The sequence below is a fragment of the Dendropsophus ebraccatus genome, chromosome 4 (genome assembly GCF_027789765.1).
Source record: "Dendropsophus ebraccatus isolate aDenEbr1 chromosome 4, aDenEbr1.pat, whole genome shotgun sequence".
NCBI classification, from domain to species: Eukaryota; Metazoa; Chordata; class Amphibia; order Anura; family Hylidae; genus Dendropsophus; species Dendropsophus ebraccatus.
In genome coordinates, this window is record NC_091457.1 from 97,374,660 (window position 1) to 97,506,748 (window position 132,089).

The following is a 132,089-nucleotide window of genomic DNA, read 5'->3' on the forward strand; positions in this document are numbered from 1 at the left end:
TTTTATATATACTGTACATTGTCATTGTCCGCTCAGCGCTCGGGGATGATGGGAATACAGATGATTCTGAATTAATTAACCTACTTACTCAAGAACTCATTTGACTCATCCCGCACCATCCCCCAACCCTGGCTATTAAAGTGATCTGTCCACTCGTAACTTCATGCTTTGCTTCACTAATCCAGACTGAGGCCACCTTCACACACAGTAAAACTGGCCATTTTTGTAGCACTAAATCTACAATTTTAGCTTATGTTTGCAGACAGTATTTTGGTCAGTATTTATAGCCAAAATCAGAAGTGGAACTAACAGAGAAAAATTATAATAGAAAGATTTGCACAGTTTTGGTGTTTTCAACCCACTCTTAGTTTAGGATAAAAAAAATACTAAACAAAATACTATGTGTGAACATACCTTTACAGTTCAAAAATTGGTTACAAGTTAGCAGTACTTCTTATATTAATCTGTTTTATTGTTGGCAATGGAAGATCAGACGTAATTGCACACACTGAGATAATATAGGCTGTTTATCCAAAACATGGCTGAAATGTTTCTAAAAACTGGCCAAGAAACTGCACAAAGAACGGAAAATGTTTTTTGTGTTTTCTTTAAAAATCTGTATAGGGCTATGTTCACGCACAGTTTTTTTTTCTGCAGTTTTTACTGCTGATTTTACAGCATGTGAACATAGCCTAAAATTGCTAAAGATCACCCAAAATGCACTGCACCCTGGCAGCAGCTAAACAGCAGAACTGACTGCAGCTATGGAGTGACCGGGTGTATAAAGGGCCTTTTACACAGGCTGATTATCAGCCAGGAATTTTGCTAGAAAAGCTCCTTCGAACGATAATCAGACCATGTAAAACTGACAGCGATCAGCTGAAGAATGGTAAAATGCCCGTTCCTTGGCTGATCACATCTTTTGAACTGGCTTTAAAATGCCTATGGCTATTGGCCGTACACCTTCCTGTGTAAACATTCATATATCTGTGCTGTCATTTTCCAGATCACACATGTAGGGCATCCGGCTCTCAGGGGAACCGAGAACAGGAGAGGAGAGTCTGAGAGTGGGATGCTGGATCACACAGCAGTGCACTAGGTACGTATGCCCTGCATGTGTGATCTGGAAACTGACATCACGGATATATGAATATATGTGCTGTCAATTTCCATGGTCCTATGTATGATACATGGATCATCAGTACAGCCCAACTTGGTGCTCGTTTGCGTCCTTGCCAGGCCTCATAAAACCATAAGACAAGAAGTCACTAGGTTCCACTTTACAGCACCTCCATTGTCTCCTCATTTGTAGTTTAGATTAATAATTTGCTATAAGCAAGACATAGTGCTAGTGTATAGAGAATGTTAATGTTTTCGGCAAACTATGCTGTTACATAGTAGTGGCTTGTGGCCAAACTATTTTGCCAACTCAAAATGGACGCAATGTGATCGCACCTGTTTATCGGGCATTACAGCCACAGGACAGACAACTAGCCAGTGCCATTTCACAGAATCAGAAATTTCTATGAGAAGACCATAACATCTGTACTGATAGGATTGTTTTTCATGGCAATGGTCTCCAGACTGCTGGCAGTTGATGTTGCACACCAGCAGAGATCATCCTTTGTGACTCTTTATTACTTATATTAAGGGAGTACTCCGGTAAAAAAATAATCTTTGGAATCGATTGGTTTCAGAAAGTTATATAGATTTGCAATTTACTTCTATTTAAAAATCCAGTACTTATCAAGAGAATAAACCACAGCACTCTTGAATAAGTCAAGTGAAAGAATTTTTTTATTGCAAAGTGAATAATTCCTTTGTTCTAACCAGAGTAAATGTAAGGTGACAGTATGAGACCATGAATCCTATTGTTGGTAATGTTATGGTCCACCCAGACTTTTCTCGAGCCACAGGGTCTTTGTGGGAATCATCAGGGTCAGCCAGGTCTGGTGGAATGGACAATATAGTACAGTTCTGGCTCTATACAAGCTGGTGTTGCCTCAGGTTTATCCTGCAGGGTCACATGACACCTTTGTGTTCTCTTTTTTGGCTACCCCAGGGTGTTGTTCTGTGTTTCAGAGGAAGTCACATTTGATGCAAGTTGTTATAACCTGATTATGTAAGCCGGCCTAATGATTGTAGGTGCGTCAACTGGAGACAGGGCTCAGGGACAACCTGTGCATGGCAGAAATTCTCCAAGTCAGGGCAAAGTGCAGCTGAGACTCAGATCTTATCTCAGGTTACAGGAAAAAGACACACCCAGTGCGATCTGTTCATTGTTCCTTGTGACCAGTAGGTGAGGCCCTGGTGCCTACTATAATAATAATAATAATAATAATAATAATATTTTTTATTTATATAGCGCCAACAGATTCCGCAGCACTTTACAATTCTGGGGGTACATACATAGACAGAAATCAGACATTACAGAGAGATACATATAGTTATCATACAAGAGGAGTGAGGTCCCTGCTCGCATGCATGAGCTTACACACTATCGGGAGGGGGTTTGAGACAGTATGGCAGAGGGTAGTAGTAGTCTACTTCTCTTGTCTTTTATCCAGTGGTTTACTGCCCTAATCAGTAGCGGATTATATTTGGTCAGTTTCAGTTGATAGCCTAGGGCCCAGAGCTACTGTGAGACCCATGGCTACCCAAAAGGACTTAGAATTTCAGTGGTGTATTATCTTTTGGCTACAGTTCTGCCATAATTTGTAAAAATTTGCTTCTTTTTTACCACAATTTTGAGCAACATGACATTATCTATCCCGTTTTATGAACACCAAGCTAGTGCTACAGTAGTTACAGTGGGGAGGGGGGGGCCCAGGCTTGGTGAACAGCTCAGGGCCTATGGTAAAGTTATCCGCCCCTGGCCCTAGTCCTTCTATCCAGTGGTCTGTTGCCCCATTCTCTGCTGGTCTCTGCCATCCAGTGGTCTAGTTTCCAGTCTATTGAGTCCAGTAGGATGCACAGGCACCTGTTTCTGTTTCCCTTTCACATAGCTTTTCTGTGACCTGGCCTCAGATGAAGTGGCAGTCATCTGACAACTGCTTTCCATTATCTAATGCAAAGCTCTACTATTCGGCCTCCACCATTAAAGAAGCAGTTCCTAAAAAATTATTATTGCCCCCCCCCCCCCGCTAGGCACTTGTGCGTATACTCACCGCAGCCGATAGGTGTCCCGTGCGGCTTTGTTCCGGTCTCGCGGCGCCATTCAAATCTGGCACGAGCTCACTTCAGCTTCTGCTGTGACTCCTCTTCTGTGTCCTGTGAATGAACGCTGGAAGTCACGTGCTTCCATAGAGAATGCATTGAAACGCGTGTGTTCCGGCGTACAATCACAGGACACAGAAGAGGAGTTACAGCAGAGGCTGACATGAGCGTGCGCTGGATTTGAACAGCGCCGTGGGACCAGAATAAAGCCGCACCGCAGGACACAGATCAGCAAATGGGTGACACAGGCCCCAGACCTTGTTACCTGGGTTGAGCGGAATGCTGAGGGTTCCCTGCTGACACCCGCGCTGCGAGATGGAGCTCATAGGCTTACTGCAACTTTGCCCCACCCGGATCAGTTCCTAGCTCTTTGGCTCTATGGTGGATACTGTCCTGCACTGTGACTTCTCCTTGTCCACAGTGTGGGTTGAGGTGATCTGTTAGCTAGTCCTCTCCTAAGAGATTTAACACTGCATAGTGCTTTGTGTGGGTACTTGTAAGAAGATTAGTAACAGTGTGCTGTCTTGCCTCCTACCCATGCAGGGCACTGGCTAAGACTGAACTTTGGGGACCTGGCAGAGGGCCAGGGCCCAGACAAGGCTGCTGTGGAGAGCTATCTAGCTTGCGTCCTTTCTCCACACCATCCCGAAAGGAAAGCTCTTTCTCCTCCCCCACCCATGGGACTAACTTCCTCTACAGCGTGTAGGGTGCGCTGCAATTGGGTGAAAAGAGTGCAATACAAGAACAGAGAGGAGAGGTGATAGGAAAGAAGAAAGCAGAAATCCTACTGGTTTACAGAATCTGGTACACATAAACACAATAACCATTTGCGATCCTTCAGCTAAGCAGCTTCCATACACTAATACATAATACAGCGACATCTAGTGGTCAACTTTCAATACTACTTTTACCATAATAAGACAATAAAAAGTACAGACTTTTGCGAAGGCTGTATGCAACAGTAACACCCCTAGTGGGACACCCCAGTAATTCCTGCAAATTCATAGTGATTCACCCCTGGTCTGTGAGTATGGGGACCACTGACATAGAGGGAGACCAGCCAACCAACCCACCATCCACAAGAACCACAAGCTAAGGGGACAGCCCAGCAGAGGACTGGTAAGTTTGACCCATGGATGCAAGCAGCTGTGCTTACCAGAGTGGGGGCACACAGTGAGGTGGCATGGGCTCCTGGGCAGCCGTCTATCCTGCCCAATGGGAAAAAAAACGTCTTTGGTGTTGGACGTCCAACATTTCCAATATTGTAACATATTGTACATAAAGTACAGTGGATGGCCATTGCAATAATGGTTGAAATAAAGGTTGGTTGATTTGAATGCTGGAAGAATTACTCTTTGTCGACTGAACTGCTGGATTGGGTCTGGCTTATATCTTGGAATTCTGTGGCTACAGAAGGCAGTGCAGTCCTTAACCTCTTCCTGCGTTTACTGGTATCTTGTTATGTTACAGAACATGTTCTCACATGTTTGGGTCCTGAGTGATGGCTCCCTCTGCACACCACATAGCTACATCCCTGGATGAGGTGGTTAGTAGTCCTCTTAGCATCTTATATCTAATATTGGTCTCATGTGTCTGTATATGTATGTACACCTCCACAGCACTGGAGTCACAGCCGGCGCCTGCACTGAACATATGTTCTATAAATCTGCGGATCCTCCAGCTGTGACCCCAGACAGGCAGAGGATGGCCTCCTGTGGAGAGTGACAGTCATCTCTGCATTTCTCACAGAGGGTGGCAATAATCTGTGCTGGCAGGTGGAACAGCAGTGTCTCTCCGGATATTATGGATCCCTGGTGGCTGCCACAGATGGGAGCTTTATACCAGACCAAATCTTATCATTTAGACTGAACCTCTAATAAGAACAACAGTCTGTGCTAGTAATACGGCTGCAGAAGTGATCGGTGGTTATCAGGAAGGAACTGCGGTACCAGACATGACACAAAAGAGCAAACAATGAAGCTTTCTAGAAAGTTCTACAGCTTTCTAATATACTTTTTGATTCAATTCATCACTATTTTCTATACCTCTGCTTGCTTTCACTAAATAGGAAAACGGCTTAAAATATTTTTTTAGAAAGAGATACAAGTGCTGGCAAAATAAAAACTACATCCCCCCTATTTCCTGCAGTCTCCTGGCTTTTCCCTGTAAAGTCATGACTATGCAGGAACGGCACTAATCTCTGGCTGAGGCAGGTCATTGATTGGCTGTGTGGGCAGTTATTGCATGGTCGTCACAACACAGGAAGAAGCAAAGAGCACCAGGCACTGCAGGGACTGCAGAGGATAGGGACAGGTGAGTATGCTTTTTTTTTTTTTGCAACATAAAGCCTTTTCTAAAATATTTTAGTCCCTGTAGAACCCTTTTAATCTTATTAGCATCTCTTCTATCATCAGTATTTAACCATTTTCTAGGGACTATTGACTGACGTTACATGTAGCTGTTTCTGATTATTAATTCATTAGTAATTTGTGACAACCAATATGGCCACCATTAAAACAAACAAACAAAAAAATCATCCAGCTTTCCTACAGTCCTGAATGGGAAATGTGCCTTATTTTGTAGCAATACATTGCTTTGAGCACAGTAGACAAATGAACCCCTCTGGAGCCTGGTAAAGCTGGGGAGCTGGGTAGGAGCTCTAATTGTGACATCTCCTGCTCTGTAGCTGCAGTAAAACCCTTTTGGGGTGCTGACTTATTTTGGTGTTTCCTCATATTTCACTCTGTGACCTTTTCTGCAACTTCTCTATTTCTAAAGTAATCTTCTGTCACTACACAGTTCCTTTAAAAGACAGATCTGCATCTGATGATCCAGGTCACTAATTTGTCTGCTTCTCCTTTAATCGCGACCGCTCTTTCACCGCAGACAGGATGCAGTTGATTTTTCCATCTGTTTATTATATAGGAGCATATTCCATGAGCCTCTTCATCATCTGCAGACAATATAAATTCTCCAGTATGGCAATGTCATCGCCCCCCACCATTCACTGTGGCAATTAGATTAAATGTGAAATGTCACAAGGTTTTATGTCAATGGATCAAATATTTTCAAATACTGACAAATGAGGAGAGTTAACCCCTTGATTGCAGCAATAGCTTATGAGGTGTCCACCTTTGCCCCATCTTTATCACCGCACATCAGTGAATGGGTTAATGGGTAGACATCTCTGTCACAGTATTTGTCACCATAAAAACTGAATTCCATTTAAAATGTAAATGTCACCAGGCATGTGTTGTGCGCTGACCCAGCATAGAATTGATTGGCAACAATAAAATACATAAAAGAATTGAGGGACATAAAGGGGACAAGATGGGGGGGGGGGGGGGGGTAATGACCCCCACCTCCCAGGCACGGCCAACACAATGTTCATTAAAACCATTTTATATGCTTAATTCTTGTCACGTTAGTTGTGAACACTGATAAATTGTGCTGGCTGCATCCTGTGGACACTAACATAGTCAGGATAATGCAGTGTGCTATCCTGTGATTATATTCTGCTGTTTTCTGGAGATATTAAGTGAGAACATAGTAGCCAGAGCAGCAATCATCACCTGACTAGAAGAAGTGACAGGGGGTGGAACAGCTGTGCGGGTATACAGTTACAAGAAAACTGGGAGAACCATTTGTAACATCCATACAGACAAACATTCTTACCTGAGAAGTCAATAATAAAGAGGTTCACTTACTTTTTCCCTGCACTGTGGATGTTAGCTCAGTGGGGCCAATTTACTACAGTATAGAGATATAGGGGGACATTTATGAAAAGGTGTAAATGCCTTTTTTAGGTGCAGATGGGGCAAAACAGCGTAAAAATATTCGCAAATGGTATTTTTGCTAATATTTTCTTCGCATATGCCCCATCAGAGCCACCTTCGCCAGTGGGACAGAGAGGGGGCGTTAGGGGGGGGGGGGGGGGGTGCGGCAGCACGCAGAGGGGGCGCGGCCTCTGCGTGCGCGGCATTTATCATTTTTCCACTGGAAAAATTATATTAAAACCTACGCCAGCTCTAAGGTTTCAAAATTTTTACACCAACGGTCTCCGTGCGATCGGGATTTATGTAGATGCAATGCGCCTCTACATAAATCCCCTGAGCTCCTGAGGTGTGGGGACATTTGTAAGCCCGGCGTGAAAAACGGACTTCATAAATGTCCCCCATAGTGTGTATATACACTGCAATATAATATATATATATATATATATATATATATATAAATAAACTATATCTATATATACAGCCCACAAGGGAAAAAGTGGATATATCAGGAGAAGGAGGCAGGTTTGCTCAATGAATATATTTGGAAAAATACATTCTTTGCCCATTTGGGGCCTCGAATCAGCACTTGTTTGCAGTGTCTTTAGAAAACATGATTAATCGTATGGCCGGGCCGCAGAATGATCACTGCTATCTCCTGTTTACACTCAATCATCCGACAAGCAGGTGTTTTCCGGCTGATTGTTTACACTTTTATAAGTCACACAGGCTGATTATCGGCAGAAAGAGCGTTATCTAGCAATGCTCTTTGCCGATACTCGGCCTGTGTAAAAGTTCCTTTAATTGAGATGGTAATATCCCTTTAGGCAGGGTTCACACTACGTATATTTTAGTCAGTATTGTGGTCCTCATATTGCAACCAAAACCAGGAGTGGATTAAAAACACAGAAAGGATCTGTTCACACAATGGTGAAATTGAGTGGATGGCCGCCATATAACAGTAAATAACTGCCATTATTTCAATATAACAGCCGTTGTTTTAAGATAACAGCAAATATTTGCCATTATATGACGGCCATCCACTCAATTTTACCATTATGTGAACAGATCCTTTCTGTGCTTTCAATCCACTCCTGGTTTTGCTTGCTATGAGGACCAAATACTGCCTGAAATATACTGTGTGTGAACCCAGTTAGAGTAAGCTCACACGTAATGGATCCAAGGCAGATCCCTTCACTGTCACTTTCAATACGATTACATACTTGCATCAGAATTGTCATCCCGCTGCGAATATGCAAAAGGCAGCCCCCTTAACCCCCGCAGCCCCATGCATATGTTACCGGGTCCGCACTCTGGCCGGGCAGCGCACTGATTGGCTGAGCAGGATGTCCAGAGGCCAGGAGCCCCCAAAGCAAGGCGGAGTGCGGACCCGGTAACATATGCATTGGGCCGCCAGGGTTTAGGGGGGCTGCTTTTTACATACTCGCAGCGGGATGACAATTCTGCTACTAGTATGTAATTGTATTGAAAGTAACAATGAACTCACAGCGTCAAAATCCGCTGCGGATCCATTACATATGAACCCACCCTTAAAGGAGAACCAAAACGTAAAAGTCCAGTCCTGGAGGGGTGGAATAAAAACATATTAAAGATCTTATACTCAACCCCCACCTTCCCCAGCCACAGCGCCAACACCAGTGTCCTGTCTGCTTCCGATCTTCCCTTTTTCTCCAGTTTCCATGTCGTCACAACCTGATACCCACAGACAGAAACTACCCACTTGACCAGTGAGTGACTACAGTGGTGTCCTGCCTCAGTCACTGATTGGCTGAGTGGGAACTTATTAACGGAGTCATTACGTCACCGCACTGGGAGATCCAGCATGAGTGGTGTCACTTCGGCTGCAGGGGCACAGGGATGTGTAATGGGGCATTCACATGTTCCATGATTACGGCCCATGCACGGAAGATGTGCTATGGATCGGGAGCTCCAAAACAGTTTATATGTTTCTGCTACTGTACTGAAACAGCAGGACTTCTTTATTATGTTCCCACCCTGAACCCCCCCCCCCCCCAACGTGGATATTTACGTTACAGATGGAGTTCTCCCTTAAGATGAATCATTGTACAATAATATTCTGCAAATTCCTAATAGACTGTGGGAGGAATAAACTAGGACTGGAGTTTGATACCCAGGTCTTAAATGTAAAAATGCTTTACTAAGATGTGTTCATAAGGCACACACCCCTTAATACATTTGGTGCATCTCTTGCTGTCTCACCGCCCATGAGTGGCAAGCACAGCAAACGTGGCTACATGGGTGTCAATGGACCGATCATTTTCATCACAGCAGCCCATACACATATTATAGGCAGATCCTGTAAAATCAGTAGGTCATGGGAATATTGTTATCCCTGAGCCTCTCCTGGCCACTAAAGGGATGCTGTCATCGGGGATCTATAACTTTTACTTTAGGGTCTTTCTATTAGAATTGATCCCTGGAGCTCGCTGACCTCAAGTCCGATTAATCTATAGTCACACATCTATTATACACTAAGCGCCTGTACACAGTATAGACATGTTACTGTGAAATGTGCAGGATAAAAACATAATAATGTACTATTATTACTTCTGTGCCCCCCTCTAACAGGAGGGAAGTGTCACTGTGGAGCAGCTGTGGACATTGAGCCACAGGCCTCTGGGCGTATGCTGCATAGATTGGGGGGGGGGGGGGCATGTATTGCAGCACAGTGTCGGGGGGATGCCTTTGTGTATGCATCACAGTGACCTCAGTTTATCTCACGCATGAATCCCCTAATGTGAGACTCACAGGGCGTAGGCCCCAGATCCTAAGCATTGTGCATCAGACCAGAAAAATGTGCTGGATGTACGTGTGCGGTGTCCTGATCTTACTAAGGGTGCTGGGAGGGGGGCAGCAGAGAATGTTAGAATCAGGAATTTTTTCTCATAAAATCAAGAAATCCTCAACAATCATCTGACCTGACATCTCCTTTCTGTCAAATTCAATTTAGCAATGATATTCTCATGTATCATCGGCCAGACATTTCCATAGAGTCTCTTGTGTTGATAAGATAGTAACCAGTCCATCATCATCATGATAAATGTTCTTTTGCTGGAGGAGCTGCCTGTCTGCAATTAACCCTTTCAGTACCATATGTCCCTGCAATGGTCCTGATTTATACTTGACATCTTGACTCTGTCAGGTAGTCATTATTGGATGTTGGGTGCTATGCTGTTTATGTGTTCAAGTTGTCACATGGTGATCAACACTATGATGACAAATCTATAATGCACAGAAGTGGATTCAAATGGGATGGAAAATATAAGGGGAGGACTTGTACTTCTCATTTCTGTTGGATCCTCTTCTAGTTTTGGAACAAACACTACAGTGGCAGCTTTCCAGCCTAAAGGCCCTATTACGCCAAGCAATTATTGGCCGGATTTGACAGATTATCAGCTGTTACTGGCAATAATTGCTTGGTGTAATAGCTCCTGTTAAAAGACAATGATCAGCTGACTTGCGTGATGTCGACAGATCAACATGTGAAAAAAAAAAATAGAATAATAGAATGACAGTGAGAGTGTATTTTAAGCGGTGGCGGCAGACCGCCCATATGCTCTCTATGGGCTCCCCGTGCCCCCCCCCCCCACACTCTAATCCATTTGCTGACAACACGTGTAATAGCGCCAGCAGCGAGTGGTGAATGAGGAGCAAGTAAGTGCTGACCTGACAGGTCAACGCTTGCTTGCTCCTAAACATTGGTCCATGTAATCGGTCTTTTAGGCTGGAAAAAAACAGGAGTGGGTCCGAAACACTTTTTCTCTGTGCTACGTGTGAACTCTGCCTCACTGTAATGATAAAGCTCTTCATATTTTCCACAAACTGCGCAGTAAAACCACATTCTTTTTGTAGAAAAAGGATTTCCTATAGATTATAGGTTATTTTGGGAAATAGAAAACACACTTCCATCTGGACCCCTGTAGATAATAAAGCGTCACAGGCCACTACTATAATGCCAACTACATCTAAACGAATGAATGTTCTAGAAGTTTCCTGTGAGTTCAGTAAATGATCCCCCTTCCCATTATTGAAAATCAATCAAAAAGCAATGATGTTCTTAGGACATGGGACATCCATTTATTTCATTGCCTTTCAGGTGGAGGCTACATCATTACTGCAGTTTGTACCAGGGTCCCTTATCCGCACCATGTCGCTCTGTTAGAAGTCCCCTCTCAGACTGGCAGAGGGGTCCTTTGCACTTTTAGAGTCACTTTTATGAAATGTAAACTATAAGAATTTCAGTGGAAGAATTGACATGTCTATAGTTTTAGATGCATAGAGAATGCTGTGTATTGCTGCTTCAACAATATGTCTGCCACCACAGGGGGTTGTCACCCAGCTTTCTAAACTGCAGAACTCATGAAATACCAGGATAAAGTACAGCTGCACACCTTGGCTGATTTGTCTTGCAGGAGCCTTAGAAAGCTGGGTGAACATCTCTATCCTGTGTGATGGTTCCTATGTCAGAGGATTGTATGTGATCTATGGGTATAAGGGGGTAATATCACCCCCCCCCCTCCCCTTGTGCTTGTCCGCTCAGAGCTGCCAGCATTATCCCCAGTGTGGTTACTATAAATCACGTGTTTCCTTGTGACACAGGAAGACGCTGAATCATGAAACATTTTCTTGCCTTATAAGGTGATTCCTCATCTGCTGCCTTATTGTAAGTGACGTGAAACACAAGAGGTTAAGAGCAGCCAAGAAACATGAAAGAACCTGCAGGAGCCACGTCCAGGATGTGACATCGAGGACTGAAGCTGCTGCTACCTAATATGGAGAAAATAATCCTCAGCATGAATGACGGAGACCATCAAGAGGACAGGAGGCTGAGGGCAACAAAATGTGCAGGAAGACAGAAGCCATGACAACTCCAGGTCCACAGCCTTCTCCTTCTCCATCATGGCTTCTGGCAGCTGGGGCTTTCAAGGCCTCTGGGCAATAAGCCTGCTCCTTGGGCCAGTGATTACCGCCAGTGGTGGCAGAAGATGTGGGGATACCCAGGCATTAGGAAGAGTAATATTAGAATAATTCTGCACAAAACAGTGCCCACATAATAGCACCATTTATTTCCCACATGAGACCACCATATAGTGCCCCCATAATAACACTATGCCGTGCACACATAATACCGCCATATAGTGTTCCCATAATAACATCATATAGTCCGCACATGACAACACTTAATACTGCCATACAATGCCAACATAATATTATCAGAGTTCCCAGTTAATAGTGCCATGCAGTGCCAATGTGCCCAAATACCAGTAGTGGATTATAATAGGGGCGTTTCGGGCAGTAGCCCGGGGCCCTGAGCTCCTGGGGGGCCCATGACCACCCAAAAAGACTTATACTTTCAGTGGTGTACTGTCTCCTGGCTACACTTCCGCCATGATTTGCAATCAATCTATGTTTTTTTATGGCAATTTCGCACAAATCAGGACATCATGACATTATCTGTCCTGTACTATGAACGCCAGGCTAGTGATGCCATAGTTACAGTGGGGTGGGGGGGCCCAGGCTTGGTGAACAGCCCGGGGCCTATGGTAATGTTAATCCGCCCCTGCCAAATACTACTATAGAATGCTCATATAATAGTACCATAGTGTCCACATAATACTGTCATAGAGTGTCCAAATAATACTGACATTGTATCCACATAATAGTGTCATAGTGTCCACACAATAGTGAAATAGAGTGTCCACATAATACTGCCATAGAGCGTCCCCATAACAGTTCCATAATGTGTCCAAATAATAGTACCATAAAGTGTCCAGTGATTTGAGTTGAATAGAAATATCAGCTAACCGAAGAAGACTTGAATTAGCTGGGACAAGGAGGGTGTTTGCATACTTGAGTACGTGCAGAAGTAGGTAGGTTCCAGTACATGCATGAGTTAGTACTTGTTCTCAAACTACTATCACACTATGCCCATGTAATGGTGCCATACAGTTCCCATAAACCACTACTATATAGTACCTACATTTTGCTGTACTGACTTATTACATACGGTGCCCATGAAGTTATGCCATTATACCCCCCCCCAGGGATCAGAGCTCGCAGATCCAAGACAGTAACAATCATTGTGATCTTTACTACAAGCCACAGCTACACTGCTGACATCTAGTGGTGAGATGTGATACTACAATGTTGGACTTACACTTCTTAACATTGAAATTACAACACCAAGAAGGAAGAGTTGTGGAACTAAGCAAATCACAGGATTAATAGACATGTTAGGGATATATAAATGATGAAAAGATGGAAACAAAATATTCATGTCCCGTTGAAGCACTGCCCACATGGTTTCCAGAACAATCTCTGGTTATCATTACATCTGAGACAAAAGCAGGATACATTGATGAACTTGGTATGGCCAATGTTCCCTAGAAGCCATTTTCCATTGTGACTTCACTAGGCCGCATGTCTCTTATGCTACTGTGATCCACAGCCTGTGTGGTCTAAACATGCTACCACGACCTGCAGTGTCTCCGGACTTTTCTCCCATCAACTACATGTGGGATGTCATTGGTCGGAAATGGAAACTGCCAACATGATGATTTGCATTTCTAAGTGCATTCAGCAAGGCAGAACATTCATCAGACAACTAATAATAACCTCATTGATAGCATGCCAAGGTGTGGAAAGGTCCCCATACACTGAAGACTTTGATCGGCCGAACCTACCGGCAGCCGAATTCAGATGTCAATATAAGGTATATGGGGCTGATAAGTACTAAAAGGCTTGAGTTTTTAAACAGAAGAAAATATATATGTCAATAGAGATAAGGAAGAGACAGCACTCGAAGATGAAGTAAAGGTGTGAGTTTTATTCACCCATCACGTGTGGGTGAATAAAACTCACACCTTTTCTTCATCTTGGAGTGCCGTCTCTTCCTTATCTCTATTGACGTACTGATGGTACCAAGGGTCGGTTACCTGGAGTCGTGCACCCACGAGCTGGAAGCTCATTGACTGCACAGTGCCGTTCTATCCTTTCATTTTACATATATATATATATATATATATATATATATATATACACACATACAAAGAAGGGGTCTGTGAAGCCTCATTTGCGAGTCTCAAAACACGGGAATAGCCAGATATCCCTCCAAGGAAGGAAGGAAGGAAGGAAGACTGTTGTCAAGGGGTGCCTCCCAGTGGGGAGAACACCAAACCACCCTGATACGTAGTCCCTAAGGTCTTCACTCTGTTGTGAGCATTGGGACCCAAATAGGGAAACACCAGGGTGGCCCCTACAAGTTAAAGTCTAACTCTGTTGCGAGTATAACAACAGAAGACAAGGGTTACCAAGGCAGGCATCCATCCACAGCCTTCAGTTTCGGGGTATTTGCTCCTTGTCAGTGTGGAGCAGGATTCTGGCTACCAGGGGCAATGATAAATAGACCAAAAAAACACACCAATCACTGAGCTCAGGGAGATCAGTGAATGAGTACTCCATTGGATTTTTTCACTGATCTCCCTGAGCTCAGTGATTATTGTGTTTTGTTAGTATATATATGATTCTGTGTGGGAAAGTTTATTCGACTACAATAATACCTCTGTACAGCATCAACATATTGATTTAAAGGGGTTTTCCACCCAAGAGCTAAAAAATTAAATGCTCCCAAACCTAACTGGTCTTACCAAGTCCCCCCGAGTATTTTTAGTGGTCTCACGTCTTTATAGCTGCCGCTGTTCCTAATCTACAAGTTTTCTAAAAGCTGGTCTATATCCAAGATGGCGACGGCTGGGAAACTACATTTCCCAGCATGCATTGCACCTCAGAGCCAACTGCCAAGTATGTGCCCATCGCTGACTCAATCTGCTTCTGCTTTACACTGTAAACAAAACATCTATCCCCTGTCCGCCTGTCTATTTATTTGGATTAGAAAGAGAGAGAGAAACAACTGTGTTTCCTTTTCCCTACACTGCTCAGGAGGCTATCACTGTTCTGTTGTTTCCCCGCTCTGGGCCAGGTAATCACTGTGTGATGTCAGGGTGGGGTTACAGATGTAGGTGTTAGAGCTTGCCTGGCAACAGAAGAGGCAGAGATCATGTGACTTTGGTCTTAGAAAGGAGGGGGAGGACAGAAGAGTGTAGACAGAGTGTACAAAGAAGTAAGGATTTTCTGCAGCTTCAGGGTCAGGATGTGTTACAGACAAACGGACCAATTCATGTAATAGAAACCTATTACACACAAGTTTAGATTACAGGTGGGAATTGAACGGAGTTAAATCTTTCTTAAGCGGAGTACCCCTTTAAAGTCAGACATTACAGAGTAGCAAATGATTAACCCCTTAGTGACCGCCTTGCTGCCTTTTCACGGCGGCCACTAATGGGCTTTAATCCGATGCGTACGCCTTTTAATGGCGGGCGCATCGGAATAAATTACCGCCCGGCGGCGGCTGCAGGACGGGTGATCAGCGGTCAGTGTGACCGCTGACACCCTCCTGTAACTGCCCGGAGCGGAGGATTCTCCGCTCCGGCCAGTTTAACCCGTTAAATGCCGCTGTCAAACCATGACAGCGGAATTTAACGGGTCCCGGTGGATCCCGGACGGCACCGCAGGTCCACTTACATGATCGCGATGTCCCGCGGCGCCGTCTGGGGTCCCGATGTCTCCATGGTGATTCCGGGGTCCTAATGAAGGTCCCCAGGATCACCATGGAGATGCCTGATGCTGACAGGGGTGGCCGCGGCTATTGCCTGTCAGCATGAGGCATGATACAATACATTGCAGTACATCAGATACTGCAATGTATTGTATCAATGATCAAAGTATTTTACACTAGTGTACAGTAATGTACACTAGTGTAAAAGTAAAAAAAAAGTGTGCACCAAACACAACACAGCCCCCCCCAGCCCCCCCAATAATAAAGATGCATTACATTCCCCAAACACTATAAAACATTACATAAAAGTGATCAAAAACACAAATCATATACATATTTGGTATTGTTACGTCCCTAACGACCCAATCTATAAAACTATATCAATAATTATATCGCACGACACACACTGTAAAAAAAAAAATAAAAAAAACAGTACTAGAATAGCTGTATTTTATCAATCCACTTTAGAAAATACGTCATAAAAGAGATCAAAAAGTCATATACATATAAAACTTGGTATCAATAGAAACTACAGATCTTCCCGCAAAAAATAAGCCCAAAACCAGCTCTGTCGCGCAAAAGATGAGAACGCTATGGATCTTGCAATGCAGGGACAGTTTTTGTGGGTTTTTCCTAGGATCATAGTTTCTATTGCGCCAAAGCGGTAATAGTTAAAAAAAACTATACAAATGTGGTATCGCCGTAACCGTAGCGACCCAGAGAATACATGTATTATGTTATTAGTGACCGCCGATACGGATTTTTACGGCGATCACTAATGAGCTCTATTCTGCTGCCATCAGCTCTTTGCGGCGCCGGTAATGCCCGCAGCCCCCTCCTCTCAGCTACCGGAGGTAGCTGAGGGGTTGGGGCAGAGTGTGGGGTCAGTCCCGGCAAGTCCCCTCACCGGTGATCGCCGTTATTATCAGTATAAAGGCGGCTACCGGTAACGGGCATTGCCAGCGCAGCTGAACGCTTTCATCTCTTCTCACCGTGAATCCACAGTGAGAGGAGATGAAAACATGTCCCCCCCATCCCCAGAATTAACCCTAGTGACCTGGCCACTGACCCTCCCCTCCCTGGGCGGCCATCTGATCCAAGATGGCCGCCGTCATCACTGTGAACAGACTCTGTTCACAGTGATGGATTCCTAAAAATGATCCAAGCTTCATTCTCTCCACCACCGGAGGTGGCGGAGAGCATGGGGCAATGATCGGTGACCACCCGGTGTGGTCCTAGTACAAGTGATCAGCAGTATATACTATATACCACTGATCGCTTGTTCCAAATGGTGCCGGCACTTTTTTACGCCTGTCACCAAAGTCAAGTGCCCTGGATTACCCGTAACCACCCCGGATTACCTGTAACCACCCCAGATTACCCATCACCACCCCAGATTACCCATCACCACCCCAGATTACCCATCACCACCCCAGATTACCCGTAACCACCCCAGATTGCCCGTAACCACCCCAGATTGCCTGTAACCACCCTAGATTGCCTGTAACCTCCCCAGATTGTCCGTATCCACCCCAGATTGCCCGTATCCACCCCAGACAGCCCATAACCATCCCAGATAGCCCATAACCATCCCAGACAGCCCATAACCACCCCAGATTGCCTGTCACCACCCCAGAATGCCCGTAATCTCCCCAGATTGCCCGTAATCTCCCCAGATTGCCTGTACCCCCCCATAGCCCATTACCATTCCAGACAGCCCGTAACCACCCCAGATTGCCACAGACTGCCTGTAACTACCCCAAATTGCCTGTAACCACCACAGATTGCTTGCAACCACCCCAGATTGCTCGCAACCACCCCAGATTGCCCGTCACCACCCCAGATTTTCCGTCACCACCCCAGATCGCCCGTTGCAACCCCAGATAGTCAGTGAACACCACCAGATTGCCCGTCACCACCCCAGATAGTCAGTGAACACCATCAGATTGCCCATCACCACCCCAGATAGCCAGTAACCACCCCTAGATAGCCAGTAAACACCCCAAGATTGCCCATAACCACCCCATACAGCCAGTAACCACCCCAGATTGCCCGTGACCACCCCAGATTGCCTGTGACCACCCCAGATTGACCGTAACCACCCCAGATTGACCGTAACCACCCCAGATTGGCACAGACTGCTCGTAACCACCCCAGATTGCCCATAACCCCACCAGATTGCCTGCTGCCACCTCAGATAGCCAGTAAACACCCCGAGATTGTCTATTACCACCCCAGATAACCAGTAAACACCCACATATTGCCTGTAACTAAAATGACACTCCTTCCCTTCTGAGCCCTGCTGTGTGCCCATACAGTGGTTTATGCCCACATATGGGGTACCGTTCTACTCAGGAGTACCTGCGTTACATATATTGGGGTGAGTTTTCTCCCCTGTTTCTCGTGAAATTGAGAAATTTCAAACTAAACAAACATGTTATTGGAAAAATTCTATTTTTTCATTTTTACTGTCTTCTTTTGAATACCTTCCTCTAATACCTGTGGGGTCAAAATGGTCACTAAACCCCAAGATGAATTCTTTGAGAGGTGCACTTTCCAAAATGGGGTGACTTTTGGGGGGGTTCTATTCTGCTGACACTACAGGGGCTCTGCAAACGCACCTGGCGCTCAGAAACTTCTTCAGCAAAATCTGAACTGGAAAAGCTAATTGGCGCTCCTTCCCTTCTGAGCCCCGCTGTGTGCCCACACAGTGGTTTATGCCCACATATGGGGTATCGTTCTACTCAGGAGTACCTGCGTTACATATATTGGGGTGAGTTTTCTCCCCTGTTCCTCGTGAAATTGAGAAATTTCAAACTAAACAAACATATTATTGGAAAAATTCTATTTTTTCATTTTGACTGTCTTCTTGTGAATACTTTCCTCTAATACCTGTGGGGTCAAAATGGTCACCACACCCCAAGATGTATTCTTTGATGGGTGTACTTTCCAAAATGGGGTGACTTTTGGGGGGGTTCTATTCTGCTGACACTACAGGGCCTCTGCAAACGCACCTGGCGCTCAGAAATTTCTTCAGCAAAATCTGAACTGGAAATGCTAATAGGTGCTCCCTTCTGAGGCCTGCTGTGTGCCCATACAGTGGTTTACGCCCACATATGGGGTACCGTTCTACTAAAAAAGTGTTTACGAAATGTTTACGAAATGAAGCCAGAATAAAGAGGACATATTGGTAATGTGACTTACTAACTAATTTATGTCATGTGCCTTTTTTTTTTTTTTAGAAGCAAAGAATTTCAAAGTTCGTAAAGTGCAAAATTTTCAAATTTTTCATTATATTTTGATGTTTTTCACAAAAAACACACAAGACAGTGACCAAATTTTGCCACTAACATAAAGTACCATATGTTACGAAAAAACAATCTCAGAATCGCTAGCATACGTTAAAGCATCACTGAGCTATAAGCGCATAAAGTGAGACAGGTCAGATTTTGAAAAATGAGCCTGGTCATTAAGGCCCAAACAGGCTTGGTCCGTAAGGGGTTAAAGCAGTAGCGTAATTTGGTGGGGGCAGAGGGGGCGGATGCTCCCGGGCCCACACAGGCAGGGGGCCCACTGAAGATTTTGCCAGTTAATGCTGACCGCAAAAGCTATTGCTTTTGCAGACAGACTTAAATGTTTATTGGCTGTAGGTGGCCCCTGGCCATCATTTAGTACTCCAGGGAGGCCCACACGGCTACCGAATGTTTTGTCTGACTATTTAGCTGTATGCGCTTGTATGCGAGGAGAAGATACAGTTGAATGCAGCAGGGTTATTGACAAGGAGAGAAGAGCATTGGCTCTCCTCCCTGCCAATCACTGTTGTGGCCACAAAAGGCCGTTCCCTCCCTTACAGCTGTGGGACATAGATGATGTCACTTGTGTGCTCACAGAGCAGGGAGAGAGTTGACATCAGAAGACTACAGTACTGCAACCGCACAGCAGGTAAGTATGGCTTTTTTCCCCTTAGTTATATAGGAGGAGACCTATGTGGGTGGGTGAGGCTAACTCCTAGGAAGGATTTCATATATGGGGGTTGGGGTATGGGATGTCCTGGCCAACTTAAAAGGAGATACCTAATTTGGAGGTAAAGTACAGTCTACTTACAGTGGTGGTGGTGGTGTCTAACCACCAGGAGCATTACCAGGTAGATTACTACTGGGAAAGGGGGTGGCCACATGGGGAATACATACCAGGGGGATTACCTAGATGAGATAGTGCTGGAGGGGATGCCTACATGGAGGATACTACATGGAGGTCTAAATACTAGATAGATGTGCAAAGGGGTAGCTAACTTCTATATGAGTGCACAGAGGGCCCTAACTAGTACTACATGGAAACAGGAAAATAATACCTATATTGGGGCACAGAAGGCCTAACTACAGCGGGACCTCAATACTATATGGGGAAGCACAGGGAGGGTCTATCTTCTCCATGGATGAACAAGGGGGGATAATCTACTATGTTAGGGTATAGATGGTGGGCTTTTTACAATATGAGAGCATAGAGGGACCCTGCAAACTATATGAGGGCTAAAATTGGGTCTAAATACTACATGGAGGCATAAATTGGCTGCTTCCATATACCCTGTACACCATCATTATCTGGGCTGATTTCTCCTACATTTTTCATGTATTGTTTCTATGAATTTATAGTAATTATTCCTTTTAGTTATGTTGCAGTCTGGCTTTTTTGTATACAGGTTATTTAAAATAGTTGCCTTGAACTGCATGGGACTATTTATTATTACCCAGCATTTGTACTATACATTTACTCTATTTGTACTCCTTTGGGTGTTGCTAATTTGGTCATTGACCATCAGCTATGGTGTAGTCCTCATGCTGCCCAATAGATATTAGACAGATAGATATAAAAAAAAGAGATAGAAGAATGGATGGATGGCTAGATAAAAAACAGAAACAGCACCACAGCTTCCTCTATGTTGTTTGTGGTATTATAACTTGTTGTAATCTCTTTTAGTGGAACTGAGCTGCACTACCACATCCAAGCTTTGGAGGAGAGTGGTGCTGTTTCTGGAAAAAAGGCAGCTATGTTTTAGCAATGCTGGATAACCCCTTTATTTTTTACATGGTTACATATGTGAGATGTAGAAAGTCTTTTCCACTGTTCTCAGTCTCTGTTCACTATGAATAATGTTGTAGAAAATACCCTATATTATTCGGAAAGCATTGTCATCTGCGGAGGTTCCTTATGGGTAACATACTGTAATTGGTTGGGGGCCCACTGAGGCTCACTCGCCCCCCCTAGGCTGAACCCCTAGCTACGCCCCTGGGTTAAAGGGATTATCCAGTGTTAGAAAAACATGGTCACTTTCTTCCAAAGACAACACAACTCTTGTCTCCAATTTTGGTGAGGTTTTGCAGCTCAGTTCCGTTGAAATTAATAGAGCTTAAAGCAAATGGACCATCAGGTACATCGCTTTGGTTTTTTTGCGTAAATTGGTCCTTTTTTCGAACCGATCTCACCTCCCGTCTGCGACTCGGCTACATTAGAATGATTGGAGCCATGTTACATAGGGGAGGGGCCTTCCCCCAGTGCTCTGGGACGGTGCTCCCAAAATCTCTGGTGCTGTGCGCGGGAAACGGGCGGCGGTTCAAAGAAAGCCGCGCTATCAGCATCCCTGATCCATTAAGGTATAAAAGCCAAAGCGATATACCTGACGGTACATTCACTTTAATTGCAAACCACACCAGAATGGTAGACAAGAGTCTGTTGTCTCTGGAAGAAAGTGGCCATGTTTTTCCCTGTCCCTTAGTCACTGACTGGCAGCAGGGCGGTTTCTTTGGGGTTGGGACACTAGGAAACTAGAAGAAACCAGAGCCGTGGTCTGGCAGTCGCAGTGGATTGGGGACGGTGAGTATGCCATTATTTTACCTCCCCAAACTGTAACTAGCTAGAACTATTGCTGCAGACCAAAAGCCTCTGTAACTATAACCAAAACAGGTTCCGTTTAACATCCATCAAGATAAGCAGCGCATTTGCGCCAATTGTCCTGTGAGGGTCTGTGGGGATACAGAAGTGTACATAGACTTCATCACTCCAGGAGACTGACAAGAAGAAGACTGCAGGGGCACGCCTCACCTGGATACTGCAAGCGCTAGGACCCAGCGGACTGCCCCTCTCTAAGACGGCGAAATAGAGTGTTCCGCCCGCTAGTTGTCCCCGCCCAGCTGCCGGATGTTGATAGGATAATAATTCCGCCACTCACACAAGCTTCCAGCGCCACAAATGAATGAACGAGGAGGAAAGGGGCGGGGCATGGAGGTCACGGGGATGCGGGGCGGGACGTTAGAAGAAGCCGCCTGAGAAGGTGAGAGGGTCTGTACCGGTGTCTGTACCTCAGGGGTGCAGCTACCTCCAGGACTATAACTGAGGGGTGTCTCTACCTCTAGGACTATAACTGAGGGGTGTCTCTACCTCTAGGACTATAACTGAGGGGTGTCTCTACCTCTAGGACTATAACTGTGGTGTCTCTACCTCTAGGACTATAACTGTGGGGTGTCTCTACCTCTAGGACTATAACATGGGGTGCAGCTACCTCTAGGACTATAACTGTGGGGTGTCTCTACCTCCAGGACTATAACTGTGGTGTCTCTACCTCTAGGACTATAACTGAGGGGTGTCTCTACCTCTAGGACTATAACATGGGGTGCAGCTACCTCCAGGACTATAACTGTGGGGTGTCTGTACCTCTAGGACTATAACTGTGGGGTGTCTCTACCTCTAGGACTATAACATGGGGTGCAGCTACCTCTAGGACTATAACTGTGGGGTGTCTCTACCTCCAGGACTATAACTGTGGGGTGTCTCTACCTCTAGGACTATAACATGGGGTGCAGCTACCTCCAGGACTATAACTGTGGGGTGTCTCTACCTCTAGGACTATAACATGGGGTGCAGCTACCTCCAGGACTATAACTGTGGGGTGTCTGTACCTCTAGGACTATAACTGAGGGGTGTCTCTACCTCTAGGACTATAACTGAGGGGTGTCTCTACCTCTAGGACTATAGCATGGGGTGCAGCTACCTCCAGGACTATAACTGTGGGGTGTCTGTACCTCTAGGACTATAACTGAGGGGTGTCTCTACCTCTAGGACTATAGCATGGGGTGCAGCTACCTCCAGGACTATAACTGAGGGGTGTCTCTACCTCTAGGACTATAACGTGGGGTGCAGCTACCTCCAGGACTATAACGTGGGGTGCAGCTACCTCCAGGACTATAACTGTGGGGTGTCTCTACCTCTAGGACTATAACTGTGGTGTCTCTACCTCTAGGACTATAACTGAGGGGTGTCTCTACCTCTAGGACTATAACTGAGGGGTGTCTCTACCTCTAGGACTATAACTGTGGGGTGTCTGTACCTCTAGGACTATAACTGTGGGGTGTCTGTACCTCTAGGACTATAACTGTGGTGTCTCTACATCCAGGACTATAACTGTGGGGTGTCTCTACCTCTAGGACTATAGCTGTGGGGTGTCTCTACCTCTAGGACTATAGCATGGGGTGCAGCTACCTCCAGGACTATAACTGTGGTGTCTCTACCTCCAGGACTATAACTGTGGGGTGTCTCTACCTCTAGGACTATAGCTGTGGGGTGTCTCTACCTCTAGGACTATAGCATGGGGTGCAGCTACCTCCAGGACTGTACCACAGGGGTGTAAAAGATGTAGTTATCTCTAGGACTATACAATGAGGGTTTACAAATGCATAGGTGATGGGCGCTAATGCTGCATGCATGGAGTATATGACAATACCTCCTTATACCATGAAGGTGTACCTCTAGGACTATAACATGGGGGGGCAGCTACCTTTAGGACTATAACATGCGGGGGGCAGCTACCCCTAGGACTATATTATGGGGGGGGGCAGCTTCCCCTAGGACTATAACATGGGGGTGCAGCGACCCCTAGGACTATAACATGGGCGGGGGGGGGGGCAGCTTTCCTTAGGACTATAACATGGGGGGGGAGGGCAGCTTTCCTTAGGACTATAACATGGGCGGGGGGGGGCAGCTTTCCTTAGGACTATAACATGGTGGGGGGGGGGCAGATTTTCTTAGGACTATAACATGGGGGGGGCAGCTACCCCTAGGACTATAACATGGGGGGGGGCAGCTACCCCTAGGACTATAACATGAGGGTGCAGCGACCCCTAGGAATATATCATGGGGGGGGGCAGCTTCCCCTAGGACTATAACATGGGGGGGGCAGCGACCCCTAGGACTAGTCTATAACATGGGGGGCAGCTACCTCTAGGACTATAACATGGGGGTGCAGCGACCCCTAGGAATATATCATGGGGGGGGGGCAGCTTCCCCTAGGACTATAACATGGGGGGGGCAGCGACCCCTAGGACTAGTCTATAACATGGGGGGCAGCTACTTCTAGGACTATAACATGGGGGGGCAGCTACCCTTAGGTCTATAACATAGGGGGGCAGCTACCCCTAGGACTATAACACATTACTTTCCGGGAGAATGCAGGGGTGAAGCCTATAAACTCCAGCTGTAACTGACAGATATATTTAGCTGTAATTGTCCTCAGTATTTATAGTGGAAACATCCTGCACCTATGTCACCTGTAAATATGGGGGAGGAGGAGATCCTGACAGAACGCAGGGACCATGATCCCTCTCTTCACCAGTCATAACCATATAAACTGATTCCAGTCAGTCACCTCCAGAGCTGCGATCACTGTTCTGTGGTTACATAATGTCATTCATACATATGTAGCTTGTAAAGCGGAAAAAAAAATTCCATCCAGATTAGCCTACTATCCTATAGTGCTGATATGGTCCGCTCCAGAGCTGCAGTCACTATTCTCCTGTTATGTCATGTCTTATCCTCCAGTCACTATTCTTCTGTTATATCATGTCTTATCCTGCAGTCACATCCAGAGCTGCAGTCACTATTCTCCTGTTATATCATGTCTTATCCTCCAGTCATACCCAGAGCTGCAGTCACTATTCTCCTGTTATATCATGTCTTATCCTGCAGTCACTATTCTTCTGTTATACCATGTCTTATCCTCCAGTCACACCCAGAGCTGCAGTCACTATTCTCCTGTTATATCATGTCTTATCCTGCAGTCACTATTCTTCTGTTATATCATGTCTTATCCTCCAGTCACACCCAGAGCTGCAGTCACTATTCTCCTGTTATATCATGTCTTATCCTGCAGTCACTATTCTTCTGTTATATTATGTCTTATCTTGCGGTCACATCCATAGCTGCAGTCACTAGTCTCCTGCTAAATCATGTCTTAAGGCCATATTACACAGCATGATGTGAGGAGGAAGCGAGCGCCGGCCTGTCAGCTTTGCGTTCGCTTCCTTCTCGTTCCCCACTCAATGCCTTTGCTATTACATGCACAGTCTGTTTCCGCCGGTCTTATTGCATGTAGCGATAGACAGCAGACCATTGTTGTCGTGAACGTTGTGATTCTTTGTGTATGTTGGCTGATCATTGCCTTCCAACATGACCTATTACACCAAGCGATTATTGTCCGGAAGGGCTGGTTATCGGACAAATACAGCCGATAATTGATTGGTGCATATAGGGCCCTTTATAATCCCCTATAGCTGCTGTCACTATTTAGCTATTACATCATGTCTAATGGTGCGTTTACACGAAACGATAATTGGCCCGATCATACGATTAACGATGTCGGAGTAACGTTTTTTTTTCATAACGATCAGCGTTTATACGGTACGATGTATCGTACGGAAAATTCGTTTTGCGATCCTTAAGCCTATCTCACACATTGGTTAAATCGGCGAACGACTGTTCACACGGAATGATCTGCGAATTTTTTGCGAACAACGATTTGAAAACATGTTGAAAGATCAAAATGAGCGATTTCTCATTCGTCGTTTGATCGTTCGCTGCGTTTACACGTACGATTATCGCTCGAATTCGATCGTTATCGCGCAAATTCGTACGATAATCGTTACGTGTAAATGCACCATTATACTCCAATCACTTCCAGAGCTGCACTCACTATTCTAAAGGTACTTTAGCACCCACTCATGTAACTCCACAGATGTGCTACATCTATGTAACTGTCCTAGTTGACTGCACACTGGTTTCAGCTCTGCATGTGACTGGAGACATTATGTACTTTACTACTTTTTATATGGAGATTTTCTTGTGACCCCCTAAGTGCTTACCAAACTAGTGGCACTGCTGGATAGATATAAATAGAAGCCTACAGAATGTACCTTTGTTACCTGTGTTTTTATCATGATAAAACACCTTTATTTGGGCTGTGAATGGTGTCGAGGAGCCTATTGTTATTATTCAGGGTCCTAGCACCACTGCACCTCACTGTTCTGTATGCAAAGTGCATGTGATGAGGTGTAGCGCTGCTAGGGGCCAGAGAGTAATCGGCTCCGCCTCTTTGACACAATTCACAGCCCAAATAAGTTGTTGTTGTTGTTGTTTTGTTTATGAAAATATTAAAACAGGCAACGAAGGTATGTTCTGAATGTTTTCATTTCTATCTATCTAGTGTTGTCCCCAGCTCAGAAGGCAGTCAGGGGGTCACAGATTCACTCTAATGCAGGAATCTGCTGCAGGGTAATGTCCGTCATGGCATCATCAGTCATATAATTGATCGCCCTTGCTGCAGTCCTCTTCTTCTCAGGGGAGCCTGTGGTATTGATGTGACCTGAGTGCTGCCCGGGGGTTCATCACAGGCCCCCCTCCCAGCTATATATTGTATATCTCTACTTACAGTCCGCTCTGTACAGTGTTGCACTGATCCCATGTCTGTGGATGTTTATTTCCTTCTTATGTCTCCTCAGTGATGGGGAATACAGAGAGCAGCGCCTACCAGAGACGTCTGGCCAGGGTGCCCCCAGCGGAGCAGGCTGAGATAGAGAGGAGCTTTGACACCTTGATAAGAAGCCCAAGTAAGAAATGTGTGGAGCTGAAGGCGTTCCAGGTGAGACACTGGGATCCCCTCACCTATAGGGGGCAGACATACCATGAGAGAGTCATTTATTTCCACTTGCTGTGTTGTTCGGCCTCTGTTTTGTTATCAGCCAGGTAAGGCAGGGGAGAGGCGGATGATATTGCTGGTTTTCTTATTAGGGGGCTGATCAGGAGCTAATATCTGACACTGTCAGTGAATAGAAACATTCTTGTGTACATCCAGAGGCTGAACCCCCATGCAGACCTCTTCCTTTTTACACAGCTGAGGGTTTGATACAATGGATCAGTTTAGGTAACAGAAAAGGGTCTAGGACAGAAAGAGGATTTGTCTGATTTGTGCTACTCACAGATACACTGTAACAGATATTCAGCTGTGAAAGTATTAGGTCAGGCTGGATTTTCAGGCTCTGGATGCAAGCATGGATTCTTCTATTTACTAACAACAAGCGGAGATATTGTAAAAGCAGTCTAAGGGTTTACACGTACATTATCGCAGGGGATTTCATGTAGTCTCATTTCTTATAGCTCTACATTCCTGCAGCCACTGATTGGCTGAGCGGGACACCAGGGAGCCAGAGAATCAGGCGGGAGCGCGGACAGGCAATGAATTAGCCAGCAGGAGGTGGGCAGGGGGCTACATTCTCACAGCAGAATGAAAATCCTTAAGGAATGACACTACAGAGTATTGCAGCGGAACTTGCAGCGTGAAATCCGCTGCGATCCTGTACATGTGAAGGCACCCTATTAGAAAGTTGCACATGTTACAGTCACTGCTAGCTGTCCCCATGCATTACACTGTGATAGTGACCCTGCAGTGAGGTCAGGCTCTTTCCCTTCTATCCCACTTGGTCAACTAGTGATTGTATTGTATGGCACACTTGCTTATTGCATTATTCCTAGTAAATGTGATGATATGCAGTCACTCTTTTATTATTATTATTATTATTATTATTATTATTATTATTATTATAACAGGTATAATGCTGCAGCTTATAACTACCATTTAATATTCTACCCAGCATCCTCTGCTTCTGTCTCCCAGGATTCTATTGGCAATATCCTCCCTGGCTCCATGTCTGAGTGCATTTTCCATGGGATACAGAGTGTAAACATAACTGGCAAAGCCCCCGCATCCAGTCCGGAGGTGACCAGGGAGCAGTATGCTATGTTCACGGTAGACGTCCTGAAAGGGACGGCTGAGGAGAAGAGTGCTATCCTAATGCCAATGATCGGAGTTGACAACAGCGGCCAAGTAACAGGACAGCGAGTTCAGCAGGTGACTGTGAACATCATTGGTCCTTTACAGACTGTGCTGGCTGCAGTGTCCTAGGCACTGTGAATACACTCTGTCTAGCTATACCATATCAGATAAGTGGGGTCTGTTTTGGCGATGTCATTACTGAGCATTAGTATATAACTGCTGTATATTATATGTTTCCAGGCTTTAGAAATAATAATTTTTGTTATACAGGGTGGGGGTGAGGGTCACTGGTGTTTTTTTTACCAAGAGTTTCCGGCGGCTTCTGCATGGTTCATTCCATTTCCCGGTGTCTCATCTACAGTTTCTTTACCTACCAGTTCCTGAAGGTTTTGATTGGAGCTGTGGTCCACGTCTTACATCACCAGAACAAGCTGTCTGGATGGAGCCTTAAAAACACTCGGGATTGTGACTCTGGGATTCATGCCCTGGCCACACAGTTGATGTCGCAGATAAAGAATCCTAATGGTAATTAGCTCAGTAATCGATGTGTTAATTGTACTTGACCAGGAATAATTGACCAAGGTAATTCCTCTCACAATCATAGCCAGAAGTAACTGTGTTAGCAGTTTGTGCCATATCAGCTCTTCTGCATCAAGGCAGACAAAGCCTTCATTCCCCACACACATCAGTGCGCCCTGGCACCCATAACTCTGTTGCCAATTCAGCAGTTGTTCCTCCTTGGATCACTTCTGCTAGGTACTAACCATTACATACTAGGCTCACCCATAGAAGACCTACCACTGGTAGATTACCTGATCCAGCTGTCTAGCCATAAAAATTAGTCCCTTGTCAAAGTTGCTTAGATACTTACACTTCCATATTTTTTTCTGCTTCCAACACATCAGCTTCAATAAATGCCTGTTCTTTTGCTGTCTGATATATCCCACAGACACAACTGACTCAAAAAAGTCTGTGTTTTTACTTTACTAATGTTGTGGCTGATCAGTGTGTAACCGGTAACTCCAGGATCATAAGGGGTTTAGGTTTTTCAACAAATTCTGGCTAAAGGCGAAACTTTAACATCCCCCTATGTTTTCCTTACTAAGCTGTGCCTTATTTTATTTGTGCTACGTCCAGGTATTCTCTTTGTGGGGGATATATACTGTGCAGGGTCTGTGAGTCCTGCACATATTGCTGGGTCCTACAGGGCTAAGAACCTGATAGTTGCATTCTATAGAGCCAGAAGGGTCTCCGGGTATGGTAAAGACACCAATGGCCTCAGTAGTTATGGAGAGTAGTAGATCCTTGTATGGCCATGTCATAGTAGCTGTTGTGGTGGCATCAACACCTGCTGGTATTGCTATATTTCATATTTCTGTTTTCATATTGCAGGTGTACAGTCTGTAGATGCTCCGGAGCTCTCCTCCTTCTCCAGGGCAGCCATTGAAGATTGGCTGTACAAGGTCCCTATGATCTCCACGCTCCTCAGAATCATTGTCACCTTTGGTTTTAAAATGTTGCAGCAGAATGTGGAACATCAGCGAGATGTCAGCAGCCTGCTGCCACGATGCCGTAGTGGGAAGGCACCAAACTTCACCAGCCTTTTGGACCTGCCATCCATCATGTACCTGAACGCCCACCTGCCCTCTGAGATGCAGCACAAATGGCGGCTGCTCTTTTCCACTCAGGTCCATGGAGAGAGCTTCTCCCAGCTATGCGGCCATCTGGTGGACCAAGGACCCAGTCTGTTGGTTCTGAAGGACTCAGGAGGCTTTATCTTTGGAGCATTTGCATCACAGAATTGGGAGGTGAAGCCACAGTTTCGGGGTGGGTGTTTTTGCATGGTCCATTTACTGTGCCACTAGAGCAAAAGTATAAATCTCATTTTCCTACACTATCATTTCCAAATCTTCTTTTCCAACACTGCTGGCAACTTGTGTAAAAACAAAAAGGCAAGAATAAGATGTGTGATACACTATTTAAGGTAGCCCCCAAACGTAATATCAGCATCTTCAGGTGTACTGGGGCAATGATGTCTTTGGCCCGGCACCTCTGAGAATGCTGGTATTATAGCAAAGCCTGTTGACACGGCAATACAGAGTCGTTTTTAACCAAAAAGTGTTTCTGTGGATAGGGGAAAAAAGTGTTTTTTTTCCCACCTATTCACGAGGCAAATTTAGTTTTACTTATTTAATGCCAATATATTCCACCGTGCTGTACAGGGGTTGCCATGACCCTGCTCCTGTTGCTATGGTATATTTATGCAGTGTGTGAGGAAACCCATGCCAACACTGGCTGCTGAAGGGCCAAGGTCCAGTCAATGAAGCTTCATCATTGTAGCTAATCTATGTGCTTGAATAGGATTGGACACCTATAATGCCACAGTCAGAGGGTCAGTCCCATAGACTTTGAATGTATCCACAGGGTGCGTGCACCACTGCTGCTTTTCTAAAACCCCTCCTCACTGCAGTAACAGATATGGGACTCCTGTTCTTGTCATTGATCAATCTTATTACAGATGCTCCATTCCAGCATAAGCAAATGACTTGAGAAGGTTTTCAGGTAACATAAGATTTGCTCAAGATGGGGGCAATGACAAGGAAGTTGTGGTAGACTTCTTTATATCTTCAGTAGTAAGTGACAGGGATATCCTTATGCAATATAGATTTATACTTAGATTGCAGAACACTGTTATTGCTCCAGAGTCCACCACAATTCTTTTGTGCCCTTTATTCACGCTAGGTCTGTTCTGGTCTGGAGTTATTCTTTATGTGCAACCACTTTAAAGTAATAGGGTCTGGGGGGGCCTCAAACATGTCTTGGGAGTTAGTAATGAAGCCATTGTAATGTAACAAGACTTCAGCACTCTTCAGCATAGTTAGATCTATATTCACCCTCAAAATTTAAACATGAAGATTGTAGAGATTCAAATTCAAGTTTGTTAACACATTCCCAAACTTGTCATTATACTGTTACTTGTATTTTACATAGGATTTTCATGTTGCCAGCCATGTCCTCTGCTAACAAAAGAGTGGACTGGCATTAAAGCAACTCTGTACCCTCAATCTGACTAGCCCCCCCCCCACCCCCCCCCCCCCCCCCCCCCTCCAAAACGGCTTGTACCTTCGGATAGCTGCTTTTAATCCAAGATCTGTCCTGGGGTCCGTTCGGCAGGCGATGCAGTTATTTTCCTAAAAAACTATTTTTAAACTTGCAGTCCCTGCCAAACGGGAGTATCTGTGCCCTAACTTTGCACTACCCCTCCGTCCCTCCTCCCCACCCTCTTCATCATTAGGAATGTCAATGGAACATTTTCTACATGCTGAACACTGCACAGGTGCTTAACGATCCAGCCCATGTTCAGTATTCACAAAGCTGCAAATAGGAGACAATATGACGGGAGCATTTCTAATGCTGAGGAAGGACAGAGAGGTTGTGCCAGCCTAATGCATACACAATCTAGGCCACAGGGCTGCCAGTTTAAAAGTTGTTTTTTAGGACAATAACTGCATCACCTGCCGAAAGGACCCGAGGACAGATCTTGGATTAAAAGCAGCTATCCGAAGGTACAAACGCTTTTGGGGGGGTCAGATTGTGGGTACAGAGTCGCTTTAAAAATTCATTTAGGGTATATTCACACGAACGGACTCGCAGCAAGATTCTCGCTGCGAGTCCGGCAGGTCCTGGCAGTTCCCACACACTATATACTTGCTGCGGTCTGAACGACCGCAGCGAGTATGTAATTCTACCTCCATTAACCCCTTCTGCTCCCGCCCAACTCCCCCGCTGTAAGCATACATTACCTCTCTTCGCTGCACGGGTCCGGCGTCCTGCTCTCCTGTCCGGCCAATCAGTGGCTGCGGCTGGGCAACACACTGATTGGCCGGACGGGAGAGCAGGACGCAGGACCTGTGCAGCGAGGAGAGGTAATGTAAGCTTACAGTGGGGGAGCCGGGCGGGAGCAGAAGGGGTTAAGGGCGGTAGAATTACATACTCCCTGCGGTCGTTCAGAATGCAGCGAGTATATAGTGTGTGGGAACTGCCAGGACCTGCCAGACACGCAGCGAGAATCTCGCTGCGAGTCAGTTTGTGTGAATATACCCTCACAGGGACTTCCAGTAAGAACATTGGGTGGGTTGTAATGACATGCTGCTCATCCCTCTGTTGTGGTCTCATGTCCTCAGGTGACAGCAGATGCTTCCTGTTTACCGTGTCACCATGTTTAGACGTCTTCACATATACAGGATACAACGACCACTACATGTACCTTAATCATAGTCAGCAGACTATGCCAAATGGACTGGTAAGGGCTAACTGTGTGATCATTGTTCTCACATTCAAACAGCCGCATGCTCGTGGGATCCACTGCCATTCCAATGCAGATATATTTAAAAAAATCACCATACATAAACAATGTCTGAATCTTCCAGTCAATTCTGCAATAAGGGCGATATATAAACCTCCTACAGGAATACTTCCCCCCTTAGTAGGTTATCATAGCATTCTAGGCCTTATAGTTTCAGCTACTAGTTGATGATCCTTTATGTAAACTATGGTGGAAGGTTTTTCCTGTTGAGATTTTATAGCCTTTATCTTCATCAAAACTGGAATTGGGGAAGGCAAGTCTTTGGTGTATTGGTGTGTATCCAGCACCTGTCTGTGCAAGTAAATTCTCACAGCTGACACAAAAATGAGCTAGACCTGTCTTTTCATTTAATGGTACTTTTACACGGGACGACTGATCGTTCGTTTTTGCACGATAACGGTCAAATTCGAACGATAATCGTACGTGTAAACGCAGCGAACGATCAAACGACCAGCAAAAAATTGTTCATTTTGATCTTTCAACATGTTCTCAAATCATCATTGATCGTTCGCAAAAAATTCGCAGATCGTTCCGTGTAAACATTCTTTCAGCGATTTCCCCTATGTGTGAGATGCTTAAACGATCGCATAGCGAATTTTCCGTACGATGTATCGTTCCGTCTAAACGCTGATCGTTATAAAAAAACATCGTTCATTCAAAATCGTTAATCGTGCTAATTATCGCACCGTGTAAAAGTACCATAAGTGCCATTAAATAATTCCAGAAAAAACTAAGGCAAAATATTTGTAGTATACAAAAAAAAAAAAGCTTTCCCTGCCACAAACAAGTTCTTATGAAGCTGTGTCAATGGAAAAAGAACTGTTGAGCTCGGCTGACATGATATTTTTACATTCTGTTGAAAGTCCTGTTTTTTCTCCCCTGTGGATTTGTGTCATTAGTTTGCTCCAATTTTTAAAGACAAGTAAAGCCTCCGAAAACTCCTGCACCTTTATTTGATAATGGAATTGTTTTGTGTTCCCATAGGGTATGGGGGGACAGCATGACTATTTTGGGCTCTGGATTGACAGTAATTTTGGGAAAGGCCACAGCAAAGCAAAACCGCGGTGCACAACATATAACAGCCCCCAGCTGTCTGCCACAGAGGAATTCTCTATAGACTCCATGGAGGTTTGGGGGCTCGGGGATCTTTCCGAAGAGTTACAGGTGAGTAGGAAATAAGTAACTATTCAGTACAAAGCTAGGACTATAACTTTGCACCCCTCAATCCATTGTATATGCTGCACCACGTTTAATGAGTAAAGGATTTTGCACCCCTTTTATATGCCACATTCATTGCATGTACTGCACCCAACATTCACTCTGTATATACAGCAGGGCACTGCTCATTATATTCACTCCTCCCCATGTTTTATACTTCGCATAGTCACAGCTTAGTAGTTGCTTCAGTGCCCGCAGCTTCGGCAGTGCAGTCCCATGTAACTTATTCTGTGTGTCCTGTGTAAATTCCTGTCCAGGCCAAGAACAAGAAAAGCATCCTTGATGCAGACCCAGAAGCGCAGGCACTGCTGGAGATGACAGGAAGGACACGGCAGAGCGAAGGGCTGAGAGATAAAGATGATGAAACGTAAAGCGAGGAGTAGAAAGGGGCCAGAGCCGACTGGTACATTTTCAAGCTTGTAAATATGGATTAGAATTGTTTTGAATTTGGGTGCTTTATCCTCCTGATGCTGCTATTCTTATTGTCAGTTTTCACTCATTGGTGAATTAATCTCAGGTCTTGCAGCTACCTGTGTTCACCACAAGATGGCAGCAGATCTATTTTAAGAAGCTGTGCTGCTGAAAAAGAAAAGGCACACTGTCTAGTGTGGGCCCCGGCTAGGCATGAAACTTTTTTCCCAAATTTACCTATGCAGATTTTATAGAAAAATATTTTATTAATTCAGTTATTCACACTATACCGCCTCTTGCTTCAGGTCAGGGTGCAGAATTTTTTAGCTTACTCCTCCTGGAGGAATCTGTTTATATGTAAAAATAAAACAAGTGAATTTGGCTTCTCCGCTTCTTTTACATGCATTGCCTGATGCCATTATTCTGTTAACTATGGACCCTCTTTATTACATACAGTGCCAGCCATTTATACTTTGACATTCAATTCTACCATCGGTATTTGCGTTCTGTTTTGCTACTGGTTGTACTGATCTGGAAGTAAAAATGTATTGCCCACAGGCCCTCTTCCTGTTCAATTGTATTGTATGTGTAAGGCAGAATGTAAAGGGAGCAATGCAGCTGTACACCTGAGAACTTACCTGGATTTTGGTTTTACCACAAGTGCTCCCACAAGATGAGAGGTGTGTGGATGGATGCTGTATGGTCTAATACAGAGCTGTACAACCCCTGGGTGTTTTTGGAAATGCTATCTAGATATGGGGGATAGGTCTTGTTAGAATATGTATGGCACTTAGTGGTGCAGCTATCAATTTCTTTTGTCTGCTTTCAGGCAGAATCTTTTTCTATAATGTAGAATAGAGATTCATTTAACAAAGCATCATGATACAGCTGTGCGAGTCCTTGTGCTGGAATCATCATCTCGCCTGTCAGTCATCCCCCTGGTGTGAGCTGCTGCAGTGCTCTTGTGGCCTGCAGAGGGCAGGCTTGTATTGACTGCCAGACTCCTTGGTTATTATTTAAAAAATAAATGATTAGTCTTTAATAGTAAATGAATTGTAAAATACAAAAAAAAAAGACAGACAATGATGTCTTTCCTTCTGTTTGGGGAGCAGTAACGCCATATTTCAGTCTTTCCAGGTTTCATGCCTGTTAAATATTTTCTCCCGTACACACAGCAGTGTCGACTTTACATAAATACATAATATATCGGACGGTGCGGTGCACATTGTAGGGGTAGGTCACAGTGTTGGAGAGGAGGGGGTGGAAAGAGTAACTTGGCAGTCTTTAGATTTCTTCTTCCAGGACTTTCACAGTCTTCTTCCGGCAGCAGCACTGCTCACAAAATTTTATCAGTTCTGACACCACGAAGACAGACGAAGCCAGACCAGTGAGAAAAAGCAGATCTGTGGGAATGAGGGTGCAATTAAAGGGGTTATCCGGTGTTAGAAAACTCTTCCTCATAGCTGTGGTTATATAGAAAATAATTAAGAGCCTATGCTTACCTTTCCATACTCCCCCCCGGTGTCCCCCGCTGACACACTCATCTCAGGAGTGACAGCGCGCTCAGCCAATTACTGGCTGCAGCGCTGTCCCATCTCATTGATTGGCTGAGAGGGTTGTCCCTCCTGAGATGACAACAGGGGAACACATCACATAGAGGTAAGCATAGGGTCTTTATTATTTTTTTTTAGATGACTACAGCTATACAGGGAAAAAAATTAACACCTAATAACCCCTTTATGGATAAATTGGGATTAGTTGTCAATCATCCATCATACTTTATATTACTGATCAGTGACTGGAGAAAGATACAGATTCTAGATTATCATCTGTTCTGGTAAGGATGGGTAAAATGCAATGTGATCATTACATCTTTCTCAGAATACAGAATATTAAAGGGGTTGTGCGGGCAAAATAAAAAAAATTCAGGGAAGGGGGGGTGTTGTAAACGCTGCAAACAAGTGCCAATCACTGTCTCAGTGACTGATTGGCTGAGAGAGCAGTTCGGTGGCACTTGTTAACAGCACCATCTGCTGACCAGCATTTATTTTGCTGAGGCAAGATCTTTAAAAGGGGTTGTCCAGCGAAAATCTTTTTCTTTCAAATCAACTGGTGTCAGAAAGTTATATAGATTTGTAATTTACTTGTATTAAAAAATCTCAAGTCTTCCCATTCTTATTAGCTGCTGTATGTCCTGTTTTATTTTTAGTCTGACACACTGCTCTCTACTGACATCTCTGGCCGAGACAGAAACTGTCCAGAGCAGGAGAGATTTTCTATGGGGATTCATAGAAAACCAAGACAGAGTTCCAGAGATGTCAGCAGAGAGCACTGTGTCAGACTGAAAATAAAACATTTCCTGTATGACATATAGCAGCTGATAAGTATTGAAAGACTTGAGATTTTTTAATAGAAGTAAATTACAAATCTATATAAAACTTTGATATCAATTGATTTGAAAGAAAAAGATTTTCGCCAGACAACCCTTTTAAGTCACAAAACTAGATCTGTTTAGAATTTCAGATATGCTTGGTAACATAATAGTCCCAAATCTTTGAAAAAAATACACCATGCTTGTCTTATTCTGGCGCTGTGAAACTTGAATTTATACAATATAAGGCTGGGTTCACACTACATATATTTCAGTTAGTATTGTGGTCCTCATATTGCAACCAAAACCAGGAGTGGATTAAAAACACAGAAAGGATCTGTTCACACAATGTTGAAATTGAGTGGATGGCCGCCATTTAAAGGCAAATTTTTGCTGTTATATTATGTAATTATAAAACAATGGATGTTGTATTGAAATAATGGCAGTTATTTACTGTTATATGGCGGCCATCCACTCAATTTCAACATTGTGTGAACAGATCCTTTCTGTGTTTTTAATCCACTCCTGGTTTTGGTTGCAATATGAGGACCACAATACCGACTGAAATATACGTAGTGTGAACCCAGCCTAATAACGATGAAAAGGTTTTTGCAAAGGCAGTTTGTGTCTGTGGCTTATTATGGTAACATCCCAATTAAGGCTATGTTCCCACTTAGTATTTTGCCATTTAATGGCGAATAATCACTGTTATTATAAAACAACAGATGTTATTTGCCATTAAATGACGGACATCCACTCAGTTTCAATAGTGTGTAAACATAGCCTTTCTATGTTTCCAATCCTGGTTTTGGTTGCAGAATACTGAGTGGGGACATAGCCTCAAACTGTATTGGAGGCCATATAGGTAGTCGCTCAGCTTCCCTGGGAAAAATGAAAATGAGTACATCACAGGGTTTGTCATCCAGCTTTTCCTGGTAAATTTCTCCTCCTCCCTGTATGGATTCTAGCTGCATTGACAGAGTAAGCCAAGGTGCAGAATAAAAAAAAACACTCTGACCTAGCACATGACCTCTTCCATAGAATAGATCTTCGCACTCTCATCCTATCACACAACAGTAGTTACAGATTTTCTTTCCCATCACAGCATTAAATATGGCTCCACACTTCCATCTAATCCCGCTGTAATTACAGACACTCACTCCCATCATCCCATGCTATGGCAGCGAATATAGATCCTTACCCTCATCATCCCTTTTACCCCTAGAGGGTGGGTTCACACTGAGGAATTCTCACGGATAAACTCAGCAGAATTCCGCCAGCTATACACGCTCACGGACGCACGCCTTTCTGCTGGCTCCATAGACACCATTCTATGGGCCGGCTGATTCCGCATTCCACCGAAAGAATTGATATGTCAGTTCTTTCGGCGAAATGTGGAATCAGACGGCCCTTAGAATGGTGTCTGTGGAGACGGCAGAAAGGCGAGCGTACAGCCGGCGGAATTCCGCTGACTTTGACCGCGAGAATTCCTCAGTGTGAACCCACCCTAACACTACTATCCCCACCAACCCAACTCACCCAGTGCGTGCAGGTTTTGTGTCAGAAACACTTTCTGGAGAGGAGGAATGTAGATGACTGCCATCTGACCCAAGATGGAGCCAATCACGGAGTACCAGAACACCCGGTTCTTGAAAATGCCAATCTCAAAGATAGTTTTATTCTGCAAAATATGAAAATGAGATGAAAGGAATCTTTTAGTAGGTTTATGCTGCTGTGAGGACAGAATAAACTAGTGAGGCTGGTGATATATCACTTGCCCACCAGCCACTGACTGAAAGCTCTCTGCATAAACACAGTATAGACAGCTGCCAATGAGGGAAAGGGTCCTCATGAATATCAAGGACTACACAGCATGCACATATAATATGGAGAACTACTGTGCAGAGCTCAGTGTCCACAATATTAATGATGATATCAGGAGAACAGCTGCATTACAATATGAAAGTAATACATATTTGTGGTTGGCAACTCTGTCACTAGTTTATGCTGCCCTCAGATAGTTTAAACCTAACAGAGTCTCTTCAAAGCTTTGCTGTCATATATAGTCCAGACATGTCAAAGGTTTAGATGGTACTTTCTTAGGGTTCTAGTAGACAAAGCGATTTTTCTTTTCCTCCGATTAATGATAAATGATTGCAAACAAGCGCTTTTAAATAAAGACCTGAAATCATTCACCATAATAGACCGAATGGCGATTGTTAGTTACAATCAATCATTCATATACTATAGGATATAGTTGCGATTATGAGTTATAGCTGGGTAAAGCGCCTGGCTGTGCACTCCACTGCCCAGCCTGACACCCAATCTGGTCGAGCTCCATAGATAGGGCAGCTGGCCGGGGGGTGGGGTGCACTGCTGAGCACTTTCCCTGGCTACAATTCGTGATTGAAAGTCCAGAGAGGGACTCAGTGAGACCCGCAGTGATCTAAACGTGTCAAAAGGCTATATGTAAATGAGGCTGCAGAGCCAAGGAGGCCTGGCAAGTAATGGCAAGTAAATCCAGTCTATGTCATCTTTATCTAGTACCTGTTAGTCAGATTGGCTAGGTGGATGCAATTGGGTTCACACAGGTAGTGAATAAGAGAACATAGACTGGACTTACCAGGGCTTTTGGGTCTAATTTCTGCATTATGTAACTATGGGGATATGAAAGGAAAGCCCAGAACCCTGATTATGAGCCCTATCTTGCCGCGTGCGTAGTTACATCCCAGTTTTCTGCTGACAGGTCCACTTTAACGCTAGATGACGCAGACAGAAAAAAGATGCCCTTAATCTTTCACAATTGTGTATGCTGTCTGATAGATTTGGTCCATTTCCACTACCTTTGGGTTGGTGCACCTTATTACAATATTTTACTCCATGGATCCATGTTCTTGGCTTGAGAACTACAACCTGAGGGGTCAGAGATTAGTGCTGCACTCACCAGTGATCGACAAGCTAAGGCGTTGAACATATCGAAAAACACAAAACAAGTGAATGTCATAGTTGTGGTTCTCGGGGTCACTTTCCCATCTGGAATCTGGGTGTGAAGAAAAAAAATACATCAATCACAGCAAGTTCATGCAACATCAATATGAGGAGTTCACTTAAAGGGCTGTTACACTCTGCCTCTTATGGAGAGAGGGGGGGATGTTACCGCTGTCTACTAACTATGGCAGAGAGATGATGAGAAAACCATTGATGTCTATGTGTGATTATTCTTTTTCTGCAATGCTGCTGATCAGCCAGTGTTGGTCCGAGCAATGACAGCATTAGGTTATGGATAGGAGAAGAGCCCTTTAGCTGATAATACTACTGTAGTTGGGTGTACTGCAAACACTATTGAAGACAATGGCACCTGCATAAGTCTGTATTTATTGAGCGCCTCCTAGTGGTGACTGCAGCGTATTATCAGCAATGCTGTATTCCTTTGATGCAACCAAACTGATCTCAGAAAATCATTGCAAAAATGGACAGTGCAAAAACCATGCTGGGAATTTTAGTACCTAGTTCCCTGCATGTGATACTGAATCTCAAAACCTTGGCAGACCATCCCAGCAGCAACATCCCCCTGGCTCACCACTATCCCCAGTGCACATGACTCAGGTCCTGATAAGTACATATGTTAAGGAGTTAAGGCTCCCCTTTGGTTTGGAAAATAGTTACTTAAGTGTTCACACTGTGTGGACACAAACCAGCTCCGATCAGCAAGATTGGCGCTTGTTTGCTGTGTCTTTACATGGTATGATCAATGCAGCGGCCAGACCACACAAATGATCGCTGTATTGTTCATGCGGCCATTTAAAGGCACTGTGATCGAGCGCACAGCTCCTGTTTAGAAAGGGGGATGTATGGCCAATAGGGAGGATTTTACCAGTCACACAAAAGATCAAATCAGATCGAATTCGAACGATAATCGTAAGTGTAAACGCATCGAACGACGAGCGAGAAATCGTTCATTTTGATCTTTGAACATGTTCTTAAATCGTCATTCGCAAAAAAATCGCAGATCGTTGGGTGTAACACTGGCTGTTTATGGGGTGAATTAGCATTTCTGGGCCCTTAGCTCAGTTTTGTTGTACCTACTGACAATTACTATGTTCCAACCTCTTTCCAGAAGACAAAAAGCGTCCCACTGATCATAATGGCAGCCGAGAGCAGGATCTTCAGGAGTAAGGCTTTGCTGAGGATTGCTTCCTTAGCGTTCCTGGGAGGCTGCTTAATGGCGTCTTTATCCACAGGCTCGACACCCAAACTGGACAAAGGTTAAAAAATATTTATTACCAGAATACAGGAGTGCATTACATTGAACTGCAGATCTAGAGGGGGGACTACAGGTGGCATGACCCTCTAAGCCATCCCTCCTATAGAGATGCACTGCATAGAGTGTAACCATTCAGTGGGCACAATACTGTGACACAACTTAGCATACAACTGAGTTGTGTTTTATAGTGTTCTCTCACTGTGACATAAGGAGTTCAATAGAGTCAGAGAAATCCAGAGCTGCACTCATTATTTTCTTTACTGCTCCTGAGTCACAGCCTGTATTATACTCCAGAGCTCCACTCCTTCTGCAGGTGGAGTTGCTGTGTATACCTTACACTACTTATTGTGTATGAATCCTGAGTTACATCCTGCATTATAATTTTTAGCATTTTGGTAGTAGAGTGATTGTACACACATAACTTGTATACAGATGCTGAGTGATGGCTTATATTATACTGCAGAGCTGCACTCACAATTCTGCTGGTGGAGTTACTGTGTACATACAGTACATTAGATTACTTATCGTGGATTGATCCTGATATACTGCAGAGCTGCATTCACTTTTTCCTGGGTAATATACTTCTTGACATTTTGCTGGTAGAAACACTATGTACCTCACTTTACTGATTTTGCTGCACTCATTGTGGGGTTCAGAGGTGACAGGGGCTATACACAATGATCAAGCATCTACCTCTGAGCTGGGGGTCCATCCATGATGATGTTGATCCACAGAATCTGCATTGCGTTCAGAGGGTTTGGAAGATTCATGATGGTGGACAATGTAATGAGACTCAGTGCAGAAATGCTCCTGGAAGACAGTATAGGGCAGTCAACCCACACATGCCAGAATGCACCTTGTCTGTAATCACCCATCACACATTAGAGGGGTATAAAGCTACGGTCACATGGTGTGCCTCTAATGTAAGTGAGTAAGCTTTCCTCAACACATTTACGTACATCAGAAATAGAACTATGGGGCTAATCCCTATGATGATGAATAGTGATCCCAGCCCAATGGAAGGGAAAAGCACAACCTTCATTATCTCCCCGTCATTAAGCCAACCTAAGATGAGAGGTAAATGAGGAAATTGGAACTGGCAAGGTTTAATCAAACCAAGTGTCAATCAAACCCCTGTGTCAGACATTATGAATAGCCATACATCCTGTGTTACTAGTCAAATCTAAAGTAACACTTACAGCCCTGCTGGCACTGTTGTAGCACTCAGACTGCAAACCTTCGATTGCTCCTCCTGGTTTTGCGACTGTGCAGAGCAGGTTCTGCTGCGGTGCATTGCGAAAGATGTAGTGTTTTCATAACAGCACATCTCACATAGGGCAGAGCTGCAGGGCACAGCACAGTATGGATGGGAACTTCTTAGTAGTGATCCCTGTCAGTAAGCAGCCAGCTGAAATCTGTCTGCAGCTCTGGATGTGACTAGAGTATAGGACATGACATATATTTAACCTTAGAAATATTGTTAAGGGTGGAGCCTGGCTGCATCCATACTATCTCACGATTTCTGGGATTCTTAGTTCTGCTTACTGTTGGCATAGGTTATTTCATTGACACTTACGTGCTTAGCTGGAACCGGACAAAATTCTTGATATTGTAGAATATTCCTTTCCCCTCCTCAATGGCATTCCTGCAAAACATGACACCATCACTACAAAACATACCTATAATGATGAACTGCCAATAAACATGTTGACAGCAAGCAGAGATACTGAATATGGTAAGGGAGAGATACACAATCTGTTAGTCAAAACTCTGTAGGACATGCTGAAATCTGTAGTTCCCCTGACAGCTGTCTGGGTTTTGCTCCTCGCTTGGGAATCCGCCAGAAGATGACAACTTGCATTAATGGATCTCCAGCTAACAAGCAGCAGGCCAAGGCATCAGAGTTCCTGCCACACAGATGGAATGAGCAGGAACAGATCTCTGGAGGGGGATAATCTACGCTATTTCTAGGAGGTTACAGGGTGAAGCCTGAAAGTAAAACACTTCATCCCTACTAAAGCAAAGCTCAGGAGGTGACACACGTGCCGAGACCCCATCATATTACATACCAAACTTTCCAAGAAACTGTAACAGCTGCTCTATTAGGGCAGGGCTATGGCCAGTAAGGGTACAAACCCACACACCGTATACGCAGCTTATTTACTGCTGTGATACGCAGCAAATACGCAGCAGATTAGATCTAAATAACTGAACACAGCATCAAATCTGCACCACCAAATCTGCTGCGTTTTTGCTGCGTATCTGCTGTGTATACAGTGTGTGGGTTTGTATCCTAAGGGGAAATCTACGCGGGAAGATTTTTGCCCCACCAATCAGCTAACACTGGGATTGTACAAGTGATCCCCTGATTGTTGGTACACTCCCGGCCGCACAATCATTAAGCTCATTAACATATGCTGATGTGCTAGATGGCTGCTCGTATTGGCCATGCGTCAGAATGTATAAAAGGATCCCAAGACTGAAATCTCCAGTCTCAGCAGTTTAGGCTGCTGTGTATAATCAGGAATTCACTGCACAAAGAGGTGATTATATTATAGTAAGTACAGAAGATCATATATTACAAGGAACTAAGTAACCAGAGACAAAAGAAGGAGGGGGGGGGGGGGTGATGGAGCAGTAGATGGGAGAGAGAGACACTCATGTGACTGATGCACTGTTTGCCAGGAGACAGCAGGATCCTCTCATCTTTTCTGCAAATATAAAATCCTCCCTACCCAGAACTAATGATGGCGCAGGATGTGAGGAAACCGTCATTGTTAAATATGGGGGCAGCTTTGTAGGCTTTATAGCTAGTGCTGCGCTCAATTACCTGGCTATACACATCCGCTGCTGCACCTTAATGCTGCTTAATGGTACGGAAAAGTTACACGTGTCAGCTCGGAGCAAACACTTTAAGGGGAACTGGACGACACTGAATACATATTACTTGATGACTACCCCTTGATCCCACTGACATTTCTCCATGAGACCTGCTTAAAGGGACTGTACCACCAGGCCCAGGCTGAAGCACTGGAGGCAGGCCAACCCACCCCCAGTATGAAGAAACCCCAGCCCCTCCATGACGTGACTCCATTAGAATCAGTGGAACCCTAGCATAGAGTTAGGCTAGGGTTTCCTCCCACTATGGGTGGGTCGGCCCGCCTCCATTGCTTCAGCCTGGGCCTGGTGGTACAGTCACTTTAAAAGGGCCATTCCAAGCAGAACCATTATATATGTACTGCAACTTTGGTCAACCCTCTAATAGACTTTGTCCAAGATTTATGAATCTGTGCAAAATAAAAACTGGTGTAATTTTCCTACAGTAACCAATCACAGCTCATCTTTTATTTTCCCATTGCTCATTAGAATATGAAAGCAGAGCTGTGATTGGCTGCTGAGGGCAAATCCTTGCTTGCTGCCAGTGAATGTAAATATATTCTTGTTTACATCTAAATTGTCTTGACTAGTGTCGAGTGGACTTGCCGAATTGTTCAGGTTCAGCAAAGTACTCCAAACCCAAACGTTTGATTACTGGTGGCTGAAGTTAGATGCCACCCCAGGGCTGCCAGAAAAACATGGATAGAGCCTATGGCTTCTGGTGTTTACTTACATGATAGTAGAAAAATCATCGTCCACCAGGATCATGTCTGCTGCCTCCTTACTGACGTCTGTGCCAGTTTTGCCCATTGCCACACCGATGTCAGCTGACTTGAGAGCGACTGCATCATTCACTCCATCCCCAGTCATTCCCACAATGGCCCCTGTGCGCTGCAGAGCCTAGAGACATGCACCAGGAGGAAAGAACAAGGAATATTACACTGGTCTAGTCTCTGCTGCTTTTATCTCATGTGATATTGTGGCAGGTTAGGATTACTGGATGGGGAGCTTTGTGTAATGCGTTACCTTGATGATCTTCAGCTTGTGCTTAGGGCTGGTTCTGTAGAACACAGACACCTGGAAAATTCACAAACAGCTGTCAGATTGACAGTTTCACAACAACCTAAATTAGGTTCAGGCAGATTAAGAAAAATAAATGAAAGACCTTAGTGACCACGGATGGCAGAGCTGATTCATCCAGACGGTCGAGCTCCTCTCCAGAGATGGCCCTCAAGTGTCCATTAGACAGGCCAATGCTCCTTCCTGTGAAATAAGGGGCATGAGTGAGGGGGCACATCGAGACAACAGTCGTATCCAGACTCCTCTTATTTTAAAGGTACTCACAACAGTGCAAGCAGGGAATACCATAGGATTACTTTTATACAGAGAGTTATCTTGTACAATCTTGAGAGTAGTAAATATGTAGTTATACAGCACGGTAGAGGAACTTTAAGCCCTCCAACTGTTGCAAAACTACAATTCCCTGGATGGCTATAACTTTGGCTGTGTAAGCATGATGGGAATTGTAGTTTTGCAATAGTTGAAGGGTTGCAGGTTCCCCATCTTTGATATACAAGACCTCAGCTCACCAATGGCCTGGGCAGTCTCCAGTGCATCCCCAGTGATCATCTTCACAGCCACCCCAGAATCTAGCAAAATCTGGACAGCTTCGCTCACCCCAGTACGTGGTGGGTCTATTATCCCGATCAGTCCAAGGAACATGAGTTTTCCCAGCTCAGCACCGGATGCCAAGGCTAAGACTAGAAAGATCAAGTAAGAGACACCATTATATCTCACTAAAAACATAGGGCCAGTTCACATTATGTCTCTATAAGTATTTTATAAGAAGTAGTCACAGAAGTTTTCAAGTGCCTTTTCACTGTATTAATGACTTTCTATCAGACTCTTGTACTAGTACCTCGCAAGCCTTGGCTCCCCATGTTCTTCTCCTCCTGTTGATACAGGGATTTCTGCTGTGGTGTCAGCGGCATGGACATCCCCCCGCTATTATAGGTTGTGCAGTACTGGATCACCTCCTCATACGCTCCTTTCATGAAGTACCCTTCTTGATTCTTTCAAAAGAAACAAAATCCCGAAACTTTCAGAGAAGAAGAAAATATGTGGAAAATGGTACAGACCACTGGGCGGAGCTGCTGCCATTTACCTCCAGCTTGTCCACGCATTTCACAGCCATCCACCGCTGCTCCGAACTGAATGGAATTTCCTTCTTGCGAATATAATTCTTGTTGCTGTCTCCAAGACCCATCTGGAAGTCAGGGGAGAAAAGTACTGTAACCTTGCAGCATGGCGGCAATAACAGAGATGCAAAATGTGAACACCTCACAGAAAGAGATTTATTCTGAGCAATGCAAATTGTCTTTAAATGTCAATGAACGACTTTCTAGATGTAGAATAATGCTGTGACATGTATGAGAGAGCTGCCAGGTAATCTCACCCCCGGAGATCTTGTTCAGTCACTGGCTGAGTTCTTTTGTGTACTATTGATATAGAAGAACCAGAACCACAACCAGAACAACCACCACAAACTACAGTCAGGACTTCAGGTATCACAGTACCAGCTTAGGATCAAAAGGGGAGGTCTTTTTTTTTTTTTTTTTATAAAGATACATTTATCTTCCTTCTGCTCATTACGTCTGGGAGGTTTCTGAAATACAACTAAGAACTACCAAGAAGACAATGTCTAGTGACCCTGACAACCAGCCTCAGGCATCTTAAGGAGACAATGAACAATAAAACAGGTTTGGCCCAGTTGTCACAATCAGGATACAAATCTTCCTTGTGATTTCCTCACCTGAGAGCACAGTTACTGATAAATATGAAGCTCTTTTCTCATAAAACAGCATAGTGTGTACACAAGCTGTCTATGATGACGTGCACAAAAGCATGAAAATGATGCTCAGAATGTGGTATACATTGGCCTAAGTAGTCGAATTTAAAGTCCCAGATACTGGTCACACACAGAACTGATTTTACTGAACAGCAAATCTACTGTACAAATACCTCACAACGGCATGTACTATCAGAATATATCCCTGGATCAATGTCCTATAACGTGAATTTCTAGTGCCTATAACTTGTAATATGATATTTTTTGAGAAAAAGTGTCATTTGGTCCGGCCTCTGTATAGTCATTTGATATAGAAAAATCTAAATGTCCTTCCCAATGTGACAGGAAGCGGCAGCAAAATAGTGAGTGTATTTAACTAGCTATACCCCAGAGGCACCCCTAATATGTAACCACACATGGATCATCTTACCTTCATGGCCAAGACTAGAAGAGCACCTTCTGTTGGTTGACCCATGAGCTTGTCTTCTCGGATGACAGCATTATTGGCGACACAGCCAGCCTGATCAGACAAGAGAAAGCCCTAATAAATATACCACTAAGCTCTGGCATCATTCCTCTGTGCTGCTGTTAGCATCTGGCAATCAAATTAGCAAGGTTCCTACCATTGTAAAAATGCCCAAAAATGATACCTAAAAAGCTGTGTGAACTTTAATACTCTGTGCTGCTGTCTGCATCTTGGTCTCCTAAAACTATACATGCCTAAATAATAATATAATAATTCTCATCTGATTCCATCACTTTATGGTAAGCCCGCACCAGCAATCAGAAGAATGAGAGGGATGCAGCGCTAGTGTAGTGTTGTCCCCTTCTGACTTTTATCCTGCACAGTGGCACTCCCAGCCACCTAGTTGTGCATGGGATGACTTCTATTCACTTTAATGTTGCAGCGCTGCAATCTCTGCACCGCTGGAGAGCTGCTGTCCTGAGTCTGTGCAAGAAAAAAACTGTAAGGGATACAGCACCACGCCAGCATTGCATCCCCTACATTGTCACAATGGGTTGGGATCCTAGAGATCATTCTAGCTCTACACAACCACTACAATACCCCTTTAACAATAAGTGAAATACTCATTGCTGCAATTGACATTCTACAGATGTGACTCCCTTTAAATGTTTGTTAAGCTTCAGATACAGGTGAATTGTAGACTCTGATCTCTCACCTCCACCAGTTTTCCAATAGACACATTAGAAAATTCTCGGATCTCATCATTTGAAGGAAGCAAGTGGACAGATCCTTTCCCTTCATAGCCGACCCCAGTGACCTGAAAAATGGGAAGCACATGAAATCTAGACATCACATATTACTTTACAGTAAAAGCAATCAGCACAAGATGTACACCAATAGGGGGCAGCAGTCACACCACCTGTAAAAGAATGGTGGCCCTAGAGAGTATTGTTTATGAATTGGAAGCATTTACCTCTGCATGTAGCCCGTCTGATGTGACTAGCTTAGTAACCGTCATCTCGTTGGCAGTCAGAGTGCCAGTCTTGTCGGAGCAGATGACATTGCAGCAACCTGTCACCAGAGAAAGAAAAAGGTTCATATGTACAGAGTATATGGTGACAGGTGGGGACCCTTGTGGCCCTCACATCACATTCATAAGGAGCTTCCTGTGTGTCAGAGAGATGGAGAAACATACAAAGACCCTTAAAGATCCAAACAAGTATACATAGGGCTGGCACTATGATGAGCTGGCTTTGTCAGGACCGCATGAGGCTCCAAACTGTCAAAGCATAGGCCAGCACCACCAAACTAATATGCCATACAAATAACCAAGGTGCCATTATTCATATTTTCATTCTGTATTGTGACATTTTCTGTGTAAGGACTATATGTGGGTGGCACTATGATGAGATTGCACTCTAAGGTCTATATAAAGCTGACAATATGATAAGCTGGCATAGTCACGGTTTTATGAATGCAGTAATATTGAGGGCACAGTCGCCTTTGCCAACAAGATAGGATTTGGACTGGATCAAAAGAAAGGCCAAGGTATTCTAGAGATGCCTGCACAGTAAGCCACCCTCAGTCTCATTGGTGGGGAAGTTCATCTCACTCTGCAGAAAGCCCAGTGCCATTTTTTTTCTCTCTCCCCTTGCTTCCTACCTCTACACCAGGGGTGGGGAACCTCCGGCCCGCGGGCCGCATCCGGCCCCTGAGACCTCCCGTTGCGGCCCGCGGCCCGCAGCTCCCCTGTGATGCTTGCCGCTCTGCTGGGGAAGAAGCCGGCATACACTGCATCCTCCGGTGTCTGTGACAGCTGGCGCACACCGGAGGATGCTGTCTGTGCCGGCTTCTTCCCCAGCAGAGCGGCGCATGTCTTTAGTCTCTTGCGGGCCGCGCGCGATGACGTCATTTCATCGCGCGCCGCCTGCAGGAGAAGACCGGCACAGAGGACCTGGGAGAGAAGAGGACCTGGACTGCGTGGGAGCGGAGGTAAGGTGAGTGGGATGTTTATTTTTTTATTTGGGGGTTAACTAGGATCCTAGGGACATGATTGATGGGGGGGGGGGACAACTAGGCTACCAGGGACATGACTGATGGGGGGGACAACTAGGCTACCAGGGACATGACTGATGGGGGGGGGGGACAACTAGGCTACCAGGGACATGACTGATGGGGGGGGACAACTAGGCTACCAGGGACATGACTGATGGGGGGGGACAACTAGGCTACCAGGGACATGCCTGATGGGGGGGGGAATAACTAGGCTACCAGAGACATGACTGATGGGGGGGGGGAATAACTAGGCTACCAGGGACATGCCTGATGGGGGGGAATAACTAGGCTACCAGAGACATGACTGATGGGGGGGGGGGAATAACTAGGCTACCAGGGACATAACTGATGGGGGGGGGGGACAACTAGGCCACCAGGGACATGACTGATGGGGGGGACAACTAGGCTACCAGGGACATGACTGATGGGGGGGGGGGGACAACTAGGCTACCAGGGACATGACTGATGGGGGGGACAACTAGGCTACCAGGGACATGACTGATGGGGGGGGGGACAACTAGGCTACCAGGGACATGACTGATGGGGGGGGGGACAACTAGGCTACCAGGGACATGACTGATGGGGGGGGACAACTAGGCTACCAGGGACATGACTGATGGGGGGGACAACTAGGCTACCAGGGACATGCCTGATTGGGGGGGGGAATAACTAGGCTACCAGAGACATGACTGATGGGGGGGGGGGAATAACTAGGCTACCAGGGACATGCCTGATGGGGGGGAATAACTAGGCTACCAGAGACATGACTGATGGGGGGGGGGGGGAATAACTAGGCTACCAGGGACATAACTGATGGGGGGGGGGACAACTAGGCTACCAGGGACATGCCTGATGGGGGTTAACTAGGCTACCAGGGACATGCCTGATGGGGGGGGGGAATAACTAGGCTACCAGGGACATGCCTGATGGGGGGGGACAACTAGGCCACCAGGGACATGACTGATGGGAAGGACAACTAGGCTACCAGGGACATGACTGATGGGGGGGACAACTAGGCTACCAGAGACATGACTGATGGGGGGGGACAACTAGGCTACCAGGGACATGACTGATGGGGGGGGGACAACTAGGCTACCAGGGACATGACTGATGGGGGGATAACTAGGCCACCAGGGACATGACTGATGGGGGAGACAACTAGGCTACCAGAGACATGACTGATGGGGGGGGAATAACTAGGCTACCAGGGACATGACTGATGGGGGGGGAATAACTAGGCTACCAGGGACATGACTGATGGGGGAGACAACTAGGCTACCAGAGACATGACTGATGGGGGGGGGGGGGAATAACTAGGCTACCAGGGACATGACTGATGGGGGGGGGGAATAACTAGGCTACCAAGGACATGACTGATGGGGGGGGGACAACTAGGCTACCAGGGACATGACTGATGGGGGGGACAACTAGGCTACCAGAGACATGACTGATGGGGGGGAATAACTAGGCTACCAGGGACATGCCTGATGGGGGTTAACTAGGCTACCAGGGACATGACTTGGGGGTTAACTAGACTACAAGGGGCATCACTGGGGGTTAACTACAATAGCAGGGGCACTAGGGGAACAATACTATGCCTTGTCCTGGGTGCTGCAAACCCCCGCTACTAACTGCCGCGCACGGTATGCGGCCCTCGAATGATTTTATTAATGCCCGACCGGCCCTCGACATGGAAAAGGTTCCCCACCCCTGCTCTACACTAATCATCTCTACTCCATTCCTCATCCCCGCCAGCCATATAGCCCCATATACACACACAGATACATACAATTTCTGCTTCACGATTCATATGCTGTGTGGTAATACAGTAAGAAATAATAGTAATTAGGGTCAATGACTGGTACTGCCCCAATACACCACCTCCCTTGTAGTGCAGCCCCTACCATGTGTGCCCTACCAGAGGCCGGATGACCAGAGGGTGCGGCACACAAGACAAGGTGAGTCTTGCACTTTGATCTTATTGACTTATTTACATATCTTTACACATTCAGATATGACCCTTGTACTCACCTAGTGTCTCTACAATGGGCAGCTTTTTGACAATCACACGCTTCTTGGCCATTCTCATTACCCCAAGGGCCAGTGTCACAGTAACAACAATAGGGAGACCTTCTGGAATAGCAGCAACAGCTAAACTGAAAGAAGATGAGACAAGTGTTGGGTACATAACACATGATATAATATGCTAGTTTATTGCACTATATATTTCTCCCAACGTCAAGGGGGGGGGGGGGGGCTGTGTTACGGGGGCTGGTCCTATGTTGCAACCATTGCATGTGGCCCCTGGTGGAAAGATGTTCCATGTAAAACCCTTGGGCATCCCCTCCACCAAGATAATAAAAGGGTCAATTTCCATAGATGACAAGCCTTCTTTACCATAATGTGAAATACACATAAGAGCTGGTCAAAGCAGTTACTGGCTTCAAAAAGGGTTTAGTTTATTCCTTAGAAAAAAATACTAACCCTTACCTAAACATATACAGCTCTTATGGTGTGTTTACACGGAACGATTATCGTTTGAATTTTCGCGATAACGATCGCATTTCAGTGATAATCGGCTTGTGTAAACACAGCCAACAATCAAGCGATGCGCAAGAAATCGTTCATTTTGATTTTTCAACATGCGCTCAAATCGTCGTTGGTCGTTCGTTGAAAATTCGCAGACAGTCTAAACAGTCTTTCACCGATTCACCCTGTGTGTGAGATGGGCTTAAGCGATCTTAAAACGATTGCAATAACAATTTTTTCAAACGATAAATCATTCCGTCTAAACGCTGATCGTTTAAAAAACACATTGTTACTTTGAAACCGTTAATCGTTTGATTGGGCGAATTATAGCTCTGTGTAAAAGTACCATTATAACACCTGATTATCTGGAAATAAAGGAACCTACCTGACCCCGATGGTGAACATGCTCAGCAGAGGCTTTCCCTGCAGCCAGCCAATCAGCATGATGAGCCCTGGGTAAGAGAGATGGGCACATGTCAGCACAGACTACAGCAACACTCGACAACTTTATTGTGAGACGCTTATTTGCAGGTTGTGCCAGGAGAGCAATTCTTCTACTTATTTCCCACTCATAGGCCGGTTTCACCAACGTGCATTAGATGCATCTTTTGGCATCTCTATTACGGACATGAGGCCTAACCTGACAGCGGGTATGATGAGCCGAACTTAAAACTATCCATTCAGGGAAACCCTTAGGTTCAGAGGATCAGAAATACAGTCAGGCCAGAACTTGGGTCTATAATGCAGATACAAACATACACATTTAACATGCTCGGGTGAAACCAGCCATGAGGGAAGTAGCTGGGTAATTGCTAGATATTAGGAAGTCCTTGGCTCACCTATTATTCCAAATGAGAAGAGGGACAGTTGCTTCCCCAGCTTGTCCATACTTTTCTGCAGAGGGGTCTTAGGGGTCTGAAACACAAAAGGATGTGCTAGGTAATAATGCTAGTAAAACTGTAAGGAAAATAAACAACAACTGCTCAGTTTGACCAAAGATCCTGCTGCAAATTGGTGACTGGGCAGTGTGGCACTCTCAGGTCTTGTTCACACAGTGCAGTCAAATCACAGCTTGTTGCCATGCCAAACTGAAAAATAATGGCATTTTGTTGCCATTCCACAGAAAAATAAGGCAATAAGCCACAATGTGATTGAACTTTGTGAAAGAGTCTAGGTGTAGCCTAAGGTACACCAGAGATGGGCGTATTTGATGCATATTTTTGGGGTATATTCAGAGAAATAGCGATTTTAACTGTTACTGCCAAATCACAGTAAGATGCTGAATCACTACTACAGTCCCTGTAGTCAGCAGTCTCTGTAATCACAATAATGTAACACAATTTGACAGCAAATTAATTCTAAGTAAAGCAGAGCTTTATTGATCCTGAGTTACATCAGTCTTATACTCAACTCACATCCAGAGCTGCAGTCACTTTTCTGACCAGTTTTCTATTACCAAGAGCAATGCATACTGGGAGCTCAGACAGCTACACAGATGAGAAAGGGCTGACTTGTTACAAGGGAATGTGGCAGAAGTTTGAAAACTGCTCTGGATGTCATTCGAGCACAAGACAGATTATCAGATACATAAAGCAAAGCGCTAACAAGGTTACTTAGAATTATATGGAAATTTTCAAAGTAATGTTAGAAAATGACAGCTGTAAATTACATAGGGCTGTGAGAATTTTCAAGGATCTATGCATCTATCACCAGAGATGTCACTTATGACACATCTCAGCTAACCTTATGTGTACCATAAAACTGCTGATCACAAGACCAACTCCCACATAAAGGGTTAACAATGACATCATCGATTCACAATTCAATGATCATAAATAACATTTTGGACCCAAAGCAGGAAGATCTGAGAGGGACACAAACCTCTTCTGCCTGCATCATCTTGAACACCTCCCCAAACTGAGATTTCTCTCCAACACAGATGACGATTCCCTGAGAAACAGAAAAAAAAGTGAGAAGGTGGCATCAACCCTGCTCCATTCCAACTAATCCTTAAAGAGATAAGAAGCTCTTCCACACTACAATCCCAAGGGTGCTGGCCCCATCTGGGATACTAGGTCCATGGATTCTTTGTGCTATATCTTAGGGGATAGAGACAGCTGGGTGTCCAGCCCCCTGGGCTGTTAGAGATGAGAACAAACTGAGCTTGCTCGATCCCGAGCATGTGGTTTTTGATTAGCGGTGGCTGCAGAAGTTAGATGCAACCCTAAGGCTGTCTGAAAAACATTGATACAGCCTATGGCTGTATCCATGTTTTCCAGGGCTCCCTAGGGCTGCATCTAACTTCTGCCGCTACCGCTAATAAAATGCTGCAGGCTCGGGTTCGAATGGACCGGAGGTGCTCATCTTCAATCCCTAAGCAAAAGATCTCTGTACAGTTCTCTAACATCCTGCTCTGACATGAAATTACAGTAATCACCTTTCTACCATGAGTGTCTTTTATATTCTGATGTACCAGTTCACTTAGTGACAGCTATAAATCGCCTTTACTCTATAGGAAAAATATGCAATAATGTTCTACACTGATGAGGGGCAACACCCCAAAACAGCTGTCTGTGGATGGATACCTGTCCTTGGTTTTTTCCTTGTCATTACATTGACTTATAGGGCCACTTAAAGGGAACCTGTCACCCTGTGGCCCCAGGCAGAGATGGACATACCCCGCAATAAAGCTCAATATACTTACCACATCGGTCCCGGTCTCCGTGTCAACAGCGGGATCCGGGATGGGAACGGGACCGATGTGGTAAATATATTGAGCTTTTTTGCAGGGTATGCCTGTTTCTGCCTGGGGCCACAGGGTGACAGGCTCCCTTTAATATGGTGGTTTTGGTGGTCTCCCTACAGGAGCCACCCCTTGGCTGGGTCCTTCCTGGAGGGATATCTGGCTAGTTCTGTGTTTTGAGACTCTTCAATGAGGCTCCACGGGCTCTTCTTTTGCATATTCATGTTTCTCAGGGGGCAATGCACCTAGGATTTCACTGCATTGAGAGCTTTCACTAGCAGCCGGCAGTGTTATCATTTGGCTTGTCTCCCTGAGGTATCTGTTTCTCTTATACTTAATGGTAAATGAAATCTACAAAACAACATTGTAGTGAATGGATAGGGTGCATTCCCAGTGATGTCAACATTGCTCTCTATTCTCAGTGATGTCAACACCGCTCTCTATTCTCAGTGTTTCACAACTGTCAACCTGTGATACAGCACTCAATTCAAATCACACCTTCAGGCAATAGTGCTAATGTTTTGATGTGAGGCACTTCATAGGTGCTCAGTTATTTATCAACTGCTACAAACACCTAATAGGGTTCATTCTACCTTGCTAAACAATCATCGTCCATCAGTCACACATCTCCCTGTGTAATAGGGAATGTGCGGCTAATGAATAATGGAAGCAAAGGGTTGCACGAATGATCCAGCAATCCCTGCACGATAGTCATGTCTTGTAATAGGCTCTTTCAAAAAAACACCAATCTACAAGTCTGACGCTTGTTTGCAGCGCACTTCAGGGCATATAATACATACAAACTCATGTTTCCTATGTGGCTTCGTATATATACACTTAGGTAATATATCATGCCACTTCAGGCTTAGCCATACAAAATAAGGGATAAAAAAAGTCTTAACTTATTTACGGTCATCAAAAATGAAATTTTCAGTGATGTCACTGCTGCTCTTTAGTGATTGGATGAGCTACATTCTCAATGATGCCACTGCTGCTCTCTTATGATTGGATGGGCTACATTTTCTGTGATGTCACTGCTGCTCTAGTGATTGGATGGGCTACATTTTCTGTGATGTCACTGCTGCTCTAGTGATTGGATGGGCTACATTTTCTGTGATGTCACTGCTGCTCTCTAGTGATTGGATGGGCTACATTTTCTGTGATGTCACTGCTGCCTAGAGATTGGATGGACTTCATTCTCAGTGATGTCACTGCTGCTCTCTAGTGATTGGATGGGCTACATTTTCTGTTATGTCACTGCTGCTTTTAAGAGATCGGATGGGCTACATTTTCTGTGATGTCACTGCTGTCATCTGGAGATTGGATGGGCTACATTTTCTGTTATGTCATTGCTGCTTTCTAGTGATTGGATGGGCTACATTTTCTGTGATGTCACTGCTGCTCTCTAGTAATAGGATGGGCTACATTTTTTGTGAGTCACTGCTGCTATCTAGAGATTGGATGAGCTGCATTGTCAGTGATGTCACTGCTGCTCTTAAGTGATTGGATGAGCTACATGCTCAGTAATGTCACTGCTGCTCTTTAATGATTGGATGAGCTACATTCTCAGTGATGTCACTGCTGCTCTCTAGTGATTGGATGGGCTACATTTTCTGTGATGTCACTGCTGCTTTCTAGTGATTGGATGGGCTACATTCTCAGTGATGTCACTGCTGCTTTCTAGTGATTGGATGGGCTACATTTTCTGTGATGTTGCTGCTGCTATCTAGTGATTGGATGGGCTACATTTTCTGTGATGTCACTGCTGCTATCTAGTGATTGGATGGGCTACATTTTCTGTGATGTCACTGCTGCTCTCTAGTGATTGGATGGGCTACATTTTTATTGTGAGTCACTGCTGCTATCTAGAGATTGGATGGGCTACATTTTCTGTGATGTCACTGCTGCTATCTAGTGATCGGATGGGCTACATTTTCTGTGATGTTACTGCTGCTTTCTAGAGATCGGATGGGCTACATTTTCTGTGATGTCACTGCTGTCATCTAGAGATTGGATGGGCTACATTTTCTGTGATGTCACTGCTGCTTTCTAGTGATTGGATGGGCTACATTTTCTGTGATGTCACTGCTGCTTTCTAGTGATTGGATGGGCTACATTTTCTGTGATGTCACTGCTGCTCTCTAGTGATTGGATGAGCTACATTGTCAGTGATGTCACTGCTGCTCTTTAGTGATTGGATGAGCTACATGCTCAGTGATGTCACTGCTGCTCTTTAGTGATTGGATGGGCTACATTTTCTGTGATGTCACTGCTGCTTTCTAACGATTGGATGGGCTACATTCTCAGTGATGTCACTGCTGCTTTCTAGTGATTGGATGGGCTACATTCTCAGTGATGTCACTGCTGCTTTCTAGTGATTGGATGGGCTACATTTTCTGTGATGTCACTGCTGCTATCTAGTGATGTGATTGGATGGGCCACATTTTCTGTGATGTCACTGCTGCTATCTAGAGATTGGATGGGCTACATTCTCTGTGATGTCACTGCTGCTATCTAGTGATTGGATGGGCCACATTTTCTGTGATGTCACTGCTGCTATATAGAGATTGGATGGGCTACATTTTCTGTGATGTACTGCTGCTATCTAGTGAATGGCTTATTTTATTTTGTCTCTTACCTTTCCCTTTCCATATCGAACAAGTGTTCCCATGAACACAATGTTGCCTAATGTTGTGAGGCCGCTTGCTTCGTCCACTGATCCGTGAGTTTTGCTGCATGGTTCTGTCTCACCAGTAAAACTGGATTCATCCACTAAAAGATCCGTTGTCTAAAGATAAAGAAGACATTTTACATTACAATCAGCAATGCCATTTTGGGATGGAAGTTACTGACCAGGCTGTAGTTATCTGGGATAATATGATCTCGCTGCACCTTGGGGTAATGTGTGGCTGCTGTGCGGAGACCATTCATCATGTAAAACCTCATCCTGATAACTGGGGTAAGATCAGGATCTACTGTGAGTAGTCTCCCCTTCTGTGGGAACCTGCCTCTTATCTCATCTGTTTACATTGCAGGTAAAACTCGATTTATGTTACATTCTTCTATTTGCTTTCTGTATTGACACAGAGGAGGAGGAGGGGCAGGTTATAAACGCCTTTGTGTTTCAGAGAGAACATGGTAGACGCAAACACTTTTGACCTTGTGGCTGGAGTGTATATGGTGGCCAGAAAGTGACAAGTACAAGAAGAATACAGAACTTTGGGGTTAGGGTTATGTTTATTGGGATAATGTGATCTGATGTAAGGAATACTGTACTGTAATAGGGTATAATATAATATATTGTAATACTATAATATACATTTAATATTCTGGTTATGGGAGTCATTGTTTTTCTACAGAACTTCTCTAGAGCTGCCCCTTTGGGGCTCTCCTCCTGTCCATAGCATCTCCACTGACAATAGATTATATAAGTAATCACTCAATCCCCACACCAGAGTGATTGCTTTATTGGTATCTCACCTGTGCCCCCTTCAGTTAGATTGTCAGCTCTTGTGGACAAGACTTGCTTCTGTAGTTTGTTTTACCATCCCTATCCCTACATGTCATGTACAGCACTGTGTAATTTGTGGGAGATTTATAATAACAGATAATACTTCTATCCGTAAAGTTTATTCTTTATCTTTTTAGTCTTTACCCCATAAATCCCAAGAACAGTTTATACAAAGAAGCCTGAGATAATAAACAGTCCTTTACACAGAGTTACAAATCTCCAGATCACAAAGCAAACATCAGCTGTAAAGCCTGAGGGAACCGGCCAGGATCTGTCATGGTGGCTGCTTAAAAATTTCATTTTCTAGATCATTAAGTGGCAATGAAGAGATTCCCTTTCCTGTATGACGGGAGCGGAGACTACAGCTCAGTAACACTACCTTACCAATGGCATAGTGGTCATCTAAGATCCCTTATTACATACAACAGATAATACCTCAAGTGGGAGGGTTGGGAGGCCTCCATATACATTAGGTGATGGGCTGAAAGAAGCTATTGTATCCAGAGAACACCAGACTTGACCCCTTCTTATCTGCAGCAGGCAAACCCAAACGTCATTGGCAGTTCAGGAATATAATGTTACCATGGAGGATCTGATACAGACTGCTAAAAGACATTTGTCCCATCCAGAAAGCCAGAGAACAGCCAATGCACTCCAAGCCTTGCTGGGAGTTGTTGTTCTCTAGGCATCAGTGACATGTCTAAAGTCGGCTGATGACAATATAATGTCTATTGTCACAGCTGAATAGATCTAAAATGTTTCCTACTGAAGGATATGGGGATGGGGCACATCTCTCCTGATATACTGTAAGTGGGGCCACTTATCTCCAACCCTCTATAAAAGAAAAAAATAAATAAACTGGAAAACTTGCCTGATGAAGGGACCTCTGTGCTCCGCAAGCTTGCAAATATAATTTTTCTGGTTAGCCAACAAAGGTATCACTCCTATTATACTTTTGTATTTTTTCGGCACAAAAGTATATTACATCACACAGATTCTTCTGGCTAACATGGCACTATACTAACATCACTGGAAAAAACACATTCAGCCACATTATAAGGCAAGCTAATGAAGATGATTACTGATCAATCTTCTGCCTAATGTCTAAAGTCATGTTAAGCCCTGGGAAGGCACGTACAACTAATCCAATGGGCTGGGTGCTGCTATAGGTGGATGACATGTTCCACTAGACAAGGGATGGGGAGCCTTGTCCCCCAGCTGTTGCAGAACTACAAATCCCATCATGACTTTTGGCTATGCAGACATGATGAAAATTGTATTTGTGCAACAGCTGGGGGACTGATGGTTTTATATCCCTGCATTAGACTATTGTCCCTGACCACCTGTGCAAACCACTAATCTGTGCTGCCAGTCAGGGAGATCTGGTTACTACTCTATTATTTCGTTCCAGAACCGTATCACACTGCTCCACCCAATGTATAATAAAGGGAGAAGTGTAAAGGTATTTCACACAGAGACGTCTAAGAATAATGGAATCCGAGCTGAGCACAGATCTTCTTGGCTGCTGAAGGGGGTAACCAATATCTGATATAGGAGAGCATAGAGTGGGTGATGATGTACAAAATTACAAGACACATGATATCCACGCACTGCACACAACTGGAGTCTATCATTAGTGGTTGGTATTATTATAGCAGGAACAATGCTGCAAACAATTCTGCTCCTAGAGACCAGGGGATAGTTTATAACCTCTCTGAGAAAAACCTGTTACTCCTCTTATCTGACACCGGTGTACATCAGCTAGAAACCAGTTTGCTACACACTGGGCTTGGCCGGGGCGCTGGCAAGTAAAGGTCAGACTTCTCATTAACATTATCTTGCCAAGAGCAAAACCTGTATTTGGTAATGGACATCCGCAGGTGTGTTGTATCATGAGACCAGATAACTACCTCTACCAGCCTGATGTCTGCAGGGACCCGGTCACCGACAGTCAGACAAACCACATCTCCAGGGACCAGCTCCCGAGCGAGCAGATGCTGCAGCTTTCCATCACGGATACTGCAAATAATGAAATAAGGGTGACTATCCTGTAGAGAGAGCTGCGGCAGAGGAAAGACAAGTGTACACAGGATAAAGCAACTCTGCCAGCAGGTGTCTGTATGCAGCCTTCACATAGCAGACCTCAGATCTTATGAGACTGCAACTGGGACGGGGAATCTTTGGCTCTCTAGTTGTTGCAAAACAGCATTTCCCATTATACCTGGACAGGCAAAGCTTTGGCTTTGTAATTTTATAACAGCTGGAGGGCAGATGATTCCCCATCCCAAATGCTGGATTCACTTGGCCAGGTACTGCTGCATCAAAAATCACAGTAGAAAATGTCTGCTTAGGATTTTACTATACAAGAAACATTAAAAGGGGAACTATCAGCAGGTTAGACAGATCTAACCTGCTGATATGTCCCTATTGCACAGGAGATGCGGAGGAGGACGGTATGTCTCTTATCTTCCTCCTCGGTGCCATTCTGGTGCAGTTAGTAGTGTTCCCCGCGGTCCGGTGAGACCGTTAGGAGTACTGCCCGCCCCCATATTGCTGATCCGGCCTACCCCTGGCCGGCCCGCTCCATTCATTATTATTAGAAGGGGGTGACCTAGCTGATCGGCACTATGGAGGCAGCGGTGCTCCTAACTGTTGCCCCAGTGCTCTTAACAGTCTCCCTGGACCATGGAGAACACAACTAACTGCACGGGAACGGCGCAGAGGATGAAGGTAAGAGACATACCTTCCTCCTCGGTGTGTTCTGTGCAATAGAGAGGTATCAGCAGGTTAGATTCGTTTAACCTGCTGATAGTTCCCCTTTGCAATGTGATTTGCAGTCTGTGGAAACATTTGTGATTTTTCATTTGTTGAAAATTATGTCTGCCTCTTAATAAATCTGTTACATATTTTTCCAGGGCACTTTTGAGATTCATGTGTGAAAATTTAGTCTTAAGGAGGCATCCTGATTTATTGTAAAACCACACTGCAGCCTGTTGTGTGTGTGTGTGTAACTTAACAAAATACTCCATACTCACCTTTCTAACTACAGGCGATAGCTTTCTAACTACAGGCGATTTTAAGAAACTTTGTAATTGGGTTTATTGGGCAAATATGCCATTATCTGCATTCAAAAAGACTCTCATCCACTGCTCATTATCAGGAAATCTCGACCCTTTTACATCAGTCAGGCCCTGTGTAACCTATGGAGAGGGGAGGGGGGAGGAGGGAGATTAGTCAGTGCTGACTTCAGAGGAGATAGCCCGGTTATCAGGGCCATGTTTAGCACCGGGCAGGGTGGGCTATGGCACGGGGCGCTGACAGCTAGGGGGCGCCCTCCTCCACCTCACTCAGAAGCTGTGGCCGATATTGGAGCCCATAGGAGACAGCGGCAGTCTGCTGCCACCACTCCTATTACACAGGGCAACGGCAGCAGATCATTGGCAGGTTGATCATTAGTATTTCAGCCTGTTGAAAGACAACGATCAGCTGACATCATGCATGTCGGCTGATCGCTGTCTTCTATTACATGTAATAGGGCCTTAAGTGTCCCCCAGCATCAGCCTTCCCAGGAATCCAGGACACATGTTCCAGACAGGGGCACTCTGCACCTCTCCACCTGGACCTCACAATTCACTCAGCAGTGATCGATAGCTTCTCACGCCAACACCCCACCCGCAGATCTCAATCAGCCGTTATCAATTGGGGGGGGGGCCACTTTTTTCACATTCGCCCTGTTGCCAAAATGGCCTAGAAACTGCCCTGCCGGTGATGTAGCTGTAAATTAACTCTTTGTTGTTCTGTTTTGGTGCCTCATCCCTCTCAACCCCTCCACTCTCCAGAAGAGGACCATGAAGACAGGGGGGAGAGCTTCAAACTGCTTTTTCATGATAAGAATGCATTTTTCTGCTAATAAAATCAATTACAAAGTTTCTTAAAATCGCCTGTACTAAATTTGCTAAATCTTAATGAGCCTATATATGGCCTAAGAATCATGCACCATCGTTAGCGATGTCCGTGCAGCCCTTGTAAAATAATAAACTATACATACCTCTCCGTGCTCCCTAATGTCCTCCTAGCTTTGCCCACTCCCAGCAGTATCTGAAGTGACATTCTGCTCAGTCAATCACCAGGACAGTGCTGTGGCCAGTGACTGGCTGAGCGGCCTGTCAATTCAGACACTGCGGGAAGCGGACGAAGCTAGCAGGACATCAGAGAGCATGCAGAGGTATGTATGGTTTGTTTTTGTTTTTTTACACATTAATCAGCAGTCGGCTGCACATCGCTATTACATGTAGCGATACGTGCCAGGTGGCTGAAGATAGTTGTCATTAGCTGATCGCTGTCCCACTGCAAGTATGTCTTTCCATAGAAACTAACAGGCAAGGGATCCACAGCTGATTTCGCAGCGAGAAATCCGCTGCAGATACGGCCTGTGTGTTTGTACCCTAAGAGAAAATTTTTTACCCTAATCAAGGCACCAGGCACATTTTAAAAGACACAACATGCCGTACTGTCATCAAACGGATGGTTTCAATAGTTTGGGGAGGGGGGGGGGGGGGGGTTGGTGGATACGGTATCACTTTAAGGATCTACATCTGTATAGTCTGGAGGGAAAAAGGGAGAGAGGGGACATGATCGAAACCTTTAAATATGTTAAAGGACTAAGGACACAATCTGAAGTTAGTTGGGGGAAAGATCCGATACAATACAAGAAAATATTATTTTACTGATGGAGTAGTAGATGCTTGGAACAAACTTCCAGCAGAATCTACAATAACTGAATGCGAACCTGCCTGGGATATACATATATCTATCCTAAGATAATAAGAAGGGAAATACTAACAGGTCAGACTAGATGGACCAAGTGGTCTTTTACTGCCAACAATCTTTTATGTTTCTACAGAGGAACTGGGGTGAAACAGAGCATTGGCACTGGACCTGGTGAGGTGAACGTTCTAACCTACAAACACAGGATAATCTTTTAGATCGTTGCACAACTTTTTTGACTAGCCTTTTAACTTAATAGCAAGGTAATGAATTTGTGACTACAAGTAGAATTTTGTAGTATTAATATTGAGTGTTCACTCACCAGTTACATTCTGGAGGAACCAGTTTATTCAACTCCTCAAGAGACTTTTCTGAACGATATTCCTGCAGATATAAAGGAATCAATTCAAGTTTAGATTTATTATTTTACGTTGCACATCAAATGTAATAACTTGCAGTTCTTAGCTGAGCTTTAAATCCAGTTCCTAAAGGTCCTACTACACAAGTGATTATCGGCCGTATTCAGCCAATACCGAACGTTATGGCCAATAATCGCTTTGTGTAATAGAAGAGAACGATCAGACGACATGCACGATGTTGTCTTTTAACAGGCTGAAACAGCAACAATCAGCCTGTTAACGATCTAATGCCATCAATAGGAGCGGCGGGCAGCAGATGGGCAGCCCCCCCAGCCTTTACCTGCTCCTCCTCACCTGCTGTCGGCGTATGTAATAGTGCCGGCAGCTGGAAGGGGAACAAGGAGAAAGCGAGCGCTGACCTGACAGGTCGGCGCTCGTTTGCTCTCCACATCGCCCCAAGTAATGGGGCTTTACACTAGTCATGATGTGACCCAGTGACATCTTGTTCACCCTAGACAATACATGAGAACAGCAACACCAAACATAAGAATATAAATCCATTATCAAATAATATTGATCCCCTTAATAATACTCCAATGATATATTTTAAAAATAAATACATGTACCATAAATCCAAGAAAATTGGTGTAATACTATGTGCCAAAAAGTGCAAGTGTCATATAAAGTGCATACTTGGAAATGAGGTGGATAATAGAGAGATATATAAGAGGAAAACCAAGTAAAATGGCCAATGCTATCACAGCTGATCAGGGTGTGGAACCCCGCGCATTCCCTCCTAAATAACTTCCTGAGGGACCAGCACTAACAATTTTTTCCTCTTCAACATTTCCTTATTATCCACCTCATTTTCAATCATGCACTTTATCTGACATATAACCAAAAGCAGTGTATGGTCAGCACTTTAGTTGCATTCCTTCACTAGTAGTGGGGTGTTTCCCTGGCTGTATGCCACTCCAGGAGAACGGAAAGATAACCCCGTGCCCAGGGGTACACAAACAGAGATACACAAAAAGATTCTCTTCAGCTCTCTAAAAGTTCAATCCTTTATTCATATAATTTAAAATGCTAAAACCTTCAGTGATCACCAATGTAGTGGCGTGTGTGTGTGTCCATAAAGGATGTGTGAATAAAGGATTGAACTTTCAGAGAGCTGGAGAGAATCTTTTGGTGTATAACTTTATCTGAAACTCAGGCCACATTCACACACCCGTAGTGCAGTCCGTGGCTGAGGACCCGCGGCCCGCACTACCGTATGTGCATATGTAGTGCTCCGTGCTTCATGGAGCACTACATTCACACATCATCACCCCAGCGATTCGTGCCGCAAAAAATGGTCTGCATTACAACATGTCCGGTTTTTTTTGCGGCACGGATCGCGGCCCCGTATACACGTACGGACATCTGAGCGGGGCCATAGGATAACATTGGTTTCATGTTCTGTCCGCAATTGCGTGCCCGCAATTGCGGACAGAACAACGAATGTGTGAATTAGGCCTTACACTTTTTTTTTTTTTTTTTTTCACAATTTGGATTTATGGTACGTGTTTAGTTTTAATAAAATATATATCTTTTTCTCTTGGACTATTGTTTAGGGGAGCCATATTATTTGATTATGAATTTATGTTCTTATGTTTGGCGTTGCCCCCCTCGTGTAATGTCTATGGTGAAAAAGGTTTTCACTGGGTCACATCAGAACCAGTGTCAGGAGTGCTCGAGTGTTGTTCTTGTATGAATCTTGTGTAATTGAGCATATGGGCTAACACTCATGTTGTTATTAGTGGGGCTCGACTAGCTTGTTTTCATTTTGACAAACTGCTTATACTGTTACCGGATGAAGAGAGAGTGGTATAAGTTCTATGTTAATACTAAAGTCTTCATGTATTTTATATCAATATGGCATATTCCGGGATATTACAAGACTACAAGAAAATAGGATGATGTGCCATGTGAAGGTTGTCAACAGCTGCAGTGCCCTCAATTCATCTCCTTATATACAGATCCCTTTCCCCAGGCAGCTGGAAGTTCCTACCTGTACAAAAGCCACAGTCACCACGATTAATATCGCCTGCAGAAAAATAAGATAATAAAATAAATTTAAAGAAACAACGATGGTTTGGTAACAGATCTCCAAGGAAAGCAGACCATAGTTATATGGCAGCCTCTACATCTTAACTTACCACAGTAATGCTGACTGCATCCTCGTACTCCTTGGTGACAACGCTGACCAGGGCAGAGCCCAGGAGGAGCAGGATGAGGGGATTTGTGAACTTAAAAGAAAGAAAAATCAGCACGTACAGAGCGAGAAATCCACTTAGCATTCTCTGGAGACGCTAAACACTTATCTATAACCGTGCAACATCCATTATAACCCATTAATGTATGGTAATGAAAACAGTGACTGAAACATGATCAGCTTAAAAAAAAATACAGTGGCGAGAACTGAGTGGGGGCTGTCACGTGGCTAGCACAGTGTAAGAATCATAATACCAATCTGCTTTAGAAAGCATACAATCTTCACCTGGCAGATGATACAGCATGATCTCGGGTGAGGCCATAACTACTGACTGCCATTTTTTGGTCACATGCCTTTGGCCTCAAGGGCCAATAAAAGGTCCACAGAGAAAATTAGTCACAAATATGGGTATAAATGTCTCTGGAGGTTTCCAACACTGTAGATTTCTGATATAATGGTGTTAAGGTGAACAATAGATTAAATGGGACTGATTTTATAACATGAACTAATCCTACCTGTCCCAGATATTTCTTCCAGATGGGATCAGAATTATCCACCTGAAATTCGTTCCAGCCATGTTTCACCCGGCGCTGGAGCACAGAACATTCAGAGAGTCCAGTGTTCACATCCACCTGGACATAGGGGTAATATAATAACGTTATGGTGATCATTATACTATGCGTTAACATCAATAGCACATACAGAACTTTCCTTAACATAGTATCTGGCATTTACTGTTTATCTGGTTTGTGACTACATAACCTTAAGTTATGGCAACTGTAGAGGTGATGTTACCTGACGGGCGGAAAACATTTCCATACAATATAAAGACAATAATAAAAGGAATGTGTGAAGGCGGACGCCACAAAAGTCAGGTAATGCTTTTAGTATGCAGAGCTGCGTATGAATAGCTACATAAAAGTCAAAGTCACACAGAAACTGCACGCAAGGACTGCTGGAGGGGAGTGCATGTCACACTCTTAGTCATCCCCTCCTGATCGTTTTTTATTATCATTTATTTTTTCCTATCCCAAATGTCTTAGAACAGGTGGTAGAATCAGCAAGTGCTCTGACACACTAGATATACTTTGGGTTAGAAATGCTGCCCCAATGTTCAAGTATAAGGTCTCCTGATCCCACACAATATTTACAGCAATGTGAACACTGAATACTATAAACCACATGATCGTTATTACAGTCCTTAATTTAAAAAAAAAATCTTTAAAGGTAAATTACATAATTGCACATTTTGCTCTGAAGCAATTACATCATGAAGTAAAGTTTCTCTAGCTTAAAAAAAAAAAGGACTGTGTTACCCTACATTTCTGGACCCAAGGATTGCAATATACAATAAATAAAACACTATATTATATGCCAAGTTCCACAACCAGTTTAAGGTATTTGGTATAGAAAAACCACAAGTAGCTATCGGGCCCACAAACAAAAGCTATACTTGGCTCCCCAATCCCCCACTGTTGCAAATCAGATTGTGTCCAATCCTGCCTGAACAGCACTTTCATTCAGACACACAGGAAGCACTTTTGGGGGCTTGGGTGGGGGTGCTGCTATGGCCAGTTACTGGCTGGGCAAGGGATATTGAGGTTATGTCGGGACAGCAGTGGTAGGGATCGGCTGGTTAGTAAAACTTCTTGTTATTTTCAAGCTAACCCAAACCCAAGCATACCGTTTTAGTAAACACAATTTATACTGTGTGTTGTGCCATTCCTCTATTTCTCTTGAAATGTTAAAGGGGTATTCCCCCAAAAATTATTTTTGCATTAATACATTGCCCACCCGTAGCTTTCCATCTTTCCAATATAAATTTATTACGGATTCTGCACAGTTTTGCTGTTATCTAGGTGCCCCCACCCCCACAGATTGCATAGAATCATCAGCTCTCAGTCCACTCCGACACCGCTCCCTGCTCCTGGCCCCGACCCTCCGAGACGGCATCACGTGTCCTCCATCTCTTCAATGGGCTGGGTTAGCACTTCTAACCCAGTCCACTGAAGTGAGGGAGGACAATGAGACGCTGCAGCTGTCTGCCTCTCTGACAGCAGCACCACCCACTGTGTGCCCCTCGCCCTGGAGGTCACCAGCTCTATGTAACCTCCCCACCCTGAGCGTACCCCCAGTCTGTGCCCCCCGTCTCCCAGTGGCCACTGGCAGCCTCCGATAAGTGCAACTGTGTAGCGGCGCCCCCCACAGAGATCACCCATATCATGCATCTCCCTCCCCCCACACTGTGTGCACAACCCCTTCACTCCTCCCCTCTCCATCAGGCTGTGCATTTACCCCCGCTCACCCGGTGGCTGGCCGCAGCGCTCCTGTGCCTGCAGCCCCAACTGTGTGACGCCCCCAGCCCTCTCATCCGCGGCCGCCCGCAGCCCCCTCACCCGCGGCCGCCCGCAGCCCCCTCACCCGCGGCCGCCGCAGCCCTCTCACCCGCGGCCGCCCGCAGCCCTCTCACCCGCGACCGCCTGCAGCCTTCTCACCCGCGGCCGCCCGCAGCCCTCTCACCCGCAGCCCTCTCACCCCTGGACATCTCAGCTCTGCTACATCATTTTCCCTATCTCAGCTCTGCTACATCGTTCTCACTATCTCAGCTCTGCTACATCGTTCTCACTATCTCAGCTCTGCTACATCTTCTCACTATCTCAGCTCTGCTACATCCTCATCACATCTCAGCTCTGCTACATCGTTTTCCCTATCTGAGCTCTGCTACATCGTTCTCACTATCTCAGCTCTGCTACATCCCGATCACATCTCAGCTCTGCTACATCCTCATCACATCTCAGCTCTGCTACATCGTTTTCCCTATCTCAGCTCTGCTACATCCCCATCACATCTCAGCTACATCGTTCTCACTATCTCAGCTCTGCTACATCGTTTTCCCTATCTCAGCTCTGCTACATCGTTCTCACTATCTCAGCTCTGCTACATCGTTCTCACTATCTCAGCTCTGCTACATCGTTCTCACTATCTCAGCTCTGCTACATCGTTCTCACTATCTCAGCTCTGCTACATCGTTCTCACTATCTCAGCTCTGCTACATCGTTTTCCCTATCTCAGCTCTGCTACATCGTTTTCACTATCTCAGCTCTGCTACATCGTGCTCACTATCTCAGCTCTGCTACATCCCCGTCACATCTCAGCTCTGCTACATGGCCATCACCTTCTCAACTCTGGTACATCATCATCATTATCATCATCAGGCATAAGCATTGCATGATGGGAAATGTAGTTTCCTATCTTGGATATAGACCATCTTTTAGAAAAACTTGTAACTCAGGAACGGAAGTAGCTAGAAAGACGGGAGACGGCTCAAAATTCTCAGGGGGACTTCGTGAGTAAGACTAGCTAGGTTTGGAGGCATTTCATTTTTTTTTAGCTCTTGGGGGGAATACCCCTTTAACAGCTGGAGGCATATCCCTACACAGAGACTATCCAATCAAAGATGACTGAAAGATTATGTAAGGCTGAACCTCAACTAATAACACCCAGGTGATTATTTACTCATACATTTCTAGTAAGAACAAGAGGAAATGCACAACACAAAGTTATAAGAAAAAAAAAGAGCTCAAAGAATTGTTATATCACATTACAGTTTTGACAGATTATAAGAATTTAATGTACAGAATCCATGCCAAGCCTGGATTGTTCACTTGTAATTTTGTTGTAACGTTTAGGCCACGTTCCAAGAGTGTGAAGGTGAATGCCTTTTTACGAAGCTTCCTGGCCAACTACCAGTCTTCTCCTGACCTGGAACCACTGATTTGCACTTGTCCAAAGGCAAGCCAGTGGTATTGGTAGTAATGGATAGGTTCCGTAACACTGCACATTTCATTGCTTTGTCCCAGTTACCTAATGCCAAAAAATTTGTCTGAACTTTTTATTCTGCATATTGTTAGACTGGATTAGATTGGGGGGGGGGGCAGTTTGTCTCTTGGTTTTGAAAGGCCTTTTGTTCTAAATTGGGATCCAACTCTCATTCCATCCAGCTTTTCCTCCAGAGAGCAATGGGCAAACCAAAATACAAAATCAGAACCTGGAACAGCATTTAAGGTGTTTTGTGGCAGGAAACCGAGAAAAACGTCAGTAATTTTGTTGAAATTTGTCAATTGGTACAAAGCCAATTATCTGTAACTATAGGTTCCATCCCTGTGACTTGTCTGAAAACGATAATTACTACTCACCAGTAATTAGATTTTCTGGAACCCAGAAGAGAGTTTCCATTTATCTATAGATTCTATAGAAGTTAATCCCCTAAAACTGTCTATATGCTGTCTGCATATTTGGGGAGCAAGCAGTTTCCTACTTTTGAGAAGGTTGGATATTACCGCCTCTGACAGGTCCGCATTCAAATTCTATGCTGTAAGATGAAGACCTTTTACATGGGGATGAAGAATGGGATTCCAAGATAGGAGGTTTGGCACTTCTGGAAGGACCCATGGATCCAGTACTGGGCCAGAAAGAAGTCAAATGCATCTGGATCCTAAATACACTTGGTATCATATATTCAGAGGAGAAAAGGCATAAAGTAGTGCTTTGCACCAGATAACTAGGAAGGCATTAACCCGTAGGGGTATATCCTGTGGATTCGGGGAAAAGAACTGCTTTAGCTTTCTTTTCAAGCCCATCTCTGGTCTGCCCCAAGGTCTCATTATTTTCTGAAATATCTCTGGAATCAAACTCCATTCTGCCTTAGTGATCTCCATCAAGGACTCTGAGCACATAACACCTTGTCGAAGATATGTTCTGGTGCTGCAGTGTATATAGACACTTTTCTCTTTTAAATAGTGTGTATACAATGGGAAATCTTTCCTTTTGGAGAGATTGTTTGGCTTGGCATAAAATCCACACTCAATGTTCTAAGGCTCCTTAACAGAGTGAGACTTGACTTGAAGGGACATCTCTTTGCTTAAGAGGTGTGAGAGCTATTTTTCATATCCTTTCTTCCCAGAATTTTCAGTGGAGCAGCAATGGTCTGTAAGTCTCCACACGTCTTCATGACGGGCTCTCATTAAGAAGAGTCACTACTCCAAATGTGTATGTTATTTATCATGATGCGCAGTTTCGTTCTGCTCCACTGTGCATGACTTTTTCAGCCTGCATGCACACCCTTCCCGAGCAGTGCTTCTTGTCACTTCTAGCATTATCCAGAGCCCTAACACTTTAACCACCACTACTGCCTGAATCGCCTTTCTTAGCTGCTGATGTACTATACCCAGATAACAGGGGCTACCACGGCACTTCCTTGTCTTTTCTGTCATACATAAGCACCCACTGGAGCACCAACACAAGCTGCCACATTATTCCCTTAGGGGAACTCTACCATACACAATGAACAGAACAGAAGCAACTACTTTCCTTATCCTCCCAGGCAGCACCTGGGGCCTGCAGAAGTCTTCTTCAAAGGACATGAAACCACTAATGAAGGTGATAGGCTTTGCCTTTTATAGTTGCAGGTGTCCTGTGCTTGGAAGATGGACTCTTTCTCCTGGTGCTGTCACAGGTAAAGGGAAAAATCCAAAAGATTAACACCAAAGAGTTGTGTACAGCCTGGGCTCAGGTTTAGCAGAACCTGCAGAAATCCCTGAATAAACAAATACTAGTTGTTAATAAGAAAAGATCATCTGGCTCTAGTTAAGTAGGAACCCTTTAAGAACGGGCTCAAATTTATTGGTCCTTATGGAATTTTTGTCCTGTCTCTTTCCATCTGGAACTGGCTGATTCATTTAAAATTCATAATCTTTGCTGAAAAAAATATGTTCCTTCTATTATGTCTGCCCAGAGGCCTCTTCCTCCAATAGAAGTTCTGGATATGAAGTTTCCAAGATGTTCGATTCTAGGTCTTGGAGAGTACTACTGTGGTGAGCCCCCAGATGATGTTGTAGAGGTGGGACGGCCGGTCACTTGCTAGATGGAAGTGTGACGCCACTACTATGGTGGATGGCCTTAGGGTTTTGTCACGTGACGCCAGTGCCTGGTGGGCACACAGGTGTGTTGGCACGCCTGCTTTTAAAGTGTAAGGCCGGTTGTACCCTTTTCCCCTGTGGTCGGTGTCCTGTCTGGTCCCTTGGGATAGTGTAGTCACAGGTAGCCCGAGTGGTGTAATGACCCTCCCGAATAGTAGTAGGACCCGCCACCCACAGAAAGGGCAAATGTTCCAAGGTCGCGATGTAAGTGCTGTGCAGGTGGTCGTGAGTAATCACAGACTCCGTTGGTAACGTTGACTTGGTTTACTATTGGCAAATGTGCAACAGGTAATACAAAGGTGCTTAGATATACACTTGACAAAGTTTCAATTAAGACTAAGACGTAAAACCACCAGATCTGCTTGATAAGTACTGAGAAGGATATAGTAGAGAGGAGCGTGCCGTGAGAGTCTCAACCCAAGTAGTAATGTGTTTTGCCGGGATGTTGGAGTGTGTAGAAGAATACTTGTAGAAGAAGAGGAAGAAGACAACCTGTGCCCGTGTACTGACTTTCCTTTAGTCTTCACACCACCTTTTGCCCACTAGCTTCATTCTTTGGAAGGATGAAAGAATCCGCCCGTGCATAGAACTAAGTCTATGACACGGGCGGAGACACGCGTGCCCGGCGCAGTCTGCGAGCGGACGCGAGCTGAGAATTCTGCAATAGAGTTTCCATCAAAATTATTCAGTGTGCACATACCCTAAGAATAAGACTTTTCTGTAGAGGGGACCTGGCAGAGGGCCAGGGCCCAGGTAGAACCGCTGTGGAGAGCTATCTGAGCTACATCCTTTCTCCACTGAAGCTCAAATAAGACTTCTCCTTCACCCAAGGGATTAACTTCCTATCCAGCGTGTAAGGTGCGTTGTGGTTGGGTGGAAAGAGTGCAACAGAAGAGTAGAAAGGGAAGAGGTGATAGGACAGAAGAAAGTAAAGATCCTACTGGTTCACAGAATCTGGTACATACAAATACAATAACCCTTTGAGATACTTTAGCTGTGCAGCTTCCATACTTCAATATACAATACAGCGACATCCAGTGGTCATCTTTAGTAATACTTTGGCTGCAATAAGACCACAAAAAGTACAGACTTTTACGAAGGGTGTGAACAGCAGTAACACCCCTAGTGGGACACCACACTACAATATTTGGTTCTTTGGAAGGGTTAAGGACATGGCAAAACCATGGCCATTCAATAAGGGTCTTGTGGACACTTATAAAGGGTGGGGTGTGGCTGTAACATACTCACCTAAGCCTGTCACATCACTGTCCTCCTCTGACATATATTGGAGACACTTCCCGGGACCTTGGACAGCTTTCTCAGATTGCCAGGAAATGGACATGATGAGATGCCATTCTGATCACCCATGTGCTGTGCAGAGCAGAAGTACTGCCCTGATCTGGTCCTGCAATTCCATATCTCCCTGAACTGTTCTTTTAGGCTGGGGTTACCGATCACACTGGCTGGTCACATGACCCCTTCACTCATACATGTTAATGGGGTTGTGTTGTCACAAAAATTTCATCCTGAATGGATTTAGACTGCAAGGTTGCGGTCACACCTTGTCATTCACTTGTATTAGTATAGGAGTTGGACAACAAGCAGTGGGATACAGCGATTCCTGGTCATGCAAGTGGGAATTGCTGTGTAGCTCCAGCCTTCATCTACTGATAGGAGGTGCATGTGATATGACTCTATAGCCACACACATTTATCTGCCTGTGCCACGGATTTGCCTTTGCTTTTGCGAGTTGGTTTTGACATGCTTCTACACTTTCTGACCTTAGCTTGGTATTAGACTGTTTTTGCTCCTGACTTATTCACCTTAGTTTTTCACTTTTTCCTTATCCCTCATGCTAATATAGGAAGGAACCCTCACCCAGTTGGGGGCCACCATTTAGAAAGGTCATTAAGTGGGAAGAGAAAGAAGGAGGAATTCATTTACCCTGTGGACAAAATGACTTTGTAGCCATGCGCAATGGCAATATAGTTTACCAAATGCGTCTTATCATAGAAACTATATAGAAATGAATGCACATCAGGTGGGTGGCATAGAGAAGTCTCCAAGAGATGTGACCCATCCATTCTAAAATCACAAGTTATGAGTAACACATGTTGTTTAATGAGTACTTACATGATGTTTTCAATGTCCCTGAGCACTATGCCATGGACTAATTCTGCGTTTACATGAAACGATAATTGGCCCGATCGTACGATTAACGATGTCGGAGTAACGTTTTTTTTTCATAACGATCAGCGTTTAGACGGTACCATATATTGTACGGAAAAATTCGTTTTGCGATCGCTTAAGCTTGTTTATTAATGATATTGAGAATGGAATTAACAGCAATGTTTCTATCTTTGCAGATGACACCAAGCTTTGTAGTACATTACAGTCTATGGAAGATGTGCAGAGGTTACAGGATGACTTAGACACTCTGAGTGTTTGGGCGTCCACTTGGCAAATGAGGTTCAATGTGGATAAATGTAAAGTTATGCACCTGGGTACTAATAACCCGCAAGCATCATATGTCCTGGGGGGAGTTACACTGGGAGAGTCGCTGATGGAGAAGGATCTGGGTGTACTTGTAGATAATAGACTACAGAACAGTACACAATGTCAGTCAGCGGCTTCTAAAGTCAGCAGGATATTGTCATGCATTAAAACAGGCATGGACTTTTGGGACAGGGATATACTACAAACCCTGGCAAAAAGTATGGAATCACCAGTCTTGGATGAGCACTCATTCAGACATTTCATGCTGTAAAACAAACTCAGATCAAAAACACGATACAATATTAAGGTCATTCCAAAGTGCAACTTGTTGGCTTTCAGGAACACTCAAAGAAATGAAGAGAAAACATTGTGGAAGTTAGTGAATGACACTTTTATTGACCAAGCACAGGAAAATAAATATGGAATCACTCAATTCTGAGGAAAAAAGTGTGGAATCATGAAAAACACATAAACAAAAGACCATTCAAAATACATCACTAGTATTTAGTTGCACCACCTTTGGCTTTTATAACAGCTTTCAGTCTTTGAGGCATGGACTTGATGAGTGACAAACAGTATTCTGCATCAATTTGGTGCCAACTCTCTTTGATAGCAGTTGCCAGATCAGCTTTGCAGGTTGGAGCCTTCTTGTGGACCATTTTTTTCAATCTCCACCACAGGTTTTCAATTGGGTTGAGATCTGGACTATTTGCAGGCCATGACATCGACTGAATGTGTCTTTCTTCAAGGAATGCCTTCACTGTTTTTGCCCTATGGCAAGATGCATTGTCATCTTGGAAAATTATTTCATCATCTCCAAACATCTGTTCAATTGAAGGGATGAGAAAACTGTCCAAAATGTCAATGTAAACTTGTGCATTGATGGAAGAATTAACCACAGTCATCCCCCCAGTGCCTTTGCCTGACATGCAGCCCCATATCATCAAGGACTGTGGAAATTTGGTTGTTTTCTTCAGGCAGGCCTCTTCATAAATCTCACTGAAACGGCACCAAACAAAAGTTCCAGCATCATCACCTTGTCCAATGCAGATTCTTGACTCATCACTGAAGACAACTTTCATCCAGTCATCCACAGTCCATGATTGCCTCTCCTTAGCCCATTGGAGTCTTGTTTTTTTATGTTTAGGTGTCAATGCTGGTTTTCGTTTAGCTTTCCTGTATAGAAATCCCATCTCCTTTAGGCGATTTCTTATGGTTCGGTCACATACATTGACTCCAGCTTCCTCCCATTTGTGCTTCATCTGTTTAGTTGTACTTTTTCGGTTTTCAAGACAAATGGCAAGGGAAAGGAAATAGACTGGGTGTGTCCTTTTTCTCTACCTCCAATTTGAGTGATTCCACACTTTTTTCCTCAGAATTGAGTGATTCCATATTTATTTCCCTGTGCTTGGTCAATAAAAGTATCATTCACTAACTTCCACAATGTTTTCTCTTCATTTCTTTGAGTGTTCCTGAAAGCCAATAAGTTGCACTTTGGAATGACCTTAATATTGTATCATGTTTTTGATCTGAGTTTGTTTTACAGCATGAAATGTCTGAATGAGTGCTCATCCAAGACTGGTGATTCCATACTTTTTGCCAGGGGTTGTATTACCGCTTTATAAAGCTTTGGTGCGGCCTCATCTGGAGTATGCTGTCCAGTTTTGGAACCAGATTCATAAAAAGGATATTCTAGAGCTGGAGAGGGTACAAAGACGGGCAACTAAACTAATAAGGGGAATGGAGCATCTTAGTTATGAGGAGAGATTAAAAGAATTACATTTGTTTAGTCTGGAGAAGAGACGTTTAAGGGGAGATATGATTAATTTATTTAAATATATAAATGGCCCCTACAAGAAACATGGGGAAAAGATGTTCCAGGTTAAACCCCCTCAAAGGACAAGAGGGCACTGCCTCCGCCTGGAGAAAAAAAGGTTCAATCTCCGGAGGCGACAAGCCTTCTTTACCATGAGAACTGTGAATCTGTGGAACAGTCTACCACAGGATCTGGTCACAGCAAAAACAGTAGAGGGCTTAAAAACCGGCCTAGACAAGTTCTTAGAGCAAAACAATATAAATGCATATGTATAGCACCCCTCCCCCTTCCCTGTATCCATCCCCTCCTTGGTTGAACTTGATGGACATGTGTCTTTTTTCAACCGTATTAACTATGTAACTATGTAAGCCTATCTCACGCATTGGTTAAATTGGCGAACGACTGTTTAAACGGAACAATCTGCAAATTTTTTGCGAACGATCAGCGACGATTTGAGAACATGTTCAAACATCAAAATGAACGATTTCTCGCTCGTTTGATCGTTCGCTGCGTTTACACGTACGATTATCGTTCAAATTCGATCGTTATCGCGCAAATTCGCACGATAATCGTTACGTGTAAACGCAGTATAAGATTTGCTGATTTTTGAGGGGACAGCTGGGGGCATATTACACGAAGGGCCTACAGGCTGCAGACTGCGCATGGGGATAGCTGGCGCAGACTGTTCATGGGAATAGTTGGTGGCAGACTGTATGAGAGGACAGCTGGGGATGGGTCTCCAAACTGTGGCCCTCCAGCTGTTGCAAAAGCACAATTCCCATCATGCCCAGACAGCTAAAGCTTGGGATTTGGCTCTCCAGGCATGATGGGAAATGTAGTAATGCAATAGCTGGAGGGCCGCAGTTTGGAGACCCATGAGGGCTTCATTAAGGTTACCACAACTCTGTTAATAGTCATGTCTACAGCATATGTGCTCTACTAGATATGTAGATATATGTAACAAATAGAACAAGACAGAGAAAAATGTACAAAACGTAAACGACTGGAGGGGATCAGACATCACCATTGCAGAAATATGAAGGAAATGCTTACATGTAAATATTTTAAAAGCTCGCTCTCATCCAGCCGGCTTGCTTCCTTGGCAGGTAACGGGATGACATCTTCTTCTTGTCCCACAGATTTCAGTTCACACTGGTCGTCTGCCTATGATAATGAGAAGGAATTTATAGACAAATGCTGCCAGATCTGATATCAGTCATATTCATGTACATAGGAAGCATTGTTATAATAGGTATGTAATAGTCAGGGTGGAGGGAATAGCATCACTATACAATCTCAGGCACCTGGGCTCTGCATATGGAAGTGGACAGCGGCATATGGCTCCGGCAAACACGCTACACAGTAGTGCTCCGATGCAATAAAGAAACTCTGTAGTACAATGAAGAAAGTAAGTCAAAGGCACTCACCAGTCCAATGCGTTCATAGTCTGGTTTATTGCAATAACTTCATATGTGCAGGGAGGGGAGAGCGCGGAGCAGGCGAATCCTCACTAAATGACAAGGGGTGCATCACGCGCAGAGTGCTTTTTTTCTCCATGTGTGAAACAACCATTGTCAGTCAGTGAGGACAGGCCTGCTAAACACTCTCCCCTACCTGCACGTATGAAGTTTTTGCAATAAACAGACTATGAATGCATTGGATTGGTGAGTGCCTGTGACTTTCTTTTTTTATTGTACTATACCTGATAGGTATTTTTTTGTACACAGGAGGCAGTATTATAGTAGTTTATTCTTGTCTATAGGGAGCAGTGTTATTATTATGGGGCACAGTATTTTTGTAGTTATAGTCTTGTACATACAGGGCAGTATTATTGTAGGTACTTTCTTGTAAACTGTATTATAGGAATTATCGTAGTTATATTCTTGTACATTGGGGGGCCGTATTATAGTTTTTATACTCTTGTCTGTAGGGAGCAATATTATAGTAGTTCTTGTCTATAGGGGCAGTATTGTTGCTGTATCTTTCAGCAGCTTGGCTTGGATGTTTATCTCACAGTTGGTCTATACTCTACAGGCCTCATTACACATGAGAATTATCTGCCAAATCAGGCAGCTATCACCTCATGTTACAGGAGCAGCCATCAACTGATGAACTAGCAAACATTTTTTTCATTGGCTGATCGCTCACTTCTAACTTGCTGTTAGCTGCGCATCTCCCTGTGTAATAGTAGAGGGTTCTGTAAATAGGAGCAGGGCCGTATTTACCACTAGGCACCCGTGGTCCGGTGCCTAGGGCAGCACCTTGCAGGGGGGCAGCACCAGGGAGCAGGGGGGGGGGGAAACAACTTTTTTTATTATTATTTTTTTAGTCTCCCACCTCCCGGTCAGACTTGCCAGTAAATATGGTGACTTTTTGAGGGGGGTAGGTATGATCAGTTCTGGTGTGGCGGTATTGTTCAGGTCTGGTATGGCTGTGACACCTGGAGCTATTACCTACCAATCTACCAATCCTGTGGTGAGAATTCCTTCAGACAATATGCAGACTGCTCTATTCATTCAGTCAATGTGGAAATTTATGTGTTAAGCAGTTAAAAATCATAAAAATGTGATTCAGACAACGCTTCTAGAAGTAAGAATGCATGTGGCCGAAACCACGCTCCCCCACAATGGGGCGTCTTTAGGTTTAGTGCCTAGGGCAGCAGAAGCTTTTAATACGGCCCTGAATAGGAGGCAATCTAAATGATCAGTGCTCATTTAAAGCATGGCTTGGTCCGTGGAATATGACCTTAAGAACATGATTAAGATTAAGTGGAAATTCTAGCATTTACAAAAAAAATTACAGATCTGCTGTAAAATTACCTTCTGGTCCATTTACAGATAAGCTATGTGTATAGAGTGGGAGATAATCTAAAGTGGCTGCGCAAAAAAAAAGGCTTACATATTTTTTTATGTATTTTAGACTGTTCTTAGATACTTTAGATGTCAACATTTGACATCAAGGGGGTTGCCGAAAAGTGGGCAGTTATGTTCGGGTCCTCCCTCTTTTTTAGGCTTTTTGCATATTTAGTATTCTGCTCCTCATCTAGGAGCTTATTTTGGTCAGTATATTTGGCCAGAAGTAGGTCAAACATGGGAAAAAGGCACAAATATTTTCCTTTTTTGTTTCTCTGTGTTGTTTCAAACTCCTGGTTTTAATTAAAAAAAAACCTATGTTACATTCTACTTATGGAAGACTCTGTACAGCACATAAGGTCTCTCCCAGTTAGGGTTCTGCATGAAATATAGGTAAGGATCTGATAACCAGTTCAACAGTAAGGATGGCATGTCTGCTATGTGGGCAGGGTCCATCTTTAGCAACCCCAAATCAACCAGTGACATCAACCTGCAGGCTCTATTTAGGTCATTGCTGCCACCCAACAGGGAAATGCAGAGCAAACGTCTCAATTATAGACGCTCCCCACACAATATCAACCTGAAGATCCTTATACCGCAGAAATGTTCTAATTCTATGTAAATATCACAGATGCCAAAGTATTAAACAACTGGAGAACTGCCCAGGAGCTGGTACTCCTAACCATAAGATAACCCTGTGTCTCAGAGACTAGGGATTATCCACAATACATAACCTGCAGAATATTGCTCTGTCCTCTCCCCACCTTGGCAAGTAGGTAGTGATCTATTCTGCACATTATTATACCACTGACCATTATTATATCACTGAGATCTGCAGAACAGTGCTCGGATTCCTCTAACATCTGACACATGGTTATATATTGACACATTGTCTATATTTCTGAGCTGACCCTCCTATATATAATTTCCACGGTTATCGGTGCCAGCTGTGCACAGTCACTGCCCCGCCTTAGGTAACCAAATCCAAGAGCACTGAGCTCACATGTGAGTAATCCTCTATGGGGGTCATGATGAGGTGCGGATCAATGGTGTCAGATCTCTGAGCAGGTGATGCAGGAATGTGAACAGTTTATTTAAGGAACTCGAGAAGAAGCCGAGAAACCAGAGAGACAAGGAAGTTGCAGAGGGTGTAGCCATAAGGAAAGAAACAACCTGGTGGTCTCCAGATCAGGTCAGCAGAGGAGCAGCCCCTCCCATGTACTTCTGTATAAGAGGGTACAATGGTTCTGCCACTGTCCAGGAGTCTTGTAGGGGTCAGTCAATAAAGGAGGACTAAAGATAATCGGCTAACATTCAGAAAATTTCTAACATACTTTTGTGTCTAAGTTGTGGATAAGAAGAATTCAGAAAATCTGCAGCAATGTTTTTAATGCAATGAGTGACATCAACAATAAAAATGCGCCGAAGCATCGCTGTGAATATTCACGGCTATACATAGCGGGGTAGATCCAAAGGGCAGATCCATCTATGTGTTGGGTGAGATGTATCACAGAAACCTGAAAACTTTCACTAAAGCTTTAAAAAAAGCCCAACTGGTAGGGTGACGGAGTCGGAAGCGATAACTGTCATACTGGCAATCACTTTACAGTAGGTTATGTACATTGGAAATGAGCCTGTCCTTGGACCAAATGAAATCTTGACTTGAAAGAAAAAGAGTTTATAGGCACCTCCATAAAATCCAAGGAATTTTTTTTTTAGTCCAAGATTAAAGGGTAGTTTTAAAGCGGGGATACTGATGCCAGTTCCCGCGGACTGCGCTAGCCTATTCCCAGGCGCCAGCCCGGCCTGAAGCACCGAAGGTGGGCCCGTCCGCCCCCAGTGTGACGATCTCCCCTCTGTGCAGGGTCCAACAGCACTGGTGGAGTAAAGTTCAGGAGGGTGGTAAAAACCACAGAGATGCACGCCAGGAGGACAGCAATCCTGGTAGCTGACCATAGGAACATCAAATGCAGGCAGAGTCCGACAGCATCCAATGTAGAGTTTCAAAGCTTTATTAGCATAGCAGGTACATGTAGCAAAGTTTCGACCTTGCGGTCTTTATCAAGCATACATACAAATATCATTTGTATGTATGCTTGATAAAGACCGCAAGGTCGAAACGTCGCTACATGTACCTGCTATGCTAATAAAGCCTTGAAACTCTACTTTGGAAGCTGTCGGACTCTACCTGCATTTGATCTCCCCTCTGTGACGCAGCTCCATGGATTCTAATAGAGCCAATCAGTAGTGGATTATAATAGCGGCGTTCCGGGGGCAGTCCGGGGCCCTGAGTTCCTGGGGGGCCCATGACCACCTAGAAAGACTTATACATTCAGTGGTGTACTGTCTCCTGGCTACACTTCCGTCATGATTTGCAAAAAATCACAGGTTTTTTTATGGCAATTTTGCACAAATAAGGACATCATGGCATTATCTATACTGTACTATGAACGCCAGGCTAGTGCCGCCATAGTTACAGTGGGGTGGGGGGGCCCAGGCTTGGTGAACAGCCCGGGGCCTATGGTAAAGTTAATCTGCCCCTGGAGCCAAGTCACAGAAGGGAGGGGGTTTTGTCATACTGGGGGCGGGCGGACCCGCCTTCAGTGCTTTAAGCCAGGCCGGTGATCGGAATAGACCGGCTCCGTGCATGGAAACCAGACCTTGAATCAAAAAAAAAAAAAAGGGCAGTGACACTGGCATCCCTGAGCCGCACCAGTCTATTGATGTAAAAATCTTAAAGAGATATACCTAATGGTACAAAGTAGGCAGAGTACCACTCTATGCTGTAGCATGCCAAAAAACTGTTCTTTTCCTTTCAGAGGCATCATGCCAGATACATCCTTTAAATTTAGGTCCCTTTACAATGAATTCATTTGGAAAAAATGGATGCCCAAGGCCCTGCCTCATTGACACCGGCTGTAGGAATAAAAGTTTGCAAAAAAAATTGTCTGTGGAGCCTCATTTAAGAGTCAATACTTATTGGTCCCTGCTTTTGTACAGGCTGTATTTAAGCTGTTTATCTGATATGGTGATATATCTATTTCTAGAATCAGTCACTAATGTCGAAGACGCCAACCATGAACCTGCATTTAGAGGGGAGAGGATCAGATGATCCATGAGCGATAAAGCGTGTTTTCAGTCAGTTTTCTTTATCACAACCTTCCTCCTCCTGATGACCTACTTCTGTCACAATACAGAACCGGGAAGGCCGCACTGTCACTGCTCATATTTAATTGGCACCAGGAATCAGCACCTTCCTGAAAAAGGGGAAATAATGAGGGGTCTGAGCTGTGCAGGCTGATAAACTCCTTTCTAGAATGTGCCGCCACAGGTACACACAAGGCATTGTTCCCACAGCTCTGAGACCTGGCACAGGATGACTATGGGTCAGGTTGTGCCAACTGAAGGCTTAACCCTTTGTTGTGCAGAGGTCCATTCATTATGTGCACTGTAATTCTTCACATATTATGATAACTACCTACAAAAATCTGTTAAGATCTCCTATAGGCTCAGTAGGTACTCTCCCCAGTAATTGAATATCTCTGTTATATTGCATGGAATCATCCCTTCCTTCCACCACTTTCACCCCTTTTTGATGTTTCATCTCTCACCAGTCGTGGGTACTTATATGTTCTCTTCTACTTATTTTTCTATTCTCTTGTATGTTTCGTTTCTCCCCTCTTTCTTTATGTCTATTTGTTTTCTTTCTTGGCATGTCTATGTACGATAAAAAATAGTAAAAGAGTTGAGTGCAGATGTGTGCCGTCGGCACCCCACTGTTCTTAGGTGTTGTTGAATGGTCATTGCTGTAATATTCTGATGTTCATGTTTGGCTTTAGCAAATGTTTATTACATTATGTACATGTGGTGGGCTGCGTCTCACCCCGTTTGCTCAGCTCGCACTTTCATAAATAAAGAGAATTAAAAAAAAATATTATGATAACTAAAGAGGCAGATGCACAGCAAAATATTACACGCCCCACTGCATAGTCCATTCTGCATACAGTCTACCTGTAGTCACCAGGTGAAAGCCATGCACTGGACTCCACCCTAAATGGAGCTGTGACGTCACAAGTCTCACTCCTGGGCCCAGAGGCCACCTGTAAAGCGACACATTACAATACTGAAGCCACCAATGTCACAGAATGCCATTACCCAGCTGTCCGGATACTTAGTGTTGACACAGGCAATAAAAGAGAAGTAATCTCTTCCTTGTAAGGGGCCATAAAACATGGGTGTCACAGGGTGTGGGTGCATATAGTCCAGTGGGTGTATTGAATCAGGATATTGGGTGGTTTGGGGTGTCAAGATAAAGGCTGGTCATAGGCTAGTGGGAATAGGTTCCCAGCATGTAGGTGTCAGCGCTGCTCCCAGGTTCTTCCTGTTCTGTCCCTGGCCCAGTCTGTCCCATTTGCACAGAACCTGGTGTTTGCATTTCCTCACACGCAGGAAGAATGAACTATTGTTCTGTAGGATAATGCGGATTCTCAGAAACTAAATGCCTACAAGTCAAATATAAACCACAACGTAGAAGGAAACATGTGAGGTCGGGATGAAAGGCTGCAGCGTGCACAGTGCAGACACCCGCTCTATTCATACACAGGGCTGGCCGTATAGAGCTGCACTAATGCACCATCCCCATGGTAAATGCCTTTGGTCATGGTGCTATTTGTACTGTAATGCAATGGACTTATAGGAAAATCACATGCTGCCAGGAATGTCATATCGGCAAACATGATGGGAAGGGAAACCTCTAAGCTTTGCTATACAGGCAACATCAGCCAATATGACACCCACAGGTGCTGTCATCCAGCTTTCCCATAATGCAGTGATACAGTACATCCCCTGCTGCCTATTATAGTACTATAAATGTCCAAAACCAGTATGAGGGCTGTAAGAATGGCCCAAAAAAAAATGGTCACGGGGTATCCTGTTGTTGAGACCCCACGATATCAGTAGTAATCTTTGGGGGAGCTAGTTCTTAGGGAACATTAAGTACAGTATTTCATAGTTCTCAGTTGTATGCCTGTGTATAATACTGACAGTAGATTTTACTAACCTTATAATATACAAAAAATATCAGAACCCACTTACAATTTTGTGAAATTTTACGTGATATAGCCTAGGAGGGTAAAACAAGCGCAATATATAATACCATCTCATCCACATCTTCCATTATTTACCCAAAACTCACAACCATTGCCCCGTCTCTCTGACGCCCTATGATATCAGGAATACACCAAGTTATCTGCAGGACAAAAGACAGCTATTACAATCTTCAGACAATCTTGAACGACTCCCTTTCTGGGCTTATATGTCACGCTGAGTCGTTATATTCAGTATATAGTATATAGTCTTTCTTTCCTCATTGTTTAGCATTCAGCCCTGAGCGACCATACTGTTGGCATGAAACATTACATCATACAAGTTTTGTCACATGAGTTCTCTTATAGGCACTTTATATGGGGCACACATACCAGAATTCCTAACATCGTAAATGATTCCTGTATTTTTAAAGGGAACCTGTCAGCCTGTCATGCTCCACTGATTTCCTATGGCCATCTGACTTATCTCTGCTCATTTGCATATTGAACACAAAGATGAGCCGCGGTCAGATCTCCACGGCGGGGCCGGCACCGGGACACACAGGAGCAGGTAATTATGCGGGCCCTGTCCAGGGGTGTGAGGTGGGTTTGAGGGGGCTGCCTGGGGTGACAGGTTCCCTTTAAAAAGTTTTCCTCAATGTGATGCCTATGTCCGGCATGGGGAACCTTCAGCCCTCCAGCTGTTGCATTCCCCCCCCAAGTCCTGATTATGTAACGGGGGAAATGCCTTCCCAGCTTTCTCAGCCAATCAGAGCAGGCAATCGATCAACCAGGTTGTGACATCGGCTAAGAGAAGATCCTGGAGCCGCGTGGGGGGTCTCAAAGCGGCACTGGAGCTTTGGCGAGGCACAGATAGAGGTAAGTTAAGATGTTTATGTTCCCCCCTGCCCCAGAGTTTTTTTTTGTTTGTTTTTTTAAGTTGCCCCTGCATTGCTGTGAATCTGTTGCTGTTTTTTTTGTTTCCTTTCTGCTAATACAGCACCTTACTACCACAGCACATCCATAATCCACTTCTCCCATTACATGTTAATGTAATTACATAAAAATCACCCTTCAGTACATTCCCAGACGGTTCAGTCTAAGCAGTCTATTTGTGTGTCATGACACAGCAGGGAGGAGAATGGCTTGTAAGCAGGTGCTCTCTTGTCATTGGCCAGATAAGTGAGGGAGTTCAGCTGTGAGTGCTACCCTGCTCCTTGAAATGGAGAAAATAATAAATATCTGTGCACCAAGTAAGAACCTATAAATCACCTTGCCACTACTTTGAAGGGTTAATGTAACAAAACCATGCAGGTTTCTAAAACTTTTTTGAAAGTACAGGTACGCTTTAATAGCAATGATATCAACCTCAAGATCATTAGCTGTCACTATATGAACCAGTTCCTTGTTCATATCTGCAAGGTGATAAAACAAGAAAAATGATAACAATGTCTGCTTATGGCAAGTCTACTATAAGGAATGCTATTTTACATCTACATGAGTTACCACCCAGCACATGTAAAAGCCGTTCCAGCAGGAGAACAATTAACAGCCAGATTGATTCTGATAATGAAAGTTAGAAAAGAAAATGTTGTGTAATGCAGCGAGAATATTCTTCCGGGCTCCTAGACAGCGCCAGTGATATAGCATAGAAGAAAAGCAGATCAGATTTACCTGATATCACACAATGTCCCAGAAAAATCTGGACTAAAAATACTCTGTTTACCTGTGTCACTACATGCTGTGCTATGTATAAGACATTATTAGCATTCTGAAGTATTTGCCAGTACTCCACCAGAATGAACAGCATGCAATATATGCAGATTTGACGGATACAGATTTTTTCTAAGCAAGGCCAATTTTTTTCGCCGCCATGAACTATATATACTATATTATGCTACAGGTCACAGTAATCTCTAATACCAGCAGTTTGAGTGTGCTGGCACCAGTAAGTGATGGGGTGGGCACAGCGTCCATATCTCTACCACCACTGCAAGAATAACCTGTAAAACATGAACAATAATTACATCACAATGCAGCAAGGGGTTAAAGGGGCTTGTTATTTTACTAACCACTTTGATAAATTATGTGCTGACTGCGACCCCTTTGTATCTCTGCCCCGGGCCATGAGTTAACTTAACTGTTTCCCGTTTATTTGTAGTGTCCTGAGAAGGAGTATGTGATATACACGTCACTCTGCCTCCTCCACAGTATTACACTGTGCCCATGCCGAAAGCGCAGGTGCAAGGAGTTGGCAGAGTGACGTGTATGTCACATGCTCTGCCATATGACGCCATCTTAGGGATGAGAGAGCCGTCCAGCCAGCACATGACCTAGGCGGGGGGCTACATTGGTACAGAGAACTAGGCCGCAGTTAATGTTCCCTTTTTTACTTGTGTAATACAGTTTACTAAAACATTGATGAAAGATGGCAACACCCTATAATGGCTATAAGGAATACTACAACTCCCAGCAGGTTCTGAAAGTCTGCAGCTCTCTGGGCATTATAGGCAATGTAACTCCCCAACAGGGAAGGGAAGACAGTCCCATGAAATAATTTTGTGGACCCTTTTTTGTAGGCTGCCTTTTCCCTGGACCCTTTTCTTCTCAGTGAGCCTTGCTGTGAGAGAGAATTGACTGTATAGACATAGGGCCCTATTCCACTGGACGATTATCGTTCAGATTATCGTTAAATCGTTCGAATCTAAACGATAATCGTTCGGTTGAAATGCAGTTAACGATTAACGACCGAACGAGAAATCGTTGATCGCTTTATAAGACCTGGACCTATTTTTATCGTTGCTCGTTCGCAAATCGTTCGCGTTGAATAAGACATCGTTCGGTCGTTCGCAATAGATACGAATGCAATAGCGAATAAATAGCGAAGAAAAAACGATCGCAATTACGATCATAAGTAACGATTATCGTTCAATGGAAATGAGTGAACGTTTTCAGGTCTTTCGCAATAGTGGTCGTTTGCGATCGTTAATCGTTAATGATATGCAAACGATAATCGTCCAGTGGAATAGGGCCCTTAAGTGGTCCTGAAAGTCCAAGATGTGGATGGGCAGCAGGGATAGGGCACCTTGATGTTCTAACATCTAGTATAAATCTGCGAGAGGACAGGGTCTTAGTGATGTTTAGGAGGCAGAGGGGCCAGCACAGGACACGTGATGTCATCATGGTGGCTATATATATATATATATATATATATATATATATATATATATATATATATATATATATATATATATACAGTAAACTGGGTGAAAGCTGAGAGATTATAGGATTTTAGTAAATATAACTGAAACAGGAAAAAAAATCCCTCATACTAGAGAAGTCAAACTGTTACTGCACTACAGTATCTAGCAGCAACCACTGAAGCTTGGCTGCTCTGTGTACAGCAGTCTAAGCACTATTAAGAGCACTACTGCTCAAACAAAGTAAGGGAACTATTGCACCATCCATTACTTAGTAATACATACTACTGGCCATCACCGATTACTAAGCCACAATGATACATCCCCCAACCCACATTAGGCAGAATTCAATTTAGGAGTCTGGAAAGCTAAGTGACAACCCTGTTAAGGCTGCTATTTTTGTTGTCAACAGGTTTCTATGCAGCAGAGAATGACTCAAGGACTTTTTGTTAGGACAAATGTCCTCATGAGAATCTAGAGCTGAACAATGGTCGGTGACTAGTATTAAAGAAGCAATTGTCTGAGAGTTGGTGGCAGATGACAACCTGTAACATTCGAGCCAGGGCCCTCACTAGAGAGCGGCGTGCAGGGAGGAAGAGGGTTAAGTGCTCAGGATCAATAGGTCTCTCACATTAACAGGTAATTACAGGTAACGTTATATAACGTGATCACCCTCAGGCCCAGGCTACACCGAGACGGTTTGTAGTGTGACTGATTGATTTAAACTATTGAGTAACAGGTGTAGTCCAAAAGAACACACAGCAATGTAGGCAATCTTGTGGACTGTAGCTGTCATGTGTAAATCGCTTAGTCTAACGGAAAAGTTATCCATGGGAGAGGAAGGGAACAATATGTCTCGGTGACACGAGTGTCCAGGCAAATGGCTACTCACTCCAGCTGCAAGCGCTGCAGAATCTGTTGGCGCTATACAATTAAATGTTACTATTATTATTAGCTGCAGGCTGGGAACTGTGCAGAGATCAAGCAGCACTCCTAACCTACATTAACACTGCCCAAGGCCCAACCATGTTCCCACTAATGATTCCAATAGATCCAGTCACAGCTATTCATTACAGATCTGGTTATATTACTCTATGATCATCCTTTGCTTTATATCAGGGAGATGCATCTTCGGTTATTCTGTACTGTAAGTCTGTGTCACTCCCATTACAAAAATGCAAGGTGGCCTAGACCTGGCATCATATACAGAAACACAGGGTCTAGAGACAGAACATCGTACCCAATGTTTACCACCTTTGGAGCACTTGACCCAGCTAAGACTCAATCATGAGAGGTCTGAGGGGGACGCGGCCACCTGTCACATCTCCTAATTCTTCACCAGATGTACATGACGCAGCTAGGCTGACAAGTTCCGGAGAAGGGGGGCTGATTGACTCCCACAGACATGACAGCCTGACTAATACAGCAGCCTGCCAACAAGAGCTTCCCACTGACCACAAATCTCTATGTGCTAAGAACATCAACCACCAAAAAACTGATAAAGGCAGATCTCTAACCCAGAGACATAAGGTACAGATTGCCTCAAATACCTCTCATGCAGTGACATGGGGACTTTGGGGACCCTTGACAAGACAATGACACACGGACACATGGGGGACGGGAAACTGACACACAGACACATGGGGGATGGGAAACTGACACAGACACATGGGGGATGGGAAACTGACACAGACACATGGGGGATGGGAAACTGACACAGACACTTGGGGAGACAATGACACACAAACACTTAAGGTGTGTGTGTGTGTGTGGGGGGGGGGGGGGGGACAATGACTGCCACACATGTACTGTCCGGATATCCAGTGGTATAAGACCAAAAGGTAGAAAAATGAAATTCAGAGGTGAGGGAAAGCTGGATGATGACCCATGGTAGATCTATAATGGCAGACATATTGGTTGGTACCCCATGAAAAGATGTAACCATGATGCAAAACCAAATGTATGGCAGCAGCCAAATGAAGGACATACATGATAGTTTAGTGTGAAGGGGTGCTCTGTAATAATAATCCACTACTCCTATCCTCCTTGGGCATCACTAAACAGGGTGACACTCCAGCACAACACCAGAATACAGAGTATATACTACAGTAATTCCACATACCTGTAGACACAAATGATCAGCCAATAGAGGGCAGAGTTAATATACAGCATTAGCAAGGCGTCTGGACAACCTGGCAATACACAATGTATCACTCTTACAGGTAACCTCTCCCAATACAAGGTATCACTGTTATACCTATATCTGTAACTGTATACAGTTTATAACTCTTACATGTAACCTCTCTATATACACAGTATTAATATTACAACCTCACACCCTATACAACATATCACTGTCATAATCCCTATATATAACACCATGATACATGTATTAATGTAAAAATTGGATCAAAAAAGTATCACTATGCTACCCGTATATACAGGGGCGGTCTTGGCATTTCTGGGGCCCCAAGCGAAGTTATGTCTGGGGGTCCCCCCTCGACACGCGTTCCAAAACAATAGACCGCTGTGTGTTGGCCCCAGTAGTATATACCCCTTGTGCTCTACCGCCAGTATTATATACTCCTTGTGTGCTGCCCCTAATAGTATATACCCCTTGTGTCCTGCCCCCAGTAGTATATTCCCCTTGTTTGCTTCCCCCAGTAGTATATAGACCCCTGTGTGTTCCCCCAGTTATATATAGCCCCCTGTGTGCTCCCCCAGAAGTATATAGACTTCCTGTGTGCTGCCCCAGTTGTATATAGACCCCCTGTGTGCTGCCCCCAGTTTTATATACCCCCTGTGTGCTCCCCCACTAGTATATAGGCCCCCTGTGTGCTTCCTCAGGGGTATTTAGCCCCCCTGTGTGCGCCCCCACTTCGATATAGACCTCCTGTGTGCTCCCCCACTTGGATATAGACCCCTGTGTGCTCCTCCAGTAGAATATAACCCCCCTGTGTGGTTCCAGCAGTAGTATATAGACCCCCTGTGTGCCCCACCAGTATTATATAGGCCCCTTATGTGCTGCCCCAGTAGTATACAGACCCCTGTGTGCTCCCCCAGTTATATATAGACCTCCTGTGTGCTCTCCAAGTTGTATATAGACCCCATTCTGCTGCCCCAAGTAGTATATAGACCCCCTGTGTGCTGCCCCCAGTAGTATATAGACCCCTCTGTGAAGCCACAGTAGTCTATAGCCCCCCTGTGTGCTCCCCATGTTATATAGCCCCCCTGTGTGCTCCCCCCATTTATATAGACCCCCGATGTGCGCTCCCCCAGTTAAAAAGACCCCTGTGTGCTCCCCCTCCCATATAATATATAACACAATAAAACAAACACTTATACTCACCTGGGTCCGGGCGTCTCCTCTTCTCTTCACTCTTGTGGCTGCAGGAAGGGTTTTCCCTGCAATCACAAGAGGCCGCACTCCCCTTGTCCTGGCGCTGTTGCTCCAGTGATGTCACTGGAGCGCCGGCACCACAAGGACAAAGCTGCCACTTGTGACCGCAGGGAAAACCCTTCCTGCGGCCACAAGAGTGACTGACAGGAAGGGAGCCAATGTCTCCCGCCCTGTCAGTGCTGCTGTATGTAACTATGAGCGCTTATTATGAGTGCTCATAGTTACAGTTCAGATGGCAGCAGCGAGCGGGGCAGCGGCCCTGTCCAGCGGTCTTGAGCACAAGAGCAGGGCGTGGGGGCCCCAAGCGATCGCTTGGGGTGCTTGGTGCCAAAGACCGCCACTGCGTATATGTTGCCTCACCATATACAACAAATAATTGTTATAGCCCTATATACAACCTCACTGTACACAGTATATCGCTGTCATAACCCTATATGTCACACCACCAGAACACATCACATCAGTGCTACACATCTATATAACTGCACTGTATCCAGGATATCACTGCTATGCCCCCATTTGTAATTCCAACTCATATCATTCTTGTACTCCTATACATTGTTATACTGTATAGAAGGCATCACTATTATATCCCTATATGTAAGATATCACCAGTTATAGCCCTATATGTATAACCTTATCATATAAAACCTTATTATTACACCCCATATAAAGAGGTCACAGCGCTATAGGGAACCTCACTGTATACAAAGCATCATTGTTATTTGGTCCATATGTAACCTCATCATATATAACATTATATTCACTATTCTACCTCTATATAGAACCCTACAATATACAACATGTATTCTACCTCTATATGTAAACTCACTGCCACCAAATACAATGTTTACCTCAGGTGTAATCACTGCCTGGCATGTATCCCCAGGTGTAATGTGTGCCCGGTATATATCGCCAGGTGTGCCCTGTATACAGGTGTGATCATTGCCCAATATATACCCCCAGGTGTAATTAGTGCCTGGCATGTATCGCCTGGCATGTATCCCCAGGTGTAATGTGTGCACGGTATGTCTCCCCAGGTGTACTGAGTGTCTGGTATATACCCCCAGGTGTAATCTGTGTCCTATATACAGGTGTGATCAGTGCCCGGTATGTACCCCAAGGTGTAATCTGTGCCCAGTATGTAACCCTCAGTCTAATCAGTGCCCAGTATGTACCCCCAGGTGTAATCAGTGTCTGGTATGTACCCCCAGAGGTGTCACCAGTGCCCTGTATACAGGTGTGATCAGTGCCCGTAATGTGCCCCTTACAGGTGTAATCAGTGCCTGGTATATACCCCCATGTGTAATCGGTGCCCAGTGTGTGCCCCCTGCTGTGCCCCTAACAGGTGTTACCAGTGCCCGGTATATACCCCCAGGAGGGATCAGTGCCTGGTGTATACCCCCAGGAGGGATCAGTGCCTGGTATATACCCCCAGGAGGGATCAGTGCCTGGTATATACCCCCAGGAGGGATCAGTGCCTGGTGTATACCCCCAGGAGGGATCAGTGCCTGGTATATACCCCCAGGAGGGATCAGTGCCTGGTATATACCCCCAGTAGTGATCAGTGCCCGGTGTGTGCCCCCAGTAGTGATCAGTGCCCAGTGTATACCCCCAGTAGTGATCAGTGCCTGGTATATACCCCCAGTAGTGATCAGTGCCCGGTGTGTGCCCCCAGTAGTGATCAGTGCCTGGTATATACCCCCAGTAGTGATCAGTGCCTGGTATATACCCCCAGTAGTGATCAGTGCCCGGTGTGTGCCCCCAGTAGTGATCAGTGCCTGGTATATACCCCCAGTAGTGATCAGTGCCTGGTATATACCCCCAGTAATGATCAGTGCCCGGTGTGTGCCCCCAGTAGTGATCAGTGCCCGGTGTGTGCCCCCACAGGTGTCAGCATCCTTCCCCGGCACTCACCTCCGCCTTCAGTTCGCTGCCCCCCAGCAGATGGTATTTGTGTGGCAGGCGGCGCATCAGTCGCTGCAGCCGCTTTCCCCCCATGTTCCCCGGGGAGACGAGCGGCGGCTCCGGCGGGAGAGGGGCGGGGGTCTCCGGACTATACCTGGGACAGGTGAGCGCAGCCCCGCCCTCCTCCAGCAGGTGCCTGCCCATCCCGCAGCCCGAGCACTGGGGACAGGAGGAGGAAGCCATACCCGAAGGAGGAGGAGGAGGACGGGGAGAGCAGGGCTTCATCACCGGCTGCAACGCGCATGTGTGGAGCCTGGACTGAGGCTGCGGCGAAGCCCAAGGAGGGGTCTGCAGAGCGTCACCCCCATCATTGCAGAGCATCATCCCAACAGTGCAGACCATCACCCCCATCATTGCAGAGCATCAACCCTATCAGAGCAGAGCATCATCCCAACAGTGCAGACCATCACCCCCATGATTGCAGAGCATCAACCCAACAGTGCAGATCATCAACCCCCCCATCATTGCAGAGCATCAACCCTATCAGAGCAGAGCATCATCTCAACAGTGCAGACCATCAACCCCATCATTGCAGAGCATCAACCCTATCAGAGCAGAGAATCATCCCAACAGTGCAGACCATCACCCCATCATTGCAGAGCATCAACCCTATCAGAGCAGAGCATCATCCCAACAGTGCAGACCATCACCCCCATGATTGCAGAGCATCAACCCAACAGTGCAGATCATCAACCCCCCCCATCATTGCAGAGCATCAACACTATCAGAGCAGAGCATCATCTCAACAGTGCAGACCATTAACCCCATCAGAGCAGAGCATCATCCCAACAGTGCAGACCATCACCCCCCCCAATCATTGCAGAGCATCAACCCAACAGTGCAGATCATCACCCCCCCCCCAATCATTGCAGAGCATCAACCCTATCAGAGCAGAGCATCATCTCAACAGTGCAGACCATCACCCCCATCATAGCAGAGCATCATCCCAACAGTGCAGACCATCACCCTCATCATTGCAGAGCATCAACCCTATCAGAGCAGAGCATCATCCCAACAGTGCAGACCATCACCCCCATCATTGCAGAGCATCAACCCTATCAGAGCAGAGCATCATCCCAACAGTGCAGACCATCACCCCCATCATTGCACAGCAACAACCTTATCAGAGCAGAGCATCAAACCTATCAGAACAGACAAATCTCCCAACTTTTTGGAGGGTCAAAGAGGGACACTTATGTTTCAACAAATTTACAGACATTTCTATACTTTTTAATGCATCCACACATACAGGATCTGCTGCAGATTGATGCATCCACACATACAGGATCTGCTGCAGATTGATGTAATCACACATACAGGATCTGCTGCAGATTGATGCATCCACACATACAGGATCTGCTGCAGATTGATGTAATCACACATACAGGATCTGCTGCAGATTGATGCATCCACACATACAGGATCTGCTGCAGATTGATGCAATCACACATACAGGATCTGCTGCAGATTGATGCAATCACACATACAGGATCTGCTGCAGATTGATGCATCCACACATACAGGATCTGCTGCAGATTGATGCAATCACACATACAGGATCTGCTGCAGGTTGATGCAATCACACATACAGGATCTGCTGCAGATTGATGCATTTAGCTACACTGATATCTGCAAATCTGCAGCAGATCCTCTATGTGTGACTGCATCCTTAGGTCCCATCACACATCAGTAACCCTGTCTGTAATTGCAGACCTGCAACTGTGGACAGGATTACCAATAAGTTTCGGTAACTGTACAATCTAACAAATCAGCACTTTACATTGGTGATCGGGACGTGTAATAGGACCCTAACTGTGGTTGACGAAAAGCACTTTCCTACCTAAGGGAAACAGAAAACAAGGCTCTAGTGGGAGATCTTCACTAAGCTGTGAAAAACATTGCCTGGTCAGATGAATCTAGATTTCAATCACACCATGGGAGGGTCCGATTATACAACAATATGTAGGCAGGTGGTCAGTGTCGGACTAGGGTACCTTGGGCCCACCAGGGAAATTGATTCCAGGCACCCACCCTACATACACAGATATAACCAGTGCCAAACCTTTCCTATTAGTACAGGGACTTTGCATAAAACTGTGACCAGCGATGATCGTCATGAAGGCATATCAGAGGTCATGGTGTTTCACCCGCCATTAACCCCCCCCCCCCCCCCCCAACCACACATATTCAAGTACTGTATATTAATACATAAAATGAAAGAACACACTACTACGTTTGTGGCAAAACAAGGCCATGGTCCTTTTTATGTTAACCAAACATAGCAGAACCATATTTTATTTTATAAAATCATAATATGTAAAATACTGGTTGACTATAAAGCCAAACAGAATATTCCAGAGACGGCATAATATTAAAACCAGTAAAATGAGGGCCAGGCGAGGAAACACCATGAGGGGCAATTGTTTAAACCGCTCCTGTGCCCTTAATCATTACAGTTAACCAGTCACCTGGAAAACATAATATAACCTAGTAGTCAATAATGGTGCAAAGAATCTGTTGAAATCATGCCCCTGCATGGGTGATTCTCAGTTTAGGAGCCTGCAGCATTAGAAAAGAGATGTCCCTTAAAGAGGATGTACCACCTAATGCATCCTCTTTAACCTAAACCCACTGATCGAACGGCGCCGACACGGGGAGCCGTTCTATGCACCGGAACCGGACGGTGCTCAAGCACTGGAGGCGGGCCGGGCCGCCCCAGTGGAAGGGAATTCCCTCCCCTGTATGACACGGCTCCCTTAGAATGAATGGAGCCACATCATACAGGGGAGGGAATTCCCTCCCACTGGGGGCGGGCCGGCCTACCTCCGGTGCTTGAGCACCGGCTGGTTCCGGTGCATAGAACGGTGCGGGAATCGGGCCTTGGTCCGAAAAAACGGACCGCAGCACCGGCTTCCCCGTGCCGGCGCCGTTCGATCAGTGGGTTTAGGTTAAAGAGAATGTACCAGGTGGTACATTCTCTTTAATGTTCCCTAAACGCCGTCATTACAGGACGGTCCCTCTCTGTTGTGTGCACAGGCTCAAAGACTTGAATGGGCCCCTATACTGTCCACAAATGCAATCAGTAATCATATATGTGTGTAACAGGTCTAATGCTTTAAAGGGGTACTCGAGAAAACCTTTGATATAGCGCTGTAGTTATATAGAAAATAATAAAGAGCCTATACTTACCTCACTGTGCTCCCCTGGGGTCTTTCTGTGGTTTCTCCGGATCCATTGCCACTTCTGAGATAGACAGCCAATCACTGACTGAGAAGGGACAGCCCTGTAGTCAGTGATTGGCTGAAGGGGCTCTTACTGCTGAGCATTCCGTGGGGAGAGACGTGCGTTGCTGTGCTTCTCCTTCCCTGATCTGTATCTATGTGAGCCCCAAAGACTTATGCCGTGGCCCGGGGTTAGCTGTGAGGTGTTGGTTCAGCAAGGTGGGCTGGGGTTTACTTGGGTACTTGTCACGGTGGCCAGGAGTGGTCTTAGTACCCACCCCCAAACACACAGGCACTGCGCTTGAAAAAGAGGGTAGCCCAAGTGTAAGGTGTAGGTGCGGCCATACAAAAAATAGGACAGAGTTCAGTACTTAACAAGGACAAGGACAACTTCTGAGAGCAGGTTCAGGTAGCAGAGAGTGGAAAACAGGGTAAAGAAGTAGAAGTAGCTTTTAGGAAGTGTAGGGACCGTCTTGGGGGCCTTGTCCAGGTAGCTATTGTACACTGCCGGGATAGTGTTTAGAAGAGGAAGAAGTTGAAGAATACTTATACTCATGTTTAGATATTTGACCACCTTTTGCCCTAACCAGTTCAACAAGTGCCAGGTTGGGTAGATGATCCCCAGGCCTTTACCACTGGGCGAAGCAGACATTCCAAGGTCTCCAACACATAGTGGTGGCGCCTGCACACTGGTCTGATATCATCCATCTTGGTTGAGGCAGCGCGGTTGCGTCTTGGGCACACTAGACGCTTACGTTCATCCTCACCCATAAAACCAGGGTCGGCCTTTGGGGTGTGCGACCTGTGCAGTCACACAGGGGGCATCACTCCTGGCAAGTTAGGGGGCGCCCTGGCCTCCTGCAGTGGCTCAGTGAACAGTGCGGACAGCCGCCCCACTATTCACTTAGCCATCACAGAGGTCCGGTGCTAAGAGCCCCAAGACCTGCTCTGGCCCTCAGGGTACAAACACACACAGCAGAAACGCAGCAGATACACAGCAGATACGCAGCAGATTTGATACTGTGTTCAGTTATTTAGATCTAATCTGCTGCGTATCTGCTGCGTATCGCAGCAGTAAATACGCAGCATATATGCCGTGTGTGTTTGTACCCTTTAACTGTAAGGCTCGTAATGAGCGCTCACAGTTAAATGACGCAACGCCCTCTCACTGGCAGAGCCCTTGGCTCCCACCGTGTCAGTCACTCTTGTGCCGCCTGCAGCCACAAGAGGCTGCTGTCTCCTACCTACATGAGATGAAGGGAGGAGGAGGGCAACTACCTACCTACATGGTGAGAGGGAGGGGGGGCAAATACCTACCTACAACTACCTACATGAGTTAAGGGGAGGGGAGGAACTACCTACATGAGATGAGGGGAGGAAACTACCTACCTAAAACTACCAACATGGAGAGAGGAGGGGAATTACCGACCTACATGGGGAGAGGGGGCAACTACCTACCTACAACTACCTACATGGGGAGAGGGGGGGAACTACTTACATAGGGAGAGGGGAAAGGGCAACTACCAACCAACAACTACCCACCTACAACTACCTACTTGGGGAGGGGGGGGGCAACTACCTACCTTAAACTACCTACATGGAAAGAGGGGAAGGGGCAACTACCTACATGGGGAGAGAGGAGGGGGGGCAAATACTTACCTACAACTACCTACATGGGGAGAGGGGAGGGACAGCTCTCTGCCACCCATTGCCCCTTTTTATTTATATCCCCCTCCTCTTATCTCTCTCCTACTGTTTTTAATTGCTAACCCCCATTTCACATCTCTCCACCAAATTTCCCTTATTTCCATCTTCTCCCCACCCTCTTCTCCTTCTCCCTGTTTCTGATACTGCCAAATCCTTCTTAAGGGTGCCTTCACACATACCGACTCGCAGCAAAAAACTTGCTGCGAGTTTCTGCTACGAGCCGAGGTCCTGGAAGGCCCCTATCACTACATACAAGCAGTGGTCTGAAAGACCGCTGCGTGTATGTAATGCAGCCGCCCCCTTAACCCCTTCGGCTCCCGCACTGGTCCCCCACCGCTGTCTCGATACATTACCTGGCTCTGGCTGCACGGGGTCCCGGGGTGCTGCTCTGCTGAACAGCTAATCAGTGGCTGCGGCTGGGCAACACACTGATTGGCTGGGCGGCAGAGCAGGACCCCGGGACCCCGTGCAGCCAGAGCCAGGTAATGTATGGAGACAGCGGTGCGGGACCGGTGCGGGAGCCGAAGGGGTTAAGGGGGCGGCTGCATTACATACACACAGCGGTCTTTCAGACCACTGCTTGTATGTAAGTGATAGGGGCCTTCCAGGACCTCGGCTCGTAGCAGAAACTCACAGCGAGTTTTTTGCTGTGAGTCGGTATGTGTGAAGGCACCCTTATGATCTATCTATCTCAGGAGGCTGCTCACTATGACATTCTGGCGACATATAAGCAGTGGCGGTCTTTGGCACCAAGCACCCCAAGCGATCGCTTGGGGCCCCCAACATCCAGGGGGGCCCCCAAGCCCGCTCTTGTGCTCAAGACCGCTGGACAGGGTCGCTGCCCCGCTCGCTGCTGCCATTCTGAACTGTAACTATAAGCACTCGTAATGAGCGCTCATAGTTACATGCAGCAGCACTGACAGGGCGGGAGACATTGGCTCCCTTCCTGTCAGTCACTCTTGTGGCCGCAGGAAGGGTTTTCCCTGTGGACACAAGTGGCAGCTTTGTCCTTGTGGTGCCGGCGCTCCAGTGACATCACTGGAGCATCGGCGCCAGGACAAGGGGAGTGCGGCCTCTTGTTATCGCAGGGAAAACCCTCCCTGCGGCCACAAGAGTGAAGAGGAGAGGAGACGCCCGGACCCAGGTGAGTATAAGTGTTTGTTTTATTGTGTTATATACTATATAGGAGGCGGAGCACACAGGGGTCTGTTTAACTGGGGGAGCGCACATTGGGGGTCTATATAAATGGGGGGGAGCACACATGGGGGCTATATAACAGGGAGAGCACACAGGGGGCTATAGACTACTGGGGCTTCACAGAGGGGTCTATATACTACTGGGGGCAGCACACAGGGGGTCTATATACTACTTGGGGCAGCAGAATGGGGTCTATATACAACTTGGAGAGCACACAGGAGGTCTATATCCAAGTGGGGGAGCACACAGGGGGGCTATATACTACTAGGGGAGCACACAGGGGTCTATATACTACTGGTGGGTCACACAGGGGGTCTATATACTACTGGGGGAACATACAGGGGGTCTATATACTACTTGTGAGGCACAGAGGTGGTCTATATATAACAGGGGGAGCACACAGGGGTATGTATACTACTGGGGCAGCACACAAGGGGTCTATATAATACTGGTGGGGCACACAGGGGGTCTATATACTACTGGGGGAACCACACAGGGGGTTTATATACTACTGGAGGAGCACACAGGGGTTTATATCCAAGTGGGGGAGCACACAGGAGGTCTATAGCCAAGTGGGGGAGCACACAGGGGGGCTAAATACCCCTGAGGGAGCACACAGGGGGCCTATATACTAGTGGGGGAGCACACAGGGGGTATATACAACTGGGGGCAGCACACAGGGGGTCGTTATACAACTGGGGCAGCACACAGGAGGTCTATATACTTCTGGGGGAGCACACGGGGGCTATATATAACTGTGGGAACACACAGGGGTCTATATACTACTGGGGGAAGCAAACAAGGGGTATATACTACTGAGGGCAGGACACAAGGGGTATATACTATTGGGGGCAGCACACAAGGAGTATATATTACTGGCGGTAGCGCACAAGGGGTATATACTACTGGGGGCAACACAAAGCGGTCTACTGTTTTGGAACGCGTGTCGAGGGGGGGGGGGGGGCCAGACATAACTTCGCTTGGGGCCCCAGAAATGCCAAGACCGCCCCTGCATATAAGTGGGCTAGTCTAATATATGGGGGCACAGAGCTGCCTGACTACTATATGGAGGCATGTATTGGGCATACTGCTTATATGGGGGTTCAGAGGGGTCTCAGTTACCGTGTAAAGTGATACAGATGAGGATTTGTATAGAGATGAGGATGGTGGTGCAGCACAGAGGAGCCTAAAATGTTTGTCTGGCAGATTCTGCGCAGCTGAGGCGTCACCATGAAAAGTCTCCATGATGGTCTAAACCAGAAGAAAAAAAATATCACCTGCAATTGATGCAGAGAAGACTCCCCCTGTGAGTCTAGTGTTGAGTATTGTCTTATGTTAATGTATTATTATTTTTTAGTTATTTGTGGTTTAACAGTTATCTCCATTCACATCAATGGAACTGGATTGTAATACCACACACAACCTAAGGACTGGGATGAAGCTGTTTATGAAAGACAATAGCCGTGTTTTTTTAAAAAAAATCCTGGATAACTGCTTTAATACGGTTGTCTTAAATTGAAAAATAACAGCTACTTTTGTAGCAGAAACAGCACAACACAACCACAGGACAGCATTAGCTCTGCCCTGTATGTCAATATAAATACATGGGGGGGCAGAAAATGGTTTTGCACAGGGCGCCAGCCACCCTAAGGCCGGCCCTGCATAAAACATTTTTGTTTGATGGAAGTACCTACCACCAGCAACACCCCTGTGGCCAGGCATATGACAGAATGTCATAATGGTGACCCTAATGCTGCGTTTACAGGGAACGATTATCGTACGAATTTGCACGATAACGATCGAATTTGAATGATAATTGTACGTGTAAACGCAGCGAATGATCGAACGACGAGCGAGAAATCGTTCATTTTGATCTTACAACATGTTCTCAAATCGTCGTTCGCAAATAATTTGCAGATCGTTCTGTGTAAACAGTCATTCACCGATTTTTCCTATGTGTGAGATAGGCTTAAGTGATTGCAAAACGATCGCAAAACAAATTCTCTGTACGATATATTGTTCCGTCTAAATGCTACTCGTTCTAAAAAATAAATCGTTACTTCGAAATCGTTAATTGTACGATCGTTAATTGCACTCGTAATGAGCGCTCATAGTTACATGCAGCAGCACTGACAGGGCGGGAGACATTGGCTCCCTTCCTGTCAGTCACTCTTGTGGCTGCAGGAAGTGTTTTCCCTGCGGTCACAAGTGGCCGCTCTGTCCTTGTGGTGCCGGTGCTCCAGTGACATCACTGGAGCATCGGTGCCAGGACAAGGGAGTGCGGCCTCTTGTGATGGCAGGGAAAACCCTTGCGGCCACAAGAGTGAAGAGAAGAGGAGACGCCCGGACCCAGGTGAGTATAAGTGTTTGTTTTATTGTGTTATACTATATGGGAGGGGGAGCACACAGGGGCCTGTGTAACTGGTGGAGTGCACATCGGGGGTCTATATAAATGGGGGGAGCACACGGGGCTATATAACAGGTGGAGCACACAGGGGGGCTATATATAACTGTGGGAGCACACAGGGGGGCTATAGACTACTGGGGCTTCACAGAGGGGTCTATATGCTACTGGGGGCTGCACACAGGGGGTCTATATACTACTTGGGACAGCAGAATGGGGTCTTTATACAACTTGGAGAGTACACAGGAGGTCTATATCCAAGTGGGGGAGCACACAGGGGGCTATATACTACTGGGGAGCACACAGGGGGTCTATATCCAAGTGGGGGAGTACACGGGGGGCTATATACTACTGGGGGAGCACATAGGGGGTCTATATACTACTGGTGGAGCACACAGGAGGTCTATATCCAAGTGGGGGAGCACACGGGGGGCTATATACTACTGGGGGAGCACACAGGGGGTCTATATCCAAGTGGGGGAGTACACGGGGGGCTATATACTACTGGGGGAGCACATAGGGGGTCTATATACTACTGGTGGAGCACACAGGAGGTCTATATCCAAGTGGGGGAGCACACTAGGGGCTATATACTACTGGGGGAGCACACAGGGGGTCTATATCCAAGTGGGGGAGTACACAGGGGGCTATATACTACTGGGGGAGCACACAGGGGGTCTATATACTACTGGTGGAGCACTCAGGGGGTCTATATACTACTGGTGGGGCACACAGGGGGTCTATATACTACTGGGGGAACACACAGGAGGTCTATATACTGCTGGGGGCAGCACACAGGTGGTCTATATACTGCTGGGGCAGCACACAGGGGGTCTATATATAACTGGGGGAGCACACAGGGGTCTGTATACTACTGGGGAGCACACAAGGGGTCTATATAATACTGGTGGGGCACACAGGGGGTCTATATACTGCTGGGGGAACCACACAGAGGGTTAATATACAACTGGAGGAGCACACAGGGGTCTATATCCAAGTGGGGGAGCACACAGGGGGGCTAAATACCCCTAAGGGAGCACACAGGGGGGCTATATACTAGTGGGGAGCACACAGGGGGTCTATATACTGCTGGGCAAACCACACAGAGGGTTTATATACAACTGGAGGAGCACACAGGGGTCTATATCCAAGTGGGGGAGAACACAGGGGGGCTAAATACCCCTAAGGGAGCACACAGGGGGGCTATATACTAGTGGGGGAGCACACAGGGGGTGTATACAACTGGGGCAGCACACAGTGGGTATATATGACTAGGGGCAGCACACAGGGGGTCTATATACAACTGGGGCAGCACAGAGGAGGTCTATATACTTCTGGGGGAGCCCATGGGGAGGCTATATATAACTGGGGGAACACACAGGTGTCTATATATAACTGGGGGCAGCACACAAGGGGTCTATATACTGCTGGATGAGCACACAGGGGTCTATATACTACTGGGGGAAGCACACAAGGGGTCTATATAATACTGGCGGTAGTGCACAAGGGGTACATACTACTGGGGAAGCACACAGCGGTCTATTGTTGTGGAGCGCGTGTTGAGGGGGGGGCAGACATAACTTCGCTTGGGGCCCCAGAAATGCCAAGACCGCCCCTGGATCTATTGAGCCGTGAACTTTACTGCACACGTTTGTGACGGGTATCGTACATGTGTGACCTCCAGTATAAATATGTGCCGCAGAGTTCAAATTGTCAAGACGTACCAGTGGCACTGTGCTGCTTCTATCAACTATCAGCAGTGTCCACCGTGACAGAGGCTTTACCTTATCTTATCCTGTATTGGGTCTCCTGATGATTTAGAGCGATTAAATATGTTGAGACCACGTTTATAATTCACACCTGACGGATGAGTATACAGCATTTACTGTTTTGTCTTTGATTATTGTTGTTGAATACATGACAGCTCTTGTGATGTTCATGCAGGCTTGATCTGTTTAAATAGAATACTCCTGACTGTGTTTGTTTACCATGTCAAGTGAACTTGTGTGAGGATGCACAAACTATAGGTGAACCTATGTGTAATTACAGCTCGGCCTCTAATTTATCTAGCTTATGCATTCATCCTGTGAGAGAGACATTTTGTATATTATCTAGGGTAACATACTGACCTTACATGATCAGATAGGTTGGGAGAAGTCCGGCAATTTGAAAAACTTCACAGCTGGCAAGGGCAGGGGAGAACATAATAAACTATCAATACTTTACTCTACTCACAGGAAGCATCCAGGCCCCTGCCAGAAGGCAATTTCTCCCAACTTCTGATGATGTCACAACAAGAGGAATCAGCCAATCAGTGACTGCAGCAGTATTCCACTCCAGTCACTGACTGGCTGAGCAGGCAGTCCATTAATCTGGGTTGTGATGTCGGCTGTGCAGGAGATCTTGATAGGGGTGTCAGAGCTGCAATCCAGTGCTGGAGAAGCGAGGGGAGAGGTGATTTGGCACTGCTTGTTATGTTCCCCCCTGGATGAAATATTTTTCAAATCGCCAGACTACTCCTCTAACATCTGGGATATTTGATGGTCAAGTCAACACCTTAAAATATTTGTCAAGCTGTTCAGACCATTCCTGAAAAATGACTGCAGTGCAGCTAGGCCCATACACAATGGCGTTATCGGATGGGGAGTTGGTTATTCCTTTTATTAAGAAAAAAAAAGTTAATATAAAGATTTATGAGCCTATATCAACAGTCAGATTTTTGTCACACTTGAATGGCATTGGTTTGGTCTTGGCATATCCACCACACTTTAATAAATTTCTGTGACATTCGTATGTTTGCTCCAGGAGGGTGGTTAGACAGGAAAAAAATGTTATGGGTTGCTGAAATATCGGAGTCTTATGATAATAACATTAAAGAGTGTCTCTATCAAATACTTAGCAGATAGTGTATACAACTATATAAGTGTATCAGAAAGAAGTTATCAGTGGCTGCCCGTATAAATATAGTAAAAATAGTGGTTCCCCCCAAATGTCTATACGTGCTGCATAATATATTTGTACCCATACCTACTTGTACCCATCCCTAAGGCCTTCTTTCATATGCCATTATTTCTTTCATATGGGGTACATCCCTCTCTAATCTAGCTAGCCAAACTCCAACGCCCTAAAGACTTATCTTATTATCTCTCTTGCAAACTTAAATATTTAGCTCCTTGGATGCTGGCAGATAACCCTGAAGACTCTGAGAGACTCGTCCTAGACTGGAGTCCCCTGCCTTCCTTATGGTCCATACTCACTGCCCCAACAATACCTACAGCCTCACCTCCACAAAATCTCTCACCAAAATATGGACAGCAATTGGGAAAATTAGTAAATATGCTGGGGCGCCTGATGAGTCCCCCATTTGGCAGGCAACGACACTCTCACATTTATTAACTCTACCAGATGCCCCTTTCTGCTCTAATTTTAGGGGGGAATTATTTAGAGGATATCTATAAAAATAACACCTTAATCTTCTTTCAAACTCTGAAGTGAAAGTATGAGATTCCTAATGTACACTTCTACAAATACTCGCAGTTGAGACACGCGCTTCAGACACAATTTAGAGGTATTGAATCTCCTATATCCTCCTATCCCTTGATAAGGATTATTAGTTCTCAAGGACCTGGTGGCTTGATTTCATCCCTTTATTTGTATCTTATTCAAATTAAGATGAAGGATAATCCAGCTCAGGGGGTTGAAAAGTTGAAAACACATATACCAGCTATGTCAGAGGAAACGTATAATGAAACGCTCAAATCTCATCTACAAGTTTCCCCTGCTATTAAAGGGGTTATCCAGCGCTACAAAAACATGGCCACTTTTCCCCCTCTCTTGTCTCCAGATTGGGTAGGGTTTCAAACTCAGTTCCATTAAAGTAAATAGACCTTAATTGCAAACCACACCTGACCTGAAGACAAGAGAGGGGGGAAAAGTGGCCATGTCTTTGTAGCCCTGGATAACCCTTTTAATAATAAAATGGCTCCATTGTATACTGTACATTAATGCTACCGTACCCCAGTAAGACTTCACCATATGGGCAAAATACCTGCACCTACCTGGCCAACCTACTTCTGGCATATGATCTGGACTTGTCCACGCATTGCAGAATTCTGGAGTGATGTAGTAAACACGCTTTTAACAATCTGTGACCTTCATGTCCCTACTGTATGCTTGTTTGGTTTGCTAAGTGAGGAGGTATGGACAATATACTCACTTTTCTCAGGGAATCTTTACTTCTTGCCTGCAAATCTATAGCCCATAGGACTGCTTCCTAAAAGCATGTAGTCTATGTACATAGTAAGTGCCCTTCCAAATTCACTAAGGTTTGGGGTGTGCCTCCTCCTGAAATTATTTTGAGCTATAGGTGTGTACTGCTATATAGCTGAACTGTTTTGCTATTGATGAGGGTAAAATACCCCGAAACAGCTGTCTGTGGATAAATAGCTTGCTATGGTGATTTCCTTGACTGAAGACATTCCTTGGCTTGGTTGTTCCTTCTCAGAGGAAGGTCTGGCTAGCTCACTGACGTCAAGACATGTGATGGTGTCTCTGCAGTGTTTTTTTGCATATTTGATTTCCCAGGAGGCAATGTCCTAGAATACACTGACGTCGAGACACGTGATGGTGTCTCTGCGTTGTTTTGGTTCATCTCCCTGAGGTCAACCGGCGTCCTTTTGCATGCACTTACTAGGCATTGCTCCCACTAGCCAGAATCCTACTCCACACTGATGAGGGGCAAATCCCCTGAAACAGCTGTCTGTGGATGGATACCTTGCTTGGGTGGTTTCCTTGACTGGAGACATTCCTTGGCTTGGTTGTTCCTTCCTGGAGCAAGGTCTGGCTAGCTCACTGACGTCGAGACACATGATGGTGTCTCTGCAGTCTTTATTGCATATTTGATTTCCAAGGGGGTAATGTCCTAGAATACACTGACGTCGAGACACATGATTTTGTCTCTGCATTGTTTTTGTTGATCTCCCCGAGGTCAACCAGCGTCATTTTGCATGCATTTACTAGGCATTGCTCTCACTAGCCAGAATCCTACTCCACACTGATGAGGGACAAATACCCCGAAACAGCTGTCTGTAGATGGATACCTTGCTAGGGTGGTTTCCTTGACTGGAGACATTCCTTGGCATGGTTGTTCCTTTCCGGAGGAAGGTCTGGCTAGCTCACAGACGTCGAGACACGTGATGGTGTCTTTGCAGTGTTTTTGGCATATTAGATTTCCCAGGGGGCAATGTCCTAGAACATACAGTAGATATAAATAATTCATTTCATATATAGCACCAGCATATTTTGCCATATATATATGTGCACCTGCAAAATATGCATATATATATATATATATATACACATATACACACACCTTTTGCTTGCTGTGTAATGAGCCTGTATCTGGGCAGAACAACTTGCTAATTAAAAACAGGAAATGTTAAGTGATTGTCTGCACTTCCGCTTCAGTTCACACTTTGTATTCATAAAGAAAAAGTCTGTCTGATTATAAATCTGGCAGCCGGCAGGGGGGAATTTGATCAGGAGCATGAACTTACCTCTACCTGTGCCCGCAGTGAGTGGCGGCAACGGCCTCGGGACCCCTCACGAGCTTCGGGATCTCCAGCACGGACACATCACAACCAAGCTGACTGGCCGCTCAGCTAGTCAGTGACTGGTGTGGACGCCCCTCCAGTCTCTGATTGGCTGAGTGGCCAGTCTATCAGCTTGTTTTGGAACCTTTACATCTGAAAATGTCCGTTTTTCATGCATTTGTATTCATTTTTGGAAAATTGTGTGCGCCTAAACACTTTTAAATGCTAGAAATATTAGGAAAATACTTTTTTTGTGAAACACACATAAAACTCTAAACGCACCAAAAACTGTTAAAAATTTAAGGCTCCATTTACTTACTAAACAAGCCTTAAAGCACATTCACCCCTATATAGTAACATGTTTTCTGTCATTAAATTGCCAGTGTTACTAGTTTTTCCCTGTCTGTTTCTAACCCACCCGTCTTTTTGTGTTTTAAAACTGAAAAGTGGGCCTGTCCCTTCAAAAAACAATTACCGACATAGTTATTAAACAAACCATCTAAAACCAGCCACCACCAGGGTCTGGGTCAGGTTTTAGTTTGGTCATGTGAAAAATCCACCAAATTTACTAAGGACAATCAGACACCTTAAAGTGCCACTGTTGTTTAAAAAAACTTTTGTCTGAACACTTAAGGCCAGGTCAGGAATTGAAAAGAGGAGGAATCTCAGTCTTTCCTTTCTGACCTGTTGTCTGTTTATAGTCTGTTTGTGGCTTTGGCTTCTATGATCTGTCAGATATATCTGTGTTTGTAGTAGGGCCTTTAGACCTGGATCAATCAAAACTTTTGACATGTCTCTATGAAATGTCAAAAGTTTTTTCAAATACTTTAACAAATCTGTTGGTTTGGGAAACTAAAACTCTGATGTGTAGGGTTTTTGAAAACCCAACAATCCTAGTAAGTAAGGGTCCACTGTGTGAACATATTCTCAGGGTCTGTAATACTACACATCCTGGTTTGTTAACTCTCAGAACTGCTGTAAAGACTAAGGGGCCCGCTCACACTATGGAATGGGTGGCAAAATTCCGTTCGGAACCATCACCAGCAGACTCCACACCAAATCCTGCATGCTATCTCTTGCAATGGGAGGCCTAGCGCGCCTCCGCTCTCCCCTCAATTAATTGACACGTCAATTCTTTGAGCGGAGAGGAGCGCAAGACCTCCCATTGAAAGAGATAGCAGGCGGGATCCGCTGCAGAGCCCACGGGAGGAGGTTCCGAGCGGAATCTCAGCGCAGATTCCGTAGTGTGTACAGGCCCTCACACTGGAAGAAACAGGAACAATGTAAGTCAACATTGCAATATTAGTTAATAATGACACCCCCCCCCCCCCCGCCCTCCGGGCACAGTAAAGGTGGATGGCCAGTATCTTTACAGATTCCAGAAACCACCATGCCATCCACACAGAAATGTCACAACCTGGCAGTGCTGGCTGATAAGGAGCAACCAAGTAATTGCCTGATTATCGATAAGTGACTTGTGGAATGTGTACAACCCTTGGCTGACCTGGATACCTGCACTGGTTTCACCCACTGCCCTCGCTCATCTGGAAAATTATGTCTATATTAAGGTGGGTGGTGAAATCGCCTCATTAATTACATTCCTTATTGGTGATAACATCAGGATTTCTACATGTTCTGTAACAGCGAGAGCTACGTGGCGACTCCCATTGTGCAATAGCACCCAAAGTCATGTAAGACAGCGGCAGCTATAAGAATTAGTTGTCCCATATGCGACCCAAGCACCCATTATGGGGCACAGTTGTGCACTGTACAGATTCTGGTAATGGATATATTTTTGCTGCTGAGCTCTACTGGGTGGCAGCTAAAATAAGGTATAGGGGCTCAGGTTGTAGGTGCGGATAGTTTCCATGGAAACACCAAGTTACTAAGGATGAACACAATCCAGGACAATGGCTTCAAACATAAAAGCTTTATTAGATTTGGCTCTGAGCTCCTTCTACAATATTTGGGGATCATTGCCCTCCCCTCACCAGGCCAGTGACGCTCTATACAAACTAAAAAATAAATCTAAGTGCTTTCAGTTTTTTGTTCTTGTGGTTACACGTTTCTTCAGCTGTGAAAGATGCGAAAACATCACGTCTTCGTCCTTCCTGAATTACTGCGCAACTTTATCCTTCATCTAATTTGTCAAAGGGAGATTGAGGCTCCGGCCCAGAAATGAGAGTAAGATTCGGGTTCCACGGCTGTTGTTACATCACCAAGGTCATTATCAATGAATAACATTTAATATAGGTATAAACGCCTCCTTATGGCTGACGACTGATGCCACTCCATACATCTCCAATAGGAGTCAATGACTACCTGTAGATACAAGATATGAATTATACAAGGTAACTACTATACAATCAGATCTCTGTTTGCCATCATGCACACACTGCTGCTGACACTTTCTACACAATGCTCTGTGATGCCTGGACTGATATATTTTACTGGCAGAAAATAAGAAGTAGCAGGTTAGGGCAATAATAGATAACAGATGTCAACAAGTATGCTCCCATTCTCTGACAGCAAGCAGAAATCTTACAAAAGGTGAGTAATTGAAGCAAAGACTGTATACTAGAGAGTCATCTAATATTCATTATTCAATTATTTATTAATACAAAAGAGGGAAAGCTCTTTCACATTATTTTGAGGCAACATTCCACAGTTAAATCAACATCATGACTTAAAGAGTCACTTTCGTATTTTTTTTTTTGCAGAAATCAATAGTCCAGGCGATTTTAAGAAACTTTGTAATTGGGTTTATTAGCCAAATCTGCCATTATCTGCATGTAAAAAGCCTTTTCCCAGGTCCCCCCCTCCCTCCTCTTTTTCATCCACTCTGAAAAATTGTGACTTGTTGCAGGAGACGTACCCTGTCTTTTCTAGGGAGAGGGGAGGGGGGAGGAGGAAGGAGGGAGTTAGCCGGCAGCAGAAAGCAGATAACAGAGGATTACAGGCACGGAGCTGGGTGACAGCTGTAATCCGAGCTCAGACAGGTCACTGGTGACTGTCACAGCAGATATCCCGTGAGGGATTTGTAGATTAACTCTTTGTTGTCCTGTTTTGGTCTTTTCTTTAGCTCTCTCCATAGGAGAACAATAAAGACAGGGGGGAGAGCTTCAAACTGATTTTTCATGATAAAAATTCATTTTTCGGATAATAAACCCAATTACAAAGTTTCTTAAAATCGCCTGGACTATTGATTTCTGCAAAAAAAAAATTCACGACAGTGACACTTTAAGGTCCTATTAGATGAAGTGATTTTTCGTTTCCACTAATTTACGATGAATAAATTGCAAACGAGTGCTTTTGGGAAAGACCTGAAATCATTCACTATAATACATGGAACAATAGTCATTAGTCTGATCGCAATTATTGTTGTTCATATACTTTAGCGTACAAACAATTGTAATTACATACGAATGGTGTGTACGTGCACAAAAGATTTCTCAACGATTAGTTAACAATTAACAATGATTTTATGGTCACCTCAAAAGATACTATCAACGACATATCAACTGATTTTCATTAGTTGTTTGTTACCTGCATACACACTGAAAAATAATCGCTTACATTCGATTGATATAACGATTTTCCACACAATAATCTTTCCGTGTAAAAGGGCCGTTAAAGGGAACCAATCACCTAAAAAACGCCTGGTACGCTATGAAAATGTGCTGTAGCAGCACCCAGCACACTTCCCAGACATGCTTTAACAGTGCGCCAAGTTTATAGTTTGTTTGCGGGTTGTACATTGCAGGGAGGGGGGTGTAAAAGCATGTCTGGGAAGTGTGCTGGGTGCTGCTACAGCAAATTTCCATAGCATAACAGGTGTTTTTTAAGTTTCCTTTAGTTATCTCTCCCATCCTCCCCATACACAAGAATGTTCGGCACATTCTAGTGTTCATGTTTCAATATGGAGAGAGGAGGGGTAAGCACAGCCATATAGCTCTGATTCCAGCTTATTCCTGTAAGAACAGTGGAGAGGCCCCCATAAAACCCCACAAAAGCTGCCACTTCATTCAGGTCTATTGATCTGACAACTCTATGACTTGTCAAGTGTTTCTTGTGGAAAAATCCTTTTAGGGTAGGTTAACAATTATAGGATCGCAGCGGATTTCATGCTGCGAAGACCGCAGCAAAATCTGCTGCGATTCTTGATATTGTCCTTTCACATACTTGAAGAGGATTTTTCATTCCTCTGCAAGTATGTAAAGCCCCTTCCCATTTAACCCAGCTCTGCCCGGCTAATGAGTTACCTGCCCGCGCTCCTGCTTGCTTCTCAGGCTGCCAGCTTCCTGGTGCCCCCTCAGCCAATCAATGGGATGTCAGTGAGCTGGGAGCCTGAGAAGCAAGCAGGAGAAAGGGCAGGCAATGTATTAGCTGGGCAGAACTGGGTTAAGTGTGAAGGGGCTTTACATGCTTGAGGTGGGTTCACACTACGCAATTCTCACGGATAACCTCCGCGGAATTCCGTCAGCTGTCCGCGCGCCTTTCCACGGGCTCCATAGACACCATTCTATGGGCTGGTGTCTTCCGCTATCCGCCGAAAGAAGTGACATGTCACTTCTTTCGGTGGATAGCGGAATACGCCGGCCCATAGAATGGTGTCTATGGAGCCGGCTGAAATGCGTGCGGCCGTGCGCGCGGACATACTGCGAAATTCCGCGGACATTGTCCACGAGAATTCCGTAGTATGAACCCACCCTTACAGAGGAATGAAAAATCTACTGCGAGTATGTCAAGCTAAAAAAAATGGCAGTATCAGGAATTGCAGCGGACTTCACTGTGGAACTCACAGCGTGAAATCCGCTGAGGATCGTGTACATGTAAACCTACCCTCAAACTGTGTATATAATAGAAGGTAGAGCTAAATGTTGGACACTGTATACTGACCTCTATCCAAGCTGCTTTTGAGTCTGTTTATCAACTCCGACCACAACACTGTTATAATTCCCATCTGCAACACAGAGATGTCCCTGTCCATTAGATTATAACATGATCAATGATACAAGGAACACCGACAATGAAGTTCTTTCATTTTATAATGTGAGATGCCTGACTCCTCCATGTTAAAGTGAAGGTACCATCAGTACTTTCGCTTTAAGTGTCTCACATGGATAGAACAGCGCCGGCACGGGGAAGCCAGTACCGCGGACCTTTTTTTGAACCACGGGCTGGTTCCTGCATATGGTGCCATTCTATTCCTGGGCACCAGCCTGGGCTGAAGAACTGGAGGTGGGCCGACCTGCCTCCAGTGCTTCACCCCCGGCCGGTACCCAGGAATAGAATGGCCCACGGTAATAAAAAAAAAAAAAAAAAAAAAGGACTGCAGCACTGGCTTCCCTGCGCCATTCTATTCACGTGAAACACTTAAAGTGAATGTACTGATGGTAAATTCGCTTTAAGAATATTAGTAAAGCAAGCTTCAGATTGATATATGTAACCTGCACTCATACAATGTAACAAACTATCAGTAAAGGGGATTAGTCGTGAAGGCTTGTCTACATGAGTAATAGGCAACCCACCACATTATAGGAGCAACAGATGCAGCTCTTGAATGTTTCCTAAAGCCTCAAACTATATTCACTGTATCTTGACCTCCCAGTGGGCAGGTGGTCTCACATGTATGGTAAACCTGAAAATGACCTACAGATCTCCACTGATCTAGACTGATAAAATATAACAAACAGCAGTAAAGCTAGGTTCACATCTGCATCGGATGCTCAGTTCTGGGCCTACATGGCAGAATCCGACCAGATGATTACAAATAAAAGTCTGTGGGGTCTGCTGGTGACCGGCCGACTCAGTTTGCGAATGGAATCTGTGACAGAGGCCCCAATGTGAACCCAGCCTGAGTAGCGTTAGGTCAGGATTTGTTTTCAGTCTCTAGATGTAAACAAGGATGCTCCATTTATTGACATAAAGCATTGATAGAAATGGTGAGGAATTAAACAAAGTCTGTGATAAAGCCGCTTTATTTACAGGAGGCTATAAGATCTGCACTCACCAATATAATCTTTGGGATATTTGTGTCTCAGGCTCCTCCCATCTGGAATAAGACATAAATAACCAATGAATTACTGATTCCATACACATGCCGACCTCTCCCCTCATTCGGAGAAAGAGACAAACCTAGTAGTTTCTCATACTTACCTGAGTTACCCCTCTGCTTGATGCACTGTCCTCTATTTGGGATACCCTCAGCTGGGCTGCCCGGGTTTATTATATGACATTCATACCCTGTGGGGCAGTGCAGAGGCTCATCGCCGTCTTCTGTTGTGCTGCAGGCCTCCGCTATGTGCAAAATACAGACAATTCTCAGCTGGAGGAAAAGATTTCCAGATTCTGTAGATTTCCATAATTCATCATCATCATCAATTGTCATCACTAAGCATCACCAGCCCCCGACATTCATTACCATTTACCAGGCAGCACTAATAACTCATGATTACCAGACAGCTCCTGTTATCACCAGTCATTTGTCATTACAGCCATCATCACTAAGCATCACCAGTCCTGAACCTTCATCACTAATAATGGCCCATAACCACAGTTATCTGTCATCATCAGTTATAACTAATACTTACCAGTCATCACTATTCAAAACCAATCATCACTATAAAATCACCTATCATCACCAATCATAACCCATGATTTCCATCACTATTTGCTTTATTGTATTATATATTAAAAACGTTATTAAACTTCTTTTACGTCAAAGGGCCATTCACACGTTCCCAATATATTGTCCGTACATAGACTGTACACTACGAATCAAACCATCAGAGTTAAGGACCTGGATTGGAAATACCTCCAATATTGAGAGCTGCAGGCTGGTGTAAGCTGTATAACAAAGCTGTCAACCACTGCTTATGGAGTAGGGTTAGCCCATTCTATACAGTCGCAGACCATATTTAATAAACAGAAGACTTTTCTTTCTCTTGTAAAACAATAATAGCAAAACAAACAGGCCCACATTTTTTAACAGGTGCAAAATAGAAACTGGTGTAAACTGGCCACAGCAACCAATCACAGCTCAGCATTTATTTTACCATTGGCTGTTATGTGCAGTTTACACCAGCTTCTATTTTGCACCCTTTTAAAAAAAATCTGGTCAGGTTCACACATAGAAGATTGGAGCTTAGGAGATTGCCCTTAGGCCACATTAACACGTCCGTAAATTTGCAGACCTTACGGACAGGGAAGCCTAATGGAATGTTTTCCTGCCTGGCATGATGCATCAACATCATACCGTGCGGCTCTGTCACTACAGTACTGTGGAGATTCTAACAGTTTCCCCGCTCCTGGTATGAAATTGCTAGATCATGCTAGGCTGGGAAACGTTCCATTACAGGGCTTCCCCATCTGTAGGGTCAGCAAAATTACAGGCGTGGGAATCAGCCCTTACTCTGGCACTATAAACTTGGAATTCTTCACTCCCACACTCAGCGTATGTCTAGAAAAGGTCTCAGATTTTTGTACAAACCACTTGATTGACTTTCCACCAACATACGTCCTGCTCGCCTGATGGACAAGATGAGGAAGAGGCGTGGCCACCTCCTGCACCTGATTTATCATGATTTTACCCCTCGTAGCGTGCACCTCTGAGTACATCTGGCATGAGGCATAAAGGCAGGGATTTCTCTAAGACCAGCATAGACTTGATAAATCCACCCACAGTGGTTTCTGGTCACTCCTCATGGTATGGAACACTCTAGAACTGTTCTAAAACAGTCTATAATCCTAGAACAGTACTTTTAATACAAGATATTTAAAAGTATGAGTCAAATATCATCTGAACTCTCTGTGGAATTTATTTCAGTGAGTTACATCACATATTAAATACATTTTTTTCACATAATCTCCCGGCTTTTCAATACATTTTGTCCATCTATCAACAGGATTTTGTATTCCTTGAGTTATAAAACGTTTTTTTTTGGCTGAGTTTCGAGCCATAACTGCACCGCTGTCTTCACCTCTTCATCAGACATGACCTCTTATGGCTTCTTTCAGGGGATGGGCTTCTTCTTTATGGCTAAAACTTGTGCTACTTTCCTTGAACTTCTCTATCCATTTATACAACCTTCTTTGCCACAAAAAACACTTTCTCTATACTGTGCACAACGTCTCCAATGAATATTAGCACCTGTGAAACCCTTACACAGATAGCGGCAGTCTGCTGTTACCACTCCCATTAAACGGAGCTATGGCCAGCAGACCATCGCTAGCGGCATTGTTCTCTTTCAACATGTTGAAAGACAATGATCGGCTAATCATTGCCTTTTAACATTACCTAGATACCGCCAATAATCTCTTGATGTAACTAGAGATGAGCGAACCTGCCGAGGTTGGGGTTCGTATGAACCTGAACTCTCGGCATCTGATTCCCGCTGTCTGCAGCCTCCATGAAGAGGGTGGATACAGCCGGAGGACCGTCTGGAAAACTGGGACACAGCCTATGCAAAACCATATAGCACCTCCTGACAATAGGTCCCCCAAAAGCATACTAGATGACCAAGTATGAAGCATCTCCACAGTCTTCTTTTTTTTCACTCCAGCCTCTATCCCTGTTTCTCGCAGTAAAAAAGCCACAGCATCCAGCTCACTGACACACTGCCCTGGAACAGCCACAGGTCTTTTAGGCATGAAAAGTGCATCCTTTGCACCCAGCCTCCTGGTACCAAACTACTCCTTTTTATCAGGTCTTCTCTGCCCATCTACTGAGCTTTGGGGTAAAGCCTTCCAGCACCACATTATACTCAACCTATCAGAAATAGGCTCTTCCTGGACATACATCATGTTTGCCTCCTCTTCCTGTAACTATCCATCACTACTGCCATCATTACCAGTGTCATCCTTCATCATCACTCTTCATCAGCTGTCATTACCAGTCATGTTTCATTACCACCAGTCATCAGCCATAATCATTTGTCATCATCACCTATCACCTGTCAACAGCCATCATCACCAGTTGTCAGCTGCCATAACCGATCACCAACAGCCATCATCACCAGTTGTCAGCTGCCATAACCGATCACCAACAGCCATTATCACCAGTTGTCAGCTGCCATAACCGGTCACCAACAGCCATCATCACCAGTTATCAGCTGCCATAACCGGTCACCAACAGCCATCATCACCAGTTATCAGCTGCCAAAGACGGTCACCAACAGCCATGATCACTAATGATTAAGAGTACAGATGAATGTAGCACGCTTCGTACGAAGCTTAACAATTGGCTTTTGAATATCCTGTCGGCTCGTTCCATGGAAAAAGTGGAGACAGTCCGAAGACCATGAGGAAAACATACTGTAGATACAGCTTTCGGTTTTCCAGAAACTTATCCATGTTTTCCAGCTGGTCCTTTGGCTGTCTCGACCTTCTCCACAGTGCTGACAGACAGCGGGATTCAAAAGCTGATCGTTTAGCTTCGCTCATCTTTTATTACGAGTCAGTAGCCATCAGCACCAATGACCTGTCATCAGCCTTTATGACTAGTCGCCACCTACCATTACTGGGCTGATATGGACTTTACCTTGCAATGCTTCTTCAGGTCCATCCAATAACCATCCGTTCCCCCCCAGCCAGCGAGGTTTGGGCTGCACCAGCCAGTCCAGAACTACAATGAAAAGGGGATTAAGTTTTCAGTGACAAGCAGGGGGCACACATGAGGCAAGAGACAGGTAGAATCATTATTGTTGGAGAAGATGCAGCTATATTTACTGGCTGCTACTAAATTAGTAAGTAATTAGTAGTAGTAAGTAATTGATCAATGACAGTTACCAGGACGCTGCTGGTGTCAATGCACAGGATGTGAAGGGGTTAATTCCACCACATGTACACAGGTACAGAGCACATATAGTTTACTGCACTTCCACTAACCTTTTATTTCTCTTCCACGTGTTTCAGCAGCTGGCAAAACCTAGAAAAATCAGGGGTGCAGGGCCCCTTTTCCCCCTCCCCTGCCTGGTGCACCCATAGTGGCTATTGACTCATGGGATGTGCACCCCTTCAATGCTAAAGACAAGAGACACTGCATCATTTTTTCTTTGTTGTTGTTCTCTGGATGCAGAATATTCTTTTGCAGAGAGAAAAACCACAAAGAAAAGCAGACACAGATTCCCTTTAACCCTTTGAGGACCAGGCCCAAAATGACCCAGTGGACTGCGCAAATTTTGTTCTTTGCGCTTTCGTTTTTCCCTCCTCCCCTTCTGAGAGCTCTAGCACTTTCAGTTTTCTATCTACAAGGCCATATAATGGCTTATTTGTTACAGGAAAAGTTGTACTTTGTAATGGCGTCTTTCATTTTACCATAACATGTATGACGGAATCCCAAATATATTATTTATGAAGATATAAATAGATGAAATCGTAAAAAAGAATTTAATATGGTAACATTTGGGGGGTTCCTGTGTCTACGTAATACACTATATGGTAAAAGCGACATGATACCACTATTCTATAGGTCAGTCCGAACACAACCATATGCAGGTTACACAGATTCTCTAATGTTATATATATTTTTTTTTTTATGAAATCCTTTCTTTTGGCAATTAAATATTAATAAAATGGGCCTATTGTGACGCTTATAGCAGTTTTATTTTTTCCCCTATGGGGCTGTATGGGGTGTCATTTTTTCCGACATGATCTCTAGTTTTTATTAATACCATATTTATGAAGATCAGACGTTTTTTCTATTTATAATGTAACATAAAATCAGTAATCCGCGCACTTTTTTCCCTCTTTTCTTGTACACCGTTCACAATGACGCTTGTTATATTTTAATAGATCGGACAATTACGCAAGCTACGGTATATTATATGTTTATTTATTTATTTTTATAGGTTTTATTTATATAATGGGAAATGGGGTGATTTAGACTTTTATTGGGGGAGGGGTTTTGGGGCAGTGTGGTAGTGATTTTAACTTTTTTTTTTTTTAATACATTTTAAGTCCCTTTGGGGGACTTGTACATTCATTACTTTCATGTTACACATTAATCAGTGTTATCGGCTCTCTGCTCATTGAGCCTGCCTGTGCAGGCTCAGTGACCAGAGCGCCGATCGGACCGCATGGAGGCAGGTGAAAGATCTCCGGGCGGTCCGTTTAACGATAGGGACCCCCGCAGTCACACTGTGGGGGTCCCGATCGGTAAGTGACAGGGGACTCCCCGTCACTTACACTTAAACGCTGCAGCGTTTAAGGAGTTAATGTCACGCTGCAGCGTGTCATTAACGGTGCCGCCGGCCCCCACCTGCTATGAAGCGCGCTCCGCTCCGGAGCACGCTTCATAGCTCAGGACGTACCGGTATGTCCAGGGTCGTCTGGGGACAGACTTCCAGGACGTACCGGTACGTCCTAGGTCGTCTAGGGGTTAAAGGGAACCTGTCACCCCCCGTGCCGGGGTGAAGGCCGCCCGACCCCCCGCTAGACCCCCGGATACTTACCCAATCTCGCCAAGTTCCGCTCCTGGACCCGGTCCTGGGATGGAGATATCCTTGTCGGAAGCCCAGCGTGCGCTGCAGAGATGAGTCCAACGCACATAGAGCATGAATGGAGCCGTCATTCTCCTGCTCAGCACTGACGAGGGGCAAATACCCCGAAACGGCTGTCTGTGGATGGATGCCTGCCTTGGCAAGCCCTTGTCATGATCGCAATACTTGCACCTTGAGTTAGACGTTGACAAAAAGGGGCCACCCTGTTATTTCCCTATTTATGTCCCAATAGTCGCAACCAAGTGGGACTTAAGGGGCTATCTATCAGGGTGGTGTGGTGCTCTCCCCATCATGGAGGCACGCCGTGGCAACAGGCTAGAGAAATCTGCCTATCCCGTGTTTTGAGACTCACAACCGAGGCTCCACGGACTCTTGTTTTGCATATTTAAATTGACTCTTGATTGAGTACTTCATTGGAATTTTTTTCACTGATCTCCTTGAGTTCAGTGATTACTGTGTTTTGTTGGTTGTATAACATTATGTCTGACGATGGGAAATATACTCAGTTAGCCTCTAAAAGGTATCGCCTGATTTCTTCTCTATTCTACTGATTTCTATGGCTAACACAGTACAACAATACTCTAATTGCCCGACCATTGACAGCCAGCTACTTCCTTAGTTTCCTGGATTGCTATGGACTAGAACCATATTGCATTTGGCAAATTTTCCGGGTTCTTTTTAGGATCCAAAAGGGTGTTAGAGTATAAAGACCTCATGGTGAGCACTTCAGCCCTGCCTTTGAGATGGAGTGACACACTGACCCAACTACTGGTGTGATAATCTGGGGAGCCATCACACAGGACAGTCAGTCACCTCTAGTAGTGACACAAGGGTCACTAATAGCATACACACTGGCTCAAGGCTGATGTATCACCATCCCAATGCCCACACACGGCGCTCTGCTGCGGACATTTTGGAGGTCAAGCCTCCTTCCTCATTTGCACAGAGGGGAGAAATATATACACCTTTGCAATTAACCACTACTACATACCAATATTATTGTAGGTATATGTATGTAAAACACATAATACTTACAATAATTAATTACATCTTATACCTATTTACCATATTCCAAAAGAAGCAGTTATGCATATACACACGCCTGCGTGTGCTTACTGATAAAAGGCAGTGATACCACATATCTTATATATCTCTCCCTTAGGACTCAGTGTCTCAAGTCTAGTGATCCAGAATGTTTCACATCGGATAAACCTCTTATGATATCCCTCACCATCAGCACAACACTCCAACTGCTCCACTACTTGCCATAGTAGATCACACAACTTGGTTACCTTGCTTGAAGAAATGTCTGGCTAATGTGGTTTCCCTAAATCCTCTCCCTTCATTCCTGGGCTGTACCTCCTAATTATGACTTTATGTCAGTTTAAACAGACCTTAATCTTCCTGCATGTCAGGCCAACTTACCGCAACCTGCAGGAGCACCTGATAATAGACGTATGCAATTTCATCACAGAAGGTGGGGAATCCTTTTTCTGGTATCTGTTTTCCTTACTTTTGTAGGTTTCTGTCACAGTTCACCTGTTTTAATACTCCTTTCTATTCTAAGTCTCTCTATAACACCTCTTTTCTGAATTAACCAGATACACCATGTTTGTGCTTGCTATGCTTTTCGCATGTATGAATTGTTTTTTGGGTAAGCTCTTAAACACATAAGGCAATTATTTCCCTTGGTTTAGAGTACATCATGGTGGTGAAATCTATACCACTACTTCTCATCTCTGCATTACATTTTATTAATATTCAAGTGAAAATTTGACAGATTCATGAAAGGAATTCAGATGGTCAATAAACTTTTCACTCTCTGTCCACAGTGGCAAACGTCATTCATTTATCTCACCTATGTGGAGGACGTCGGCACACCGCCATTAGCAACATATGTCTCTTCAAAAGCCTGCATAAAAATGTTTGCTCTTAGCTGTCTTCTTACTAATATACCTTTATCAGCACCCACATACACAAAGAGAGAGAATTTGGGGACACCACATTAGCCGGACATTTCTTCCAGCAAGGCAATGGCAAGTGGTGGAGCAGTTGGAGTGTTGTGCTGATGGTGAGGAGAACTGGGAGAGGTGATGTGAGGTGTGTGGATCACTAGACTTGAGTCCTAAAGGATTGAAGTTTTTTCATCTCTAATACCCAAGATTATGCGTGTGTATACAGTACATTATAATTATAAATGCAGTAAATCGGTATAAGATGTAATTATTTATTGTGACTAAGCATCATGTGTTTTATATATGTATAATATTGATATGTGGTTTACTGCACAGGTTGACATTTTTCTCCCCAGTCCTCCCGGGTATGTGCACATGAGGAAGGAGGCGTCACCTCTGAAATGTCCGCAACAGAGCGGTGTGTCTGGGCATTGGGATGGTGACACATCCGCCTTGAGCCAATGTTTGTACGTTGTGCCTGGACTGCAACAGAAGAATCACAAGCTTTTGATAACTCAAACTTAAGTACAGCCTCTTAATTTGGAGGTCAGTGCATACAGTTATGTTCACACACATTATTTTTGCTCAGTATTTTTCAACCAAAACCAGGAGTGGATTAAAAACACAGAAAGGCTATGTTCCCACAAATTTAGTGGACGGCCGCCATTAAATGGCAAATAGTTGGCAGTATTTGCCAGCTGGTGTTTTTAAATAACAGATGTTATTTGCCATTAAATAATGGCCACCCACTTAATCGCAATACAGTGTGAACATAGCCTTTCTGTGTTTTCAATCCACTCCTGGTTTTAGTGCAAAAATACAGATCAAAATACTGAGCAAAAATACTGTGTGTAAATGTAAATGTGGATACGTTTCATATTTAATTTCCACACTTATCATGTGAGGCTTTGTGGCTATTGAACTTGATGGAGTTCTGTGTGGGGGAACATTGGGGAACATTACCTGGCCAGATTTACTAAGGAGCATGCCTCTTAGTAAAGCCAGGGACCTGCGTCTGCAGGTGTTGATTTCTGCATGGTTTACGCTGTAAACCATGGTAAATCAGGTACGGGGGGAGGCCACAGCAGAAGGGGCGCATAATGATAAATATGCCCTCCCCCCGTGTTAACAATGAAAGTGTCAGATACTATTGAACTGTTGAAAGTTTTAACATTCCATATTTAAGTCAATGGGGATAATCTGCAGTAAATATGATGCAACAATTGTAGAGGCTGTACCCCTACAGTATTGGGGAGTCACATTACCTGGAGGGGGCTGCACAGACTCCAAACAGGCATATATGCATCCATTAAAGCAGCACCGCTTGTGGCGTTCACATTCAGAGTCAGATCTGCAGCTCAGCACATCGCAGGCACGCTCCGGCAGAGTCTGTGGCGGGGGAGGGCAGCGGTCGTTCTTTTGGTAGTTGGTATTGTGCGGGTACAATGGGTATTCATAGTCCTGGGGAAATAAAAGGGGCACAAGTTGTGAGAATCAGGTGGTTCCATGAGAGATCATATGCACATCATACCCTTTATGTCTCATGAGAAGGAGGTGGGGTGGCATTCAATAATAACAACGGAGCTCAAGGGTGGTGCCAGAGCTGCATACAGTACACTCCAGATCCCCCACACACAGAGGACTGATACATCAAGGAAATCTGCACATACGTGTGCCGAGAGCAGATCTGGTCACACTACCACCGCTATCCTGCAGATGGTGCTGTAGTACAAGTTATAGCAACGACATCCCAGGAATGTCACAAATCGCAGGACACGATGGGACCAGCTGCTCGGTACATGATGGGAGTCAGCGCTATATTTACTTTACCTCCTAATATTTCAAAGACAAACACTTTGGGGCAGAGTGAGGGTCTGCGCAGCCAAGTACTTGTTTCTGACCCTGATATACAAAAACAGACTCTCCAATACTTTAACATGCACTTTACTCACACATGATGGTGCCTGGATCAGAATGGGCTGCACTTTATAGCAATCACACAATATTCGGCGCTCTCTCAGGTCAATTCAGGTCAGACAAGTCAAGATAGGGTAAATGCCTTACACGGGGGGATAATGTCAGTGCCCCAGCTCTGCTAGTCCTGTCTGTCCTGTACTCGCAGATAATGTCACATGTGGAATATTCTAATACTTGTTCACCAATGTCTCCAGCTGTGCTCCCCCTCATAAGTGAGTCTAGGCTGCCCACCCCTGGCACTGCCAGGATATTGTCATGTCACCAGCAGCGTGTCCTCATCCGAACTCCCAGGATGTAGACCTTTGAGAGTGATCCCAAAGACAACCTAAGCTCCAGCCAGATCAGTCCTAACAAAACAACGGAAAGCAAGCAAATGGTGCCCCCTCCCCTGACATCACAGTACACAGGAGTGTTCCCTAATGTGGTGCCCCCTCCCCTGACATCACGGTACACAGCAGTGTTCCCTAATGTGGTGCCCCCTCCCCTGACATCACAGTACACAGCAGTGTTCCCTAATGTGGTGCCCCCTCCCCTGACATCACTGTACACAGCAGTGTTCCCCAATGTGGTGCCCCCTCCCCTGACATCACGGTACACAGCAGTGTTCCCCAATGTGGTGCCCCCTCCCCTGACATCACGGTACACAGCAGTGTTCCCCAATGTGGTGCCCCCTCCCCTGACATCACGGTACACAGCAGTGTTCGCCAATGTGGTGCCCCCTCCCCTGATATCACGGTACACAGCAGTGTTCCCCAATGTGGTGCCCCCTCCCCTGACATCACGGTACACAGCAGTGTTCCCCAATGTGGTGCCCCCTCCCCTGACATCACGGTACACAGCAGTGTTACCCAATATGGTGCCCCCTCCCCTGACATCACAGTACACAGCAGTGTTCCCCAATGTGGTGCCCCCTCCCCTGATATCAGGGTACACAGGAGTGTTCCTTAATGTAGTGCCCCCTCCCCTGACATCACAGTACACAGCAGTGTTCCCCAATGTAGTGCCCCCTCCCCTGATATCATGGTACACAGCAGTGTTCCCCAATGTGGTGCCCCGTCCCCTGACATCACGGTACACAGCAGTGTTCCCCAATGTGGTGCCCCCTCCCCTGATATCATGGTACACAGGAGTGTTCCCCAATGTGGTGCCCCCTCTCCTGATATCACGGTACACAGCAGTGTTCCCCAATGTGGTGCCCCCTCCCCTGATATCACGGTACACAGGAGTGTTCCCCAATGTGGTGCCCCCTCCCCTGATATCACGGTACACAGGAGTGTTCCTTAATGTGGTGCCCCCTCCCCTGATATCAGGGTACACATGAGTGTTCCTTAATGTGGTGTCCCCTCTCCTGATATCAGGGTGCACAGGAGTGTTCCTTAATGTGGTGCCCCCTCCCCTGATATCAGGGTACACAGCAGTGTTCCCCAATGTGGTGCCCCCTCTCCTGATATCAGGGTGCACAGGAGTGTTCCTTAATGTGGTGCCCCCTCCCCTGATATCAGGGTACACAGCAGTGTTCCCCAATGTGGTGCCCCCTCTCCTGATATCAGGGTGCACAGGAGTGTTCCTTAATGTGGTGCCCCCTCCCCTGACATCACGGTACACAGCAGTGTTACCCAATATGGTGCCCCCTCCCCTGACATCACAGTACACAGCAGTGTTCCCCAATGTGGTGCCCCCTCCCCTGATATCAGGGTACACAGGAGTGTTCCTTAATGTAGTGCCCCCTCCCCTGACATCACAGTACACAGCAGTGTTCCCCAATGTAGTGCCCCCTCCCCTGATATCATGGTACACAGCAGTGTTCCCCAATGTGGTGCCCCGTCCCCTGACATCACGGTACACAGCAGTGTTCCCCAATGTGGTGCCCCCTCCCCTGATATCATGGTACACAGGAGTGTTCCCCAATGTGGTGCCCCCTCTCCTGATATCACGGTACACAGCAGTGTTCCCCAATGTGGTGCCCCCTCCCCTGATATCACGGTACACAGGAGTGTTCCCCAATGTGGTGCCCCCTCCCCTGATATCACGGTACACAGGAGTGTTCCTTAATGTGGTGCCCCCTCCCCTGATATCAGGGTACACATGAGTGTTCCTTAATGTGGTGTCCCCTCTCCTGATATCAGGGTGCACAGGAGTGTTCCTTAATGTGGTGCCCCCTCCCCTGATATCAGGGTACACAGCAGTGTTCCCCAATGTGGTGCCCCCTCTCCTGATATCAGGGTGCACAGGAGTGTTCCTTAATGTGGTGCCCCCTCCCCTGACATCACGGTACACAGCAGTGTAACCCAATATGGTGGCCCCTCCCCTGACATCACAGTACACAGCAGTGTTCCCCAATGTGGTACCCCCTCCCCTGATATCACGGTACACAGGAGTGTTCCTTAATGTAGTGCCCCCTCCCCTGACATCACAGTACACAGCAGTGTTCCCCAATGTGGTACCCCCTCCCCTGATATCACGGTACACAGGAGTGTTCCTTAATGTGGTGCCCCCTCCCCTCATATCAGGGTACACAGGAGTGTTCCTTAATGTGGTGCCCCCTCTCTTGATATCACAGTACACAGAAGTGTTCCTTAATGTGGTGCCCCCTCCCCTGATATCAGGGTACACAGCAGTGTTCCCCAATGTGGTGCCCCCTCTCCTGATATCAGGGTGCACAGGAGTGTTCCTTAATGTGGTGCCCCCTCCCCTGATATCACAGTACACAGCAGTGTTCCCCAATGTGGTGCCCCCTCTCCTGATATCAGGGTGCACAGGAGTGTTCCTTAATGTGGTGCCCCCTCCCCTGATATCACAGTACACAGCAGTGTTCCCCAATGTGGTGCCCCCTCTCCTGATATCAGGGTGCACAGGAGTGTTCCTTAATGTGGTGCCCCCTCCCCTGATATCAGGGTACACAGGAGTGTTCCCCAATGTGGTTGTCACCCAGCTTTGTGTAGACTGACTGGACCTTTAGCCGGCTACATGTGACCCGAAGGTCTGCTTTTATATGTATCTTAGACAGAGCATTCTGCATTCTACAAAAAATGTCAAGGATAAAAAAAAAACCTGGGACAAAAAACACCACAAGAAGGCGTTCTAGTGCGCTACCTATCTCCATCCTGACATCCAGCAAACATCTGGCCATGGGGCTCTGTGCAGAAACCCACAGGAGCATGGAGCAGGTGTGCTGTATACAGTCTATTACCTGAGAGGGATGGCCCTGGTAGATTGTAAGCTCCCATGGTCCGGCCTCCCTATATACTGCCAGATATAGCTCCTCTGATGGAGCGCAGTCAGTGCAGGCTCAGCCTCTGTATATATTGTATGTTTCCAGCACAGACACACTGCAGCTGTCCTCACTGAACACTGAGCAGCGGGCTTAACCCCTTCCTGCTGGGAACATACACTGCTCCCGGACAGAATCCATTCATTCCAGCTATAGGCCACCTCCATATCTCCTGATTGTTAGTAATAGTATATGCAGGACAACACCCAGCAGGGCTCCAAAATATGATGAAATTACCGACCAAGTGGGAATAATTCTCCCACATGGAGTGCACTCTAATGGTGATTTTAGACAAAACGATTATTGTTGAAAGATTTGCAATAACGATTGTTTTCTAGCGATAATCTTTTCGCGTGAACACTCCTAGCACTTAAACATGTTCTCAAATCGTCGGTGGTCGTTCGATAAAAATTTGCAGATGGCTTCGTCCAAACAGTCCTTCACCGATTCACCCTGTGTGTGAGATGGGCTTAAGCGATCTTAAAACGATTGCAATAACGAATTTTCCAAACGATATATCGTTCCGTCTAAACGCTGATCGTTATAAAAAACATTGTTACTTCGAAATCGTTAATCGTTCGATTGGGCAAATTATCGCTCCGTGTAAACGCACTCTATGGACAATAGAAAACCCTGGATACATGCTCCATATTTATTCCTATCGGCGCCATTGTCCCTCTATAGCGGCTCCTCATCAGTAACAGATGTCTGCTCCGCACTTGGCACAATCCCCCCCACCAGTGGCGCATTTCCTGTTGGCTCCATGAGGCTTAAAGAACCTTCAGGTCTCCTGCACACAGGGGTATCACTATATTTCATTACATACGCGTTAGATTGTACAATGTCTATACATACAGAACATGAGAAGTTATACTGTGCAGTGCCCATCATACAGAACATGAGAAGTTATACTGTGCAGTGCCCATCATACAGAACATGAGAAGTTATACTGTGCAGTGCCCATCATACAGAACATGAGAAGGTATACTGTGCAGTGCCCATCATACATAACATGGGAAGTTCTACTGTGCAGTGCCCATCATGCTAAACATGAGAAGTTATACTGTGCAGTGCCCATCATACAGAACATGAGAAGGTATACTGTGCAGTGCCCATCATACATAACATGGGAAGTTCTACTGTGAAGTGCCCATCATGCTAAACATGAGAAGTTATACTATGCAGTGCCTATACATACAGAACATGTGAAGTAATACTGTGCAGTGTTATCCCCACAGGATGTAAGAACTGGTACTATACAGTATCAAACATACAGAACAGGAGAAGTTATACCGTGCACTGCCCATGCATATAAAACATAAGTGATACTGTGCATTGCCCACAAATAGAGAACATGAGAAGTGATACCGAGCGCTGCCCATACAGAGAGAACATGAGAAGTGATACTGAGCACTGCCCATACAGAGAGAACATGAGAAGTGATACTGAGCACTGCCCATACAGAGAGAACATGAGAAGTGATACTGAGCACTGCCCATACAGAGAGAACATGAGAAGTGATACTGAGCACTGCCCATACAGAGAGAACATGAGAAGTGATACTGAGCACTGCCCATACAGAGAGAACATGAGAAGTGATACTGAGCACTGCCCATACAGAGAGAACATGAGAAGTGATACTGAGCACTGCCCATACAGAGAGAACATGAGAAGTGATACTGAGCACTGCCCATACAGAGAGAACATGAGAAGTGATACTGAGCACTGCCCATACAGAGAGAACATGAGAAGTGATACTGAGCGCTGCCCATACAGAGAGAACATGAGAAGTGATACTGAGCACTGCCCATACAGAGAGAACATGAGAAGTGATACTGAGCGCTGCCCATACAGAGAACATGAGAAGTGATACTGAGCACTGCCCATACAGAGAGAACATGAGAAGTGATACTGAGCGCTGCCCATACAGAGAGAACATGAGAAGTGATACTGAGCACTGCCCATACAGAGAGAACATGAGAAGTGATACTGAGCACTGCCCATACAGAGAGAACATGAGAAGTGATACTGAGCGCTGCCCATACAGAGAGAACATGAGAAGTGATACTGAGCGCTGCCCATACAGAGAGAACATGAGAAGTGATACTGAGCACTGCCCATACAGAGAGAACATGAGAAGTGATACTGAGCACTGCCCATACAGAGAGAACATGAGAAGTGATACTGAGCACTGCCCATACAGAGAGAACATGAGAAGTGATACTGAGCACTGCCCATACAGAGAGAACATGAGAAGTGATACTGAGCACTGCCCATACAGAGAGAACATGAGAAGTGATACTGAGCGCTGCACATACAGAGAGAACATGAGAAGTGATACTGAGCACTGCCCATACACAGACATGATAAATGATACCACCGGTGGGTCCCGGCACATACATGACCGGCGGCCCCGTTACGTGCTCTCCGTGTCCGGGAGGAGCTGTCCCCGCCGATTACCTCGTCCTTGTCGGTGACTTTCAGGTGCAGCGCCCGCTTGGTCAGGCTTCGGGCGGCGCAGGGCGCACACAGGGCGCAGAGGAGCAGCCAGCTCAGCAGCACGCTCCGGCTCTGCCCGGCCATCCTCCCGGAGCTGTGCGGCCGGGGGCGGCGATACTGGGAGGGAGGAGGCAGCAGCTGCCCGGCTAGTGATGGGGAGGTCGCAGCCTCTTCTAGCAGAGGGGCTTATTACATGCTGCCTACATGATACTACTATTATTATTACTAACCCTCAGCCACCAAAACCTGCTGTTCCCAGCACTTCTGCCTGTGGTGGCCATTACCCTATGCCTGTGGTGGCCATTACCCTCAGGACTGAGGTAGCCATTACCCTATGCCTGTGGTGGCCATTACCCTCAGGACTGAGGTAGCCATTACCCTATACCTGTGGTAGCTATTACCCTATGCCAGCCATTACCCTTAGGGCTGTGGTGGCCATTACCCTCAGGGCTGTGGTGGCAATTACCCTCAGGGCTGTGGTGGCAATTACCCTCAGGGCTGTGGTGGCCATTACCCTCAGGGCTGTGGTGGCCATTACCCTCAGGGCTGTGGTGGCCATTACTCTAAGCAGGGGCAGATTATCTTTACCATGGGCCCCGGGCTGTTCACCAAGCCTGGGCCCCCCCACCCCACTGTGACTATGGAAGGACTATCGTAGTACAGGATAGATAATCTCATGACGCCCTGATTTGTGCAAAATTGTGGTAAAAAAGCAGCAACATTTGCAAATCATGGCAGAACTGTAGCCAGGAGACAATACTTTACTGAGAGTATAAGTCTGTTTGGGTGGTCATGGGCCCCCCAGGCGCTCAGGGCCCCGGGCTACCGCCCAAAACAGACCTATTATAATCCATCTACTACTGTATTAACAGCTGCTGCTGCCCTAGGCACTAAACCTGAAGACGCCCCATCTTCATGCACCGATTGGCGATACCTGACCAATACCACCATACCCCCCACCCCCCTGGAAAAGACACCAGATATACTGGCAAGTCTGAACGGGAGGAGGGAAACTAAAAAAATAAAAACAAAAAAAATTGTTTTTTCTGTCCTCCTGCTCCCTGGTGCTTCCCCCTTGCAAGGTGCTGCCCTAGGCACTGGACCACGGGTGCCTAATGGTAAATACGGCCCTGCCTATGCCTGTGATAGCCATTACCCTCAGGACTGTGGTAGCCATTACTCTCAGGACTGTGTTCCCCAGGATGTCCTCACACTAATGACAGGTTTCACCAATGACAATCAGTGCTGAGGAAATGATGGGATCTCCTGCAGATAGCCTGGTGTCTATGTGTCTCTTCCCATCACAGGTGACCAGTCATTACAGGCAGCTTATAATCTGCGCCTGGAAATTTGGTTGTTTGTGGACCCATAAAACTGGGACCTCTTCTTTGATTTCTGGTAAATTCCACCGCAAACCAGACGTTAACGCCTTCAGGACCAAGTGCAGCTGTCATTTGGAAAAAATTTTGACATGTCATAGCAACATAAAATTTAGAGAGAAGATTGCTCTGTGTCACGTAATCAGTCGGGCTCAAGTTCTCACAATTGTTTTGGGTCAGAACACTCAGACCCGGACTGATCAAAACTTTTGACATATTTTTATGACATATCAAAAGTTTTTCCAAACAACAGTGACACCATCAGGTACATTGCTTTTTTTACCTTAGTTCCTTGGCACTGAGCACAGGAACAGGGCAGCCTTTTAAAAAATGGACTGTGCCACCGGGATCCTCATGCCAGCAGCGAGCGGCTAAGGTAAAAAGAAAAAAGCAATGTACCTGATGGTACACTTACTTTAAAGTGTCACTGTTGTTTGAAAAAAACTTTTGACATTGTCATAGAGACATGTCAAAAGTTTTGATCAGTCTGCTTGAATCAATGGAGGGATTTCGTCATACTGGAGGGTGGGGGGACAGTCGCTGAGCGACTAAGGTAAAAAGAAAAAAACAATGTACTTCATAGTAAATTCGCTTAAAGGACCAGAGACCATTTTTTTTAATCTGACCTATCTTACTTTATGTGGTTATAGCTCTGTGATTCTATAACTTATTCATGCCATTCAGAGACTGTTTTTATGTACTCGTATGCCAGTCTTAAATAAAGCCCCGCCAACTTTTCCCCGGCTGGACTTACTAAGTAAGGGTATGTGCACACTTCGGAAAGTAGACGGAAAATCCGATCTTTATTTGGAGATGAGTTTTCAAAATACATTGGGTTGGATTTTGAATCTAAAGTCTATGGAAAAAATATGTTTTTTTCATAGACTTTAATGTAGCATGTTATAAGATTCAAAATATTTAAAGAGGATGTACCACCAGGTACATCCTCTTTAATCTGAACCCATGGATCGAACTGCGCCGTCACGGGGAAGCTGGTGCCGCGGTCCGTTTTTCGGAGGGAGCCGCGTCATACAGGGGAGGGAATTCCCTCCCACTGGGGGCGGGCCGGCCTACCTCCAGTGCTTAGCACCGGCCGGTTTCGGTGCATAGAACGGCGCCGTGCACGGGAACCGGGCTTCCCTGTGATGGCGCTGTTCGAACCTGGGTTCAGATTAAAGAGAATGTACCTGGTGGTACATCCTCTTTAAGGGTGCCTTTACACATAGTCAATTGCTGCGAGTTTGCAGCAAAATCCACTGTGATTCCAGGCACTGTCATTGTGAGTAGGGTTACATACTCACAGCAGAATTTTCATTCCGCTGCAAGTATGTAAACGCTGCCCCCCTTAACCCGCCGCGGCGCGGTGCATACATTACCTGGTCCGTGCTGCAGCCTCCTGTGGCTCCTGGCTCCCTGACGTTCCACTCTGACTAAATACTGACTAAAATATTGTGTGGGAACAGGTTCTGTGAATATAGTCCTTGTGTAGTTGTGCTATGGACCGGATTCACATACTGATACAGCCACAGCATCATAATGATCCATGATGCCAGGAGGTCCGTGAAGCCGGTCCACAGCACATCTTCCATGCACGGACTGTATTCTGGAAATGTGTAAATGCAGCCTTGAGGCAAAAGTGGGTCCAAAACACAGAAAAAGGTCCCCATATTGCTATTATAGTTTTTCTCTGTGTTGGTTTCACTCTTGGTTTTAACTAAAATACTGATCAAAATACTACTGTATGTGTGAGGATGAATGGCTTGTTTTATGCTTAGGGTAAGGGGTTACTGTATATTCTGCTGGGAGAGGGGTCTATTCTATTTTCTTGGGTTAAGGGTCTGCTCTCTATTCTTGGGATGAGGGGCTCATGTATTTTGATGGAGCAGGGAATGCTCTGTTTTTAGGAGTGATTGGTGTGTTTGTTATTCTTTGGCGAGGGAATGATTTTTATTTAGGGGGTGAAAGGGATGCTCTATATGAGGGTCTGTTTAATATTCATGGGGTGAGGGTCTTATTCTGTATTTGGCGATAAGTGTGCTTTGTGTTGTGGTCAGACATCTACTGTACTTTCCTTGTGCTGTTGAGCGATCACTAGATTCCCTTGAAGGTACTGCCATGGGGCCTTTTTGGTTTAGTACAGCCCTCTGTGGTAAGGGTCTGTTATGTCTGTGCCTCCCTCTCCTTGGGCACATTCCTGCGCTAGAGGCATCAGTCTAATTCAATCTGAGTCATCAGTCCAGGGTGGCGTGTGGGGCGTCGGCAAAATTAACGCTAATTACAACTTCTGCCTTCCTGGCCAAAACACAGGGCAATTAACAGGGGACCTGGATTAACTCCATGTGGGCCTCTCTGCTCCAGTATACAGAACAGAGGAGGTGCTGGGTCACATGATGGATCAGGCATCTCAGAGCTCACTTGGACATAATGCTAGTGACAATCCCTACTGCTTTCACTACAATATAACACTGTTCTACAAATTTCCAAACGTTGTCAGGTTCAGTTATGGAATGAGACATTTTTTAATGATTTTGACCTGCTGATTTTAAATCTGATAATGAACATGCCTCTAATTTTCAAGATTCAGAGGAGGTTGTAATTACTGAGGCTGCATTCACACATCGCAGTTTTGTGTTACTGCATCATTTCATTGCGGTACTTAATGGGGTAGTTCACAAAAAAAATTCTTTCAAATCAACTGGCGCCAGAAACTGTCAGAGATTTGTAATTTACTTCTATTAAAAAAATCTCAATTCTTCCAGTACTTATCAGGTGCTGTATGTCCTGCAGAAACTGGTATTCCCTTCAGTCTGGAGGGCAGGAAAGGTTTACTATGGGGATTTGCTACTGCTCTGGACAGTTCCTGACATGGACAGGTGTGGCAGCAGACAGCACTGTGTCAGACTGGAGAGAATAGCACAAAGAAAAAATTATAAAAGCGGTGAAGAGGAGGGTGGCCTCCTCGAAACACGTAGCTGAATGCAAATAAAGAACTTCTTTCACCAGAACGTGGAGTCAGTGTCTGGTAACATTGAGGAAACCTAGTGATCCAGACATCCGACTCCTGGTCCAGACGAATTGCGCCAAGGAAGCCACTGCTTTTATAATTTTTTCTTTGTGCTAATCTTGTTGACGGAACTCCTGGCTGAGTTACCGGAAGGTGGCGGGCTGCAATCCCACTGCAATTTCAAGCGTTGAATAGTGTCATGCCTAATTCAGTACGACCACACCAGGTGAGCGTGCATATTATGTATTTGTGTTTGTGCCTCCCTCAGAGTTAATTTTCCTTCACATGCAGCGCTTATTGCTTTTTTTTTTTTTCATATATTCGTAGACTGGAGATAATACACCACTTCCTGCAAAACATACAGCAGCTGATAATTACTGGACTAAGACTTGAGATTTTTTAATAGAACAAATAATGGAAGCCAAAGCCAGGAACAGACTATAAACAGAGAACAGGTCATAAAGAAAAGACTGAGATTTTTCCTTTTCTCACATCCATTCCTGGCTTTGGGTTAAAAAATCTGTCAGATATATCTGTCTGTGTAAACGCACCATTACAAATCTCTGTCCACAGTTGATTTGAAATAATTTTTTTAACAACCCCTTTAATCATTTAATTTTCGTACTGCATAATTTTATTGCATTACTGCATCATTTCATTGTGATACTGCAGCATCTTCACAACAATGATGCAGTACTGCATTGAAATGACACAGTAAAGCAATTAAATGATTAAGTACTGCTCTTAAAGG

The 132,089-nt window shown here is 45.2% G+C and overlaps 3 protein-coding genes across 3 annotated transcripts; 1 reads left to right on the forward strand and 2 right to left on the reverse strand.

Annotated features, from left to right (window-relative positions):
• Window positions 1–21,904: 21,904 nt before the first annotated feature.
• On the forward strand, window positions 21,905–34,193 carry MEAK7 (MTOR associated protein, eak-7 homolog). The gene is made up of 8 exons (XM_069966336.1): window positions 21,905–21,973; window positions 26,469–26,608; window positions 27,641–27,874; window positions 28,177–28,324; window positions 29,192–29,626; window positions 31,984–32,102; window positions 33,150–33,329; window positions 33,641–34,193. The coding sequence occupies exons 2-8, from the start codon at window positions 26,471–26,473 to the stop codon at window positions 33,752–33,754; spliced, it is 1,368 nt and encodes a 455-aa protein (XP_069822437.1). The 5' UTR covers window positions 21,905–21,973; window positions 26,469–26,470; the 3' UTR covers window positions 33,755–34,193.
• A 610-nt stretch (window positions 34,194–34,803) lies between these two features.
• On the reverse strand, window positions 34,804–91,853 carry ATP2C2 (ATPase secretory pathway Ca2+ transporting 2). Its single transcript, XM_069966335.1, has 27 exons — window positions 91,582–91,853; window positions 76,182–76,292; window positions 65,354–65,470; window positions 64,783–64,872; window positions 64,635–64,670; window positions 62,548–62,609; window positions 59,369–59,477; window positions 56,586–56,735; window positions 53,086–53,154; window positions 52,044–52,119; window positions 51,590–51,656; window positions 50,707–50,831; window positions 47,594–47,691; window positions 47,336–47,437; window positions 46,585–46,674; window positions 45,471–45,572; window positions 45,225–45,378; window positions 44,896–45,066; window positions 44,472–44,569; window positions 44,333–44,383; window positions 44,040–44,206; window positions 42,006–42,074; window positions 41,123–41,239; window positions 40,273–40,420; window positions 39,110–39,205; window positions 37,705–37,846; window positions 34,804–35,197 (listed from the first exon to the last, which is right to left on the reverse strand). The coding sequence occupies exons 1-27, from the start codon at window positions 91,813–91,815 to the stop codon at window positions 35,079–35,081; spliced, it is 2,970 nt and encodes a 989-aa protein (XP_069822436.1). The 5' UTR covers window positions 91,816–91,853; the 3' UTR covers window positions 34,804–35,078.
• Window positions 91,854–107,667: 15,814 nt separating this feature from the next.
• On the reverse strand, window positions 107,668–127,087 carry WFDC1 (WAP four-disulfide core domain 1). Its single transcript, XM_069968618.1, has 7 exons — window positions 126,917–127,087; window positions 120,474–120,669; window positions 115,294–115,377; window positions 111,912–112,052; window positions 111,766–111,807; window positions 110,652–110,715; window positions 107,668–108,074 (listed from the first exon to the last, which is right to left on the reverse strand). The coding sequence occupies exons 1-6, from the start codon at window positions 127,037–127,039 to the stop codon at window positions 110,654–110,656; spliced, it is 648 nt and encodes a 215-aa protein (XP_069824719.1). The 5' UTR covers window positions 127,040–127,087; the 3' UTR covers window positions 107,668–108,074; window positions 110,652–110,653.
• Window positions 127,088–132,089: the final 5,002 nt, after the last annotated feature.

Coding starts and splice junctions, on each gene's coding strand:
- WFDC1 (XM_069968618.1), bottom strand. CDS start 127,039: ATGGCCGGGCAGAGCCGGAGCGTGCTGCTGAGCTGGCTGCTCCTCTGC. Junction 120,670..126,916: donor AAGTCACCGACAAGGACGAG/GTAATCGGCGGG, acceptor TTATTTCCCCAG/GACTATGAATACCCATTGTA. Junction 115,378..120,473: donor GTCTGTGCAGCCCCCTCCAG/GTAATGTGACTC, acceptor TTTTCATTGTAG/TTCTGGACTGGCTGGTGCAG.
- ATP2C2 (XM_069966335.1), bottom strand. CDS start 91,815: ATGGCTTCCTCCTCCTGTCCCCAGTGCTCGGGCTGCGGGATGGGCAGG. Junction 64,873..65,353: donor GGAAGAAATATCTGGGACAG/GTAGGATTAGTT, acceptor CTTTCTTTTAAG/TTCACAAATCCCCTCATCCT. Junction 56,736..59,368: donor CAGACATCAGGCTGGTAGAG/GTAGTTATCTGG, acceptor CTTTATCTTTAG/ACAACGGATCTTTTAGTGGA.
- MEAK7 (XM_069966336.1), top strand. CDS start 26,471: ATGGGGAATACAGAGAGCAGCGCCTACCAGAGACGTCTGGCCAGGGTG. Junction 27,875..28,176: donor CAGGACAGCGAGTTCAGCAG/GTGACTGTGAAC, acceptor TTTACCTACCAG/TTCCTGAAGGTTTTGATTGG. Junction 28,325..29,191: donor GCAGATAAAGAATCCTAATG/GTAATTAGCTCA, acceptor TTCATATTGCAG/GTGTACAGTCTGTAGATGCT.